We start from the raw sequence: 144,179 nt of genomic DNA, 5'->3' as shown, positions 1-144,179 counted from the left end.
TCGAAATTTGCGATATATATGATTGGTATTTTGTATTTTTTCAACCACTTGTTTCTATGCAAAATTGTTGTTACATTAAAGTATTTTCTTTTCAATTTAATCTACAATATTTTGTACTGTTTGCTATTTGCTGCATTAAAACAAATGTAATTTGTCATTAGCCAGGAAACCATGGTCCAGTTGTCGATTTTTGTGATCAGTATTATTCGTTCAACGTTTTGTCTATAGGTTAGGTCGATTTCAGTCTTTCATGAAGTTTCACTTCATTTATTTTGGGGCGTTTTACAGCTTGCCTTATAGTATGGGTTTTTGCACATCATTGAAGACCGTGTTGTGACCTGTAGAAGTCAAGTCGTTCGTTGCTTGGTTTTTGGTGAATTACTCTCATTGGCAATCATATCTCCTATTTTATAAAGGAAACCCTAACACCACAGAACAGGCTGCAGCTGGCCCCAAATTAACATTATACAACAGGCACTGTGAAATAATTGTCCTCATAGACTCCAGCAACATTAAGTAAACTGAAACAAGAATTAGAGGCCAGAAATTCACCTTTTTTTTATCTGACCACTGTAGAAAAAAAAATACACAAACACCTAAAATCAGTTTAAAATGGTCTTAGTCCCTTGTTAAAACAAAAAGAAACTGATTGTAAGTTACAGAAATGCACAAAGAAGGGACTGCTACCAGTTAACTGTCATGCCAGTTCTAGACCATTTTAAACCTACAAAATGACATATCCTCATCGTATGCAATATCAATCCCAATTCTACCCATGTAGGGTTGAGAACTAAGATTCATCAAAGGTCATAAAATAAGGAAATAACCAATATCATGCCAAAAACTGCACTTAATACAACGAGAATAGGTATGTTGTGTAGATCAACGAGACAACAACCCCACAGGTATGAACACATCAGCCCAAGGCCACCCATTGGTCTTCAATAAACGACAAGGAAATCTTCATACCACAAGGCAGACTACAGCTGGCCCCAACTCATCATTATACACAGGTACTGCAAGGTACTAATCATTAAATCTACTATAGTTCTAAGTCTTCCATTATCAAAAACAAATTTGAATCCCTGAAGTTTGAAAGTTTAAGAAGTCTAGTGAGTATTTCTATTAATCAGCAATGGGATTCACTTTTTATATGGGCCTAAAACTACATTAAAAGTTCAATATATTGTTTTAAATATTTTACTAATTGCATATTAAGTGACATTCCAACAACTGTCATTACAACATATATCAAAATAAAACAATCCTTCACTACCCGTTACGCCTCTCCACTTAACATATATGTATAAGTTTCTTAATATTTAAATTTCCAATAGGATCCGTTACACCTCATTTACTATTCTATTTCCACATAAAGAAATGAAATAAAGAATCATAACAAAAAATCAGTATTTATAAATGTAAATTTTACACCACACTAAGTTCCCTATTACTACATGTATGACTAACAATCAGTCCTGTGAAATGACAGTTTTATATTGTGGAAGTGAAGGGGATTTCAATTAGATCATACCATACATAAGCAATAAGTTTGATTAAATATGCTGATCTGATTCCAGAAAACAGAGTATGCTCTGGTGCAGTAATTAACATATGTTTTGGGTTTTTTTTATTAATACAACATCAAATTATTAAGAAAAAATGGCATAAATGGAATAATAAGTGATACCCGCCACTTAATGGTGAAAAATAAGGGTTGGCAAAATGTTCAAAATAGCAAAAAATTAAAACTACATTTACAATTTTGGTGAATATTGAACTGAGCAGGTATATATTAGTACTTAAGTAGCACTCCAAATAAGAATCATGCAAAATGTGATTCATGGTTCGAAAGCCTTTTAAAATGCCATAGTCAACAGAAAGTAACATGTGGCTTTTCATTTAATCCTTGCTCATTGGAGATAAAAAGTATATAGAATGTACAGTAGAATTCAAAATTAAAGAAGATAACTGTGTAAATGACATTAAAATACAATAGAAACTGTTGGATTTTTAATGTGGATTATCTCCTTAGAGCAGACATATTGGAACGAATAATTATACATGTCATCATATAGACCTATAAAGCAACTAATTAGTAAAAATAAAAATATGTAGCCTTTTTTGGGGTGGATCATATATTACAGAATTTGCATGATTCTTAGCTGGAATACTACTTGAAAACTATGCAAAGTTTCAAAAACATCCATAGATCAATTCTCAAGTGAACATCTGGAAACTGTTAAAGGAGAGACACACACAACTCACATAATACCTCACCACTTCCTGTGGCAGGGTATAAAAATGGCATAAGTGGAAAAGTACTTTTGGGGATTTTAGCGAAAAATTGAACTTAAGGTAGATTATCCCTTATATTACTAGTGGATAAATTTTCATAGGTTTTCTCAAAGATGACCCTGAATGAACATTCTTTTGAATTTTAATGTAAAAAACATAGGTCACTGAACTTCATTTTGAGATTATTGAGCCTTGAAAAGAATATCTTACTACATTTTATATGGATTATACTGGGAATTTTCAATATTTTGCAAAATTCTAAAAATTTGGTTGATAAAATTACTTATTCTTTACATAAACAACATTCTTTCAAATTTCAAAAGGAAAATTAGGGGTCACCTAACTCTTTTTCTTGCAATATTAAAAAAACTAAAATTCCTCATACATTTCAATAGAATATTTTCCCACAAATTATCTCCCTGAAAAAAGTTTCCCACCAATTATCTCCCCTTGAAAGAGACTTTAAAAAATAATGTTTTTAACTTCAACATTTTAATTTTAATGTAAACAAATCATTTTAAATAATGTATATAAATTATTTTTAAATCATTTCAAACACTATTAGTTAATAGAAAATATATATCTGTATGATTTTGCATGACAGAAAAGTATGCTCTGTGTAATAGGTATGATAGATATACCTTAACCACTTTACATAGTACTAAACAACTGACCAAAATTTCAAGACAATTCATTGGTTTTTTCTTAATTAATCATCTGAAAACATATATGGGTAAAAAAGTGAGGAAGGTAAAGAATGAAAAATGGTGTAACTCAAAAAGTAATTTTTCGATAAGGTTGAAAATGTAATTTCAACTGTATTTTATAGTACTTAACAACTACGCAGAGTTTCAAAACAATTGATTCATTCTCAATTCATCATCTGGAAACTGCATGAGAAGGGAGGACAGATGTACTGACACACAACCGTATTTATTTTTCTAAGGGTATAATATAATACCTCGATCTCACCATTTTAGAAATAAAAAATCATCTTATAATAAAAGTAAGTATATGTGTAATGATTCATTTAAAATTATCACTACATTTATAGAAAGGAAAGTAAATGTCTAATTATAATCTAGTTTTTAAGCTTTAGTTAAGTAACTGTTAGGATTTTAGAAAAATGCGAAGCATAAAAAAATGGCAAATAATTACACTACAAGACTTGGACTATTTATTGCACTCCATCCTCCAGTACTTTCAATCAACTGGCAAGAATAAAACTTGTACTGATATTTCCTATACATTTGTTGTAAATCATAATATATATACTGTCAAGTCTAAAAACATTTACTGCAAATTATAATACTTATACTGTAAAGTCTTAAGCATGTACTGTAAATTATAATACACTACCCATAAAGTCTTCTGTAAATTGTAATACAGGTACTGTTAAGTCTTCAAACATTTACTGTAAATTATAATACACTAACCGTAAAGTCTTCTGTAAATTATAATACATGTACTGTTAAGTCTTAAAAAATTTCAAAAATTACTGTAAATTATAACACATGTATTGTTAAGTCTTAACTTAAAACATTCTCTGTACTTTTAACACTTGTATATTTGACATTGAATTTAATAATGCACAAACTGACAATTCTCATACATGTACTGTAAAGAACTATGTACTAACAAGTATTGTCTATGTATTGCAAAAGTATTAGACATGTAGGGTACAAAAGAATCAATCAAAAACACCAAATGAGTTATATTAATGATACCCCCCCAAAGTTATCGGCATGAAATTGAACTATGAACTGAAAAAATCAAAGCAATAAAAAAGTGAATAGCACAAGTTAAAATAAGCATAATTGGAGGATTTAAAACTGAATAGTGCTTAATACCATACTTATCATGTGTTTTAAAGTACTTATGGGTCTGTCTAAAAATCAGACAGGGGTGATTCATCAATATAATCAATGAAACTGTTGAAACACATTTGTTACAGACTTAAAATAACTCTTCTTGTATTCAATTCCCTGGATCTGCTATATATCAAGAAATCATGTTTGACTGGATAAATTGTAAAAATTCTGGCTGAAAAATTTCCAGTACTTTTCTATAGTAGAATATACTTTTAGTGTTAAGTAGTATTCCAGCTAAGAATGGTGCAAAATGTGATTCATGGTTCGAAAGCCTACATATTTTTATTTTTGGTATTTTGTTTAAAACGTTATCCTAAACAGAAATTAATATGTCATTTTTTATATAACTCCTGTCCATAAGAGATAAAAATTATATAGAAAGTACTATAGAATGCAAAATTAAGGGAGACAACTCTGTAAATGACACTTACATACAACAGAAACTGTTGAATTTTTAATGTGGATTATCTCCTAAGAGCAGACACATTGGAATGAATGATTATACATTTCATCATATAGACCTATAAAGCAACTTAATAACTAAAATAAAAATGTGTAGCCTTTTTGGGGGTTAATCACATATTACAGAATTTGCATGATTCTTAGCTGGAGTACTACTTAAAATCTCCTGTTACCAACTTTCATTTGGGCTCTTATTGTTGAATACAGTTTCTATGCTAACTACTAAAGGATTTCCAATCAAAAGATTTTTGGGATTAAATAATGTTTGAATCACTAATCATAAGCTCCTGCCTGGTTTTAAGACAGAGTTATTCTTAAATAAGTAAAAACATTCTGATCTGCTTACATGTTATCATATGAAAGTACACAGAGATAAGGTAACAAATGTCCAAGACAGCATAACTGGAGAACTACAAATAAAGATGGGCTGAAAATTGAACACAATCAGTATTTTGTTTCTCTAAAACAGTTGTGCAAAGGTTATGCAAACTATTCTGGGATGGTGAAACAGACAGATGTACATACACCTGTGACAGTTGTTTTTGTTTTTTTTAACACATTTTCTCTGGTTATTCAAGGAAATTAGCTTAAATTAATGCATCAACATATTTATCACTTCAATAGTAAAGATGAAGCTCAAAGCCATATAAAAAGTTAAATGAGATAATGTCGATGATGACTATCTATAAAAATGAAAAATATCAAAGACTATAAAGAAATATATTTTCTAAAAATGTGTTTGTTTAACAGTGTCACATACATGTATTTAATGACAAATCAGTTGTTATGATAAGTTCATTCCAACAAATTCAAAATGAATATGATAATATCATACCAAAACAGATACAAACAAAAAATAAAGCTTTTAAAATCTGCATCTTCCAAGGCTTCAGTATGGGTTTAAATTCTTTTTTATTCTAGTTTCACATGAAATTTGTAAACTTAGAAAAAGGTTTATTTAGAAAACAGATTTCTGAAGCAACTTCATACATGTACCTTACAAGATAAAGACCCCACAAGATTTTTAGAAACATCCGAATACAAGGTTATAAAAAAAGTTCAAGAATCAATTTCTTACATAGAATTAACACACAATAAAGCTTCAAATTAATGTTATCCTTATATAAGGCATATATGTTTCTCTATTATAATAATTGTGATAATCTTTGTGGAAAATAACAATAATAACTTACATAATAAAAAACAGGACTGGTCTAAAATTCCTCAATTTCAAAATTCTTTTAAATATCAGGATTGCCATGTATTGAAATAAGGTGACTTTCTTGTGATTTTCAGAACTTTGTGATGTCAAAGAAACAGAAATCAGTTAATTTAGTCAATATGTTTGAATGCCATAATATTTTTTTTATTCAATAATTTCTTTTTGCAATAATCAAGTGTTCCTCTGCAATAATGTGACACCATACTTTCTCATATAGGTATGTTAATGACTTTTACCCTCATATTTATACCTGTTTTTTTTTGTTTTTTTTGAAATAGATAATTTTTTTCTTCTAGTATTTTTCAGCAAAAGTTATGAGATTTGAGCAACAGAAATATAATGTGATCATCAAAATGATACAAAAAACTTTGGAATTCTTCAAAGACACAGAGACAGGTATTATGGGAATGCGTAGTCACTGCAACATTTAAAACATCTCACACCACGCAGTCCCTCAAATATACATCCTTACTACTGTAACATTTTGGCACACTTCATAAACAGTTATCTACAAACATTTAACTGTTTCACATGCACATCTTTGATTTGAAAAGAATAGTTACAAAATTCACAGAAATTTCATATGTTTTAAAACATATATACAAATATGGTTAGGACCAATAAAGAAATAATTGGTTTTGTGCAAAGAATAATACATGAAAAGAAATGTTTTCTAAAATTCAACAAAAGCTATGCTCTTTCAATACATGAAAGCCTATTTGATCCATATAAAGGTATATTTTACAGGTTTTTAATAAATTAGTTCATTAGCTCAAAGTATGTTTTGCATGATGCTCCTTAACATACCATAAACATGATCATCATATGTTCAGGACCAAGTTGAAAATTATATGTTTTGAATTAATGAACTAATTCATAAAGTACCAAACATATATCACAATAATTACTATGTAAGTAAAGAGAGTTTTGTGTATTTTCTTCTACTTTAAAAATCTTAAAAAAGTAAGTTAAAATTATCTTATAGACAAATTAAATCCTTGTAAAAAAAAAAATTCAGGATTTTAAAGTTTTCTTTCTTTTTTGTATCATAATCCTATCAAACAACCTAATGTAAGATCATTACAAATTAAAAAGGAAATATAAAATGTTACAAAACATTAAAATAATAAAATCTTATCCTGTTCATCTGTCATTGTCAACAATATTAATAGGATAATTAATTAGAGTAAATAATCTGACTATGATCATGAGTGCCAAAGAACGCCTAGATTTAACAAGTGAGCCGAAGTTGTTCCGTGTACGAGTTAAATCTTCCAGCGTTCTTGTCAAGAGTCATTATATTTTGGTTATTTGTGATAACCAATTGATTATCCTAATCATTATATAGATTTACTTCATGATTTATCAATATTTTCAACATGAATTTCGAATTCTGTCATTAGTAAATTGATTTCAAAGTTGTGATGTTTTGGCAGGAGAAAGTCCGAGATCGAAATTACCAAATTTATTTCACATTGTGAATTATAGAAATTTATTACACTGTGAACATTCAATAAACACTGCTATCTATATAATAAATATATATAAATGGAGGAATGACCATTAGATAACAAATCAACTACCTTCAAGGAATATACTTTCTCCACTTATGTACTTAAAACTAAGTTTTGAGACTTTACAGCAGTTATTCCAAACAGAACTACTTTCAAAAATAGACTGTATTAAAACTTCTTAAGATGACCATTTATGTTAACTGTCTAAAGACAACAATAAATTGAGAAATAAATGATACAACACAATGTGTCAATGGTTGAGATGTCTGGTTCTCTACATGATACATACAGTTTCTGTTAATATCAATGTAGTACAACATCTGAGTAAACAACAAACTATACATACACAGCTTCCTCTGCATCAGGAGGTAGATTCCATACAAAGTCAAACTGAAAGTAGAAAGTAAAGTCAAACTGAAAATAGAAAACAAAAGTGTGAGTAAACAATGAGCCTTTTCATACAAAGCTGTAACAAGAGGCTCAATGGAGCCTGAATCGCTCACCTGGTTGAAGTTGGTATTTCAAGGGCAATAAATTTAACAACGGGTTGTCCAACAGTTTTGACTCACGAAGACTTTGGTAAGACTAGCAAAAGGATCATTTCAGCGACTGAAGTTTCTATCTACTATAGTTTTCAAGATATTGGCTGATAACTGTTAAAAAAACAACAAAAAACGTCATTTTACATCTTTCAAGGGAATAACTCTCACAAGGAGTCCTCTGATAACTTTGATCCCTAAAGACTTTTGAGGGCCTTATAATAAGGATCATTTCAGCAATTGAAATAATATTGCTAAAATTAAATGATATATGCGAAAAACTACTCTCTGACCTCTATGTTCTATTTTAAGTAACGGAGGCCATGTTTTTCGACGTTAAAAAAATCCTCACATCAGTCCTATGCAGGATACCCCAAGAAACATTTATACCAAGTTTGGTTCCAATTGGTTGATAGTGTCAGTGGAGAAGATTTTTGAAAGAAATAACATTAAAAAACAAGAGGCTCCCAGGAGCCTGAATCACTCACCTTCTTGAATTTTGCCTTTCAATGGCATTAAATTAAACAAAAAGTTTCTAAACAAATTTGACTAAAGAAGTCTTTGGTATGACTATCACAAAATCTTTTCAACAACTGAAAGTTTCTTTTGATCTATCATAGTTTTCAATATATTGACTGAAAACTATTTTAAAAAAAAAATCATTTTTCCCCTTTCAAGAGCAATAACTCTTACATGGAGTCTGCAGACTTTTGTAGTCCTAATAATATGGATCATTGCAGCTATTGAAAGAATTTGGATAAACCTAACGGTTTAGGAGATATATGTGAAAAACTACTGTCTGACCCCCTATGTTCTATTTTTAGTAATGGCAGCCATGTTTTTTGACAAATCAAAAATCCCCACATCAGTTCTATGCAGGATACCCCAAGATACATTCATACCAAGTTTGGTTTCAATTGGTCAAGTAGTGTCAGAGGAGAAGATTTTGGAAAGAAATAACATTAAAAATAGCAAAAATCATTTAAAAGGGCAATAACTCCAACATGGCTCAACGGATTACAACAAAAATTTGACCAGAGATAGATCTCATCATGCTGAACACTTTTACCTATGTCAAAATTCAGCTAAACCTAACAGTTAGGAGATATATGCAAAAAAACTACTGTATGACCCCTATGTTCTATTTTTAGTAACTGCGGCCATGTTTTTTGACAAATCAGAAATCCCCATAACAGTTCTACGCAGGATATCCCAAGGAACAATCATACCAAGTTTGGTTTCAATTGGTCAAGTATTGTCAGAGGAGAAGATTTTGGAAAAAGAAATAACATTAAAAATAGCAAGAATCGTTGAAAAAGGGCAATAACTCCAACATGGCTTAACAAATTAAAACCAAAATTTGACCAGAGATAGATCTCATCATGCTACACACTTTTACCCAGTCAAAATTCAGCTAAATCTAACAGTTTAACAGAATGCATTATTAAATATTGTAATTTTCTAGTTATTTCTTGAAAGCTTACCTTCTACCAGCAAAATGATACCAAATTTATCAAAATTGGACAATTCATAACAAGTTTAGAGGCACTCTCATACTAAGCTATCTCCTCTTCATTAGTGGAGAATTTTCCTTATACCTAAGTGTAGATATGAATTTCACTTGTTTTGCTATAATCATCTTTTAAATGAAAATTGCCACTTAAAACATACAAAATCACAACCCATATGTACTTTTAAGCCCTAAATTTGGGGTTTTGTAAGCTTTTAACACAGGTTTTATGCCAAAATAGTGCATTTGAAGCTCATCACATGAAAAATCACAGAAATCTTAATGAACTGAAAACCAAATACTAAAAAGTCCACTCCAGGTCTAAGGTTATTAAACCTTTGCTTATTGTGCACTTAAAAGTTGCCCGGTTAACTGTTTTACATGTAACCTGCGCAGATATTTAGCTTTTAAAAATATATTTCATTCTTTGTGATGGCAAGAGCCATATTCACACATGAATCAGTTCAATGATTGTTTTGTTAACTTTGCAAAAAATCTGCATACTTGGTTGCTAGGGACTTATTAGCTAACAACAACATAGGCCCATACCATAAGTTACATTGTTTTAACCCTTGTATCAAAGCATTGCATAATAACACTAGTTTCTAAGATCTTAAGCAATGTTTTAAATGTGTAGGGGTATAGGCAGCTCCCTTTAAGCCAGCACTCCACAGTATTGTAGAGCTGCCTAATTTTGGTCTTGTAATCTGATGCTTTGTAACATTTATCACTTTAAAAAATTGTCAAGCATCTGTAAATCTATATATCTAGAAATAGCTCAAGCCAAGGCCTTCAGGATGCAGTAAAAATTTTCTGGAAAAAAATTACCCACAGCATATAGGGTTACCATAGAAATCATGCAAAAATATGCGAAAATTTGCAAAAAAGTTCATAAAATCAGGTTTAAAAATATCAAATTTCCCGCAAAATATCTGAAATTTTTATTTCAATCCCTGAAACTGTTCAAACTTTTCCCTTCAAAAACCCCTTCCTCATATGGGCATCGCCCGTTAGATTTTGAGCTATTTCACTTTGTAATCCACTTATTAAATTCAGCATGGTAAAAAATTGACTTACTTTCACTTTCACAATGAAGTCAAATTGTCATTGAAAAAAAGCCCCTTCAACATTGAAAATATATAAAACATTGCAAAATACTTTTAAAAGTCCCCTTTTTTCAGAAAATGTTTTATCAACAATAGATTCTTCATTTTTAATCACTATAGCAACCACCGGTTTCCATTTATGTCATTTTTCATCCCTAGCCAAAAGTGCGAAACTAAACTAAACTGTGGAGTGCTGGCTTAGGAGATATATGCAAAAAACTACTGTCTGACTCCTATGTTCTATTTTTAGTAACTGCGGCCATGTTTTTTGACAAATCAAAAATCCCCACATCAGTTCTATGCAGGATACCCCAAAAAAACATTCATACTAAGTTTGGTTCTAATTGGTCAAGTAGTGTCAGAGGAGAAGAGTTTTGAAAAATCATTAATGATGACGACAGACGACGACTGATGGCAATAACTTACATGGCCTTCGGCCAGGTGAGCTAAAAATCAACCAATATTGTAATATTGCTAGAGTGAAGCTACATAATATTGGTCTACTAATAATATGTTAAAAGTTTTATGATACATAATAAATTTTTAAATAAATGTCTATTTTCCTCTTCACTTCTAGAGAATGTGGAGAAAATTAACCAACTTCCAGTAATAAAGGGCAAGTTGTTACACTTGTCGAAATTAAAAATATGAAACCTTTGTACCTATACATGTTTGCTTATATATGTTGCAGGGAAAATTGGAATTCTACTTTCTCCTTGGACAAATTGGAATTCCAATTTGCCCTGGAATTTAACCAGAGCAAATTAGAATTCTAAATAGTCCTAGGAGAAATTAGAATACTAATTTGTACTATACAATAGGGAATTCTGGATCCTACTGGCTTAAAGTTTGAAAATATCAGAGAAAAAAATAAAAAGGACTGTATGTGCTTAGGACAATTTCCAGGTAAATTTAAATACATTTTTCATTATTTTATTTCCTTTTTCCTGATTTTATAAGTTAGAAAGTCAAATTAAAGTTTTTTGTGTATTTCATTTTTCTCTTACGAGTTTTCTGTGACAGGTGTAATTGGAGAAACCTTTAAGCTTAATCCTTTGAACATAGATCAAAAGTGTTGCTCACGTACTTACCTTAAATCACAACTAAATAAAAATTGACATGTATGAAAAAAAATATGTTCTAAGAAAAATTATTAGGACAAATTAGAATTCCAATTTACACCAGTTAAAATCCAGGGCAAATTGGAATTCCAATTTGTCCTAGGAAAAATTAGAATTCAAATTTGTCCTAGGAGAAATCAGAATTCCAATTTGCCATAAAAGGGTTCCGAATCCTACTGAAGTCCTATTTCCTATGTAACATATATATGCATGTACATGTATACTGTAATATCCCTATGAAAGTTAAGCTACCTTTGCCTGCAGCCTAAGTCAACATTCAATACTGAGGTTGATATAAATATGTACCAAATGCCTTAAAAGGTTAAAATGGTATACTTATTACTTCTTACAAGTGATGACTGGTACTTACTCCAGCAAATGGGTCCTTTCCATTAACATGAGGTACAGAGTTGGGGTCAGTATTTGGGGCATAGCTATAGCTTACACCTGACATAGGAAAGAAGTCTTCATGTACAGCTTTCTTAGGCGTGATCTTAAAATAGAAATATAAGCATTGATTAAATATAGCTCTGTTATACAATGCATAATATACATTCTGCATAAATTTCATTTTAATGAAATCACATTTGGGAAACTGTCAGTGCTCAATCAGATTTTGTGGTTCCTTAGTTATTCATCAATCATGTTACTTATTCAACCTAATTAACCTTGAAACTAATGGATGGACAAAGTGATTGCAATATAGCCACCACTCTAATGAGTGGGGTATAAAAATGATTTAAGGCTTTGCCAATGAAGGTCAGAGCTATTTCAACTCAAATAACAGGAATATATGAGACTTCATATAACACACCCTGTGTGTCTGCCTTAAATCAAACAATCACTTCCTAACTAAATACGTCATTTCGGAAATACATCATCTCCAACAGAATAATTTTGATCAACTCATGTTTCAGAGCATCTACATACAGCACCTAACACTCAATCCCTATGGAACAGAATGCTGGTGATTCATTACCTTTTTTCTCAATGAAGTATCTACATACAATGCCTAACACTTCATCCCTATAGAACGGAATGCTGGTGATTCATTATCATTTTTCTTAATGAAGTACAATGTATCTACATACAATGCCTAACAATCCTTCTCTATGGAACAGAATGCTGGTGATCCATTACCTTTTTTTTTCAATGAAGTATCGACATACAATGCCTAACACTTCATCCCTATAAAACAGAATGCGGGTGATTTATTACCTTTTTTCTCAATGAAGTATCTACATACAATGCCTAGCAATCCATCCCTATAGAACAGAATGCTGGTGATCCATTACCTTTTTCTCAATGAAGTATCTACTACATACAACCCTTAACACTCCATCCCTAAAGAACAGAATGCTGGTGATTCATTACCTTTTTTCTCAATGAAATATCTACATATAATGCCTAACAATCCATCCCTATGGAACAGAATGCTGGTGATCCATTACCTTTTTTGTCAATGAAGTGTCTACATACAATGCCTAACAATCCATCCCTATGAAACAGAATACTGGTGATTACCTTTTTTCTCAATGAAGTATCTACATACAATGCCTAACAATCCATCCTTATGAAACAGAATACTGGTGATTCATTACCTTTTTTCTCAATGAAGTATCTACATACAATGCCTAACAATCCATCCCTATGAAACAGAATGCTGGTGATCCATTACCTTTTTCTCAATGAAGTATCTACATACAATGCCTAACACTCCATCCCTATGGAACAGAATGCTGGTGATCCATTACCTTTTTCTCAATGAAGTATCTACATACAATGCCTAACACTCCATCCCTATGGAACAGAATGCTGGTGATTCAATACCTTTTTCTCAACGAAGTATCTACATACAACACCTAACACTTCATCCCTATGAAACAGAATGCTGGTAATTCATTACCTTTTTTCTCAAGGAAGTATCTACATACAATGCCTAACAATCCATCCCTATGAAACAGAATGCTGGTGATCCATTACCTTTTTTGTCAATGAAGTGTCTACATACAATGCCTAACAATCCATCCCTATGAAACAGAATGCTGGTGATCCATTACCTTTTTCTCAATGAAGTATCTACATACAGCACCTAACACTCAATCCCTATGGAACAGAATGCTGGTAATTCATTACCTTTTTTCTAAATGAAGTATCAACATACAATGCCTAACAATCCATCCCTATGAAACAGAATGCTGGTGATCCATTACCTTTTTTGTCAATGAAGTGTCTACATACAATGCCTAACAATCCATCCCTATGAAACAGAATGCTGGTGATCCATTACCTTTTTTGTCAATGAAGTGTCTACATACAATGCCTAACAATCCATCCCTATGAAACAGAATGCTGGTGATCCATTACCTTTTTTGTCAATGAAGTGTCTACATACAATGCCTAACAATCCATCCCTATGAAACAGAATGCTGGTGATCCATTACCTTTTTTGTCAATGAAGTGTCTACATACAATGCCTAACAATCCATCCCTATGGAACAGAATGCTGGTGATCCATTACCTTTTTCTCAATGAAGTATCTACATACAATGCCTAACAATCCATCCCTATGGAACAGAATGCTGGTGATCCATTACCTTTTTCTCAATGAAGTATCTACATACAATGCCTAACAATCCATCCCTATGAAACAGAATGCTGGTAATCCATTACCTTTTTCTCAATGAAGTATCTACATACAATGCCTAACACTCCATCCCTATGGAACAGAATACTGGTAATTCATTACCTTTTTTCTAAATGAAGTATCAACATACAATGCCTAACAATCCATCCCTATGAAACAGAATGCTGGTGATCCATTACCTTTTTCTCAATGAAGTATCTACATACAATGCCTAACAATCCATCCCTATGAAACAGAATGCTGGTGATCCATTACCTTTTTCTCAATGATTGTTGTGAAGTTAATTCCTTTATAAAAGGAAAGATTCTGTAATGATGCAAGATTGGTGATTCTTTTCTCTGGACTTTTGATGAGTAGCTAAAAATAGTGTTTTCAGATATAATACTATTGACTACTAACAAATATCTTAATATAATATCAAAACTAGAAAAAAAAACTGTGAGCAATGCTCACTAAATTGATAACATGGAGCTTTTGATCTACAAATTGATTTGGACCCAAGAGGGTGCACTTTTTTTTTTAATAAACAGTACATATATAACATGAAATACCCATATATTATCAAACACAAACCATTACTTATATTGTGTTGCTAACATGACATACAATCAGATAAATGTAATTGGATTTTTTTCAATTTCCCTTCAGAAGAGGGAAGTACATCAATATTCTTTTCCATACTATACACATCAAAAACATGTTTTTTTTTCTGCACTGTCTTCGAGTTTAATTTGCTATTGACTAAACACTTATTTATCCAATATTGGCCTATGAAATATTATCATTAAAAGACATGTTATAAGTTTTGCATAGTTTTTTTTAGTGAGATAAACTAACAAAAACCAACAACTAAATTCAAAATAGGACAGCAAATCAAAAAAGTTATTTTTAGGGTGTGATCCCAATTTGGCTCCTACAGACTGAAAATCCTAAATGCTATTTCAAATTGTATAAATATTCTCAAAATACAATTTTATAAGAAGCAAAGGCGAAGGTTCGGTCATGGCCAATTTTGGCCACAAAATTTGATATTGATCAAAATAAAGATTTTTATCGTTTTTTGTAGACATAAGTGTTTACACCAGCTAGTTCAATAAGATTTAGGCCAAAACAGAAAAGCATCTCCGTACTGAAGAACCAGCAAAATTGCCTAAATGATGAAAAATCCATAAAATCTCAATATTTCATCATATATTTGATGGTTTTTGTGAAAAACAAATGTGGCCCATGCATGTTCATCCTTGATCTTATATATATTTGTAGTAATGTGAGATACAACATTTATGTCAATATTTTGGATAAACAGGGATGTGGCCACTTTCGTTTTAGGCAAAAACCATTGACAAATATGTGCAAAAATGCAACAAAATTGAAGATTTTGCTAATATTGTGTTAATTTTTACTGCTATTAGGTCAAAACATTCATGATATCGCCAAAATCAGCTGAGATGTATTTACTACAACCATTATCCTTTCAAAACTAACTAGTATAAACCAAAACAAATCTTTAACGAATGTTGAAAACAGGGCCAAAATAGGGCCTAACCAAATCTACTCCGTAGAAAAAAAAGAACTGTCAAAATTGAAATGGAAATAAATTCTACATCAGTTTTACATTAACACCAATTTTTACTCCTTTGGCCTCTTTTTGCAGAACAGTAGGAGCCAGTGACCCCAATTTTTATAGCAAGCTTTCTCTAAGCACAAGTAACAAAATATAGAAATTTCATGACATTTTGTTTACTACAACTAAAGTTATTGCATGAAACGAAGATGTTAACAAAACTTAACCACAGCATCATAACATAATACGTCATTTTTTGCAGTCATATAAAAAAAATCTGTAAAAGTTTCATTTAATTCTATTTTGGGGTATAGGAGGAGTAAGGATAGGGGTGTGCGCCCCCCACTGCATAAAGGAAGGACAGATGGATGAACACCCAAATCACTATAGGGGGTATAAAAATAATGCAGTTAATTAACTAAAAAGCATAATAAAATGTTTCACAGGGTGCAGCTTGATACAACTGCAGAGGTCAAACCCTGAACAGTTGGGGCAAGTATGGACACACCAATCAAACTTGACACAACTTTTGAAATTTGATTATGAATAGATAATTGAAAAAGGATGAAAATTAGACCAGAAACAAAGCGGTCACTTTTTGGCCATTATTTCTAAATGGTTGAAGTTAAAACCTGCAAAATCAATCCCAAACTTCATGTAGGAATATGGTACCTTGTGGTAAAATTTAAAAGAGATCCTTTCCCTTCACTCAAGTTGTCATCCATATATCAGAAAAAAAATACTTGTTTCTACCTCCTTTTAGACCTCTAATTTCTTACTTGACTCAAGTCACAACCCCAAAAATCAATCCCAGCCTTTCTTTTGTGATATGGCACCTTGTAGAAATAAAAAGATTCCTCAAGCGCAACATGATAAGACTGCAGCTAGTTAAACTCTGTTAACTAGAGGCAATGTGGACACAATATTAGTTTTTGACACATGAAACATAGGGACTTACAGTTCATTAACAACACAACAACTCATTTGGACACAATATTGCACATTTTTTTGAAATTCTGTTCTGCTTCAGGTGCATTCATTAATCACTTTATATCTCATTATCTCAAAAATAGTAAATGACAGGGTTGAATTGGTAAGCATACTTCTTAAAGCTCTTATATTTAGGCTGGAATTTTCATATGGAATCCAATAAAAAAAATTCAAATTCACACCAAAAGTCAAAAACTCCAATTTTTTGGGCATTGTCACCCTTGAACACGAAAACTAAGAAATATCGGAAATCTGATTGCAAATGCAGGCAGGGATTTCCATGAGGAATCTAATTGAAAAAAAACTTGCACTAAAAATAAAAAAGACAATTTTTGGGGGGTGGGCCCCTTTGGCCCTTATGATTTGAAAACTGTAAAAGATTCTGAAATCTGATTGAAAAATGCAGGCAAGGACTTTCATGCAGAATTTAATGAAACAAGTTAAAAATCAGACCAGAAATAAAAAGTTATGGTCAAGAAATCAGAAAAAGTACTTGTTTCTGGCCCCTTTGTGGCCCCTTATTTGTACTTGGCTCAAGTCATAATCCCAAAAATCAATCCCAGTCTTCCTATCAAGTTATTGTCTGAACATCAGGAAAATGCAAGTTTCTGGTTCCCTTTTTGACCCCTTATTTCTAAATAGGAAAATACTTTTTCGAGATACGGAAGTTGTGTTTAAGTAAATGAGTAATCAAGGGAGCCAAGATTCTAGTGGAAATCAAAAGAATGTAATCCAGTGACAAATACCAGACACAGACTGAAAAGTTCAAATCTTTATCACAAAATTCAAACAGTGTGACCATTTTGGTTTAGAATATTGTGGAATCATAGACATTCCTATGCCTTTATTGGTGTTATACAGTAAATTTCATTATATGCTTGTTTTATACCCAATTTTGGCTACTAATTCTAAAACATAAGCCCCAAAATAAAAACAACCTTACTTTTGTGAACTGAAGCCAAGAGGCAATGGACAAAGATGCTAACGATGACAGCACCATACCATTATACAATCACATATTTTTTGCAGTCGTATAATAAAAACAACCAAGACAAGGCAGGATGATACAATTACAGGACGGAAAAAAATTGTTTGTGGTCGTATAAAAAACCTGAATCTTATGAAACCCTGTACTGGGATGAAAGACATTTCAATCTTATATATTCAACATAGCTAACATGTGTACATGTATTTTTAAGGGCAATCCTTTTGAGGAAGTTACTAAAATACATGTAGTTTTCAAATATTGATATATTTAGGTCCAAATTCATTCTAAAATAATAATAATAATAATAGGAGAAACACATACAAAATTGATAATGTCATGCACATACATTTTCTAATTTTGATTAAAACAGTGCCACATTTTCAAGTGTTTGAAAATTTGAGAAACAATGTCTAATGTTTTGACTTGAATATAGGATGCCAAGACACTAATTCAATTTGTTAACCATCATAACCAAAGAAATCTGCCTACCTTACTAACAACTTCCTGAGCTGGATCTCCACAATAATTTGGCAGTAAATAATCACATTCCCAAACTAACTTGGTCATCTCCATGTGGTCAAGAGCACCTTCAGCTGGATACTACAATGGAACAAAAGTGATTATCACCTCCATGTGATCTAGAGCATATTCAATTATACAAATAAAGATATTGATGCAACCACCTTCTGTTTTGTATAAAGTCATGAACTAGTAAGAACTTTTTAGTACATAGATAACATATTACTCCACTTCCCAAATTTGCCAGTAGCTTATTAGTAAATTTATTACCTTTCCAGCCAACATTACAAACATGAGAATACCAAGTGACCACCAATCTGCTGTATGACCATAGGGATGGGAGACTAGAACTTCTGGAGCTGAAAGTAAAAGACAAAGAATTCAAATATATTGTAATTTAAGGTATCCATGCTTTAATTATATTACTTGTGATAAGTAGATTTATCATCCATCTCTTGTAAACAGATAGACCAACATACTACCTTAGATAATGCAATGATCATGTCAATGAAGCTGACACATATTGTTCATTAAAAATGTCAAAATCCTATAAAGAGTAATCAAGGGAACCAAGGTTATAGCAGTAATCAAAAGAATGTAATTCAGGGACAAAGACCAGACATGGAAAACAGACATTAACAACAAAGAACATCAAGTAACTAAAATCATACATACAAAGTAACAAAAGCAAATGAGCAACTCAGACTCCACAAAAAACTGGGAGCATGGACCAGGTGCACCGGTAGGGTAAGCGTCCTCTGCTTTTCTACAAACACATGACTTCAATCTTGTAGCAACATAACCCTGTTCCAGAAGCCTATTTGTTAGAGTTCTAGCGCAATACAAAAAGTCTGTGTAGTTTCGGCAAGCTCTGGCATAACGTACGAGTTGTGATATGAACACTCCATATGCAGGTGCTGAAGGGATGTTGCCACAGATGAAAGGAAAGTTGACAATTCTGAATGAAAAGTCATCACGTTTGTCGTTAAGTTTGGTCAATAGTTTTCCTTTACCATCAATTTCTAAGTGTAGATCAAGATATGAGGTTGACTTCAGTGTCTGTAGTATCCTTTATCTCAAGTTCTGTTGGATAGATGTGATGTATCAATCCCCGAAATTAGGATTATTTAAAGATAATACGTCATCTATATAGCAGAAACTGAGATTGAAGGATCTAGCAATTTATATTAAGTCAATTATTCCAAATAGAAAAAAATATTTATTTCAGCGAAATGTATTATATACTGATATTACAAACAATTGTAACAAACAACTGTGTATAGTTTGAGGCAAATCCAACATGCCATTTCCAAATATGGGATGACATGTAAAATATTGACTCTTTCTTTTTTTTTTCAAATAAAGTCTCATAACTCAATAATAAAGAGCTACACTTTTAGCACATGATACACCCATTGCCCTTTTAACTTGTCCTTTTGCTTTTAATGAATTTAATCAATGATCAACTAAAAATACTGCGAGTTCTTTCAAATACCCTTCCCCCCCAAAAAAGTAAATAAAAAATGCACATAAAATTTGGCACTATCAAGGCTACCTCAAGTTTAACTAAGTTTGTTGTCTTAATTTTCACCCATACATTTCTATCTTGTTCAAAACACGCTTTTCTGACAAGGTTACCAAGTCCCTTTTATATTTATTAATTGATCATAACAAATGGTCTGTTTTTTAACGATTTTTCAAAGAATAAATTTCCTTGAACATTTCTGCCTTTTTTTAAAGAGTGAAACTTCATAACACGGAAACAAAAAATTAAATATTTATAAAAACTGGAAAGGAGCTTACTTCAATAGATATGAATAATTCACCAAAATTTCATTAAAGTTAGTGAAAGTGTTTTTGAGTAATTGTGCGAAAATCCCTCTTTTTTTTAAGTATAAAAATTCATAACATGGCAACGACCTGATATTTAAAAAAATCGAAAGAGAATTTACCTCAATAGATATGAACGATTCACCAGTTTCAAAAAAGTTGGTGAAAGTGTTTTTGAGTTATTGCCCGAAGTGTTGAGTACAGACGGACGGACGGACAATGGTATACTATAATACGTCCTGTCTTAGACGGGCATATAAAAACTAAAAACAGTTCTAAAATTATGGTGACACACGTTCACAGATGAACAAACAGACATCGTGTGCCATAATTCAATGTGCCCTTGATGGTATATAAAATTCTGCTCTTATGATAATAATGAAAACTATTTTAACTGAAATGTAAACACCGAAGTTTGTTATATTCTTTAGATTTCTAGATACCAATATGTAATACTGAATATGACACTACATGTATAATTACAAATGAATTCTTCCATGAGTTACATGGAATAAAAATACATTAAAGTTTGACAAGAAAACAATCCATGTTCAAAGATGACCAACAATCCATCCTCCAGGATGATCAATAGTCCACCCTCCAAGCTGACCAACAAACCATTTTCCAGGCTGATCAACAATCCATCCTTCAAGCTGATCAACAATCCATCCTCCAGGCTGATCAACAATCCATCCTTCAAGTTGATCAACAACCCATCCTCCATGCTGATCAACAATCCATCCTTCAAGCTGACCAACAAACCATCCTCCAGGCTGATCAACAATCCATCCTTCAAGCTGATCAACAATCCATCCTCCAAGCTGACCAACAATCCAACTTCCAGGCTGATCAACAATCCATCCTCCAAGCTGACCAACAATCCATCCTCCAAGCTGACCAACAATCCAACTTCCTGGCTGATCAACAATCAAACTTCTAAGCTAAACAGGTATCCAACCTATCTTGTTGTGAGTTTTTAATGATTTCTTCAAAATTTAAATAAAAGGTATCTTTCTAACTTTTCAACAGATTATACAAATTAACATTGTTTGCAGCAGTTAACACTTATAAACTGTAAAGTTGTTTACAAAAAAATGTAAACTGATCCCAACCAAGATATTTAGTATAACCAATTTAAATAATGAGAAACATTCCTTATAATTTATTTTCTGATGTCCATAACTTTGTTATATTCAGGGCATGTCTTTCATATTATTTATTGGGATGTTTTTGTTTTGTTTTGTTTTGTTTTGCTTTGTTTGTTTTGTTTTGTTTTGTTTTTTGGTTTTTTTTGGGGTTTTTTTTGTGGTGAATGGACAGAGAACATGTTTGATAACAGCTTAAACTTGTGGAACAAAATGACGCAACTTTAACCAGTGGCACTGGATGTCATAAAGGTATTGTAATTAAATACTGCTATTTACACTCAAAACTCTATAAATATGAAAAATCTATCCTGATGACATGGTAAATGAAATTATGACATTTGGTTACAGAGCTTTATTAGTTCAATGCCACTTAAAAAATATGTAAGTTTACTCATGAATTTATATTGATGATAATATTAAAAGAGAATTACATTTTGTAAAAACTGTGATAGGAAGAGGGTTAATCAACTAAACAGATCAAAAAGCTAAATCCAATTATCTAAGGGTGACATAGATTATTTCCTAACCGTTCTAATCACTTCATACATTATCTACAAACATCAGACCTTCTTTATATGTATTACATTGTTTTATTATAGGAGCCACATAGGTTGCATTGCTAGCCCATTACTTAACACCTCAACAGAATACAGCTACTAACACAATCATGGGATTGGACAAAGTTCTGGTCAATGGCAGTGCATATGGCAGTAGTAAAGCAGTTTTTACAGCATCTATTGAGGGCCTCTATTCATTTTCATGGATTATAACCACTAAGAAGGGGAAACATTTTCATACATATCTTGATGTAAATGAGAAATTAATGAGCAGAAATAGTTCCGGTATGGATAATTATGACAATGCTTCTGCAGCCAGTCAATCTGTTGTTATCCACATGAAGAAAGGAGAAGGTGCTGCCATAAAAACAAATTTTGAAGGCCAGTATATGCTTTCTGGGGGATGGTCTACATTTTCAGGGTTTCTTATTGCATAAAGAAACATTTCAAAGTACCTATCCAAATCAGCATTCTAGCTAGGATTTGAAAATGGAGGGGTGCAAGGAAGAGAGCACTTCAACACGTAGCATTTTTTTTTTTGTTTTTTCAACAAAAAAGAGACATTGATTTTGTATGTTTGTGTTAAGTTAGTAATTTGTATTCTTATTGCTTACCAGACAAATTTTGAAAATGAAGGTCGCATCATAATTTGCAAACTGAGTAAATTTGACTGCATGATTAATATATGCATGACACCCTTATTGTATTGAAAGACCTTTCTCAGATGACCAAGTGCTCTTAAAAAAATTAACACATATATATAGAGGTGTTTAAGCTGAAAATGTATTACTATAGCCTACAGATCCCGTATCAAAGAGTCAGGAAATCAGTTTTGAATGGGTCAATTGTGTGAATAAAACTTGTCATAGTTCTTGCAGTGAGGCAGCAAGTCAATTAATGGAGGTGATAAGGGCAAGTGATTCTTTACATTTATGACATACTATGAGGTGACATGTTGCATGAAATGTTACAAATATTCAATATTGCTCCAATTAAATATCAAATATTTGAAATACCGAAGGGTACCACATATAGTTCTATTAATACCCCATACAGTTACCTACCCATATACTGATGAGTACCACATATAGTTCTAGTAATCTCCCCTTCAGATACCTACCCATATACTGAAGAGTACCCCATATAGTTCTAGTTATCTCTCCCACTGTATACTTCTATTCCCCATACTCAGTTAATATCCCGACTTAAAAACATTATACATATACCAAAAAAGATGGTACACGTAGAAACAAATATACAGTTCTTGGTAGAGATTCCTCATACTTTGTAAGAAATAATTCCAAATCATCTTCCAAATATACAGAGGAAGATGTTTACAAAATGCTGGAATTTTTAATCAACATGTTTGTCCAGTGTGGTGGACGTGTTTTTCAACAAACGGTCGGCATTCCAATGGAAACAATTTGTGCTCCTTTACTTGCTGACCTATTCCTTTACTCTTATGAAGCTGACTTTATAGCTTATCTGATCAGAAAGAAAGAATATTGTTTGGCTAGATCCTTCAATCTCAGTTTCCTCTATATAGATGACGTATTATCTTTAAACAATCCTAATTTTGAGGATTGATACATCGCATCTACCAAAAAGAACTTGAGATAAAGGATACTACAGACACTGTGAAGTCAGCCTCATATCTTGACCTACACTTAGAAATCGATGGTAAAGGAAAACTATTGACCAAACTTTAGAACAAACGTGATGACTTTTCATTCAGAATTGTCAACTTTCCTTTCATCTGTGGCAACATCCCTACGGCTCCTGCATATGGAGTGTTCATATCACAACTCATCATTATGCCAGAGCTTGCCAAAACTACGCAGACTTTTTGTATCGCACTAGAACTCTAACAAATAGGCTTCTGGAACAGGGTTATGTTCCTACAAGATTGAAGTCATCACTACGAAAGTTTTATGGTTGTCATCATGAACTTGTGGATCGTTATGGTGTATCCATCAGCACCATGAAAACTGATTTATTCAATGGGTCATAGTTTTCCTTTTCTCATTTGTCTACCCCGCACTTGACTTTTTATGACCAAATCGGCGGGTGTTTCTAGAAAAGCAGAGGACTCTTACCCTACCGGTGCACCTGGTCCATGCTCCCAGTTTTTAGTGGAGTCCAAGTTGCTCATTTACTTTTGTTACTTTGTATGCATGATTTTAGTTACTTTAAGTTCTTTGTTGTGTATGTCTGTTTTCCATGTCTGGTCTTTGTCCCTGGATTACATTCTTTTGATTACCGCTATAACCTTGGTTCAGTTGATTATTTTTTCAGATACCTACCCATATATTGAATGAAGAGTACCACATACAGTTCTAGTTATCTTTCCTTCGGTTACCTACCCATATACTGAAGAGTACCAGTTCTAGTTATGTCCCCTCAAGATACCTACTCATAAACTGAAGAGTACCACATACAGTTCTAGTAATCTCCCCTTCAGATACCTACCCATATACTGAGGTGTACCACATATAGTTCTAGTTATCTCCCCTCAAGATACCTACCCACATACTGGTTTACCACATATAGTTCTAGTTATCTTCCCTTCAGATACCTACCCATATACTGAAGTGTACCACATATAGTTCCACTTATCTCCCCTCAAGATACCTACCCATATACTGAAGTGTACCACATATAGTTCTAGTTATCTCCCCTTCAGATACCTACCCATATACTGAAGTGTACCACATATAGTTCTAGTTTTCTCTCCTTGAGATAACCATTTAGACAATCCAAAGTCAGTCAATTGGATATTACCTATAGCAATATAAAGTTGGTACATGAGATTTAAAAGCCAATTTCAACAACATCTTATTAATTTTCAACAATAAGAAATATCAAAATACAAAAAAGATTTAATTAAACAAGAGGCTCACAGGAGCCTGAATCACCACCTGGTTACATTTTTGCCTTTCTAACTATTATAGTTTTCAAGATATTGGCTGAAAACTGTTAAAAATATCATTTTTAGTCTTTGAAGAGCACAAACCTTATCAAGGAGTTGTCAGACAACTTCGATCCCTGCAGACTTTTGTAGGCCATACAATATGTGTTATTTCAGCAACTGATTCAACTGGTTTGAACACTATATTGCACAAAATTTGAAATTCAAATAAAAATTTTCAAAATCACACGAAAAATAAAAAGTCAATTTTTTGGGGATCTGGTCCACTTGACCCCTTTTAACTTGAAAACCATAAGAAATATCTGAAATCTGATTGAAAAACACATGCAGGGATTTTCCTAAGAAATCCAATAATATTTGTTTTAATTGGACAAAATTTTTAAAAAAGTAAATTTTTTGGTGTGTGGTCCCTTTGACCCCTTATAATTGGAAAAAGATAGGAGATATTTGATATATAAATGCAGGCAAGGATTTCCTTAAGAAATCCAATGATTTTTTTTTTTAATTGGACCAAGAAGTAGCCCCTTTTGACCCCTTATAACTTGGAAACAGTAACAGATATCTAAAATTTGATTGATTAATACAGGCAGGAATTTCCATAAGAGTCCAATGAAAATAAATTTTGAAATCGGACCAAAAATTTTAAAAAATCAATTATTTTGGGGTGTGGCCCCTTTGACCCCTTATCACTCAAAAATGGTCCCAAAGGCATCAAATCTACTTGTTACACTATTTAACAAATAAATAAGGAATAATCAAAATTGAAAGAAAAATAAACATTCTATACGGTTTTTAATATAATACCAAATTTTTACCCTTTGTGGCCCCTAATTCTAAAAAAAGATCACACGAAATCACACCAAAAATCAAGTGTCTATGAACAACATCGACTGCTCCATACCAATATACAACTTTAATTTTTTTTTGGTCGTACAAAAAACATAATGTAAATTCAGAAATTTTCTCAATGACTTTTTTAATACAAAAAACACAATGGTGCTACAATTGCATTCATTAGAATTCATATTTTAAATGAATTCCCGAGTATCCTTAATATAACTCCCTTGACAACAGGTGTTACAAATTGCCTTGGAGCACATGGGAGTGCAGTTTTTACAACATCAAATATCTATTATTGAGGGGATAAATGAAGTCATGTGACAATTTTACGATCAGAATATAGACTGTTTATAGACTGTTACCAAAACACTACTGTCATCCAATTACACGCCCCGTTATTACGTGTGTTTCAATGTGGATTCTGAAAAACTCGAAAGATCTTTTGGAGTCAATCAGTTCAAGACTATTATCAGAATATAAAAGCATTAAAACCTATGATTTTTCAACACTGTATACTTCTATTCCCCATACTCAGTTAAAATCCTGACTTAAAAACATTATACATCGTTGTTTTTCCAAAAAAGATGGTACACCTAGATACAAATATATAGTTCTTGGTAGAGATACCTCATACTTTGTAAGAAATAATTCCAAATCATCTTCCAAATATACAGAAGAAGATGTTTACAAAATGCTGGAATTTTTAATCAACATATTTGTCCTATGTGGTGGACACGTTTTTTCAACAAACAGTTGGCATTCCAATGGGAACAAATTGTGCTCCTCTACTTGTTGAACTTTTCCTTCACTCTTATGAAGCTGACTTTATAGCTTATCTGATCCAAAAGAAAGAATATTGTTTAGCTAGATCCTTCAATCTCAGTTTCCTCTATATAGAAGACCTATTATCTTTAAACAATCCTAATTTTGGGGATTTGATACATCGCATCTACCCAAAAGAACTTGAGATAAAGGATACTACAGACACTGTGAAGTCAGCCTCATATCTTGACCTACACTTAGAAACCGAAAGGAAAGGAAAACTATTGACCAAACTTAACGACAAATGTGATGACTTTTCAATCAGAATTGTCAACTTTCCTTTCATCTGTGGCAACATCCCTTCAGCACCTGCGTATGGAATGTTCATATCACAACTCATACGTTATGCCAGAAATTGCTGAAACTACACAGACTTTTTGTGTCACGCTATAATTCTATCAAATAAGCTTCTGGAACAGGGTTATGTTGCTACAAGATTGAAGTCATCACTACAAAAATTTTATGGTCGTCATCATGAACTCGTGGATCGTTCCAGTGAATCCATCTGCGCTATGAAAACTGATTTGTTCAACGTGTCATAGTTTTCCTTTCCTCTTTCGACTACCCAAGACTTGACTTTTTATGAGCAACTGGGCAGTGTTTCTAGAAAAGCAGAGGATGCTTACCCATCTGATGCACCTGGTCCATGCTCCTAGTTTTTAGTGGAGTCCAAGTTGCTCATTTGCTTTTGTTTGTTCATTTGTATGTATTATTTTAGTTACTTTATGTACTTTGTTGTGAATGTCTGTTTTCCCGGTCTGTACATTGAGCATTTTTATGCCGAATAGAAAAATAACACAAATTTTGTTTGTGATCATTTGCTTTGTGTTTCTTATATTTTTTAGTGATATGATTGATCTTCTGTAGCTCTAATTCCTGATCCATCCCCTCTAAACTATACAACCAATCTAAAACATTCAAGTTTTCCCAAGTTCCCCATCAACCACACTAACTTAAATTACCAGTACATGACTTTTTACCTGTATTAGATCTTTACCAGTACACAACTTTTTACCCGTAATTAGATCTTTGTTGAAATGAAGGTAAAAATTTACTGTAGATTTGTATTGCATCCAAATACTGGTTGATTGACCCAAATTTTTCTAGGTTTCTAAGGAAATATTAACTGCAAGTACAGACATTCCCACTTTTATTTTTTTTTCGACCAAGTGGCAAATTGTGAAAATAAAACCTTGTGTTTTATTTGCAATGACTCAAAGTGTGAAAATAAATGCACACAGAATTTTTGAATTACAGTATCTACGTTTGGAATATTAAAAACTATCAAAAGCTAAATTATTAACAAAAATTTAAATACTTAAATCCACTTGTGGCTGTAAAAATATTACAAAAATAAACAAGAACACAGCACAATGACAGTGCCTATAAAGAAACGGTTTTATGGGGGTCCTTGGCTCTCAAAATACTTGAATGTATCTTTTTGCCACTCAAGAGATTTGCCTGTGCAAGGTTTATGCAAAGCATCATCAACTATAGATAAAAGTGGACAGAAAAAGACAGAAAATCTAACTTTGTTGTTCAGTTTTTAGTAAAACAGGGGGAGAAAAAATAACTTACTCTCTTTCTAAGCAGGTGATTAAAAGATTTCAAGAGAGAAACCAATTCTTCTTCAGCGTAATCTTTATTTAAATTATTTCCACTCTCAATGGTAAAATTAGAATTTTAACATGCTCACCAAAGCTTGCATATTAAAAATCTTAATTTTACCATCATGAGTGGAGAGATAATTCAGGCAGCAACCATTTGATTTTCAGGGAGGAGGGGAATTTTTTTTTTCATAAACCCTTTCCTTGCTTCAATATTATTAATGTATAAGTCTGATCCTTTACAGGAACCTCACATTCTGGCCTTTTCATAATGTTAAATGAAAATTATAAAAGGTTTGAAGTCTCATACTTAATTTTCTTTTAAACTAAACATAGTTAATTAACTTACCTTCTTGGTCAAAAAGAATATTCTCCATCTGATATAAAAAAAAAGAAATATATTATAAATAAAAATAATTGATATACAAATTACTAGATTAAGTTTGTTGACAAACTGGATAGAGCATTGAAATCATGTTTGATATACATTCTAATTGATCACTACCTGAAATACACACTTAGTTATGCTAACATTATATAATTCCAATAAATCATTGTGCTTATTGATTTTTTTTTATAAATGAGAGTGTCTATCAATGAAATAAGTAAATACCTTCAGATCTCTGTATATAACTCCTGAATTATGCAAATAATCTGAAAAAAAATGAAATAACAATAAATTACTGGTACACCATACAATGCACAAATTATTATAAACAGTTGTTTGATAGCTACTGGTACACTGTGTAGACCATTACTGTCAACAGTTATTTGATAGCTACTGGTACACTGTGTATACCATTACTATATAGATCACACTGTTGAATATTATATTTTACCAAGATAATTCTCAAATTAGCTTAAGGCCTAATGTGTTGTGTCTTGAGATAATTAAATGACCCTTATAATTTAAGTACAAAACAATCTAGGCAAAATTGTTTTTTCCAAAGAGACAGCATTGCTCTCAAAATCCCTTTAAATGACAGGCTACATTTTCCTCCCTAACATCTGAACAAACACACCTAAGAGTCATGTCCGAAAGAACTAGAGCTACACTATCCTCTCTAACATCTGATCCAACACCACTAGGAGTCACATCCAAGTGAACTTGAGCTACACTATCCTTCCTACCATCTAATTCCACACCACTTGGAGTCATGTCCGAAAGAACTTGAGCTACACTATCCTCCCTAACATTTGAAGTGACACACTAAGAGTCATGTTCAAGTGAACTTTAGCTATACTATCCTCCCTAACATTTGAAGGGACACCACTGAAAGTCATCTCCAAATGAACTAGAGCTACACTATCCTCCCTAACATCTGAACTGACACCACTGAGAGTCACCTCCAAGTGAACTAGAGCTACCCTATCCTCCCTAACATCTGAACTGACACCACTGAGAGTCACCTCCAAGTGAACTAGAGCTACACTATCCTCCCTAACATCTGAACTGACACCACTGAGTCATGTCCAAGTGAACTTGAGCTATAATTGCAATCGGTCATCCATCACCAATCAGTTTCGGATCAGTCATCAATCTGTCAAACCAACCTGTTAAACTGTTGATCCCATCACATAATCACTGAGCAGTAATTTTATTCTATGGATTCTGTTGTTTCTTTGTCACTTTTTATACATAATTACTTAATGCAAAAGATTTAAACATCAATTAATTACTTTTATTTTACATTTATTTTATTTTTTACAAAATACAATACTGTGAAAATACTTTAATTTGTGGATACCAAGTTTTGAGGATTTGAGAAGATGAAACACAAGTTTGATGATTCTTGAATTTGTCGTTTTGTAGTTTTACATATACACTTCAATGGAAATCTTCTTTTTGTTGGGAACCAAATTTCGTGGTTCGGCCTACCCACGAAAACCACCAAAATAGGTCCCCTATGCACAATAATACTTTCACAGTATGTGGATTTAATGTCTTAAATTTAATGTGGTATTATAATGGACTCATTCCACTGGAAAATTCTCGATTTTACAGGAACTAATCACCTGTCATTTTACATAAAACTGCCATCAGATCAGTCAGTGGTTATTGGTTGTCGATTAATCAGTCAGCAGTCATCCATACATCAAATAGTCACATCAATAAAGCCTATACAAATACAAGGTGTTCAATACACTGTGCTGTAGTTGTGTACATGTATATTTTTCTCTATACTTTTAAGGCCACACCCAAAATAATATAAGATTACTACACAGGAATTTTGAAACATAATTTTTTCATATGTTTCGAAAACTTCAGAAAATATATAAATATCATGTTTTTCATATTTTAGGACCACCAGTTGTTTCTGACAATTAAATTATTCATGAAAACATGTTTCAATTTTTCCTATGAAGCAGGGGTTTCCCATGCATTTGGCATAACAATATGAAATTAATTTGGCACAATAGGTATAAATAGTCAATGGGCTTGGAAGGTCCACCGTGCACCCCCACTCATCATTTTCATGATGATTTTCAGGTACATGTACCTTTATACCTCTTATTACCAAATCAATTTGTTTCCAAAAATATTCGCAGATACTTTTTAGTATAAGCCTATATTTGTACCCCACTGGGTCAAAAAGCCAATATTTTTATGACTCAGTTGTTCGTTATTGTCATTTTTACAGAATACCATATTTTAAACAAGCTTTTATTGTGATACAGTGCATTCATATAGTGTCTTAGCTTTCAAATGAGCCAAAAAAATATTTGAACTTTTCAAAGTCAAGTAAGGCAAAAAATTTCTACCCTACTCATGAAAAAAATGCCTCAACATGAATCAAAATGTTAATTTTTGGCAGATAAACAGTGTACGATAGACATGTTGGGTACTATTGTTTTAAATATCGATGTATTCAACATATATGCTCATTTCTGGTGCATTTTTTTTTTCAATTTCAAAGTGACAATAATGAGTTTTTCATAAAAAAGGGAATTTTCAGAAAAATATTTTCTTCCATTTCACCGGTAATTGGCATTTTGATTCAAACACCGTACTTCAAAGAGGCTTTTGTATATTCAAATACAATTATAAAGCTTAGTAGCTTTCTAATGAGCCTAGATATTTGAACTTTTCCAAGTCTGATTAGGTGAAAAATTGCCATCCCTACCCATGAAAACAATACCTCAATATGAACTCAAATGTTAATTTGTAGCAATAAATCGATGTAAAAAATGAAAAAGACATGTTTTTAATTATCGATGTATTCAACATAGCTGCTCATTTCAGTTTCAAGATGGCAGTAATGAGTTTTACATAAAAAGATTTATGTAGAAAACTGAATTATCTATTGAATGATACCAAATTTGAGAAGTTGAAGAGTCAAATTTATACAGCTTTTTGGGGAGGAATTAAGTCATTTTTAACTGAAGCATAAATACTCTAGGGTTTTAACATTGAAAGACATGTCAATTTAAGTGATTTTTCGGTGGGGTAGGGGTGCATTTTTTTCATTTTACTGCAAAACCTTTAGTTTTATCTTAACTTTCCTGATACCATTGTAAAGCTGAGGCATTAAGCTACCTATATATATGTCAATTTACTTCAATTTTTAGAAAGTAAAAGTTTGAAGAATAAAAAAACCATGAAAAATTTATTTTTGCCTCAAAGAGGTATAAAAAGTAGCCAAAAAATACAAAAATGCTTCAGTTTATTTTTTGACGACAAAATGATTCATAAATGGGAGATATAAAGGTAGCTGAAAGTCATATTTTGGTTGATGAATGGGGGGTGCAAGGCGGGTTATCTCAGCCCATGCACTATAAAGTATAATTAAACAAAGTCTAGTATATCTAAGTAAATTTTATCACCTTTACATTGCAAGATAAAAAAATATTAGGGTATTTTTTTAAAAAAAAAAATAAGTCTGTACATGTACCCAGCACAGAATTTGTCTCCCTGATCAATAACAGTAAATACAAACCTAAAACTAAAGCCAACTGAGCTACATAAAGTTTGACTAAAGGTTCTGGGAAAAATCCATGGAAAGTCCACAATGTAAACATATCTCCATATGGCACATAGTCTAGTACTGGAAAAGAAGTGTAAAACTTATGATCATACAGGTGTAGTGGAAGACTTAAAATATCATATAAAACCTTTTTTTGAAGAACACATACATTGTACATGTGTACAAATATATGGCCTGGATTAACCATGTTTAACTCTTAAATATAGGGCCAGGATAAACCATGTACATTGTACAACTCTCAATTCTATTGACTAGATTGACCATGTATATGGCCTGGATTGACTGTGTATTTGGACTGGATTGACCGTGTATTTGGTCTGGATTCAACATGTATATGGCCTGGATTAATTGTGTATTTGGTCTGGATTCTACATGTATTCAGACTGGATTGACCATGTATATATCCTGGATTGACCATGTATTTGGTCTGGATTGACCATGTATTCAGACTGGATTTACCATGTATTTGGTCGGGATTAAACATGTATATATCCTGGATTTACCATGTATTTGGTCTGGATTGACCATGTATTCAGACTGGATTTACCATGTATTTGGTCTGGATTCAACATGTATATGGCCTGGATTGACCATGTATATGGTCTGGATTGACCATGTATTTGGTCTGGATTGACCATGTATTCAGACTGGATTTACCATGTATTTGGTCTGGATTTACCATGTATTTGGTCTGGATTGACCATGTATTTGGTCTGGATTCACCATGTATTTGGTCTGGATTGACCATGTATTTGGTCTGGATTGACCATGTATTCAGAATGGATTTACCATGTATTTGGTCTGGATTGACCATGTATTCAGAATGGATTTACCATGTATTTGGTCTGGATTCAACATGTATATGGATTTGATTAATTTATCATAGTTTAACATCCTATTCACTTCAGGATGAAAACTGCTTTGTAGACATACAGAGCTGGATTTTTTAATGTGCTATTACACAAAAGCAACAGCCTACAAGAAGGCATGTCACAGGTTGTCTTATTCTCATTCTTAGCCATGGTTCTATATGCAGCATGCTAAGTGGAGAAGCAGTGACTAACAATTTAAAAGTCTTTGGCATTTGAAACCACAGCATCCCACCGTCAACACCAGCATGCTTCCAAGAAAACACTAAGGCCATGTACCTGCGAGCTTTGGGTTACTAATATTCAGAAAATATTACAGTATTCAGAAGCTAACAAGCTTGCAGATGTGGTAAATAAACTGGGTAAAATCTGGATATGAAAAGGCAGGACTCCTCCTTATAAAAAAAACAAACAGGTTACTTGTTGCAACATTGACAACTACATAATAAATATATGTACAATATTAGAACCAACACTTTCATCTATCTTTGGTAATCTGTCATTTTCCAATCAGTTATGCATCAATAGATTTTCAGTTCATGTTTTTTTTTCCAAGTGTCTAATTTACCTTGTAATTTCTGTTTTTACTTCTATCTATATTGAAACCCCTTAATATAGTTCAATATAGTTAAAAATACAATAGATTAATCAATATTTCATTGAACATATACATAATGTATCAAGTCAAGTATACCATTTTGGTTCCAATTTAAACAAATACATGTAGTTTTGTTGATAGGTTCAGAAAATGTAGGTATACTTACACTAAAAGGATAAAAATGCAGTTCCTGAAAAATGAAAAATGATTTCTGGGGTATGTCATGTTTCAACAAAGTTAATATTAGTGATAACTTAGCTGTTTATTAGGGGTTTCTGTCATTATAGTTATAACATTACCAGTAAGTATTACCTATATACAAAAACTTCCGCGACTGCCAATACTCATGCAGCTTTACTATGAATGGATGGTCACCAAGCATTGCCTGAAACAGATGTGGTAAAAACATAGCCATATTTACTGAGAAGTTTTTGATTACTGAATAATTCTAATCATGAGATTCTTCATGCTTATAGCCGTTTTTTATTGGTCAAGAACGTCGTTGCCAGAAAGTTCATACATGCATGAACTTCACTAGATCGTTCATACATAACATGAACTTCGCCATATTGTTCATACATGCATGAATGTCAGTAAACTTGAAACCAATATGGCATCCTTGTAGTTCGAAAGAGTGTGGCAACGAACTGAACGGCATAATATAGCCATAAGAATAGTTTATTACATGCATAATGATTTTACCTGTCAAGTTTGTTTACAGAGAATAATTTTCAGCTTGGGGAAAGAAACTTATAACTGAGTCTGACTGAACCCTTGAAAACACCTTGTTGTAATTTTCCTTCTTCCTTTAATAATTATATTCCTGTTGAATTGTTTACATCTCGTATTTTTCAATGCCAACTATCACTTCATCCATGCCCCCTTCACCATCGTTGTGCAGTCGATTATGTGTAAATATTTGTCCACGCTCCCATATGTGTGCAAAGGAATGTGTGTGTATTGAAGCGTACACATAAACAGTATATCAATATAACCAACAGGGGCTTTCAGAGGGTAACTTTGACTGTTGGATAGAATTATAAGGATTGAACAGCTATTTTCGGTCATTCATGCATGTATGAACAGATCTCTCCACTCCCAAACATTACATGAATGGCCTTTGGCCATTCACTGAGTTTGGTACCTCGTAGATCCGTTCAAATACGCATGAACAACCCAAAATAGCTGTTCAATCCTATAATGAACTATAAACAAAAAAATTATTTCCAACATATACTTATAAAGGGACAAACAAGTGCCCTCATTATTGATATGACATTTTTCATTCTTGATATCAAATTGAATAAATCAATGTTTCCTCAATAGTCTAATACTTGGGTGGCTGTCATATGACCACTTATTTGTCAAAGAATACTTGGGTGGATATCTTGTTCCAACTTATTTGTCTAGGAATACTTGGGTTGCTGTGATGTGACCACTTATTTGTCTAGGAATACTTGGGTGGATGTTATGAGACCACTTATTTGTCTAGGAATACCTGGATGGCTTTCATGTGACTATTTGTCCAGGAATACTTGGGTGGATGTCATGTGACCACTTATTCGTCCAGGAATACTTGGGTGGATATCTTGTTCCAACTTATTTGTCTAGGAATACTTGGGTTGCTGTGATGTAACCACTTATTTGTCTAGGAATACTTGGGTGGATGTTATGTGACCACTTATTAGTCTAGGAATACCTGGATGGCTTTCATGTGACTATTTATTTGTCCAGGAATACTTGGGTGGATGTCATGTGACCACTTATTCGTCCAGGAATACTTGGGTGGATGTCTTGTTCCAACTTATTTGTCCAGGAATACTTGGGTGGCAGTTATGTCACCACTTATTTGTCCAGGAATACCTGGATGGCTTTCATGTGACTATTTATTTTTCCAGGAATACTTGGGTGGATGTCATGTGACCACTTATTCGTCCAGGAATACTTGGGTGGATGTCTTGTTCCAACTTATTTGTCCAGGAATACTTGGGTGGCAGTTATGTCACCACTTATTTGTCCAGGAATACTTGGGTGGATGTCTTGTTCCCACTTATTTGTCTACAAATACTTGGGTGGATGTTATGTGACCACTTATTTGTCCAGGAATACTTGAGTGGATGTCTTGTTCCGACTTATTTGTCCAAGAATACTTGGGTGGATGTCTTGTTCCAACTTATTTGTCCAGGAATACTTGGGTTTCTGTCTTGTGACCACTTATTTGTCTAGGAGTACTTGGGTAGCTGTCTTGTGACCAATTATTTGTCTAGGAAAACTTGGGTAGCTGTCTTGTGACTACTTAATTGTCTAGGAATACTTGGTGGCTGTCTTATTCCCACTTATTTGTTTAGGAATACTTGGGTGGATGTTATGTGACCACTTATTTGTCCAAGAATACTTGGATTGCTGTCTTGTGACCAATTATTTGTCTAGGAAAACTTGGCTAGCTGTCTTGTGACTACTTAATTGTCTAGGAATACTTGGGTAGCTGTCTTGTGACCAATTATTTGTCTAGGAAAACTTGGGTAGCTGTCTTGTGACCACTTATTTGTCTAGGAATACTTGAGTGGCTGTCTTGTGACTGCTTATTTGTCAAGGAATATTTAGGTGGCTGTCTTGTGCCACTGAAGGACATTTTCCACATCCTTACTCCATTACTACTACAGATAAATGGAAAAAAATACAATCAGAATAATATCACAGGGTTTGTCATGAAGTTTGATTAAGAGTTTTTTGGGGTTTTTTGTGCCAGTTGTTCTGATAGTATACAAAGATATGAGTCAGATATATGTATATTTAGCAGAGTTACAATAGAATACCTGTATAGCAGCTTCATCCTTACACTGCTGAATAGCATTCTCTACAATTATCTGGGTTTTACCCAAAACCTATAAATAGAATCATTTATATGACATGTACAATTATGTATATAACATAACTTGAGTCACTCTCTGACTCACTCCCTGGATACTGTTAGATATTATCAGCATATCAGTGTCATAGTATTCTAACTTCTAACTTGTGTGAGACAGATAAAAAAAGTAATAACAGAGTTTGTTACAATGAATGTATAATTAGTTTGTTAAGAAATTAACAGACATCTAAGATATTTAAAAAAAAAGGAAACATTTGAATTACCTTTACTGCATAGTTATGTTTCTCATCTTCTCTTCTGACTAAGTACACGTTACCATAGGCACCTTTAGCTATCACATCCACAATCTTTAATTAGAAAAAGTACACATGACCACACAAACAATATACAATATACAGAAAAGGTAAAGTCTTTGATTATACAACCAAATCATACACTATAATACAGTGATTTCCTCATTTCACTGAAGTTATGATCCTAATCACCTTTGGACCTTAAGTTATGACCCTACTCGCCTTTGGACCTATAATACAGTGATTTCCTCATTTCACTTAAGTTATGATCCTAATCACCTTTGGACCTTAAGTTATGAGCCTAATCACCTTTGGACCTATAATACAGTGGTTTCCTCATTTCACTTAAGTTATGATCCTAATCACCTTTGGACCTTAATTTATGATCCTAATCACCTTTGGACCTTAATTTATGATCCTAATCACCTTTGAACCTTAAGTTATGATCTTAATCACATTTGGACCTTAAGTTATGACCCTAATCACCTTTGGACCTATAATACAGTGGTTTCCTCATTTCACTTAAGTTATGATCCTAATCACCTTTGGACATTAAGTTATGACCCCAATCACCTTTGGACCTATAATACAGTGGTTCCTCATTTCACTTAAGTTATGATCCTAATCACCTTCGGACCTTAATTTATGATCCTAATTACCTTTGAACCTTAAGTTATGATCCAAATCACCTTTGGACCTTAAGTTATGAGCCTAATCACCTTTGGAACTATAATACAGTGGCTTCCTCATTTCACTTAAGTTATGATCCTAATCACCTTTGGACATTAAGTTATGATCCTAATCACCTTTGGACCTTAAGTTATGATCCTAATCGCCTTTGGACCTTAAGTTATGACCCTAATCACCTTTGGACCTATAATACAGTGGTTTCCTCATTTCACTTAAGTTGTGATCCTAATCACCTTTGGTCCCCATGCAGGTCTGGGTGTTAAAAGAATAGGCCTGCAGCAGCGCTAAGCTTGTCGTAAAAGGCGACTAAATAGTGCTCAGAACCCTAGCCGGGGGCTAGGGTGCTCTGCCCACAAAGCAACTGGGATGTGTGCCCCAGGTAGTGGAATGGGGTACCCCTGGCGTGTTACATGCTGGGGTTGTCAGGCTATAATACGGAAAACCTGACCGCAAACCATAGTGGTGCACCGTGTTGGGAAATATGCCACGTTCCTCGCACGTTAAAGAACCCTACTGTGGTATTCTCCCGGAGTAGAAACCATAGGGCTTCGCCACAGTAGGCTAAATTGCCCGACCCTACCCACCTCTCCCTATTTCCAGTGGTAATCAAAATTTGTCGACCCCATTGTCCTTGTGTCCCATCCCTTTTTCATTTCATCATCATTTCATGTTCATTTTATTATCCATTTCATGTTCATCCTCTGAATATAGCTGAAATATTGCTGCTCGGACGTTAAACCCCAACAAACAAAACAAACAAACTAATCACCTATGGACATTAAGTTATGATCCTAATCACCTTTGGACATTAAGTTATGATCCTAATCGCCCTGACCTTAAGTTATGACCCTACTCGCCTTTGGACCTTAAGTTATGACCCTAATCACCTTTGGACCTATAATACAGTGGTTTCCTCATTTCACTTAAGTTGTGATCCTAATCACCTTTGGACATTAAGTTATGATCCTAATCACCTTTGGACCTTAAGTTATGATCCTAATCACCTTTGGACCTTAAGTTATGACCCTAATCACCTTTGGACCTATAATACAGTGGTTTCCTCATTTCACTTAAGTTGTGATCCTAATCACCTTTGGACATTAAGTTATGAGCCTAATCACCTTTGGACATTTAAGTTATGATCCTAATCACCTTTGGACCTTAAGTTATGATCCTAATCACCTTTGGACCTTAAGTTATGACCCTACTCGCCTTTGGACCTATAATACAGTGATTTCCTCATTTCACTTAAGTTATGATCCTAATCACCTTTGGACCTTAAGTTATGATCCTAATCACCTTTGGACTCAACTTTCAATATATTAACAACATCATCCTTCAAACCTTAAGTAATTAACTCTTTGTCTACTCCCACCTTTTCTTCAATCAAAAAAAATAAAAAAAGTTTTTTCTAGAGATGTTGGATATTTTCCAGTCATTTACTCATTAGATATTTATTTCTAACACAGATATTGATACTGATATGTACAACATGTTAATGTTATATATGCCTTACATATATATGTTAATTTCATACTTCATACAAAAATCACAAACTTCTATTGGATAAACATAATGTGTCATTTTGTTCTATTCCTTTTTAACTCAACTCCCTAAAAAATGATAGTGTGATATATCATCTGCAACAGGATATATCTCCCTCTTAACTGGAAATGCCTTTCCTTGTTCGTATGAGCAACTTCTTCAGTTTCATTTAAGATGACTTTAATTAAAAAAATGGATAGTGGAAGTGTTAATTTTTGTTATTTTGCTATTGTTCAATATTTATATAAATGTTAAAATACTTGTAAATTATATTCAATTTAGACATTCACTATATATGAGGTATTGCCACAATTACACTTGAGTTTCCTAAAGATTATGCACATGTGCATAAAAGTGTGAAGTATTAAAAAGGGTATTTGGTATAACATAATATGTACTGCCTGCAGTAGAAGTTGATACACCTAGTAACACACTCAGAAAATATATCACCCTAAAACATGTCTCGTGTGACATATCTACCTTGTGTGTTACTTTGGCGTATCAACCTCTACTGCATGCAACATGTGTATAATGATGTGTATGTATGTATAGCATGTGCTGTTACAATCCTGTATGTTTCAAACCTCAAACTCTTGGTCTTTAAAATCTCCTCTGACAGGAAAATCTGGTAAGAATAAGGCTTCCACTAATGGTACATTATTCCACTTAGGTTTATCTGGTAAAGATGTCTCCAACTGTTCATGAGATTTTCCTCTATTGAGACGAGCAGATGCTCTTGTCTTGCTTCTAACAAAATCAGGGTTTGTTTCATGTAAAAACTGAAAGAAGAGGTAATCTCTACTGAAGATTTTTAATCAATTTTGCTCTTTGTTACTTTTGTTAATAGTTATAAGTCAAATTAAACATAGTACATTCAAAAATTAATGTGATGTTTTTATTGTGAAAACTTTGGCTGACTTGCAAATTTTGAATGGAAATCATTTAAATTTCCATTAATACGAATTTTTTTAATGTAGCAATTGTGGATTTTTCTTAAAATCAGTAAATTAGCAATAACATATATGATTAAAACTACAAAACAAATGTATGCATTAATTAACAGTATGTGTAGGTTAATAGGTCGGACATCACAAAAATTTGTTTACTAACTCATATCAATTACATTTTGAACATGCAAATATAGAATCATTTCAAATTATAGAGAGACTAAACCTAATTTATCAAACTAAAAAATAACTAACAAGTACATTTACAATGTACTATATACCATTTAACATGTAACACTTAAATATAGTTTAAGAATTCATGATGACAACCATAAAACTTTTGTGGTGAGGACTTTAATCTTATAGCAACACCTGTTCAAGAAACCTTATTGTTAGAAGTATGATGGTACAAATAGTCCACGTAGGTTTTTAGCAAGCTCTGACTTAACAGGAGTTGTAATATGAAAACTTCATATGCAGGTACAGATGAAATGAAAGTTGATAATGCAGAATTGAAAGTCATTACATTTTTTATATTGTTTCATCATGAGTTTTCTTTTCTCATAGATCTCTAAGAATAAGTTAAGATATGAGGCTGACTTCATAGTGTCTGTACTGTCCTTTATCTCAATTTTTGGGGGTAGATGTGCTGTATAAAATTCCTGAAAACTAAGATTGTTTAAAGACCATATGTCATCTACAGGTATATAGCAGAAACTGAAACCTAAACAAATGATCTGGTGAAACAATGTTCCTTCTTCTGATCTAATCAGCTATAAAGTCAGTCTCATAAGAGTGAAGAAATAGGTCAATAAGCAGCAAGGCAAAATTTGTTCCCATAGCAATGATTTTAAATTTTATTTCATTTTTACATTTAATGATCAATGAAAACCTGAATTTTAAACTTTTTAAAATTTTACATTTTAGAATTTTTTAAATTTTTCTAATAAAAGAGTTTATTGTATAGTAATAAATATTTTCCTATTCAAATCAATAGAAAACAAAGCATGCAATATATCCCGGTATTTGCACACAAACTTTTATTCATATCTGGAAAAATTCGGAGACGTTCCGAATACGTTTTCAAATTTATTGCACTGTTGTCGTCTGCTAAAAAAACCGCTGAACAGGATATTGACAGGTTGTTATAAAAATGGCAATGACCTCTTTATATGGGTCAACATATTTCTGTGTTTGGTGACAGTTATTGTGATTCCATTTTTCTTTCAAATAATACAAACAAAAAATGCATTCCTTTCAATTTTACTGCAATATATCAAACATTCATAAATTCATATTGCACTAGTTCATATATTTATTATGCATTATATTTGAACTTGTGCAATAAAACACATACAACGTTGTTAAATGCATTATATTCAACAAATTAGTATAATGTTAACTGAAATATTTATTACTATATCAGTGTCCTAGCTAGGGCAAAATGGAGGGGCACCGCGCCCCTCTGTCCCTGATGAGTACCCCTTTAGTGCCCAATTACAGTTATCTGAATGGCACTTTAAGATTTCCACACATGTTAACAAATTACCCCAAGCCAGTTAAGAAGTGTCACCTTCATTAACTACATCCTGTCATAATTAACCCTCAGGTAATTGGATCTATAACAATTTTATGGACAGCCTATCATTGGTTAATAATTAATTTCTACTGCACAACTAATTTTACAAATATTTTTATGTTAACAGGTCTAAATTTTGTATAACTACCGGTGTAAACAATTGCATGTTGCACATGTTTGTTTAGTCAAGATGTCAGTTATCTCCCTTATAATTTCAATATTTTAAAAATTTTCTATATCTTCAACAGTAAAGGACATTTTCCATAAGTTGTAATTGCACTAGTTATAGGAAATAATATTTTTTTACTAACTTAAGATTTTGATATTTAATGGGAGCAATATTGAATATTTGTAACATTTCATGCAACATTTCACCTCATAGTATGTCGTAAATGTAAAGAATCACATGCCCTTATCACCTCGTACTTCATATGTTGCTTCACTGCAAGAATAATGACAAATGTTGTTCACACATCAATTGATCAAATCAAAACTGATTGTGTAATGAATTTTCTAAAAATATGTGTTAAATTTCTAAAACCCGTTGGTCACCTGAGAAAGGTCTTTCAATACAATAAGGGTGTCATGCATAAATTAATCTTGCAGTCAAATTTACTCAGTTTGCAAATTATGATGCGACCTTCATTTTCAAAAATTGGCAGGTAAGCAATAAGAATACAAATTACCGACTGAACACAAACATACAAAATCAATGTCTCTTCTTTGTTGAAAGAAAAAACATACTATGCATTAAAGTGCCCTCTTCCCTGCGCCCCTCTATTTTCAAATGCTAGCTAGAACACTGTATATAATAAAAGGGTTATTGCATGCATACTGGTGAATGTTGTTCCTTGCAAGTGCAATATAATATTCTGCTCGTGATAATATTCACCAGTATTCATACAATAACCCTATAGTATAATAAGTTCAATAGTACATTTTTAGATAGTGAAATATGTTAAAATGAAAATTAGCGTTACACAAACTGTTAAAATAAGTTTCTAGATATTAAAGTATGAAGATATGGTAAGGCCTATAGACTTTCAAATAAGCAACACCATTAAATTTAACCGTTTTTAATAGACCGCCAGAGTGTGTGGCAATTATATATATATATATATATATATTTGTACTTTTTAACCTGATGTGGATTGCACTTCTAAAAAATTCTATACGATGATGAGATTTTAATGTATAAATGTACAAATGTGCAGAGTCAAATCAATGGTGGTGGATGTGAAATAATGTACAGAACACTAGCACCTGCTGAACAGTCGAGTAACTGTGGTTCCTCTTCGAAGGGGGTTTTGATCCTGAGGTCAGGTAAGGTATACTTTGTGCTTTATGTACTGTTGACAGGTATGAAAATCATGATAAGGGTATCCCATTTTGAAATGCAGTTTAAGAGGTTAAAACATAGCTTAGTGCATAAGAAAGTTTATTTTCAGGGCAAACAAAAGAAAAATCGTCTTTGCGCGACCAACTTCGAAATATCACATGAGATCGGGCACCTGTGATTCAGGAACAGATTGTGCTTTTCTCAGAGGATTCTTTTGATTGCTGTTTCCCATTACGTGACAGCATTTTGATCAAACTTTTGTCATGAAGCCAATGTTTCTGTAACCGGTGGATAACATTTTCGTCTTTCATAAACCGGAAGCTGGGTTGTTTTCTGAAATGAAATGAAAATAAATGATAGGAGTGTCTCTGATCATTAAAGTCGACAAAATGGTTAACCGAAATCGAAATGCAATTTATAATAGATTCGGTGTTATAATGTTTTTTCCAGAAATTTTAAATAAATTCATTTCATTTTTTTTTAATTTACTAAGTGATTATCGTTTACTTTCAATAAATTAAAGTTTAAAGTGTTCATTTACAATAAAATAAATATATTTTTGTCCCTTTTAATTTTCGTCCCTTACTGTTGGACGACATGATCTTTCTCTTTCAACCATGCAAGAAGCGTCATTTATCCTGTTCATGAAAGAAGTGTGATTTGTTTTTATTTTTTTTAAAAATCACTGTAAAAATTATTAAACTTGAAACTTAAAATGAATACAAACAACGTAAAGATCTGTGTAATTTTTAGACCTTGTGATCTCAGCTAAAAATAGAACCATTATGTTTTAAAAATCTTATAATGGCAACATTGTCACGTAATATGTGTTTATATATCAGATACCTACAATTATAGGTCTATACATACATATGTATAATTTATATTAACGTATTTCACTCTACACATTGACGTACTCCCAAACGCTCTAGGACCCACGTGGGATCTGAGAGTATGCCTGAGCGTCAACAGCGCAGCCCAGCCGCTAGTAGGACATAATGTGCACTATTAAGGCGCACTGTTTCGCACACCAAGTTACCCCAATCAAATTTAGTAAAACTTAAAATTAAAAGTTGAAATTTGGTGGATGTATTGTTTAAATGTAGTTAAGCATTTAGACATAGACAGATGTAATATATGAAACGGTAAACAGGTGTAATTTAAAGGAAGAATGGTATCCGGAACGTTTCAGTCCCCTGCTGTATTAGGTTCTCTCCTCAGCATCTGATGGCTGATTTTCAAAATACCTTATTTCGCACGAACTTTTGGAACTAAAATTGTGAGAGAATGAATCGAAAAGGGTCTTATTATTTTTATTCTTTTTCCAACTACTCCACGAATGCTTTCATCCTGTGGTAGTGTCTAGGGCCTGATATTTTATAAAACATAGTAATTGGTTGTTAGTTTTGGCAAGGCACCCCTGATTTGTACTAAAACTCAGTAATAGTTTTTTTTCAGTATGTTACCATGGCTATTGGATTTTATAACAATAATCACTGAATTACTTATAAATGACTTGAACCTCCACACACCAAGGATTTCAAAAATATGCACTTTTTATGACAAAACACTAGAAATTTCTGTGCAGACTGCCTCAAAACAGCTTTATTTCAACAAAATGAGACCAAATATTCAGAAATGACCTAACTGTATTGTACTACCATAGCCTGACTGAGTTCTTCGGTCAGGTATCCAAAAGGCTAGGCTCCGCTACCTCCAACTACTAACAGACACATACTAACAGAATCCCCTTAAGGGGCGGTCGTGCGAGATCCGCAAGGATAGGGAAGACCGTAAAAAAACAATCATCATTAACGTATTTCACCTGCATTTCAGATTAGCTTAGATTAAAGCAGGGACTGCATATTAACATAATATAATGAAGACCCTGATTAAAAGTAGAAAATATCTGGTACGCAAAACTAAATTTTAAAGTTACCAATTTATGGTTCAGAATTTCTGTCTACAGTATTATTTATGTAAACCAATACAGGATAGTTATAAGAAAAATATTATCAAGTAGTCATAAGTGGTCGTTTTATGCTATTCCTAGAAACAACAGGCTGTGTGTTTATTGTAGATTAAATGACATGGAAGATGAGATGCATTTGTTTTGAAATGTCCTATGTATCAGAGTTTTAGGTCATCATTACCATCATCATCTTTATCATACTTTAATTCCTCTTTTACAGAGATTGATAAACATCCAAATCGTTTTTATAAGTGAAACATGAATAGCATAAAGAAATAATAAAACATTTTTAAATCATTAGCACGTAAGTTGATGAATTAGTGGAGTCCGAGGCGCTCATTTACTTTTGTTGCTTTGTGTGTATTATTTTATTTATTTTATGTTCTGTGTTGTGTTTGTCCGTTTTCCATGTCTGGTCTTTATCCGTGGATTACATTCTTTTGATTTCCGCTAGAATCTTGTTTCCTTTGATTACTTTTAGGAGAATGAAATTTAATGCTCATAGACTAAGATGATTCCTACATGTTTGGCTGTGGTTAAAAAAGTTTAATAAGTAAATAAATAGATAAATGAACAAATAAATAAAAGTAAGAGTAGAAAAAAATAATCAGATATCAGTAATCAATTGTCAACAATGTCAAAATTATTCAAAAAATAAATCTGAAGTTTTCCTTAAAAGTTGAGTACATAGGTTCGTAAATTGGAACGATGAATGTTCATTGACAACTGTGGTTTCAACGTCCGTGGTATTGCCAACTAATGTACATAGTCAGATTTGGGATCGAGGTACAGAAAAACGGGTATTCCAAAAGAGTTCAAAATGTCAGTCCAAAACACATCGAGGAGAATGGAAGTACTACGACAAAATAAAACAAAGCGTTCAATAGTGTCAGTGTAGCTTGATCCACATTTTATACAGGTTTTAGTGTCAGATTTAGGTACACATGTAACCGTTTTTGCAAGAAAAAATGCATCGTTCATTCCTGATGTGGATTTAGCAGCACGCCAACCAATTAATTGACTATTGTTCACCACTATATTCCTAAAACGTGAAAAGTCACTATCACTGTATTTTGCTTGTTCGCATAAATCATCACATACTGTTTCACTTCTCGTTTCCATGGGCTCTTCGTAGGAGAAGTCTTGTCTCTAATAATTTTCAATGTTGTTCAGGAGATCGTACTTCTGGCAGAGCACAAAGCAGTCAGGAATAAAAACCAAATGAAGCATGTTCTTTACTATTCAGGTAATTATAAAGCCTATACAGGAATATACATTATGTGACGGTCTCCGTTCGAAGGGTTACACACATTTGTAAGTTTTTGGAAGAATTGAAGCTATCTAATGTCGATTTCATACAAAATGTCGTTGTAATCTAACAGGCTTTCTACCATTATTTATCTTGTACAGTTCCGCAGACCCTGGATGCGTTTCAAACAAGTGTGTCAAAATGCTCTTTATGCCTGAATGTCGTTCGTTATGACAAAACACTCCATAGCTCACCTCCATGTAGAACTAATGGAATTACGACGGCTCGATACAGCTTAAAATTTAAAGTAGGGTTCACATCTTTCTGAAAGCTCAATACGCCAAACATCCCGTAGAATTATCGCCGGCCTCTTTCGCGGTAGATGTGACTGCTTCGTTTGATTTCAGCATAGTCGTGAGCACTATACCAAGATGAGTTTTAGTTATTTTAATGTCTATTTCGCTACTGCCAAAGGTCCAACGAAACGGAAATCTCAAGATTTGCTTGTTACGTCTAAATATCATAATATCGTTTTTTTTATGCACTAAATTCAAATTTCCAAGCCTTTGAGTATTTGTAATAAATGTTCAAGAGATCTTGTAAAAAGACCGGACTCCATGATTTTTTTCCATTGAGTCACAATTGTCAGTATCATCACACTTCATAATGGCACAGCGAATCTTGCAGTCTACATTCAGTGGATAACTAACGATATTGTCACAGATAGCTTTCTTCAAAGAAAGTTTTTCGTTGTGAATATGTATGGAAACGGTCAACGGGAATGTTGACTTTGCACAAGTTAGGTAAATATACCAACTCAGCGTCTACATTAATAATTTAGTACAATGCATGTGCTGACACGGTCAATAAACGGTTTAGGAACTAAGATATATAGTCCAGAGGAATGTCTAGGTGTAAAAGTGTAGCTAGATCCTTTGCATTAAAATCTCTTGCAAAAATCACTGTAACCTGATGAGAACAGTACTGATACAAGTCGTTAATTAAGATATTCAACACAGCTACTGTACATATCAAAATAGTTGTCTGACGGAAGAAACACACCAAACACGACTACTGAACCCCTGTTAGTGTTAGTTATAATTTCAAGCCCGTGAACACGTCTACTGAGGTCAGTTTCAATAACATATGTCCCGCTCCACAAGAACAGTACATTTTCCGCTACCAACAAAAAATCTTAACTCGGTCATACACAATTTGTAGTTTGGATGAAGGGATTGAAGAAACGAACAACACCTTTCACTTAGCCTGAGTTCTGACAAGATAACTACATCACACTTAAATTTTTCAAGAAGATTGTTTAAACTATGAGAAGATGAAATTACCCCCATACATTCCAAGTAAGAAAAGTCAGTTCCATTATGGAAATTAGAATAAGTTAAGTTTATATTGTTCTATTCATTATGTGTTCACGCTATCAGCAATTTGTGTCGTTTGAACCTGCTTGATACTGGTCCCGATCATACATCTATTGTACCAGTATACGCAGTAAGCGGACATCAAACGTCTTCAATCGGAACTACTCGGCCATTTCTGTTAAACTTTTGTGTAACGAGAAAGTTTGAGGAGTTCCGATTACCGACGTCTTATTCGGATATTTGGGGGCCAAAAGTCAGCATTTTCAAGCTGTGAGCCTTTATCCGAGTCAATATGACTGAAAGTGTATTGTTCCGACAATTGCACATAGCGATGTGGGATACCTTTACACCTTTATTCTCAATAAAATTCACAATGGCAGCTTTAGTTGATCTGGCATCTATGTTTCCGATATAGAAGCTAAGCGGTCTTTTGCGCTGAACTACTCCAAGGTATAAATCAGAGTTTTACTGCACGGCTACTAGATCAGAGGATGTTCCGTCGATTTTAAATCATTAATTTCAGATGTACATTTCTATAGATACATTGTACGAAATTTTCCTAGAATTAAATGAGAAAGAAAACAGATGAAAATGAAACTATTGATTTTGAAAATTTCGTTAACAACTTACCAAGTGAATTGAACGAATTACTTATTGGTCCAATCACTGAGGACAAAATAGTTATTTAAAAATATTAGAAATCTTAAAAATGGAAAACCCTGTGGAGTTTATGATATTCTTAATGAATATCTTAAAAACACTGTTTTGGAGCTAACGCTAACTTTATTCAGCACTAACCTGATGAGAAAACGTTTATTACAGTCGTGTCTAAACATACAATAGTTTTTTTTTTAATTTAAACATTTATAAAATTATATTTTTTGTGTCACGTTTCCTGTAAAGATTTTTATTATGGTATTCGACACAGGCATTGTACCAGAACTTTGGTCACAAGGAATTATTGTACCTATTTATAAGAACAAAGGTTTGGTATCGGATCCAAATAATTATACATCAATTACACTAAATTAGTAAACTTAATTTTGATGAAAGACATACCTTCTCATTTGAAGACTGAGCTTTTATCTAAATCACAGACTTGATTTCGAAAGGGTTATTCTACATTTTTGTGTTACACTCTCTTTTAGATATATATTTTTCATAAGGTAAAAAAAAAAACTATTTTGCACATTTGTTTACTTGAATAAAAAGGCATTTGACAAAGTTTGCAGAAATAGTCTGTGCTAAAGGCCCAAAAATCAAATATTACGGGGAAAATATTTTCAATTATTTTCAATATGTATCAGAATATTAAGTCTTGTATCAGGTATCAAGGTAAACTGCCTGCATTTTTAACTGCTGAGTTGGTGTAAGACAAGGAGAAAACTTGTCGCCTTTTTGTTCTCAATTTTTTCAATGATCTAGAAATCTTTTTGCAAGACAATGAAGTACAAAATCTGGATTTGATAGAAGGTTCTTGCTCTGAAATGTTTGATGTATATGTAAAAGTGTTTGTGATGCTTTATGCAGATGATACAATTATAATGTCAGAAAAAAAACAGCATTGTATGTGTTTGCTAATTACTGTAACGAATGGAAGTTAATTACAAGTTAATACTGAAAAGACAAAAGTTGTTGTCTTCAGTAACAGAAAGTGTAATCAACATTTTCAATTTCAAATATATAACAAAAATATAGAAATAGTAGAGTCGTATACATATGTAGACACGGTTTTCCATTATAACGGCAGTTTCAATATTGCAAGAAAGCGTCTAATAGATCAAGCCCAAAAAGTTCTTGTAAAGTTTCATCTTTATAGGAAACTAAGAAACATTCCACTGCCAATGAATTTACAATTAAAGTTATTTGATACTTTGATATCACCTATACTGTTATACATTTGTATTTCTATGAGAACTGGGGTTTTGAAAATATGCAAAACATTGAAAAAGTGATTCTTAAATTTTGTAAAAAAAAAAAAAATATTCTGAGAAGCAGCACTCCGAATTTTATGGTATATGGAGAGTTGGTTAGAATTCCACTTTTTGGCAAGAACTATGCAAAAAGAACAAAAACTATCAAATCTAATGCTTCGGCTTATGATTAAATTGCTTGACAATGATGTTTCAGGCAACACCGGAGGTGAATATCTTTCAGATTTTTCACGACTTTGTTTATTTTGACCACTTTTGTAACTTCGAAAAAAAATGAATTGCAATACACAAATAATTTCTATTGTCTGAAACATAAAATCCATTTTGCTTTAATATATCAGCTAACCTTTAAAAGTTTTCAAACTGCACTGGCTACGGTCATATTTTTCAAATCATTTAGATGAATCTTAAAGGTAAGAGATAATTTGACAGAAAATAACTGTGACGGAGCGAACATTAACGTAGTAATCCATAAGGACCCTCTAAAAATAACAATGCTGTATGTTAAACAATAGGTATTAAACGACTCTGTGTGATATAACCCAGGTACGAAACATCCCAGTTTGAAATTTACCTAGGTACGAAACGTCTCAACTGAGGTATGAAACGACCTGGTACAAAACGACTAGGTTACGAAACGTCCTGCACCCAATAATCCAACGGTTATGTAATTAAGATCTCCTTACATCCCAGATTGCTATTCAGATCACCCGAATATGATTATGATATTTGGCGGATTATTGTCTAATCTGTGATGTTCAATTATACAAAAGAGTGTCTGCTCTTTTATGAAAAATTGCTAATATCACATGAAAGTGAATGTGTTAAAATATAAATGTGAATTTTTTGTATTCATATATTTTAGGATATTGACTGTTCTGTATATTTGGCTTACTTATGTACATGTTTGTGTTTGTTTGTTTGTTTGTTTGTTTGTTTGTTTGTTTATTTGTTTGTTTGTTTTTTCCTCTTGTACACCTACTGTTTATGAGGCTATCAATAAAATCTTGTCTTGTCAATGCAGACATGGATCACATAGTTAGCATGTTCATTGTCCACATTAGTTCCGTTGCGGATAAATGAGTGCTCATTATTGTGTTTAATATATTCAATAATGGGTTCATTGATATCTAGATATAAAGAAAATAGCGGCTTTGGTTATTCTATTTTTACAAAACTTTTTGAAACTATGGTGATGTCTGTCGTTGAATACGATGCCTCAATATAGGACTGGAGAGAATTTTCATGTATTACTACAGCTGACAATAGAGCAATGCGTTTCTTTATGGGTGTTGGTAAATATACCCCAAATCGTGCATTATATGGTGATACGAGCTGGAAACCTTGTAGAGTGAAACAGTGGTAATGTATTTTTAGAATTCGGTCGATCACGATTTACAAACAGAATGTGTAATGACAGATTTAATAAAAAATGCTATCTTTAACGATTTGACAACAGCATCATAACTATATTTTTTACGAATAAGCCTATTTAATGGTTTAGTCAACTTAAAAGGTAAGTATTGACCTTTCCTTGCTTTGTGAAGAATATTACCATGAACTTAAAAATGTATCATTTTACTGCTCAATTTTGGACACTGTGATTTAATAAACTATCGTGTATCTTGTTGGAAATCTATAGACAAAATATTAGGTGTAATCTATTTTAAATTTCCGGGCTAAGCGGAGTTATAAAAATACAACCTGGTAGGAACGAATTGAGCCTGGGACGGATGGAATACAATACCACGTTCAGACATCAACACTTGCCTCCAGCCCACCAACGATCATGGCGCTCTCAACCTTCAGCAGAGGTCTCAGCCGGGCAGGAACTTTTTCACGATGTTTACAAAGGAGATGGCAGTCCACAGGCATAGAAGTCAAAAACACTCCAGAATCTTTCGTCAATATGAAGTTTAAGATTGCTCCTAACACTGAACAGGAAATAAGTAATCATTTTAAGCCTTTCTCCTCAAGGTCGAAATTATTTACTTCCAAGTTCCATTAATTTAATCACGTTTTCTATTGATTTTGGTTCGTACTTAATGAAGGTTTGTTCTTTAATGCAGACATTGTAGCATGCTGATCCTACAATGCATACAGCAGCCTGTTGTAATTACGACATAGTCAGATTGGTATTAAAAGGCAATAATTATGACTTAGTGAAGTTAGTCAGATTGGTATTAAAAGTCAAATTATAGAGGTCATTCAATTTGTGAAATCCAAAATTGTTTCCGAATTATACAGGCACTGGTACCAAGTAAACATTCACTTAGCGAAACTTTGTCACTATGAGCAAATAGATGCCCTCATGTACTTTTACGCTTACAGTGTTAGCAACTTAATTTTTTGTCAATATAGACCCTTCATAATTTTATAGAGACTGTACTGTACATTTCAAAGGAAATTGAGCCAATTTCATTATAGACTTGCTCGATATTACACACTCCGTCCGTAAGTCTACTGCTAATTTCATTCACTGCATTTACTCCACAAAAAAGTATACAGAAAGTGATAACGAAACAAGACATACTGAGGCCAGAATGTTTTTTACTTGGGACAGGTGCTGAAAATGTGGCAGGGTTAAAGTACTTAGGCTTGATCACAACCCTCCTCCTTTTTATACAACCATAAAAATTTGTGGTTGTATAATATCATGGCACAGTTGTTATCCATGGACTCTACATTTCCATGCACAGTGTTGGAAAAGATGCCACGTTCCTCGCATGTTAAAGAACCCTGCTGTGGTATTCGATAGGAGTAGGATCCTTTGTGCTCCGACCCTACCCATCCCTTCTTTTTATCTTGTGGCAATCAAATTTGACGACCTTACAATCCTTGTGTCCCATCCCTTTTCTAATTTCATCATCATCATTTCATGTTCATTTTGTCATCCTTTCATGTTCATCACCTGAATTTAGCTGAAATATTGCTGCTCGGGGGTTAGTGTGATAACTAGTTGTAGTTGACAATTATTAAAATTTTGAAATAATTTTACTAACCACTAAAGGAAAGTTACTATTTAATTAGGGATTTGTGGCCCCTACTGTTTTAGAATAAGGGGAAGGGTTTAAAATGTGTAGCTCGTACCCGTAACAACTTTTCCCTGTACCCAAATGATATTTTGGTAAAATATTCATCTTTAATATGGTATGTTAAGAACTGAAAATTGTATGAGATCTGGAAAAGTCTGTTTCAATTCATTTATCATCAAGAAAATGAGGTATATATTTCTGGTATTTCATGATTGATTGGTTTTCTGAAGTCAAAAGTTCTAAAATGTGTAACCGGAAGTTACAGTACCCAACTATTTATTGACTATTTTTCTCTGTCCTGTCCGAAATTTGTTTTTCTAAAATCATTAAGAGGTTAAAACTTTGTATTAAGACTCTGGATAAGGTTTTGAAAGATTTGATATTGTTTTAAAAAAGAAGTGATTGAGATTGAATTCCGCACTGTACCTAGCGTCAATCACCATACCAGCAAAGAATGGATACAGCCTTATCCAGAATGAAAAAAACAGTCTCATAAACAGAGTCTGATGCAATTTTAATTTATCGTCAATGAAAATTTTGATAATATTATGATGTTCTAATGTCAAAATTCAAACCTTTTGAAAACGGAAAATCAAATCAAATCATTTTTTTCAACAAACATTTTAAAAGTCATTAATTCTAGCCTAACCATCATGTCATTTTGTAAATGTGTACCAACTTTCAGCTGGAAACAAGAAGTAATAATGAAGAAATTGGCAAAATACTATTTGGGTACGGGGAAAAGTTTGTATGGGTACAGGTACGTGTTACACATTTTAGACCATACCAGAATTAGGGTTAATAAAACCCAAGTAGAATATTTTTCTTCCTATTTTTATAAGTCTCTTTTTTTTTTATTGTGTTCCTTATTTAATTCTGGTAAACAAATGTATTAAACAGATTTGATGCATTCAAATTATAGGTTTAGGATTTTCAAGTTATAGGAGAGTTCTTTGTGATGTCATCACTTACCTGTGATTTTGTTTTGGTTGGCAAAAAATCTTTGAGTGGCATAGGGCATCAGTTTTATATCATAACTTTTTCATTTTTTAAGATAATTGAAAAATTCTTTTTGTTCCCTACACTGCCAATAAAACTCTTTATCCATGGAATTTTTAAATAAATATTCAGTAATTTGACTATTAAAATGAGCATAAAATTTTTTAAATAATTTTATATGAAAACAGAGGTTTACATGTGAATATCATTAAATATTAATTTTTCAAGTAAAAGAATTATAAATTCCCATACAAAACATATTTTTTATCTAAATGAGACATTTTATAGAACTAAAATTGGATATAAAATAAAGTTATAAAGCTTTGAAAATTGGGATTCTAATCATGAATTCGAAATTGTCAATTGTTTATTTAGTTGTTTATTTGTCAATCAATTTGACACTGAATGATATGCAAATTAGTGAATATGACATCACTAATAAGATTGGCAAACTCTACTATAAGGTGTCAATTGGGCAACACCCAAAAATTCAATTTATTTTTGGTCCAATATCCATATTTTTTTAATTGGATTTCATATGAAAATCCCTGCCTGCCTTATTCAATCAGATTTGGATATCTCTTATATCTCAGGCACCACACCCCAAAAATGAACTTCTTTTTTTGTTTTTTTTTTTTTTGGTCTGATTTTGAAAACTTATGATTGAATTTCAAATTTTGTGCAGTAGTGTCCAAACCATTTTTTGTGTCCATAATGAATTGTAAGTCCCTACGCCTTAGTGTGTCAAAAACTAATATTTTGTCTACACTTGCACCAACTGTTCAGGGACTGGTTCAGTGATATACCGTACCACGATCTACACTTGCACCAACTGTTCAGGGACTGGTTTAATGATATACCATACCATGATATATATCGTGGTATTTTGCCGAATGATACAATACACAATACAGTTGAGGCTGCTTACGTACAATACTGACGATATTGATTTTTTTTAGAATGTACAATAACGTGCTGTATCATTTATTAAAACATTTATCCATGTACATCGTTAGATATTGAATTTGGAAAAAAAATAATGTTTTTTTTACACTATGTGTGAAACTTGTGTTCTGTTTTATTTATTTATTTTTTTCATGTGAGCAGCCTCAATCGATAAATTGGAAACCGGCCATGGAACTGACCACCACCCTCTGATTTCAAATCAGTAATATGGTGACATTTTACTCACAATATGTATCGTGATACATATCGTCATTTGTCCACATAATTGCAATACGTATCTTTCGTGATTCAGGTGTATCATTGCAGCCCTACCTAAAAATAGTTAAAAAAGGACTGAGTCCTTTGTTAAAACAGAAATAAAGAAACTGATTATAAGTTGCACAAATGCACAAACAAAGGACCATTTGACAACAATATCATAACAATATCCCTTATGAATGAATCTATTCAATTGTTTAGTCAACTTATTGGTTGATAAACCATTTAACTGATTTTGATGAAGCTTAATATTAAGTTACATGTATGGCGGCCTTGGCAGGAGGCTTTGAAATGACAGTAGTCTAGCATATTTTATCATACATTTATCGCAAATAAGTTTGTCACTTACTCATTGAGCTCAGAGTTGTGGAAATTCCTTGGACAGATTGGACCGTAGGACAAATAGGGCACTAGGTCTGGTAGAAATTTCCATTTCATGTCAATCCGTCCCCAATCATAATCTTGCATTATGCGTTAGGAATTAATACAATTAAAATATTAAGGATAAATATTGAAAATAAACTATCTTATCCTTTTCTGTATGTCTTTTCTTAAATTTTACAATATAAAAATGAATGCATTATAGCTCATAAAATATAATTAGTAATAGACCTAATTGAGTACAGTTTAGAGTAATATATAATGATTACATTACAAAATGAAAGGTAATTCGTCAATTTAATTTTATTTTTTATCATTAAAGGGTTATTGTTTTCCATTTACTGGTTTTTAATCAAGATTTATGTGAACATATACATATGTAAATGTAACAGACTGCAAACCATGTCTTTTTCTCTGAATAAATATACAAAACCTTATAGTTTCTTCATTTCATAGTTAGGAATTAAGATACCTACCTTGAAAGTGTGATGATAGTAGTCATAAATAAAATTTATTGTAAAGAACAAGTTTCGGTATATGACACTAAATTTTATGCCCAAAAATTTATACAATATAATTATTAGAAGGGACAGAAAAAACCTTGGGACGGAAAAGTATGGGGAGGGATCAACCTGCTACCGAAATTTTTTCCCTGACCAGATGTCTGGTTGTTGTTTTCATAGGAGTTTGGTCCAGTTGGTTACACAGACCGAAGTTACAAACATTTATTTGTTTACTTAGACTGTGATTTTTTACTGTTACCCCTGATTTGAATGTAGAAGGAAAGCCAGAAGTTTGTATTGCAAATGTCAACAATATGCTACTTTATTCCAAAAGCATTTTGTCCCATAAAATTTTGATCGTGAATTTTTTGGATAAAATAATTAATGTTGCAGTCACTGAAAATTGTGAGGGACTAAACTTAATAAAAAATGAAATACATGTAAATGTGTATTTTGAGATAAGTACAATCAACAGAGTAACAATTATCTTATTATGAATCTTGTGTCTTTGGGGCGAAATTTTTCAGAGATTGTTTCAGTCATGATATGAGTAGTATGTTTTATCTCAACACTGAATTTAATTACATGTGTAACTGGAAAAAATGTATTACATTAGTACTAAAACAAAATAAAACTTTTTGAAAACTTACAGCTAGTTGAAATATACCAGTTCCAATTTTAATACAAATCTAGCTAGCTTAGTGAGTGATTTAAATAGCTTAGTAGAAATCTGCTCTACATAATACCAATGTGTCCTACTTTCGAACTACCACAGAACATCTGTGTGATCTTTTGGACACTGTCTTTTAATTTTGAATAGCTGCCTTAACCTTTAAATTTGCCATTCACCTTCATAATTGACAGCTATTCAAACTATAGAAGACAGTGTCCAAAAGAGCACACAGGTGTTCTGTGGTAGTTGAGTAAGAACAGTTGGTATAATGTAGGGCAGATAGATTTCTACCGAAAGAGCAATTTAAATTACTCACTAGCCTACCTAAATTTGTATTGAAATTGGAACTGGTCTATCTAACTAGCTGTAATCAGTGATTAGTATTATTTATAAAGTATAAATCATAGAATAAAGTGGGTCTGGTAAGAATTTGATGAATCCTACCAATTGTCAATGTTGGTAGGACCCATTGTGTGGTCAACATGAAAAAGATTTTGACAACTCTGTGACCTCACAGATACATGTAGGTCAAGTTCTTAAAAAAAATTGAATTTATTGGATTTTTTGTTTTATTTCCTTTTGAGTTTAATGGAAACAAATTAATAGGAATTACATTGAATGGATTTGAATGTATACAATAAAAAATACATGTATGTGCAATATCTGATTTTTACATCATTTTTTTAAAATAAATACATGTACAGGTTTTTTTTCTTAGCTGGAGAGTTACATCAAGTGCTTTTGCATTGCTGTTAATTATATATTGTCTTATTCTCTGTACCATTTGAATTGGTGGTTCATATTTTGTATGAAGATGTTTAAATTTTAATTCTTTATTTCAGATTCAGAAAAATTATGGGCCAGAATCAGCTATTTCGTCTTTTTACCACTCTTTCCTTTGGTTACATTTTACGTCTTCGTAGTTAATCCTGAAGATGAATCTAGACCAGAATTCAAGCCATATGATCATCTTAGAATCAGAAACAAGGTAAAACTTTAAAACAGTATCCGATCATCTTAGAATCAGAAACAGGGTAAAACTTTAAAACAGTATCCGATCATCTTAGAATCAGAAACAAGGTATAACTTTAAAACAGTATGTGATCATCTTGGAATCAGAAACATGAAAAACTTTACATCATCATCTAAGCTCAGTGCACAATGTAGGTAAAGCATGTTACAACAACAACAACAACTTGTGTAGTTCATTGAGTATACTATTGATTAAGGGTAAGGTAACACTAGAGGTCACCTTGGGTAGGGTAACACTAAAGGTCACCTGCGATAGGGTTACTCTAGAGGTCAGCTGGGATAGGGTGACATTTAAGGTTTACCTGGTGTAGGGTCAGACCAAAAATTCACATCATCTGCTTGTGTTCTTCATATCACTGTTCACTTTACATTTCAGGCTTTTCCCTGGAGAGATGGAAACAGGAATTTGTTCTACTGTCCAGAAACCAATGCTTTACCGGATGGTTATGAATTCGAGTCCACTCATGGACATCATTAATGTCATAGGAACTTTCTAGTGTTGATTGACATTTTTTATGTGTTAAGTTAACGAGTCCAAACAATAAAGAAATCTTTCTGATTACAAAGTTTTTGTCATATTTGTTTGTGTATTTTTTATACGACTGCGAAATAATTGTAGTTGTACAATGGTATCATTCTGTTGTCCTTATCAACGTCTTTGTCGTCGTTGTCGTCATTGTCCATAGACACTTCGTGTCCAGACAGTAACTTAAGTAAAAGTGTAAAGCTCTAATGAAATTATACGAAAAGGTAGCCTGTGATTTATTTTGGGGGTTGTGTCTTGAAGCATTAAGGAATAAGGGGCCAGAAACAAATATATTCATGGGACAATAACTTGATTAATTATGAACAAATCTCTTTGAAATTGTGAAAGTAGACCTACTATAGAAAGAAAGCTGAAATTGACTTTTGGGGCTATCAGACTCCAGCTGTGTAGAGTAATCAACTGAACCTAGATTCTAGAGGAAATCAAATGACTGTAATTCAGGGACAAAACCAGACATAGAAATGACTAATTCAGGGACAAAACCAGACATAGAAAACAGACACACACAACAAAGAACATGAAATAACCAAAATAATACATACAAACTAACAAAAATAAATGAGCTACTCAGACTCCACTGAAAACTGTGAGCATGGACCAGGTGCACTGGTAGAGTAAGCGTCCTCTGCTTTTCTAGAAACACCCGCCAAGTTGTTCATAAAAAGTCCATTCCAAGGTAGACGAAAGAGAAAAGTTAAACTATTACACATTGAACAAATCAGTTTTCATGGTGCAGATGGATACACTATAACGATCTATGAGTTCATGATGACTACCATGAAACTTTTGTAGTGATGACTTCAATCTTGTAGCAACATAACCCTGTTCCAGAAGACTAATTGTAAGAAGTCTAACACGATACAAAAAGCCTGTGTAGTTTACGGCAATCTCTGGCATAACGTATGAGTTGAGATAAGAATAAGAGGCTTAAAATAAGCTTTTTCATGGTGTACACTCCAAACTATTGCTTATCTATGAGTGAATGAATCTCGTTGTAATTGTACCATAGGGTGCCACACCTCCAAACGAAGGCTGGGATTGAGGGTTATTACTTGAATTGTTTATTAATTATAGGCCAGAATTAAGCAATTATATGATGAAAGGACAATAACTTGACTATAAATGAGGTGCCTTACTACAAAAGAACCACTTGGACTGACTTTGGGTGTTGTGACTTGAACTGACAAGCAGTGAATGGCCAGAAACAAATATTTTAATAAGGAGAGAAAGTGAATGAATCTCTTTGAAATTGTACCAAATGGGCCACGGCTATTCTTGTCAAATTTTATTCCTGGGTCAAATATTACATCTCAATCATGCCACTAATGAATTTAAGAGTTTTATCAAGCTTACGTGGTGTGTCCATACTCGGCATACATGTAAATGTTTCTTAAGGCATTAAGTTAAAATGGCATGTCCATGGTTTCGATTCTGCAAAAAATGGCTGCTCTTCGTAGCTTTAAAACACAGGGTAATTTTAGTTTTTTGGGGTTAGTCTCTTAGTCTAAGAGATACTTAAATTTAACATAACCTTCTAGCTCAACCAGTTGTTGTCGATTGAAGTTGTATGACTTGTCCTAATTAGAGCAATTAAAAGGGAAAAAAACGACATTCGTTTTACATGTGTCTTGAAAACCATGGTAGATAATGATGTATGATCTATAGAAAAGGCCTACAAGTTTCCACTGGGTCGACGTTGCGTGGAGACGTCTTATGAGATTTCCAAATCAACTTGACTTTGTCTTCGCTGAATACGGAGTTCGTTCACTGAGAATTAACGATGATTATTCAGTAGACTTACCAAACTCGAAAGTTGTTCCTTAGAGACTGGTCCCGATAAAGTAGTAGGTGAGATGTTAAAGATAACAGTATTACTTCTAGACACTTCAACTTTGAATACGCGAATTTAGAATCTGGTCCTGTGTGGGACTTTCGATACTCTAAGAAAAATTTAATGCGCAATTATTGTTTGAGGAAAAGTTGCGGTCGCATAATATCAGGATGACACTTGGTTTTCATGCGATAACTTTAATATCTGTTTTTTAAATTTTATAACAAGGTTTCAAACAAAATCAGAAAGTTTGGTTATAATTTTGGGGGTTATGGCCCAACCGTTTTTTTTTTAAATTAAGACACAAAAAAGGCATTTCAAAGAATTTATCAATAATTTATTATTAGTCTGATCAGAGTCATTTAAATCGCATATATTAATGTTTCTGGTCTGATTAAGAAGTTTTACATGTGACAACAGGACTAGTAGCCGCTCAACTCCGCACGCCTTTCCTGATGCCCGTCACATTAATAAGTCTTCACAGTGTGTAATCTGTAACTCAAAATGTACTTAAGCAATATTATTCAAACTATGCACAGTGATTATATACATGCTGAAGATGTACAATCTTTCTTATGGAGAAATTGGGCTATTGTTTTCCTACATTTTGAGCATGATGAACTTAGCCATTTTGTGTCACTTTTTGTTGTGAACGGTACTTACTTGGTGTAATATGTAACTCAATAAGTATGAAAGCAATATTATTCAAATTTAAAGTATCTATATACAGATTGAAGATGTGCACCTCCGATTAAGGAGGAACTTTATAATTTTTCCATACGTTTTTAGCATGTTGAACTTCTAAAAATATGAGATGTGGTATGATAGCTAATGAGACAGTCATCCACGCAAAAAAAAATAACTTCTACAGGTCACCACGTGGTCTTCACTAGTACTGATGGGCAAGAAATGAAAGTGGAAACGAAATAATATATATAGAGGCCAGAAACAGTTGAAAAAAAATGCGACAGAAACTGTAAGACGCTGTGATAAAATAGATTATCTTCAAATATTGAAGTCAGATGTCCAAAAATATATTACATGTATAAGAACAGACCTAAGAGAATGTTCCATTGTTATTCTCTTTTTTTTTCAAATTAAACCTTAACAATCAGTTTTGCATGTTTGACTTCTCTCATTTAATATTGTATATGAGAAAAAAATAATTGAATTCGATGCATCTGAAAAAAGCTATTTAATATTACATTAACATTAATAATAATAATACATGTATTTTGATCCGACGAAATCTCCCCCCCCCTTTCTTATCAATACCATTAATCTTCCCATTAAGTTCTTATAAGCTTATTTTTCGGTGTTTGAATTATAAATAAAGTATAATAATATATCGGCAAAAATATCGAAGCGTTAATACTGGCACATCAAAATCCAAGTACATGGAGTAAAAGATTGGTCTTTCCCATGTGACATATTAAAGTGTGTACTTACAAGCATTTCTTCTGTATCCTTAAATAAAATAAAATATTTTATCAATAGTAAGTAAATAAAACCACGCAGTATTTCAACATTCAAACTAGTTATCAGTACAATTTTTAGGATATATCTTGTCCAAATTTAATAAATACATTACACTGAGCCTGATGATGTTTCATAAGCGGGTGTTTCTAGAAAAGCAGAGGACGCTTACCCTACCGGTGCACCTGGTCCATGCTCCCAGTTTTTAATGAGTTGCTCATTTACTTTTGTTACTTTGTATGTATGATTTTAGTTACTTTATGTCCTTTGTTGTGTGTCTGTTTTCCATGTCTGGTCTTTGTCCCTGGATTACATTCTTTTGATTACCGCTATAACCTTGGTTCCCTTGATTACTCTTATAAGACCTATTAACAATAATTCATGGTATCAAATGGACCAATCAACTGTTGGCACACCAAATAAACGTTCTAGGAACAAATTAAGAAAATACGTAGTACTTACTTTTACCACCTCCCATTGCTCCACCCATCGCGCCGCCCATTATTCCTCCTCCCATACCTTGAAAATTTCACAGCATTATCATCAAAATGTTTTAAACATAAAATTAAAGCTTTTATACATTTCTATAACAACCTTTCGTTCGCATGCATGATTGAACATTTTGATACTGTAAGTTATACAAATACAAAAAATAAAATAATCATGCATAGATATTGCAAATGTATAAAATGTTGCATAATTTAGTATTTCAAATCAAGTCCCTTTTAGCTGTGTTGTCTGTGGAACATTCGTCGATTAGCATGCGTTTGATGTTCTCCCGGAGGATGAGGTTTGGGCTAGAACGGGGACTTTATATTAAGATTCATTTCCGAATAAATATGTTGTTATAAAAATAATGATTTAATACTGTGTTTGTTGATGCGGTTTTGTTCTATTAATTGTTTTATCAAGTTCTTTTGTACTTCTGTGTAAGTAGTTGACCCCTCTTTCTTCATAGATTACCTCCCATCGGCATTCCACCTCCCATGCTTCTTCCCATCATTGGCATAGGCATTGGCATACCTCTTCCCATCATTTTATCCATGGCTCTTCCCATTCCACCGCCCATCATGCCTCCCATCATAGATTCCATACCACCCATTATTCTTCCCATACCGCCCATAGTACCACCCATCATGCCACCGGCTCCACCCATCATCCCACCGGATCCGCCCACTCCTCCACCCATCATTCTACCCCTCATCATAGATCCCATCATTCCTCCTCTGCCATATCCGGCGCAACTAACAGCTACGATACCGACAATAACAACAACGAATGTTTGAGCAGGATTCATCGTGTATGACTGTAGATAACAAAAACAAACTGCTGCTTAGTATTTCATTTCATAGCAAATATCATGATTTAACGAGAAATATATGTGAGAGGTAGTAGGGGGATTTCAAATAAAAACTATAATTGCTTGATATAATAAGGGAATTATTTTAAACAGTAAATATCGTCCGTACAAAGAATCTTTTTTAGAGAAGACTGATTGACTGATGTATGTATATTGTTATTATTATCTAGAGACAATGCTAACTTTATGGATTATACATTTCTTTCATTGTTATTGATTGTTTTGAGCTTGTGGTTTTCTAAGACAATATATGTTATCAAAATATCAAAATATGTTACATTATAAAGAATATAACGGAGGCCGATAGGGACATACAAGGAAAACAATAATATGTTGTGCGCACAAAATAGATATTAAGCGCTCCAAATAAATATTGTGCGTTCTAGATTATTATTTTGTGTACTCAATATGATACTGTTTTTCTTTTCATGTCTCTATCAGAGCTTCGTATGATAAAATACTGAATATAGAGATATATTTATATTTGAAATCCACGTGACTCCTTAATACTTTTCATATATAGTTTCGAGAAAACATATGACTTTTTCATACGCGTAAATTACTCTTCTGATGTTTTTCGTTATATTTAGTCCCTGGATTACATTCTTTTGATTACCGCTATAACCGTGGTTCCCTTGATTACTCTTTTACATAATTGAAATAATGTAAAGACGATGCTACATGTATACAATAAGTCGATAGAGTACTCAAACAGGGGCGTATCTGCCTATACGCAAATACGCAGTTGCGTACTTTCGGAAAAAGTAACAAAAATAAAAACACACATTTTAAAGATGAAATAAAGGTTATTTATCACATATGCATACCATGAACGTAGTATAGGCTCTGAAAAACTGCTCCAGAATCGTTAAAATTCAGGAGTTTCCCCCAGGGCTTTGCCTTGCCGGACTCACTGGGGGCCTTGAGCGACCCCCCCCCCTCCGACCCCTCGCCGCAATTTTGCGTACAACTAAAACAGGCCTAGCTATGCCCCTGTCAAAGGAATGAAGGTTCCCGTTGGGAACCAAAAGCATAAATTCTAACGATAAAGACTAGACAAGGAAAATAGACACATGAAACAAAGAAAGGAAATTACCAAAATGACGCGTACAAAGGTAAATGACCATCCCGGACTCAGTTAACTTTTAAACTAATTTTATTTTATTTTATTTTATCATTATTATAGCTTATATATTTTAGATGTTATTGATTGTTTGATTTATCTTTTTTTTTTAATCATTCAAAATATTCTTACATATGGAATATATTAAAGGCGGTAATTGTTTTAATAAATTCATCAACAAATACTTTAATTTATTGATGCATTCACTGACCATTTTTTCAAGATGGTCAACAATAGAAGCCTATTTAAAATTGCACTGTAAAATTTACATGATAACGACCATAAACTTTTGTAGTGATGACGTCAATCTTGAAGTAACATTACCTTGTTTCAGAAGCCAAATCGTAAGAGGTCTAGCGAGGTACACAAAGCCTGGGAAGTTATGACAAGCTCTGGCAGAACGTATGAGTTGTGATATAAAAACTCCATACGCTGGAGCTAAGAACAATTACCGATCTGATAAACTCTAAACCAAAGTTAAAAGGAAATTCTGTATAACAAATGACAATGTAAAGGCAAAAAGCGGAAAGTTGGAAACAAGCGCAGTGGTCTAGATTTGGTACAGGAACTCAAAATAAAAATGTCGGACCAGAGGTAAACCAGGTTTTGAAGCGCGCTAGCAATACCGTTAATTGTTTCTGTTGTAACACAATACAAACAGGCAGCATACAAACGCTACCAAGAAAGGTTGACAAAATCAATAGTCAAACAGTAAAGAAGATTTATTAATGAAAATATATTGTTTATTATCTCTTGTCAGATACAGAATAGTTCTCAGTAAAATCTGGATATTGGAAACTTTTTGGGCAGTGTATGAAACATTTTTTATGGCCTGTGTCAAAAAGCCGAAGTCAGAATTGTGACTATTAGCATGAGCAGTGGAATCTGGTCTATTACGGCAAATGAAAGGGAATCATATGATAATAAAATCACATTCAAAATGGAATTTAAAATTTTTGCTTTCCGTAGGTAAAATTCATACTTAATCATGACTGTTATGAAATGAACCACCTTACTTCTTTGTTTACATGGTGAGAGAGTTATCAAGGGAACAACGATTCTAGCGGAAATCAAAAGAAAGTAATCCAGGGACAAAGACCAAACAGACATGCACAACAAAAACGTTAAATAACTAAAATTATACATACAAAGTAACAAAAGCAAATGAGCAAATCGGACTCCACTAAAAACAGGCAGCATGGACCAGGTGCACCGGTAGGATAAGCGTCCTCTGCTTTTCTAGAATCACCCACCGAGTGTTTCAAGTAAAAAGTTAAGTCCGGGGTAGACGAAAGAGGAAAGAAAAACTATGACACGACGGACAAATCAGTTTTCATGGTGCAGAATTAGTTATGATTTTTTTTTATAGATATTCAGAGATTCAAGGAATTCCAAGATTTTTTTTTACCTTTTAACATCTAAATTTAAAAAATGTTGACATAGGTTACATGTATATGGTACTAAGTAAAATAAGAATGGGTACCTTTTAAAAGAATTAAGTTGACAAAATTTAATTAATAAATACTAGTAGTCGTTTCCAAAGTTAGAAATAATATATTTATAATTAGGAATATGATATGAACAAATGTAATCCTTACCAGACGTTTTAGAAGGGCGTTGAGTGGTTTGGTGGTTTATACGACTTCGGACAGACTTTTATAATTGGTGAACCGGAAACCGGCAAATGATCGTTTACTAGATTTGAACTTGAACATGTTAAAACACAGGTCATAACTTTTGAATGGTGATGTTTTGTTTGTATTTTTGAGGTATATCTTGATGTTAAGTATGTCAGACATGTCATTAATGACAGTTAAGGTTTTGATCTCTATTTAATTATTGCACTGCTATGACTTTTCATGTTCTTCCGTATATCTATTTGTTTCCACGTGTTAAAAAAACACGATATAGCGGGAAAATGTTATATATTCTTCATAAAATTCACAAGAAATTATTTAAAACGATAATACAATTTCAATAAAAAGTCAAAGTACTCATGTATTGAATCAATGTATTTCGTTTGAATTTTTACGCCCTTAAATATGTACCAGGATTCATTTTTTAATGATATTATGAAAAGAGGTTTAATGCATGTTCATTTAAAATATTTTCATAAGCAACATAATATTACATGCATTATATGATGTTTTTTTCTACTGGAGCACCTGCATGGCTAATAGTCCCAGATTTAAGTAGAGTTTAGCTGCATATTGCTCATTAATATTAATTCTTCAGGTTCTGTGTGTATTATTTTAGATAATTTGTTTTATTCGCTGTGTTTTACATTTTTTTTTATTTTTTGTTCCCAGTTTATTATAGATAGTATAATTATAAGTATAACGGTATTATAAGAAGGAATACCGTCGCTCGCTTTAAATTGATATTTTAATCTCATAAAAACATCATAAAAAAAGACATTAATATGAAAGAAATTATATAGTTTCCTTTTTAAAGTATATGTATATCTATTGCAAGTGGACAAAAATCAATATTTTGTAATATTAAAAAATAAAGTTTTATAAAGTATCATAACATATTTTTTGATGTTAGAAATATATTTTTTTAATAGTAGAAATTCATTTTGTAATATCATTTTTTAAATAACAAACTCCTGAATCACACATTTTTTAATATAACAAGTTTAATTTGTAATATTAGAAAATGAATTTCTAATAATACAAAATGAATATCTGATATTAAAAAATCACTTCCAATATTATATTGCAAAATCAGTCACATTTTAATAAATTACAAAATGATATTCTAATATATACAAATAGTTTTTAATATCAAAAATCGTTTTTTAATATTAGAAACTCAAGTTTTAATATTAAAAAGGGTTTTGTGATATTGGAAATCAAATTTCTAATATTAAAAAATGAACTCGTAATATTAAAAAGTCTTTAATATAATAAAAACACATATTTTTGTCCACTTTGGCTTGTCATATATATCACTATTTGAACATTTTTTAAAATAAAGTTTTTAACATGTTGTCAGATAAGTTTGTTAATATGAGAACTATCAGCTAGCGTTGCAAGTTACCATTACACAAGACCTGATAAAATACGATTAATGCAGGAAATGTAATCTTATTTTTACCACATCAGCGGTAAGAAGAAACACCCATTTGATTGGTTCTTTTGAATCGTTAACTCTACCAAATGATTGGTTCAAATATACACTATTCTGATATATTAATAATTACCATTGGTATTGAATACATTGTCACCTTTCACCTGTAATAGAGCAGGTTAAAATCGAAGAAATAACTTCAATCTGTCCATGTTTCACCGACTTTGTGAACTTTCAAAACACAAAAAAAGATTGCAGGAAATGACGGCATATCTGTTAAACTATTTAAATGACCATGTCCAGTTATAGCTAATCATATCACAGTTAAATATCAATACATCATCAGAAAATTTCAAACTCAAAAAGGCCAAAATCTTAAAAAGAATCCCACCCCTATAAAAAAAAAGTAATTATAGTCCTATGCAAAGAGGTAAGTTGCATGTGATGCAGTGGCACAACTGCCATTTCATGAATTTATTTAAATTGATTGAAGGAAACCTAAACTCGTTCCATGGCTTAGCAGCATTATACATAAATGATGTTTTTCTATATTTATATGTTCTTACTGATGGAGCTATTGATCTATTTGGGTGTTTTTGATATTTCATACGTCCAGTAAGTATCAATATCTTTTGTATACAATGTTCAACACTTCAATCGTTATAGATCTTATGCGTCTGATTTCTAATATTGGCATTTTAATTGTTCTAGTAGCTGCTCATAACTAATAATGGTCTTAGTGTATAAAGTTATGTATTTAATGTTGCTCACTCTCGGATTCTTTCAATTTTGTTTGTATTGCCTTTGCCGCAGAAGTGCAAAGCTTAATATTTTAGTATCAAAATAAATGTTAAACTTTGTGGGGAAGGCGCATATAACTTCAGGATGAAAATAATATTATACAAGTTAAAATAAAGAAAATAAATTTATTGACGCTATGAAAATCCGCCATTTAAAATCTGTTTATAGAACATAATATATATCTCAATAAGATCGGCGCATCGAAAATAGTTTTTTGGCAGCGTATGAAAGAATAATCAAGGGAACTAAGGTTACAGCGGTAATAAAAAGAATGTAATCCAGGGACAAAGACCAGGCACGGAAAACAGACACACACAACAAAGAATACAAAGTAACTAAAATCATACATACAAACCAACAAAAGCAAACGAGCAACTCGGATTCCACTAAAAACTGGGAGCATGGACCAGGTGCACCGGTAGGATAAGCGTCCTCTGCCTTTCTAGAGACACCCGCCGAGCCGCTCACAAAAAGTCAAGTCCGGGGTAGACAAACGAAACACATTGGCCAAAAATTCTGTCTTTCTATAACTAATGGCACAGTAAAAAATGGCTACTACCTCTGGCAAACCAAAAAAACTGAGAAACACAAACACCATATGCAGGAAAGCTGGTATGCATCACATTTCTACAAAGAACTTGAGATAAGGACATTGCATACACCATGAAGTCACCCCATATCTTGACCTAATCTTGGGAATTCTTGACCAAACTATACGACAAACGCGACTAATTATTATTCCGTTTTGCCAATTTTCCTTTCCTGGGGGAATCATCCTTTCGGTGTATGGAGTTTTCATACCACAACTCATACGGAACAAGGTTATGATCCTACAAGATTGGAGTCATCACTACAAAGGTTTTATGGTCGTCATGGATCGTTATGGTATGTTCATCTGCACCATGAAAACCGATTAGTTCACGGAGTCAGTGTTCTTTTTTCTCTTTCGCCTACCTTGGACATGACATTTTATGAGCAACTCGGCGAGTGTTTCTAGAAAAGTGAACTATAATTTGAACTATTTGGAAAAATTAGTGCTTTATATTAGGTAATATTGCTTATTACTACTTATGTCTCCAGTTTGCTAGCTGCATACTAGCTGTTTTTTTAGTTTTAGTTCATATTATATATAACTCCATATGAGTTTCCATATTTATATATTGAAGGGCAAGCCATAGCGAGCCACATATTTTCTGTCTTTTGACATATTTTCTTTTTTATATATGTATGTTTTGCTGCTTTTATACACCGATTTTAGATAAAGCTTTGAAAGTTTAACTTTAACTTTGAGCTATAACGAACACCTTAAATCATTATTGAGTAATGTCAGCAGTAAATATCAATGTTTTAAAAACAATATCGAATTGACCTCAAAATATGCTTCAAAATATGTGGTCAACATATGGTCTTGTTTACCACGATTTTTGTAAGGGGTATTTTTTCATGATGATAAGATGGTTTAGCAATAGAGAGATCCTAATAGACATTTTATTAAACTGAACAAATTCTCAACTTGCTAACATCATTGAACATATAACATAATTTGTTTAGTTCATACGTAAAGCATCATTTATTTAATTCTTACTAAAGCATCATGTGTACAGGTCATACGTAAAGCGTCATGTGTTTAGTCCATACATAAAGCATCATTTGTTTAGTTCATACGTAAGACATCATGTGTTTAGTTTATACGTAAACCATCATCATGTGTTTAGTTCATCCGTAAAGCATCATTTGCTAAGTTCACATGTTTTAGCTCAAACGTAAAACATCATTGGTTTATTTCATACGTAAAGCATCATTTATATAAATTATAAAGCATCATATGTTTAGTTCATATGAAAGCATCATGTTTGTTTTAGTTTATACGTAAAGCATCATGTGCTTAGTTCATATATTAAGCATAATTTGTTTAGCTCTTATTTACAAATATATTGAATAACGATTAACATCATTTAATAGATTCATACTTTATCAAAATGTGTATAAGAATGCATTATATCATTGGTATAGTTCGTACTTTGGCAAATGTGTTAAAAAAAAACGGTTTACATCATTGGTTTACTAGAAGTTCATATTTTAGCAAATTTGTACACACATTTGTAAAAGAACAATGGTGAGCATCTGTTATGCGTGCAATAAAAATGGTATTTTTATAATAGTAAAAGTCAAAGCTATGAAGGTTATAACAAAAGTTCCGAACTGATACGATCTAGGGAGTAATACGAGAAAGTCTATATAACAAATGGTAATATTAGGGTAAAAACCGTAAATTTGGAACCACTGCAATGGTTCTGACTTGGTACAGGCACTTCCAAATTGAAAGGTGAATTAAACCAGGTTTTATAGCGCGGTAAATGGGCAAAACTTCCCAGTGTAATATTTTGAATTTATTACAATTTGTTGTGGAAAAAGTTTTTAAAAGTAAATTAATGAAAAGTAATTTTTTTGTTGTAGTCCAAGTGATTCATATATTTCGAGTGTATGTATGTTGGGTGTAATTTTAAAATTTTTGGTTGGTCATTATCCCTAGTTTTGGGAATCATGTTTTGCTTCAACCATATTCACTCTCTATTGTTAGTTTTTTGTTGTTAATTTATATATCTAATTCCACGACGTTAGGTTTTCTCTGTATTTAGATGTTCTTCTTTCAATGATATTTTTAAATGTGTCAAGATACAAGACAGATGGAGCGTAAATTTCTTCGCTTAAATAATGTTCTTTTCTCTTGAGATCAGATATGAACAACACAATTTTTTATCATCATTTATTATGATTTTGCGTAATATGACAGATGTATAAGGATAATTGTGCCATCAATAAAAGCAACGTCTTTCAGTAATTTTAATAGTCGTAACCGCTGTAGTCAGAGCTTCTTCTGTATCCTTGTAAAATAATAACACTGAACAATTAGAAGGTTAATGAAATGAGGCTAATAACAATAGCCACACACACACACACAGATATATATATATATATATATATATATATATATATATATATATATGTTGATATTATTTAAATAAAAGTAATCTTATTATCTGAAATGTATTTATCTTTCATTATTGGATAAAAAAAAAGGAATTTAAGTGTTTACAAGACCTACAAATCTTTGGGTATTTCTATAACATATAGACCAACATTTACTAGATGTAATTGTGAGAAATGGCAAACTTTGTAAAGTATAATTATTTACACAAGTCTAGACGTAAGACTCAGTAGTAGAATGTATGTCCTTTGATATTCTATGCAGACCTTATTGTTGGTAGATTTAACCTTCTTTTTCGATACTTTTGGCCTTGTGTACTGTTTTCTATATCAAATGGTGCTGGTGGTTAGTCATCGAAACATGTTCAGCATATCATGATTTTTATGATCTTTGTAGTTATAATACTGAACAGGTAGTTTAAATCAATAGTATATTTTTTTATAAAATAATTATAAAGATGATAACCGTAAAAAGACTATTCAATAAATTATACTTACTTTTACCACCACCCATCCCTCCGCCCATTGCTCCTCCCATTCCTCCGCCCATACCTAATAAGTAGAAAGGACATTAAACACACATGCTTGTTCTACCTGAAATTTACGTTATTATCTTAAATGATAAATTTAAAAAATCAGCCAACTGAATCATTTTGACAGGAGTTTATGATTCATCGCACAAAATCATGCGTTCACTTAACGCGACAGTCAAGCGAGAAATCGATTTCACTTATGATGTAATCCTTTCTTCAAATCCATTAATAGCAAAACTAGTTATGATGTTATGACATTTTAATTTATACACTTCTAAAATATGAAACATTAAAATATAATTGCTTAGGAGCAAATCTTATGTTTCAAATGCGTTAAGTTATTACAGGTCTAAGTGAAATTTTATGTGCAAGGCGTACATAAATAAGTCACAAAATATTCTTTGGACAAAATAACATCAAAAACTTACCTCCCATTGGCATTCCACCTCCCATACCTCCGCCCATCATTGGCATTGGCATGGGCATGGGCATGGGCATTGACATTGGCATTGACATGGGCATTGGCATACCTCCTCCCATTCCACCGCCCATCATACCACCTCCCATTGGCATCATACCGCCCATCATTTTGCCCATACCACCCATACCACCCATCATACCACCTCCCATTCCTCCTCCCATACTACCGCCCATGGCCCCTCCCATTCCACCCATCATGCCTCCTCCCATTCCTCCACCCATCATGCCTCCTCCCATTCCTCCGCCCATCATGCCGCCCCCCATTCCACCGCCTTTGCCGTATCCGGCTCCATTAACTGCTACAAAGCAAGCAAATACTGTGACGACGGTTTGGATTGGGTTCATTTTGGATATCTATAAACAAAATAAAAATAAGCAAAATCTATTTTAGTTTTGTACGACTTTTTAAGAAAGAATCGTTGTACGACCCTGTCCAAATAATACTCATGATATAATCAAATTTGTTTTTTTTTTCATCTGGGCAACCATCCTTCCAATTCAGGGTTTTGAGTCCACCCTCGCCCCCTCAAACCCTTGACATCACTCATTCATATTTAGCGGGTATCATCCAGCGCCATCTAGTTAGTTACCTAAATTTAATCCGGATCCAAAATCCAATCAAATCACTCGTAATAGAAACTCTTCGATAAATCTTACTAAATGGCTACATACACATAACGTCATTTTTTTTTCGCTAAAGACTCTAGACAGAATCTACAATTATCTTTTTTTTTGGTCATTTGTGACATCTTACAACTATCAGTTACTCTTATCATTGTTTACCTTTCCAAGGACATTTTATGTCAAATCAATTTTCATTGGTGCTTCGCACCCGGAGAAGCAACTAATCGGAATTGGCTGGGCGATACCGCTAAATATAAATGAGTGATGTCAGGGGTTTGAGGGAGCGAGGGAGGACTCAAAACCCTGACTTGGGAGGATGCTGGGCAACATTGTTTATTTTTCATTTTTGTTAGTTGTTAGTTTTAGAAAAGCAGAGGACGCTTACCCTACCGGTGCACCTGGTCCATGCTCCCAGTTTTTAGTGGAGTCCGAGTTGCTCATTTACTTTTGTTACTTTGTATGTATGATTTTAGTTACTTTATGTTCTTTGTTGTGTATGTCTGTTTTCCATGTCTGGTCTTTGTCCCTGGATTACGTTGATTTGATTACCGCTATAACCGTGGTTCCCTTGATTACTCTTTGGTACTGTGACGTCATTAAAGTCGGGTCCGCATTCCGCAATTCAAATAATTTCAAACAAATTAAGGCTTTGATGAAGAGAAAATCTTAATGTTGACTTCAATCTATATTAAATTCATAGGGATTGTTTTTACTTTTTGACCAATTTATGCTCGCATAACCTGGTCAAAATTTAAAAACAATCCTTAAATGTCTACAAAGACTAATACTATGCAATATGTATATATTAGTAAATTTTTGAACTATTGTATCTCTATTGTATATGATACTAGTATACAGGTACAGGACGGGAATCTAAATCTGAATTATATGCAGGTGGTCCAAGGTTAAATTAAAAGGTCTTAAACGAATAAAACATCATCAACTACAGTTAACACACAGATGTATTAACACTAATATTTTGTGCTTGAGAAAAACGTACACATTTACAAACCTTGCTATTTTTCATCCTAACATTATCAAACAGAGTTTCATTATTTATTTTAAAGAATGGTGTTTTTTTTAATAATAGCAATAGTAACTGGCGTCTGTATAATAAACAATGTAAGTCGTTGTAGGTGTGTTTCTTTTTTAAAGCATCTTTTTTTTTAGAATTTTTGTGGACATTTTCTACATTATCAACACAGCACTTGACACTGGCATAAAACCTTAAATTACTTTGATATTATTAAAACACATGGTAAGAAATAATAATCTGTATTTTTTTATATCACAAACTATCAGGACATGATTTAAACCACATAAGTTATTTAACATACAAAATATTATATAGAGAGGCTATATAGAATACATGATGTTCAAAATGCACCAACTGTAAATAGCGATGGGCCGGGGAAATATCCGAAACGTAAACTAGTCATTTAAATTATTAAAAGAGTCAAAAAGTTGAACTTCTCAAACATTTTAAAACATCGCAAAGTGCATTAGAGTTTTTTTAACCGATGAATCTAAAATAATAAATTATTTTCAAGCATACCCGGTCATTTCAGACCGAATTGAATAATTTTACATGTTATTTTGTTAAATGATATTAAGTCTTACCTGGCTTGAAGTGCTGGGAGAACAAGGCAGTTGTAGAAATGACAAACAAGTTGTGATTTTTACCGAATCGATTTGCCTTTTATAATAAAAAATAGACCGGAAGTTCTTAAACTCCCAATCAACAAGTACAGTGTTACAAGATGTTAAAACACTACTTCTGATTTTTTAAAGATCATGTTTTGTTTGTATTCGGTTGTTATATCAAATAATTTAACATGTCGAACTTGTCAAATAAATTTGAACATACACAGGGTTAATTCATTGTAAGTCAAAAAGTAAATGAAACTGTTACAAGGACATCACTTGCGTTGTAAGATCGTGTTTCCTGGCACATTAAAATGTTTTAAGGTATAGAGTGGACAATAATTGATTCAAATTATGTTTGATATATTTCTGATGAAGTGACAAATTTATAGTAAATACTTATTAAATGTTTAATGTGCTGATATCAATGTAAATCAATTCAGTTGTAGAAGTAAGTGACACGGACAAAAACATTTCGTACAGGTTACAAAAAAGTCCCTTTTTTTAAGAATAAGCCTATGACGATGACATAAGTATCACGTGTCATCGTTATAGAAATGAAAACTAACACATGTATTTTATAAAGACACAATACGATATGCTTTATCCTAATGTATTTAATTAAAATTTAATACATGAGGGTAGGAAAAACGACATTTATATTAAAAGAAGCTGCCACTTGTATAATTTATCTGAATTTAGACTATGATTACCAGATTTACATGTGTCTATGTTAAAACCTTCTCGTATAATCTATCTGAATTAAGATTTTGATAATCAGATTTATATGTGTCTGTGTTTAAACCTTCTGAAGGTGATGCAATATTTGCGACATCAACTCAAAATGTACAAAATCAAAATAATAACAGTTGAAAAATCAGCAGTACCATCACTACCAAAATCAGCAATCCTATCACTACCCAAAATCAGCGCTCCTTTCATTATCCAAACCTGAAATCAGCCCTCCAAACACTCTCAAAAATCAGCACTCCTAGCACTATCCAAAATCAGCTCTCTTAGCACTACTCAAAATCGAACAGACTTAAAATGAATTAATTTCATTCCTAGGTATTTTTACAAATAAAACATGGGTAGGTTTTGCTTTGCAAATTTTATAAACTTTTCATCAAATTGAAATTTTTGTCGAAAGAATATTAATGGTTATATTGAATTTCTGAAAAGTCTCTATATTTTGTTTGTTTGTTTGTTTTTGTTTATGTCTTTGTACTTTTTGAATGTACTATAAGTAGAAACGTTGCAGTGAATGAATTTCATTGTTTATTTAAAGGTTTTTGCAGTTACATAATGACTGTTCCCCTCGCGAATATTACGCGTCAATAACGAATAAACATGATTTAGCAGGTAAATGTAACAATGTGTGTGAAGTCGTAGAAGTAAAATATTTTCACTCTTTGATATTTTCTAAATAATATTTGTTGTTGTGTATTAATTTTAATTTTGTTTTTGATATTGTTTTGTTTTTGTACCAAACTAACAATTGATAATATTGGTAATTTGAGCCAACTCAGATTGTTCTGCCTCAGCTGGTGATGTTGAAATAGTTTGTAATAGATATATGCAAACTACTGTTGAATTACAAATACTTAATACACAAGAAGTATTGCATACAAATAAGAACAGCGTGAACCAACTGAACTCAATCGTATATACAGTTACAATTGTAGAAACTTAAATATCTGTTAATATTTATAAATTTGCTCAGACTATTCATTATTATTATCACTTGATTCAAAGAGTAATCAAGGGAACCAAGGTTATAGCGGTAATCAAAAGAATATAATCCAGGGACAAAGACCAGACATGGAAAACAGACACATACAACAAAGAACATAAAGTAACTAAAATCATACATACAAAGCAACAAAAGCAAATGAGCAACTCGGACTCCACTAAAAACTGGGAGCATGGACCAGGTGCACCGGTAGGGTAAGCGTCCTCTGCTTTTCTAGAAACACCCGCCGAGTTGCTCATAAAAAGTTAAGTCCGGGGTAGACAAACGAGGAAAGGAAAACTATGACCCGTTGAATACATCAGTTTTCATGGTGCTGATGGATACATCATAACGATCCACGAGTTCATGATGACGACCATAAAACTTCTGTAGTGATGACTTCAATCTTGTAGCAACATAACCCTGTTCCAGAAGCCTATTTGTTAGAGTTCTGGCGCGATACAAAAAAAGTCTGCGTAGTTTCGGCAAGCTCTGGCATAACGTATGAGTTGTGATATGAACACTCCATACGCAGGAGCCGAAGGGATGTTGCCACAGATGAAAGGAAAGTTAACAATTCAGAATGAAAAGTCATCACGTTTGTCGTAAAGTCAATAGAAATATCATGAAAAAAAAACGCAAATGAATTTGCTTAGTCTTAAGTTTTTACCTCTACACAAAATCATCAAATAATCGAATATAAATTAATCAATTTACAAAAATTATTTCCATACAAACACGAGTGAATAATAAGAAGACAGGTATTTTATTTTCTATGACTCTGAAAGTCTAAGGAACTTGGTTTTACAAAATACCGTCAAAAGGAATTATATTTCGAACTAGACCTGGAACTATTCATGGTACATCTAAATACCAAATATCATTTCTCAATATATGAAGGGATGATCATGGTAATTCTGTACACCGAATATCATTTCTGAATATCTCTACCGATGATCATGGTAAATCTATATACAAAATATCATTTCTCAATATCTGAAAGGATGACCATGGTAAATCTATATACCAAATATTATTTCTTAATATCTGAAAAGAATATTTCGAATGATTGTTGTGGTTAATCTATATACAAAATATTGTGTCTCAATATCAAGCAAGATGATCATGGTATACCTATATTCCAAATATCTATGTAATTTCTCAATATCTCTAAGGATGACCACGGTAAACCTATTTACCAAATATCACTTCGTAATTTCTCTAAAGATGATCATGGTAAATCTATATACCAAATCTCAATTATTGATATCTCTCAGGATGATTTTTCTTTGAATTAGCTGAGTCAAAGGATTGTATCTCTGAACCATAAATAATCAAACTTAAACAAAAATCAAACCTCTTCTGTTTTCTCAATATTCGCAACCGTGATTGTAAAGTGCAAACAAAATTATTTTTCCGGACTGACGGACGAAAAGACGGGTGGACGGAGTACAAAACATAATTCTCTCTTTATCGATAGGGATTTGTTAAAGAAAAACTAACATTTATTTACATAAGATGTAAAGACACTTATATGTGATCAAGTATAAACTTTGACACGCATGAAGAAATTATGGAAACATAATAATATTATTAACGGAATCACAGTCTGTGATGTGTATAACTTTATAACGTACATGTATATACCATTTAAGTGACCCTTTTCAATAAGATGTCATGTTTAAGGAAATGTTATTATGTTCAAAATCTATTGAACCTGATAATTTCGTTTCTTACTATCCATGATAACCGTTTTAAAGAAATGTACATAGCCTCAAGCTGTCTTCTGTAAACCATTATATAACTGACTTATAGAATCGTGAAGAACATTCCACTGCTGTTTTATTATTATACAAAGGTTTATACCCCAGCAGAGTATTAGCTTTGTCATATGTCAATGTAAAAGTTGTATTCATAAAAGCAATAGAACCATGAGAAAATTTCACATCAGGTAATTTAATTGGCAGGAATCTCAGGAAGAAAAATAAGCTGAAAAATATAAACATCAGACATTGAACCAACGGGTATGGTATGTACCACATGGACGGTCTGACTTTATATTGGTCTAGGAATGGCTTGAGAATGTCTAACATAGGACCAGTTGGTGTATCATCGGTAGCGAAGAAAAACTGTCCTCCCAAGGAGGGTCTCCTAGGGAGTAGCTCGGCAGCCTGTACAAACATGTGGGCCGTATTTCCCACATAGCTGTATTGTAATGTAGCATCCATTTTCCCGAATCTTGGGAAAATACCTCCCACGAAAGGTTTGATGACGTTAGGAATTGACAGGTAATCAAGTTCTCCGAACATTGGTATAGGTATAATTGTGAGGGTATAGAGTGTTTTACCTGTAAAATGAAAAATATAATAGTAAAAGTAACATCATGCGGTTGATTATTTGTATTGTCTATAGATCTGTACACACTTAACATTTTGTCGGCAACGTTTCCACCATTTTGCCCTTTTTATGCACCATACTTCACACTTTTGATTTCTAAGCAAATAATTATCATGAAATCCGCAAGGTGATAGTTAACATGTTTCTTGCATTTATTTGTGTTAATTTCTTGGTTTACAAAAATATAACGTATGCATACGGGAGAATGTGCATCATCGTGTTTTATTGAATTCCGTAATCTGTACAGAGTTACCTTTTATACTTCATCTAGAACACAAGGCAAATGGTTAATGGGTTAGAAAGGACAGGGTTGCTCATTTATTTTTGTGGGGTTTTTTTGTGCGTTATTTTTTGGGTTCAAATAGTGTGTGTCTATTCTCCCTTTCTAGTCGATATCCTTGAACTGTATTACTTTGATTACGATTTTAATTGTTGTTCCCTTAAATTCCGTTTCTATTCACATACTTATGACTTATTTTAGTAATATCTGATCATTAATGATCTTCCAGTGTCTATAATCTCACCATTTTGTAATTGTGATCCGTTCGCAGACAACACCAAATCTTGAGCACGGGCTTTACTTTTGCCGTATGCTGAATAATACATCTTTCTCGTCCTTTCCACCGTTGTTTCTGTTCCGTTGATAACTTCCTTAGGTCCAAGATATACCGAACTTGAACCACAATATATACAGTACTGAACATTCTCCTGTCGACAAGCCCTCAATATCACCTCTGTTCCTGTTGATTCATTGAAAGAAAAGACAGAGCGTGAATCATTATCATTATACCTATTATTTGTAATTAAAGTATAGGTAAAACAACTATGTTATGTTAATAAGCTAGATTTTTAGATGCGATTTTACACTTTCTAAAGAAGGGATATCATATCGCCCTGTACATATTGATGTAATACTGATAGAAACTGTACATAGTCATGTATTCTCTGAAAATACTGAAAAAGTTTAGGATAATAGTGTATATAACTATTTTTATTGGCATGTCATATTTGCAACTTCTGTGATACTTTTTGTATACTATTTAAGGGTGCATTTGCATTTTATGATTTATTATTCTGAAAGGGAGAGTAATCAAGGGAACCAAGATTCTAACGGAAATCAAAAGAATGTAATCCAGGGACAAAGACCAGACATTCAAAACAGACACACACAAAGAACATGAACTAACCAACACAATACGTACAACGAAACAAAAGCAAAAGAGCAACTCGGACTCCACTAAATACTGGTTACATGGACCATGTGCACCGGTGGGGTAAGCATCCTTTGCTTTTCTAGAAACATCCGACGAGTTTGTGATAAAAAGTCAAGTCCGGGGTAAACAAAAGACGAAAGGAAAACTATGACACGGTTAACAAATCGATTTCGTGGTGCAGTGGATAAACTGTAACGATTCACGAGTCTGCGTAGTTATAGCAAGCTCGTTATGGCATAACGTTTGACCTCCACACGCGGGTGATGAAGGGTTAGGGCTGCTATAGATGAAAGGAGAGTTGACAGTACGGAATGAAAAGTCATCGCGTTGGTCGTATAGTTTGGTCAATAGTTTTCCTTTTCAATCGATTTCCAAGTGCAGGTCAAGATATGAGGCTGACTCCACAGTGTCTGCAATATCCTTTATCTCAAGTTCTTTGGGGAAGATGCGATGAAAAAATCCCCCAAAACTAGGATTGTTTAATGACAATACGTCATCTATATAGCGGAAACTGAGATCAAAGAATTTTGAGGGTTCGCTTCAGCGTCTGCATGAACAAATGTTTCCAAATTCTTAAAAAAAAGGTGTTAATTGAATCAAACCGACGACCCGAAAGCATGTTACCTGAAAACAAACTCTTTACAGCTAGGACACAAATCTGTACCATAATGCATCAAAACATGGTTTTGTAAATACTTATTGTTTTATTTCTTTGTATGTATTATTTTATCTTCTTTGTTCTGGTTGTCTGTTTTCCATGTCTGGTCTTTGTCCCTGGATTACATTAATTCTTTTGATTTCCGCCAGAATATTGGTTCCCTTGATTACTCCTTATCATTTGTTTTGGTTTTATCACATTATCACAGATCAGACATTTGAAATAAATATGATATAAAATGTTTACCTTTGCAGTTGACCTCATGAAGTAGTTTAGTATTTGGGAATTGACTAGGATCTATAATTGATGCTATATGTATAACTATATTAACTCCTCTGAGAGCTTGTAATACTGCCTTGTCATCTGTTATACTACCAGTTAGGACCTTCACTGGTTTCCTCAAATCAAAAACTTAAACAGTAATATTAAATTAATTATATTTGGATTATAAATTCATGATTAAATGACATTGTCAAAAAAAAAAAAACCACCGAATAAAATCGAACATGTTATATGAATATCAGCTTTACAATTCAATGCTCATAAAAATATCTAATATTGTAGAATATTTGTGTATTAAATGATGTACATGCATGAATTTGACTGGTGCAATCTGAACATTCACGACTTAAAGTGGTCATTAATTTATCATCAAGTGGGCGATTTTCAATGTCTGATTTTTTTTCTCAAAAATCTTCAAACTTCTATTCCGATATTCCCGACAAGGTAGTCTTGTAATGTTTCAGTAATGCTGTTGATGTAGTATTTTGTGGAATGGCAATGGTAAAACAAAGAAAAAATGCTTAAGCTAGACAATGCAGCTTAGAGCAAGAATGATATTAACACAGTTCTTATAATGCTTTAGAATTACTTGTATTAATTGTACCTTATATAAAACGTAACTATTATGTACCTAGTTTTTGCTTGTATTCAGCCATATCATATACTCTGATTTCCTTAACATTGTTGCCATAGAGATGTAGATGTTTCACTACATGTTGTCCTAGAAACCCGTTGCCACCAGTAACCAATACCACGTGTGACATTTTAACGTTCACCTGCATTTAATGAAACAGAAATATTTGCTTTAAATAAAAAAAAACATATAACAGGAAAACAATTGATTGAAATTAAAAATATTCTTTTTTTTTTTACTTTCCCTTCATTGTTTAATTCACTTAAACAAACCGCGTACAGGGTTGTAGATTTAAGAAATAAATCACGGAAACCCCATTTTATCATTATTTTAGCACTGCGTTGGCCATGTATGTCGCATTGTTTTACCCTGAGCGATAGCGAAGTTAAATAACGACATAAAAATGATACAATGGAGTTTCCGTGATTTATTTTGATTCTAATAGGACTAGTTTCTTCGTATTTTAATAGACGCAGCCTATATGTTGCACGAAATATTGGTCATGTGTTTATCACTTTTTTAACGTGGCTGTGGTCTAAGTACGTCATATTAGAATTGGTTTATTTCTCTGTAATTTTATGCCAAACGTTATGCGACTCTCACACATTTTAATTAGTATAACAGAAATACGACTTACATACCTTTTATTCAGTTTGGTCCTGCTTCTGTCTGTCATCTACTGTGTAACAGTGCACACAGGCCAAGCTTATAAATATCTGTTATCATTGACAGACGGACAATAAACATTGTTATCGTTTTATATAATATGCATTAGGTCCAAGATAAAATATTGTACATCAGTTATATTTAATGTACTTTTTGTTTTGATCATTGTTTGTGTGTAACAAGGAATGAAAGCTGTTTTACTTATACCTCAATTTCCCATAATTATACCCACGATTGACACCACTTATTAATCTTCAAATACAATGCAGTGTTTCTGTTCTAATGCAACTGTTTAATTATCTATTTCTACGCAAATGACAATAATATTTATCAAGTTAGTATCAGCCTTTCAATCGTATTTTCTACATGAAAGAAGACAATTAAGGTTATCGGACTTCCGCATGTATATTGCAACATCGCCAAACGTTCAGGGGTGACATCGCTTAGAATTTTTCCGGACGTTCACTACATATGACTATCAGAGGGTTACTGTCAGCGGCAACCTTTCAGCAGTTCTTGAGGTAGATTGGTCAAAACAATTACATTTTTGGTGAGGAGTGTTTAATGAATTAAATAAAATATAAACAAAACCTAAAAAAAAGAATATCATACCTTCCCTTTTCCCCTTTAGTGCATAGAAAGTCGTAGTATATTCGAAACAATATTTGCTGAAGCGAAATATGTAAACTTGTTACGCAATTACATATATTTGATAATTATCAGTATTGTACAATTAGATACACTAATTTATGAGAAATGGTTTTGCGTAATTATGAAATTGATTTTAACGTTATTTCTTTAAGTACAATGTTTATGAAACAGCATTGAATCAATGTAATGTAGATTATCTCTTATTTTCCTAAAACAAGGACAGTTATTATCATTAATTTGTTGAAAAACAAAATCCTACCTTAATCGTTAACCAGGATTTACATATTATATCAGTCTCAATTTCTACATTTTAATTCTTTATTTTTTTTATATTTTATTTCAGACATATGTTACATTAACATTTTTTCCACCAGTTGCAAGCAAAGGTTTGAGAATACGTCTACGACAGGGATATTTTGATTTCATCAGTACAAAAGTTTAATGTTCATCATCACCAGTTTTTACCTCACAAACAAAATAAGATAAATCAGATTTCACATTTTGAAAAAAAAATACCTGACCATGTCTAACCCCTAACGCGGGTTTTACTGTTCCAACGCCGGTGTTTGTTAATCTATGGTCATTTCCTGAAGAAATAAGTGTATTGTGATAAAAACAAAACAAAACAAAAAACCCTGAACCCAAGGGCCTGTGGGCAATTCTTGTTAAAACGTTTCTAATTTATTTATTTACCTTGTTTTGTTACAGTTGTAACCGTCTGTGCGAGAATGCAAAAAAACCGTCAAACCCGGCGTCAAAATTCAGTGTTTTTGCGAATATCAGAGCGTTAGAAATACCCTGAATCCAGCATTGGAACCGTAAAACCTGCGTGACAGGCGGAGCAGGATTTGCTGACCCTTCCGGAACAGATGATAATACGGCCGGTTTTTGTGATAGTTATAATAATGTGTTTTATTTTCTTATCTTTAGTTTTTATATGTAATTGATTGTATTTTGTTAGCTACATTGTTTATGTGGATCGTCTCTGTTTCCCGTTTTCACGCTTTTGTCCTGCTTTTGGATTGCGATGTCTCTGTATTGTCCTTTAGTTCTGATGCTTCATGGTTTTTGTCGATAGTATATGCTTATCTAAGAATTGTCTCGACTTTGCTTGTTTATTTTAGATCAATGAACGACTAGTTTCCTTTATCAGAACAAATCAGTTACAAAGAGATAATACATCATTTAAGCTAGTCAAATAATGTCATTTTTGTTTAATCTATGAAATTTAATACCAGTTGACAGCATTAAAATTTATGTATAGTATCACAATAGGTCAGATAATATTAGTGTAAAATTTGTTCGATCGTTCTATGGCCACTTTGTAGCTATACATGGGTTTATATCCAAGTAAAGATGTGGCTTTATCATAAGTTACATAAAATGTCGTATTCAGGAAGGCGATACTTCCAAAGGTAAAATGTAAATTAGGTAAATCAACTCTTTGAAAAATTCTCAACACGAACAGAAAACAGTAGAGCAAATACAATATGAACATAATGAGCCAATATGGGATGTACCACCGTGACGCCTTACTGCCAACTGTAGTCAAGAATGGTTTCATTATATTGGGTAATGTATCTGGTGGACTATCATCTGATGCAAAGAAGAAGTTGCCACCGATGGATGGATTTTTTGGGAATGTATTTGCTGCTCTTGCAAACATCATGGCAGTATTTCCAACATAACTGTACTGCAGAATGGCGTTCATTTTACCAACTAGAGGATATGTTTTACCCTTGAATGGTCGAATAGACAGCGGTACTGCCATGTAGTCTAACTCTCCAAACATTGCCAAAGGAACTATAGAAATAGTTCTAAGTTTCTGTCCTGAAAAAGAATAAATCAAGAATTAAACGAGAGATTTCCTTGGTATAAATAAAACAGGAATGCAAAGGGTGCATTGTACTTGAATATGAAATGAACTAAAAACGTTGTGGTAACACAACTATTAGTAAAATAATTTGTTTGAAAAAAAAAGAAAAGAAGATATTTGAAACAAAACATTTTACTTATCTCGGGTAATATGAAATACTACATATAATTAAGTTTCAACAAACTTTGAGATAAATTGACAGGGTAACAAATTACCATTACTAAGGTCAGTATTATCTGCCGTCAACACCATTTCTTGTGCCGCAGCCTTTGTTGTGGCATACGCCTCGAAGTAATACCTAGACGGCTTCCTGACGGTCGTCTCATTACCTCCGACTACCTCTTCAGGACCATTATATACAGCACTAGAACTACAGTAAATAAGATAAGGAACGTTCTCCTGGCGACATGATTCTATAATAACTTCTGTCCCTAAAATATTAGTAAGACCTGCTAAATCAAATGGTAATCTAATTCGCAAAACATGCAGAATTTAGGGGAAATGATAGTTGTTTACAGATCGGGAATGAAAACTTACGTTAGTTCCTTATAACCAGGACTGACTACTTGCAGTAACTCCTCATAATCAGGACTAACAATTTGCGTTAACTCCTTAAATCAGGACTGACAACTTGCGTTAACTCCTTATAATCAGGACTGACAACTTGCGTTAACTCCTTATAATCAGAACTGACAACTTGCGTTAACTTTTTATAATCAGAACTGACAACTTGCACTAACTCCTTAAAATTATAACTGACAATTTGCGTTAACTCCTTATAATCATAACAGACAACTTGCACTAACTCCTTAAAATCAGGACTGACAACTTGCTGTAACTCCTTAAAATCAGGACTGACAACTTGTATCAACTCCTTATTATTAGAACTGACAACTTGGGTTAACTTTTTATAATCAGGACTAACAACTGTGGTTAACCTCTTTTTATCAGGACTGACAACTTACATTAACACCTTATAATCAGGACTGACAACTTGCTTTAACTCCTTATTATTAAAACTGACAACTTTGGTTAATTATTTATAATCAGGACTGACAACTTTAGTTAACCACTTATCAGGACTGACAACTTGCATTAACTTCTTATAGTCAAGACTGACAACTTGCGTTAACTCCTTATAATCAGGACTGACAACTTGCACTAACTCCTTATCATTAAAACTGATAACTTGGGTTAACTTTTTATAATCAGGACTGACACCTTGGGTTAACCCCTTATTATCAGGACTGACAACTTGCATTAACTCCTTATCATAGTTCGAGAAAAGAGATTAAAAAAGAAAATCGTCAAATAATCAAAATTCTGGTTATTATAGAACCAGAGAGGATTACTTCCACGAGGGGTGTGGCTCTTATTTAACAGAAGGCTCATCTAGTTGGCAAATCATGCTTTTTTATAAACAATCGATGAGTAGCGATGTATATCGGAACATATCAAAGTAATATGAAGCTGGTCTTCAAAAACATAAGAGCAAATGATTGTTCATAAAATGGGGATAATTCAATCGACGCATAGATGTATGATGCTTACAGTGACAGAATAAACATAATAAAGTAGAAGGTAAAACTTTTTGATACTTAACAATGACGTACTATATCGCTAATCTACAGTCAAGCAAGAAAATAATAACCTACCCCTGACATTAACTTCCTGTAATGCTTTCCAGTTTGGGAAGAGAGACCAGTCTATCAGTGAAGCTAGGTGTATGACTATATCTGCCCCATTACATGCTTTTCTCACAGATGTCATATTTGTTATGCTTCCTTGATAAACAACTAACGATTTGCTTCTCTCATACTCTGGAAAGTTGTTAGTGACACATGTACATGTATGTAGTTTTACTTGAGCCGTACAAATAAAACATACGATTTAAAGATTCTCATGAGTTAGCAATTAAATGTAAGAATAATATCTTATGGATGTTTAATCTTTAAAATTGGAACTTATTAATTTGCTATAACAAATTACATAAAATTGTGCAATGTCCCTGAACAGCTTCCGTAAATTGGTTACGTTTATTTATTTTTCGAACGTTGACGAATCTTACCAAACGATGCCATATCTAGAACTCTAATTTCTTATCAAGTTTTTGTTCAAACGATGCCATATCTAGAACTCTAATTTCTTACTAAGGTTTTGTTCAAACGACCCTATATCTTATCCTGTTTATGTTCGAACGATGCCGTATCTTGACCCCGAATTTTTTACCAAAGTTTAGTTGTAATGATGCCCTACCAGGCGTTTGTAAGAATGATGACATATCTTATTAGTTTTTTGTTCGAACGATGCCTTATATAGAATTCTCTTTGTCTATCCATGTTTTTGCTTGAGCGATATTGTTTATTACTAAGTTTTTGTTCAAACGATGCCATATTTTACAAAGATTGTTGGAATGATGACATGTATGCAAGTTATTTGGTTTATGGTCAAACTAAGCCTATTCAAGAACTCTTATATCTAACCATGTTTTTTTTTAACAATGCGGTATCTTACCAAGTTTTTGGACGAACAATGCCGTATCTAGAACTCTGATTTCTTTTATATTTTCAGTGAATAGTTGTAAGTGTTTGATAACATGCTGACCTAAAAACCCATTGGCACCAGTTACCATGACAACATACTTAACCATCATTTAGAAAAGATGAAATGAATCCTGGAATATATCAGAAAAAAGGTTGCAAACAATATTGAAATACAAATTTTACTGGCAAACACAAAACAAACATCTTGTCATGCAATCTTTAGTTCAAACGATGCCGTATCTTACCAAATTTATGCTTTCGTTTGAGAAGATACAGCATCATTTAGGTCAATGGCGGAGAGACCAGAGGTCCCTAGTGTAAGTCAGAAGTGGACTTGAATCAAATCATAGATCTAGATCGTTTATAAAAAAAAAAGCAGTTGTACAAATCAAAACCCATGCAAGGCCGGTACCTCTACATGTAGATTTATCTTGAACTTCTCGTTGCAGGATTTGACACTATATTATATATTGATGTGTTTGAGTATTTTCTTTTAGGTCATAATCGGATCTCGTTTTTTCCAGTCCTTTTGGTTTAATACTGCTAATGAGAATATTCCTTGAAACACTTGAATACTGTATACCAATTTTTACAATACAATTACATAGTTATATCCTTTATAACTTAATTGATTTAGTTATATGGTTTTAATTGTAATTACAAGTTGGAATCATTTTTTTTATTATTTTCTTTCCTTAATTTACTTAATTCGTATTTTTGAAGAGAAAAATATAAAATAAAAAGTTTAATAAAATTACCCTCTAATTTTAGGAAAAATTCTAAGAGCTATATGACTTACCATACAACACCATACAAAAATAGTAAAAATCCCAGTCTATCTGACATGATAACAATATTGACTAGATGTCTGGATCTAATTTTAGGGGCAGATGACCCGTATCTAAAACAGTCATGTTCATTATTTTTTCGGTTTGAGGTCTGAAATTGAAAAAAAAGTTAATATTCGTTTAGATGCATCAGCTACAATTCTAAGAACATAATGACTCTAAACCATTGCAACTGGACCTAAGTGAACCAATATATATTGTCATCTATAAATTTAAATATTTATTGAGTACGAAGTCCTAGCAGTAATTAATATGAATTTAACCTTTAACCTTACAAGCACTGAGAGCACGATTTCAGTCTGACGGAAAGTTAACCCGTCAAATGTTGTGATATATTGTGTCCAAACCAGTTATTGTGTCCATAATGAACTGTGCTTCAGTGTGTCATAAACTAGTATTGTGACCACACTTGCCACAGACATGGCACGAAGCTTTTAATCTAAATCGTAGTCTATCAATGTTATAATTTATCTGTAGTAGTTCTGTTTAATTAACAGGTATATACATGCAAATAGCCGTTCAGATTTATCTTTCTATCTATCACTAATCCCTTGTAAATATGATAGAATATGGAATGAAAATAATCTATTAAATCGCTGAATTTGCATCACTATTTATAGAATGAATTAATTCGGTTGACCTTGTGTGATCTTGTTGAATGGGAGGTAAGAAGTTTTACAGTACTAACGAAAGTCAATGAATGAATGTTTTACATCTGATATACATCGCCTTTTAGACAAAACATTCTTGTACTAAACATGTGTTAAATACCTTTGTTTCTTGATTCGGTATACTTACTCTGTGTTTCTTGATTCGGTATACGTACTCTGTGTTTCTTGATTAGGTATACTTACTCTGTGTTTCTTGATTCGGTATACTTACTCTGTGTTTCTTGATTAGGTATACTTACTCTGTGTTTCTTGATTCGGTATACGTACTCTGTGTTTCTTGATTTGATTCGGTATACTTACTCTGTGTTTCTTGATTCGGTATACTTACTCTGTGTTTCTGATTTGTAGGTTGTCCCTCTACAATCATTGACATGATACTGCCGTGATGGGGAGGAATGTTGTACTGGTAACAGGAGGTAATGGCTGCCTGGGACAACATATTGTCAAACACCTCCACCTACTGGCGACAGACGTCAGGGAAATCCGGATTCTAGATATCATGGAGTTCAAGCAAAAATTAGGTACTCGTAACTCTCTAGATAACAGGTCATTATATGGCTCCGCAGACATAATGGAGCTATCAGGGCATTCAGATAGTAATCAGGTGATTCTCTAGCCCTATTGATTCCAGCGAGTTCAGGCAAAAGTGGCGATACTATGCGACTCTATATGGGCATCCGGGAATTCCCACAGTAAATATAGAACTATGCATTGATCAGTGCGTTCAGCTACCCACATTCTCCATTAAAAACAGGAAATTCTGGCAGAAGACCAGTTATGTAATTCTGTACCAACATGTATATAGGTACCATGGATTTAAGGAAAAATTTGGTTGCTCATCCTCTCTATAAAACACCCACTGAAGGTCAAGCAGATATAGGGACCGGATCTCTTCATTTTGTCGATCTATTATATTCAATGTATTTGGTGATGTTGAAAAACGTAAAGTGTATCGAAATCTACGAATGTTCAACAATATGGCAATGATTATACAAAAGTATCACTTGTGCGAGAATGTGAATCCTTCACATACTAGTAATAAAATCAGTGCAAAAGACATTGCTATTTGTTTTACTACCGCGGTATAGTGCTTCATTTCAGTTACTTCTGATTTCAGATTATGAAGTGACAAAAGACGTGCGATCGTACGTCGGTAGTATCACGGACAGGGAACTAGTAATGCAGGCGTGTGAGGGTGTAGATACGGTTATACATGTCGCCTCACTGATAGACTGGAGACTGTTTCCAGATCAAAACAAGTTACACCATGTCAACGTCAAAGGTATATAGGACATCTGTAAAGGATACCGCCAAGGTATATAGGGCTACTTTAAAGGATACCACCAAGGTATATAGGGCTTCTGTAAAGGATACCACCAAAGTAAATAGGGCTTCTGTAAAGGATACCGCCAAGGTATATAGGGCTTCTTTAAAGGATACCGCCAAGGTATATAGGGCATCTGTAAAGGATATGGCAAGGTATATAGGGCTGCTGTAAAGGATACCGCCAAGGTATATAGGGCTTCTGAAAAGGCTTGAATAGCAAACCGCCAAGAAACTACTGCCTACCCATAGCATGTTTGTAATGTTCTACGTGCCGTTATTTTTCTTTTATGCAACGAGAAAGGCTGAGCAGTTCCAATTGAAAATAGCTCAAACATAAAAAAAGGGGTTCATTGCAAATTTTACTTGGAATGATTTTTTGTTAAAATAGTTGTTTAAACATTGCAAAAAAATGATTCGTCTGTTTGAAATAGGCACATGTACGGCTCTAGTTTTATTTTAATAAGATGGCTTGTTAATTACAAATATCAAGGCGGTTTCATTTCATTCAGACACCGAGACAGCTTCTTTATTTCAGGACTGATAAGGTTTTGTTCGATACAGGAACGGACCAGTCGATTTGTTACAGGAACTAAGATGGTTTCATTAATGCATTGCTATGTTTTTTTTTTCTATTACAGGAACTGAGAAGATTCCGATTAAAACATGAACTGGGATTGTTTTGTTTTATTACAGGAACTGAGACGGTTTTAAATGCTTGTAAGGAACAAAATGTCTCCAATTTGATCTACTGCAGCTCGCTCAGTATATTTTATGGTCCACGAGAAATCTGTTATGGCACAGAAACATCTGTCAAACCACAAAAAAGGCTTTACTTTGGAACATACGCCAAAACAAAGTCTTTGGCACAAAACATGGTCCTGGAATCTAATGGTTACAAACTCGGGAACAGTAAGAATTAATCATAGTATATCTATCCTTATACAAGTTCATCAATTAAATAGCACCGGTTAGGGAAAATTGTTTTCTTCGATTTTATACGGTAGCTAAGCCTTTACAAAAGTCACCAACAAACTAAAAAGGAGAAAATGGTTGTATGTCAAATTTGATATTGTTTGCTTGACAAAAATTTGATATATTAATAGGAACAAGTTCATTTGATCAGATTATTGTTCTCATTATTACTTCCATCTAATTTAGATAAGACCTTATGCACAGTTGCCATCCTCCCATTACCTCTGTATGGTGAACTGGACTACCTCAACGTATATGCCAGCCTCAAACCATTCGTCAACAAGACATACACCCTGATTGGTCCAATGACAGCTCGTGTCCACTACAGCTACGTTGGTAATTGTGCCTATATGTTTATCAAAGTCATGGAAGCCATGAAACAAAACCCAGAAATTGGTGGGGAATATTTCTTTGCAGCAGACGACACTCCACATGACATTTTCCCAGGCACTATCAGACCATTTTTTCAGCAGTTTAACATAAAGACAACAAATTATCATGTACCTCTCTGGCTGATATTGACCTTCATGCTGTTTGTCTACAGTTTCTTGTACATTGTACGTGTATTTAGAACTGTAGATGCAGCCAATCTAGGTTTTACTACTGGAAGTATATCATTTCTTAACACTACATGTCATGTTACTTATGACAAAGCTAAAACATTAATGGGATACAAACCTTTGTATGATTATAACACATCTATAGAAAGGTCACAGAAGTTTTATGCCCAGGCTATGATAGAGAAGTAACTGAGCACAAGATTCTATAAATATTTCCTGGGGATCCTCTCAAATATACTTTAACAGGAGGACGACCAAATAATTTGGGGGGAGAACTGAAAAAAAATCTAAAATGAGTATTTTGACTCAGATCTTTTTGAATTTTTCTTTTTCATCTTGAAGATTGGAGGGAAAAACGTTTGATCCTTTCAAATCACTCTGATCTGAACATTGTATTTTTACATATATGAAAATAAATATTTTGATCAAAAAAAGTTTCTAGTCCACCCTTCAATATCAAATGGTTGTCCCCTAACCAGTTGCTGAAAAGTTGGCTATACATGACATTAACGTTCCTCAGTACTTTTAGACTGTGAACACAGAGAATTGTATTGTAACATAGACAGTAAGTAGTAAATCCAGTCACATTAACAACCAAATCTAGTGTAGTTTTATACCATTTTTTAAATTTTGAAATTGTACTATAAATGTTTATAAAATTCATTTTTTTCATTTATTATTTTGTTCACAGTATCTTTACTGTAAAATCAGAAACTAATGCAAAGTTTGAATGGATTTTCATCAATTTTGCAAAAAAAACAACAACAAAAAACATAAAACACATTTATGATAAGCAATGACAAAATCACTAATTTTGCAATAATATTTGAATTTGAGTGATATTAATTCATACTTGTGAACAATATTTTATTAGGAATTTATTGTAAAATAAACTTAGCAATACACACTGTTAACAAATAGAACAAAATTAGCAATGGTTACAAACCACATACAATGCATGTTATTTAAATTATCAACCTGCAATGATATATCAATAGATCATAGATTTATCTACATGTATCTATAGAACTTTTAAAATATCTATTTTGATACCTTAAAACTTTGAAGATTTACTGATTGTTCTGGTGCAAATATAAAGCGTAGTATGTATTTTGACACCTCAGAAGTAACCAGATTTTCTAATCCATAGATTTGACCTGTTACATTGATACCTCAGAGGTTTCCAGATCCATACATGTTATACTGGGAGGATCAAATCTCCAATTATCAGAGGTTGACCCCTGTCCTACAACTCTAGCAATCAAATCTCTAATTGTCAAAGATTGACCCCTGTCCTACAACTCTGGCGATCAAATCTCCAATTGTCAGAGGTTGACCCCTGTCCTACAACTCTGGCGATCAAATCTCTAATTGTCAGAGGTTGTTATATTAATATATAACAAGAACAAAAACTCTGTTGAAGAGCTGTATCATGGACTGTTTAAAAGTTTAGTAAAAAAGTCACAACAGAAAATTTTATCTAATTCAATCATTGTTTCAGACAGAAAATCTAGAAAGATTCTTCCACCCCCACTAATCCTAAAAAGGTTTTTTTTATGCAATTGATATTGATAGTTTGTGGTTAAATGTCCTATGGCACATATTTCATACATATCAGGGATGTATGACCAATCAAACAGACCTTCTGAGTGTGTAACTGGTATGACCAATCAAACAGACCTTCTGAGTGTGTAACTGAAAATGGCTGAATAATACAGATTGAGTAACTGATTGTTGTGGAATGATTAACAAAAGTAAATGCTGAAATCACTTTACTTAATGCATGATATTGACAGATAACTTTTAAAACAACAAGTTAGCACAATTTAGTAATACTTAAACACACGAAAAAGATAAAAACTATATAAGATTAAAACTATTTACAAGTTAAACTTATAGTCTTAAAGACAGAGGTATAAAAACTTACATTATTAAAAAATCTAAATCTTTGATGGAATGGAATAACACATTATAGGAATGATGCTTTATAAGCTTGATATATAACCTTTATACATCTGTGTACATTCCATATATCTATAGTTCCCTTCACATAAATCAAAATAGCTATCTACAATAGCAACATTAGCCATATCTATAAAATATAATACATTCCCAACAGGATATTGAATCAATGAGGGCTGTTCAATTAAAAGATGTGAGGCACCCAAGGAAGGCATTTTTTCACCAGGGGAGCCACCCATAGAAGTTATATTGATGCTGTTTTTATTAAAATTTATATTTTGTCAGAAGATCTGAACACCTACCCATATACAAAAAAAGGCCTTCCATCCGTCCCTCATATGTTTTACTGGAACCGCCCTGAGTAAGTTGTAAGTACGTTTCCAACCTATTTACACATGCAAATTTTCTTCATGTGAAATTCGAGAGAAGAACTTGAGTTATACATGAGAGCTTGATTTAAGCAAAACTTAAGGGAATATTATCTTATGAATTTCACATGAATTTCATCCAAAGAAAATTGGCCTGTGGATGATGCAAGGATAAAATGATTAATAATACTGGTGAATATAGATAACCTGTTAAATACTTGTCATAAAATTCTTTGAGTTCACTTTTCCCTGTAACATAATATGCTATTCCACTGACATGAATATAATCCATTAACAGAAACAAAGAAGACAACATTAACAAACATTGTTTAAATGGCGTTTTCTTTCCTTTAAAAATATATATGTAGCTGCCTTTTGAAGTATTTGATTTGACTGGATTTACTCCCCTTTGATCATGTGGTATCCAGTCTAATCATTCTCAGTTTAAAATTGTCAGCTAATACACATGCTGCTTCATTAGATCCTCCACAGTATCCAGATGATGAGAAAACAGTCAATAATTTACCCTGTTGTTGTACCTAATGAAAGAATTAAACATCATGGAAACAGAACATTTTTGCTGTCTAGAATTATGAAACAAGGGGCTCCCTGGAGCCTGAATCACTCATCTGGTTGAATTTTGCCTTTCAAGGGCAATAAATAAAACAAAAAAAAAGTTGTCCAACAATTTTGACTCAAGAAAACTTTGATAGGACTTATCATAAGGATCATTTCAGTAAATGAAAGTCTAAATCTATCATAGTTTTCAAGACATTGACTGAAAACTGTGAAAAAAAAACTGTCATTTTCCCCTGTCAAGGGCAATAACTCTTATAAGAAGGCCACTGACAAATTTTATGCCTGAAGACTTTTGTAGTCCGAAAAATAAGGATCATTTCAGCAATTGAAAGAATTTGGCTAAACCTAATGGTTTTGGAGATATATGTGAAAAATATTGTCTGACTCCTATGTTCTATTTTTAGTAACAGTGGCCATGTTTTTTGACGGATCAAAAGCCTCCAATTCAATTATATGCAAGATACTCCAAGGAACACTTATACCAAGTTTTGTTTCAATTGGTAAAATAGTGTCAGAGGAGAAGATTTTTGAAAGAAATAACATTAAAAATAGCAAAAAAATTTGAAAAAGGGCAATAACTCCAACATGGCTTAATAGATTAAAATGAAAATTTGACCGCAGATAGATCTCATCATGCTGAACACTTTAATTTCTTTCAGAATGGGCTTAACCTAACCGTTTTGGAGATACATGCAAAAAACTATTGTCTGACCCCTATGTTCTATTTTTAGTAATGGCAGCCATGCTTTTTGACAGATCAAAAATCCCCACATCAGTTCTATGCATGATACCCCAAGGAACATTCAAAAATTCAAAAACCAATTTGGTTCCAATTGGTCAAGTAGTGTCAGGAGAACATTTTTGAAAGAAATAACATTAAAAATGAGCAAAAAACGTCGAAAAAGGGCAATAACTCCAACGTGGCTGCACACATTAAAATGAAAATTTGACCACAAATAGATCTGATTATGCTGAACACTTTAACCTGGTCAAGATTGGGCTTAACCTAACCGTTTTGGAGATATAAGCAAAAAACTACTGTCTGACCCCTATGTTCTATTGTTAGTAATGGTTTTTTGACGGATCAAAAATCCCCACATCAGTTCTATGCAGGATACCCCAAGGAACATTTTTTGATGGCAATAGCTCACATGCCCTTCAGCCAGGTGAGCTAAAAAGTAGAGATCTTCTCAGATGTCTAATTAAAATAGTGGCTTCAAGAAGGGGCAATCATCTTTACCTATGAAATGGATAATTGAAAGCATTCTAAATTTTACGAACTTAACTGCGTATGTACCAATGATGGGTTAAAATCCATCAAAGGATATGCTTTCTAGTGTTCATAAGGTTGTTATGTATGGAAATACAAATGGATTGTAAGCAAAACTATATCCATTCCCAATTTCATTTCACCCAAGAGCCTTTTTTTAAGGATTCTGACACACTGACACATTAGTCATCAATTTGATTCGTGTCATTGCGAAATATGACAGATATTTGATTGTATACAAGGTTTTTTTGTACTAAAGATGTTTTCTCTGATATCTCGTCTACCACAAAAGTAACTTAACTACTTCAAATTACTGATAACTAATGGGCTTTTCATCTCCAGGGTTTTTCTTTGAAGAAAAACTTGTAACCAGAAAATATTAAAGATGAACTCTGACAAAACATAAAGAGGACGCATATTTTCAAACATCATGTTATTTTTACAAGCTGTAAAATAAAAAAGAAAGCTACACTTCATATGAAACAAACTCCGACTTCTGCCTTTCTATATGATAACACTAAGTACCAGTACCTGGAATCCTGCTTCCTGTACTTCATGAGCCCTGATGACATGTGATAGTCCATTTCTATCTAAAAATGCATTTAATGCCTCTATACTAAAGAAATGTGCAGTTCCTCGCCGAGTATTGAAGATAAACCCTCTGTTCTTGTTCAGGTCTTCCCTGATGTCAGCAGTTGTAGACTCTACACTATAAGTGAACAAAGAATTATATAAAGAGTTGCTTCCCATGAAGGTGATGGGAGTGTATACACCTGAATGAAGGTGATGGGAGTGTATACACCTGAATGAAAGTGATGAGTGTATACACATGAATGAATATTTAGGATGAGTACAAATCAATGTAACACACAAAATAAATCTGTAAGAATAAAATTATGAAGGTGCTCTTTATTACAGAGGGTTAATACACAATAAATGAAAGACAGTTGTAAATTTGATTATACTTACAATAAGGCACTGATTTTCACTTATCGCTTCAGAATAAATAACCCAAGGTAAACTGACGTTTTCCTCCAGATTTTTAAACCTTTAACATTTTCTAAATGGGTTTACACAATTCACAGAAATGTCCATAAGCATCCAAAAACTAAGAGAAACTTTCACCCTTGGATACCTGATTGGATCACTCCACATTATTTCCCAAGCAAGCGGACTTTCTACTTCTGGATCCTTAAGGGGGCACGGAACCTTATTAATGTTTTCTATCAAACCACCTTCCTGTTCAACTCCTGGGATGCCACCATGCACACAAAATATCTGTAAAGAGAAAGAAATATAAGATCATTCATCCTATGATTCATGGAAGAAGGGTATCATTCAAACCAGAGTTGGTGCTATATCTACTCATAGTTCTTCATAAACAGAGAATACTACATTGTATAGTACATGTATTACCAAGTGTGTTTACACTTATTGAAGATGTTGTGATGAACTCTGTAAGTATATACTATATTTATAAATAGTACATTTCTGGTGTTTTACCATATATGTTACTGTTTCTACAGTATTCATGATATGTCCATTTTTCTACAGTATTCATGATATGTTCATTTTTTTACAGCTATGGTATTGCTATCTGTGACAAACAGATTATCATTTTGACCAGATCACTTTTATTGTCTGCATCAGATAACCATTAGGATGGTTTAAGGGTACCTGAAACTGTATTAATTTTTGCAGTGAACAGATACGTGTGAAAAATAGTATCTTCGAAATTAATTTGTTAACACTATGAAACACAAATCACTTTTTAAAATCACACAAATTAATATCTGCAAATATGTTCACTTAAAAGAACCTGCAAATATTAGCAACAGCAAAAATCAATATGTTTAAAGTATATGTATACTCCTAGTCTTTAAAAATAAAGTGGATTCCACTTAATTACATACCTGTTAGTTGTATATTCCTGTTAATTGCACAGAAGCTCAAAGAACAAAAACATTTCCCATCTTATCCAAATACAAATTTCCTCTTATTTGCATAACATAAGACCAAAAATTAGAAAAATTCCTCTTAATAGCATAAATATTTTTCAAAATTTACTCAAAAATGTATTTTAATGGGTTAAACAACAATTCATTGTTAGTGAAATACCGGCATATTGCTTTTCAGAAAATTTAGGAAGAGTCAATTTTTGCATTTTCCCCATTTTTTTTAAATACTTTTCCAAAAATTTGTTTTTTCACTTTTCCAAAATTTATTTTTTCTTATGAAAATTATATGCTGGTGAGATACATGTATTAGCTTTACCAATTTTCTGATTGTAAAAGTTTTATTCTTCCATCGATTTCATGTGACTGGCTTAAGCCACTTCTTTTCAGGTATATCTAACTGCAAAATGTACTCATATAGTAGTGTTCATCTTTTTTATTGGTCACTAGTAGATTTCTTTATGTTAATTTTATTAAAAAGATTAAGATTTTTTGGAACTTAATTTACTTTGCATTTCTAACAAGGAGATAAAACATACAGAAACAAACCGAGATAAAAAGGCTTTAATTGTGGATGTTTGTGTGTAACAAAAGATTAACACGCAATGTTGTGTACATTTTTGTACATCTGCAGTGTCAGTAAAACATGTATGAAATCGGTCACCACTGACCCAGCTGGTATTGCCATTGTAAGGACAAGGAAGGAACATACATGCAACAATGAGCATGTTTAAGAAAGACAGTTTCTTGTACATGTCAGAAAACAATCCAGTGATTTATCAAAGTGCTCGGCTGCCCCAATAAGAGCTGAACTGCAAAGTATTGAAGAAAACAACTTGCAAAACAGAGATATCCGAAACGCTGCACTTTCATTGTATTAAAAAAAAAAGAAAACATTTCCCCGCATTACTGAAAAGCTAAGAGTAAACTCATGCCGCAGTTGGAATTATTGATCTGAATACCAGTAAAAAGGAAAACTCCATAATGGTAAACGATGTTGAATCTGCTATCATTATTTTCTCAACTACCACTAATAAATGTATCTTTGTAATGATATTCAGAAACTATTCCTAAATGGTACTTAAAAAAGCTGTCCAAAATATTTACAACTATATACTATTCATGTTTGCAAAAATGGGAATTACATTCAGTAAGTGTTCCCACGAAGACGAAGCATGCTACAGGAAAGTGTGGTCCTTCATCATTGAGTCTTGTTTAGAGAATGGTCTAGAGTTAAAGCCTCAAGTTATTCACATTGACATTTCCTAATACAATTCAATGGGTTTTAAGTTTTGTGCCAGAACTGACCTGTGAAAGACTCTGCCTTTTAACATTGCTAATGGAACTTCTTACAATATATGAACTGTTTTACCATTTTATAGTGTCGGTTTTATAGTTTTACCTTTTAGTGCTTGTGCATTTTAACATTGCTTATAGAATGATATGAACTGCTGTGGTAGCCCTTGTATATATGTCCATGTATGAGCCACCTGATGAGTACCCTTGGCAAAGATGAAACATGACTGGATTTTTTTTTTTTTGAAAAGCAACAAAAATTTTTTGCAAAAGTTATAAAAAAAAATTTGGAAAAGCAAATCTTCGGTAACACCTCAGTTTTCGAAAGAACTTTGTTTTTACAACAATATTTTCTCTTTTTTTGACTAGACACAATGGAAGGAATCTAGTTAGACATGATAAAAGAATATGTCCCACTTCAACATTAAAAATATTGTGTATTTTCCTTTAAAATGATAATTTCTGTTAACTGCATCCATAAAGATCTTATCCACAATGAACACAACATCTATAAAATTAGTAGTACATGTAACCCCCTTACAACTGCTATATGCTAGCATCAATATAATTAGAAACATTTGTTAACTTCTTACAACATCTTACCCGATCATCTACAGTTGCAGCAATTGGCATAGCATCAAAGCAATCATTAACAGCTTCCCAGATCTGTAGTCCAATATTATCTCCAAACTTATTTATACACTCACTGTATAAAATTTAAAATAGAAGATAGTTTTGATTATCTCCCTTTGGACACAAAAAATAAAAAAAAACAATGCAGTGTATGTAAAGGAACAGAAAGGCCAGGCATGTACAAGTTTCTATATCATTTTAAAGAAAGAATTTGTATATGATTTAAGGCTTTGCCTTTATGGGACAGAGCTATTTGTATTAATGACTTTGAATATAATGCACTACTATACTGGTTAAATTAGTGTTGTACTGACTGGCCGGAAAATTCAAGGCTTAGTCAAACACCAGTTCTGCATAAATGTTTCAGTAAAAAAAATCACTTCTGAATTATGTACTTAATTTCCAACAGTAGAAATTTAGCCATTCATGTTTTAGACCTCTTACATATATAGAACATCACTGACACTACAGGACATCACTGACACTCTATCCCTATAATTTAACACCTCTTAAATATATAGAACATCACTGACACTACAGGACATCACTAACACTCCATCCCTATAATTTAACACCTCTTAAATATATAGGACATCATTGACACTCCATCCCTATAATTTAACAGATTTAAATTCAGTCAAATTTCTACTTGCGTTCTAAAAGAGAACATTTCCTGGACACTTCTAAGTTCATGGTTCCCTCTCAATAAAACAAATTTTTCTGGAGCTAACAGCTTCTCAGCAAATAGATATGATACAACCTACGAGAAAGAAATAATGAAACACATTTTGGTGGCAATAACTTTACAAAGGGGTAATGCATAAACTGAAATATTCTTTTTCAATGTGGATAAATTTATCTTGATTCGCAGAGTTAATGCTGACAGATTAATATTTTGGAAAATGCTTACAAGTAGGATTTCATCCTTAAATTGGTCTACTTTAAATATTACACACAGACTTTCAAATTTTGCTTAGTCTGACAATGAAGCTACATTTATGAATACATGTATGTTGGTTTTGGTTGCATTTAAAGCAAGTTGACCCCAAACTCTGACCTTGTTGAACTGGAAGCACAAGGAAAATAAAAGTATTGTTAAGTGAAACCCTCTATTGAATTAGTAACAAAGGAGTTTAATCTCCATGGTCATTTAAATAGACACTTTAATTCATGCAGTTAGACAGCTGATGGTTGGAGATGTTTATCTGTTAGGACAGTTTCTTTAGGTGACCACTGGCATGTGATAACAAAACAACAAATGTACAGGTGAAATCAGTGTCCAAATAACAAAATGCTGTTATAAGCTCACTGTAAGTTTATGTTACATGTAATCAATTGATAAAAGATATTTGTTCATTCTCAAGCTGCCAGAAAGAAATCAATATCTGATGCTGACTGGTACTTATATTTTTTTTCTACATTTACTTTGAATAAGGTTTGCCACCTCTGGTGGAGATAACAATTTTTTCTTCACTTTATTCATTATCCACCAGTACTAAGTTTATGAAGAGGTTTGGTTTGGTTTTTTCTGTTAAATACAAAATTATAAACATTGAAAGAAAACACAAAAACGCACACTTGGCAAGTTACAAAAAGATTTACATACATCAACTTTTATTCAAACTGACAATAAAAAGTTCAGGTCCAAACTTAATGTATCTTGTTAATACCAAGAAATTGTACACTGTATGCTCAGGTACTGTGTCACATTTGGTTTATTGTAGAAAAATTGTTAGACAAATCAATTGTAACACTCCTACAAAAATTAATCCTGTCAAAATTTCTTTACTTAACCATAATCATTCATCATTAATGAAGTGTTATTCACTTTCATCGCCCAGATTTATGAGGACCTTTTTTCTCTGAAGTTGACAAATGACCACTAAGTTTTTTTCCAGTAGAAAAAAAATTCTTACAGTGTCTCCTACCTTCAGCTGTTTAACTGCATGGATGTAAGTGTCTTTCTAAATGCCACAAAGATTAAACTTCATTGTTATCAATTCAATAGATGAGTTCACTAAGCAAAACTGGTATTTACCTTGAATCACAACTTGGGGTCAACTTGCTTTAATAAAATGTTTGCATTTCAAGTCTGTTAAATGAGATAATATTAACATGGTACTAATGAACTGATATCAATGGAAATTTTGATGACCCCTTGTTAAAAAAAAATCTCTTGAACTACTATGGAAAGCTCCATGACCTAAAATGGCAATTTTGAGGAATATATAATATTAGCTACTTCTCTATATCAATAGATTACCTACCTCAACTCCATACTCCCCTCTATCTATGGATTACCTACCTCAACTCCATACTCCCTATCCATGGATTACCTACCTCAACTCCATACTCCCCTCTATCCAAGGATTACCTACCTCAACTCCATACTCCCCTCTATCTATGGATTACCTACCTCAACTCCATACTCCCCTCTATCTACATAATCACCAAGAAACAAGAAAGAAGCTGGTGTCAACATAGGACCCATTCTCCATAAGGCCTTCTCAAAACACACCAGATCTCTATAGTTACCATGGATATCACCTACAGAAAGAAATATGGTAAATATATCACTATCATAACAAGGATCACAGAACAAATGGCTTCATTCATACCAAAAACTTAAAATGTATCAAATACAAAGACTTATTGCTCAAATAAGAAAGCATTAACATATTAGTCAAAATGAGGTCACAGCAGTGTTAAATAAGTTCTCATGAAACTTGGGAGGTTACCAGGCTTTTTAAGTGGGAAACATCTGCAACATTCTTAAAGAAACTAATGCTGGTATTCTATCACAGGTTATATTGATACAGTTGATCATTGTAAACAACAAGCATAAAGAAAAAAAGTGCATTTTACAATTTCTATCAAATCTCACTGGGGTGAAGCTGATGACCATGACAGTCATCAGCGTTACCTCAAGATGGCAGAGGAAAATTCAGACAAGAATATTTTTCTTTCTTGAAGTTGTTCATTAAAGATACTGAACAAATCAAATATAATAAATAGTTGGTAATACTTCCTAGTCTAGAATTTGTCAAGAACTGGTGTTTACCATGGCGAGAAATGGCAAGAATTAGTGTTTATCATAGTGATAATCTGTGTTTATCATGTTTATCATGGTGAGAATTGGTGTTTATCACAGTGAAAAATGGTGTTTACCTTGATGAAAATTGGTGTTTATCATGATGAGAATTCACTGAAGGAAGTCACTGAAAACTTTTATCTTTCATATATCGGTACTCTTTTATTTGTTCACACTTTTTTAAATTTTTGTTTATATTTGTTTCTGTTTTTTTTTATTTGTTTTTTTTGGTTGTCTTGTATGGAATTAAGGTGGAACCTTATCCTAATCAATGAATTTTAAAATTATAACTATATTGTAACTGAAGACCATGGTAGTGGTTATTTCCCTTAAACATAAATTCTTAAAAAATAAAGAGTCCCTTGCGATAAAATAATTTTGACCCAAAGTGAAGTCTTGTTCTCCCATACACTAGGTGATACATACAATAACATTTAACAAGGAACATGTAAATTTTTTTAAAAGCTCCCACCTTACCAAGAATATTAACTAAAGCTCCCACCTTATCAAGAATATCAACTAAAGTTCCCACCTTACCAAGTATATCAACTAAAGCTTCCATTTTACCAAATATATCAACTAAAGCTCCCATCTTACCAATTATATCAACTAAAGCTCCCATCTTACCAATTATATCAACTAAAGCTCCCACCTTACCTAGTATATAAACTGGGGCAGTAAGTTTGACTAGCCTGGGTTCATCAGAGAGAATTTCCTTGGTTTGTCGACATAAAGTTAATAAACATTTAGCCAGAGCATTCTTCTCCACTTCACCCCAATCAAAAGCAGGCTGTAATAGATTTTAACGAAAGTAAAAAGATGATATAATAACAAAATGCTAAGATTATTATATAATTAAGTCCTAAACAAACCTTCATTTAACTAGTACCACTTGATTCATAGAATATTATACATTGACGTACGTTAACAGTAAGTATAGACAAATCATTTTAATATAATACATGTACTTGACAATCAAATGTAAATGAATACAGTAATGATTTTTAGTATATATCTTATCAAGGCTAACAATTTGAGAAAATTCTAGTCCTACATTTATAAGATTGATAAAAATTTTCCAAAAATGTCCATATTTTAACCATATTAAATTAATGTTTGTATTTAGCCAGCACATGGGAACTTCTATAAATATTCAATAACTTCTCTTATTGTACAAAACAGTCATCACAAAACATGATATAGCTACCTTGGCAGGACTTCCATTGTCACCTTTCAGAGCTCTTTCAAAGTACCTCAAACCAGTTAACATCTCATTAGGATGGGATCTCTGGTAAAGAAAACATATTTTAATAGTCAAAGAGGAATCATAACAATCAACACAATAACATAACAAAATATCGAAAATGGCTTCTTCCCCATGTCACTTGACAGAGACAGAGATTACACACTGTAAAGATTCACCCACAGAAATTATTGTTCATGGAAACCTTTATTTCATGGTTCAACACTATCAAACCACAAAACATGTAAATGATCATGTTTTATATTGATGTGTATAAAGGAAAAAAATATTTAAAAAAAATGTTAAGTTATCTATTCATTATTATATAGATTTGATATTTTCTTATTTATCATCCTCCCATCATTCTTTCCAATTGCAACAATACATGTACATGTATATATTAAAGACTGATAACCACACAAACCAGTGTCCATTTACCTGATTAAATGAGTCAATGGAACCCATCCTCTGGAATCTGTTTATATCTCCCTCTAGATGTGAGAAGGCACTAGTGGTCACTGCATTGGTACCTAAACAAAGTCAATTTAATAACAAATATTGAAAAAACTTCCTTCTTTCTTCTTTTTAAACCCTCTCTCAAGAAATGGGTCATATATTGGAATCATCTTGTATATCCATCAATCATTCGGTGCTTTCAAATTTGGTCATACTTATTTTGACTCAAAATAAATGGATAGATTTCAAATTTTGTGTGTGGCTTTATATAGATGGGACATATTTTGTAAGCAATTTTGGGTGTTCTCCAAAATAAACTTCCTGTTTAGTGGAACTATGTCATTTTCTTATTAAATTGAATGATAGAGAAAACTTTTTTTGTAGGCTATGTTGGGTGCTCCACGATACCAACCTTCAGTACCAGTGGGGGTATACTTCGCAAAACAATGAGTGCAAATTTTATTTTTTCTACATTTAATCAGTTACATTTTTTCTACATTTAATCAGTTACATAAGTATTAAAAACATCTACAATAATAAAGTTTCATCACATACATACATAACAGTTAAGGCTTCCTTGATAAAATCTTAATTTCCTCAGTTTATTAAACAACCCTCAAAACCTTTCTTTTTTTTCACTAAAAAATACTTTTCCTTATTTCTCTCAAAATAAGGTATATTATTTTTTTTTAATAATTCCTCTACCTACTAACAACCAAAGTTGTGGGAAAACAACAATTCAAATTAAAAAAATGACCAAATGATAACATTTATATCAAATCAATTAAAACTGTCTGAACTAAAATTCTTCTAAAACTGTAATGTTTACTGTAATAAAGGTACCAATAGTCCATTACATGACAACAGCAACTAGAACTCACCATGTAAGTCTCATAACTTGACAACAGCGACTAGAACTCACCTTGTAAGTCTCATAACTTGACAACACCTAGAACTCACCTTGTAAGTCTCACAACTTGACAACATCACACAACTTGAGCATACCTTGTTAGTCCCATAACTTGACACCCAGAACTCACTTTGTAACCCCATAACTTGAAAACATCAGTCTAAACTCACCTTGTAAGTCCAATAACTTGACAACACCAGTCAAAACTCACCTTGTAAGACCCACAACTTGACAATATCAGCCGAAACTAACCTTGTAATTCCAACAAGAGGCAGAACTTATCTTGTAAGTCCCATCACTTGACAACAACAATCAGAACTCAAACTCACCTTGTAAGTCCCACAACTTGACAACATCAGCCAGAACTGGAACTCACCTTGTAAGTCCCAAAACATGACAACATCAGCCAAAACTCAACTCACCTTGTAAGTCCCATAACTTGACAATATCAGCTGGAACTCAACTCACCTTGTAAGTCTCATAACTTGACAATATCAGCTGGAACTCACCTTGTAAGTCCCAAGACATGACAACATCAGCCGAAACTCAACTCACCTTGTAAGTCCCATAACTTGACAACATCAGCAAGAACTCCAGTTCTCCTCACTTTAATGGTATGTGTAGCTAACTCATATCTGGGTAACTGGAAATGTTTGGCTGATAAAGCAGGGGTATCAGGAAGCTTAAATAAATCTCCATTTGGATCTTAAATAAATTTAAGTAAACAGAATCACAATACATGCCTTTCCATAAATGATGAAGCTCCTAAATTTTGCTAATTGGAACATTATCACTTTTAACTGACAGACTTTAACTTGTCTGGCTGATGAGTAAAGTTTTTAAAGATTGTATGGCCACACATTGAGCATATAATTGTCTTAATTTTTTTTACAGATGTTGATTGATATGTCAAAGAAAATGCTGTAAATAACATTACTGTAATTATTTTTAACTGAAGATGTCAAGCTGTTGATTTAAAAAAAGTATGGTACATAGTTTAATAATAATACCAAGCTTTGTTGTGTTTACTGTATCTCACACAATACAAAATGTAACACAACCATCCATTCTCAATACAAACACACTAAAACCTTCAAACCTCAACAAAATTCCTCAGTCTAAGAATGTGTCAAGTTAGAAAAGATTAACAGACCTCAGACTGTATTTCTCCCAACAGTGTTGACAGACCTATAGAAATATGCCTACCCATCTGATCAGGAATCTGTCACCTAATTTCTAGCTGGTTTTAAAAGCTATTTTTCTTTGCTGTCTTAAAAAAATATCTACAATTTTTTCTACTTTTTGACTGCTGAATTAATTTCTTAAATGCAAATTTCAATAGGTCTGTGCTGTATAGAACTGTATCATGTTTTGTTGTGCTGGACTCTTGTGAAGAACTATTTAATATCTTACCTCTAAAGTTCACTAAATAAACAATTTTAAGAAATTATCAAATGCATTTTAACCCATATAAAGTAAAACAAAAATGTACATTTTAACCTTACCAAAGTTATAGTTTAATTTCTAGATAACAACTGAAATCCAAAATAACAAGACATTATAAAGCTTAGATCTTCATTGGAAACTTCTAAAGACATGTTACTATAATGAGTGTCTTATTTCAGATAAGACCACAGTGACTTGAAGTTTACCTGTCATATTCAGTTTCCTTGGTGGTGAATTTCTGACTGAATCTAGCAACTTTGGACGACATCTTTTAGAGGGTGGTTCCATTGACTCATCCCTTATTGAAGCTCCAGCATCTACTAGTTTCTCCAACCTGAATATACATATAATAGAAATTATATTACACTGCATTACTTACAAGATTATGTTTCCAAAGTACAAGTTAGTTCAACTGAACTAATGACCATGCACTCTTTCTTTCTTTAAAATTGAAAATTTCAATTAAAAAATGTAAATCCCAATAGAGTAGCTTTTTAACGATGCAGTATTTTTAGGTTTATTTAATTTGATGTGAAATAAGCCCTCTGATTGGTTTGGGCAATATAGGTTGTTTTGTATAAACTAATTTTGTACTGAGATATCATTAGCATAAATTGGTCTGCAGTTTACAATTCAAATTTTAATAATCCTCAACTAAATAATGTTGAGATTTAGGGTCATCACTTACAAATGATATTATCAGGATTGTTTTAAAAGAAAGTTTTTGTAAGAATCAGGCAATATGGGCAAAATCAGAAATATGCATGTCAAAAATCTATGAATCTGACAATATTATTTCACTTAAGGATGCTTTGTCTATTTGAAAAGACCATTATATGATCTCTGCATCACTGGATTTCAGTAGAATGTTTAAAAAAAATGGGGTATTAACAGAGTTATCTGATTTTGAAATGTCCATTTTCAGAGCATTTCAATGAAATCATAACTCAATCTACCAAAATGATATGGAAAATCTCTTTTTTTTCTTGATTCTGATGGTGTAAATAGTCATATTGAACTTTCAAAATGATGTTTTTTTTTCATACCATGTTTCACCCACTGCCTGATTCTTACAGAGACTGACACTTAAGTACTATTTTCTGTAAGAATCAAGCTGTTGGCAAATCATGGTGGAAAAATGAATTTAAAATGTTATCTGAAATACAAAAATGGCATTCATTTAATTTTTGTCAGTTATTCAAGATTTAAATTATATGAAATGCAATGTAGTTATATCGTCAAAGGGAGATAACTCACATTTCCCTATCATTCTTCTGTAACTGAACTTGTTTTTCTGCATCCCCTGGACATAATTCATGATTTTTCAATTTTGCATGATTCTTACAGATTCCATCACCTTATTTTTGACCAATACAATTTTAAGATATTTACATTTATTCATAACCTGCTTTTTGGTTCATAAGGCTTGCTTTCCCTAAGATGGTTATATTCTATAACTTGGTTAAAAACTAAAAATAGTCAATAAAAAGTATGTCTTCCTAAATACAGACTATCTTACGCCTTTAATGAGTTAGTAGCAGAATGCTGGAGTCTGAACAATACAGAGGTGCCTCTAAACTTGAGCTGTCCAACAGCCTGTAAAAACTCTCCTAATGGTAACTTGTTCTTACTCTCTGACCCAAACAACCTGTGAATTCATAACATATTCACTAGTGTTATATCTGGACATATATTGTACACTCAAAAACATAACACATTCACTAGTGTTATATTTGGACATACATTGTACACTCAAAAACATGACACAATCACTAGTGTTATATTTGGACATACATTGCACACTCAAAAACATGACACATTCACTAGTGTTATATTTGGACATACATTGTACACTCAAAAACATGACACATTCACTGGTGTTATATTTGGACATACATTGTACACTAAAAAACATAACACATTCACTAGTGTTATATTTGGACATACATTGTACACTCAAAAACATGACACATTCACTGGTGTTATATTTGGACATACATTGCACACTCAAAAACATAACACATTCACTAGTGTTATATTTGGACATACATTGTACACTCAAAAACATAACACATTCACTAGTGTTATATTTGGACATACATTGTACACTCAAAAACGTTTGCTCAAAATGGAATAGTGTAATGTTGAACATGATCCTTGTCCAGAGTTTATCTACTCTCACTTAAGCTTTCCAAATGTTTTCTTTTTTTATTGATTGACTGAATTTGTAGTTGATTTAAAAAAGTATAACATTATTTATTTATAAGCTACTAGGGTATCGGAACAGTAAATTTTTCTCCAAGTTATTCAACGTCCACAGGCAGATATTAAATTATAATTCCTCAGCTAAATAAAAATTATATGACTTTATACATTTGTATCAGACTAATTTATCACCATGAATCACTTTACACATAACACATACTTAGCACTTTTAACAGCATCCTCATCAATTGACACATCGTCTAATCCAAGGTTCTTAAAACTTCGGATGTCCTTTACCATCAATCTAAAACATAATCACTGACTAAATTAAGTCTGTAAAGTAACCTTACTCATCAGTTTGCACTTTGAACATTCAGCATTACCTGGCATTTTGACATGTAGTCTTAGCAGTTTTTTTGGAAGAGACCCAATTTTTAAAAATGTCAGTACATTTTATATCACTCACTGAATGATATAGACAGTCTAACATGTTAAATTTTGAATTTATTGGTCTAACAAAAATTCACAAGTGTTTTAAAGTTTTTATTAAAAAATATGGAATTTTCAATAATGTAATCAGATAACAACAATAAATTATTGAAGTTATATAAAGATACATGAAACAGATATAAAAGAGTAATCAAGGGAGCCAAGGTTATAGCAGTAATCAAAAGAATGTAATCCAGGGACAAAGACCAGACATGGAAAACAGACATAGACAACAAAGAACAATAAGTAACTAAAATCATACATACAAAGTAATAAAAGCAAATGAGCAACTCAGACTCCACTAAAAACTGGGTATTGTGGAGTAGTGATCCTAACTTGCAACTGCATACCAAATATTATTCATCTAGCACAAGTGGTCCACACTAAATTGACCAAATCAAACCTAAGAAAACTTAACATAAAATCTAACATGGATGCCAAAAAAGTAATACCTTAGTTTAGCTTTCCGTGAATTTTGTTGCAGATCATATAATTTTTATACTGGTATAAAAGCCGAATAACTTTTAATAATAATAATTTTGTTATTACTTGCTACTTTGATTACCTGAACTCTTCAAACTGTAGATTAGCATCAGAATTTTTGTCATAATATCTAAAGATATAACGACATCTCATTTCTGCTGGCATACCACCATGTTGGGTACTGGGTTCCAAGGCAGCAAGACCTAATAACACTTCCTTGAAGGTCAAAAACTTTCTCTTATGAAGGTCAAAAGCCCTATTTATAGATAAAAAACACAACTGTATTTGTCTGTGAAAATTAAATGCTTCACAGGTGCTGTTTGATATTACTACAAATGTTGCATCCTCAAAATTAGGGCAAGTTTCCACAATTTAAGCCATTTTTAAGTTGAGTTATTTCCCTTGGTACCATAATAATCAATTTGCTTCTTTCTTGGTCCCTTCATTTTACATGGTCAAGGCAACACCCTCCTAACTCATTCAGAGCATATCAATTGCTATATCAGGATATTTTTCATATAAATTTCATTCAGTTTCATTCCATGTATCTCAATTATTGTCAAATATCATGTAAAACAGATGTGCTACACAAACCTGAAATAATCTGACATATTTCCATTGGTTTTAAGTCCTTTATAATCCATGTATTTCCCAAAATTTTCATAACTCATATAGTGGCTAGGCAAACAAAAATCCATGAATTCTTTAAAAAACAAAGCTTGTTCTGCAAAAGATAAAGAAAACCTCATTATAACTTCTTAGTGTAGCACATTTTTTTTCAAAATTTGAGTATGCACAGAGCTTTCTTTAGTTTTCAAGGAAAACTAGTCATTTCTGTTTAAAATGCCTAGTTTTAACTAAAAAAAAAAAAACATTTTAAAGATGCATTTCTTCGCTCCTGAGGAGTCACATGACTTTTACGGTAAAAGACTATAAGTCTGATTACGACACTACAAATATGGCAGTAACCTACCATGACCTTTAATGACCATCGTTTATTTGTGCTCTTCTAATACTTTCTATAACAACAAAAATGAATGATTTTTGATAAAATTTTAGTTTCATAGGGTGACGATATGATGATGAAAACAAAAAAAAAGAATCAATCAATGAATTATATATAAATACAAAATTTTATATGATTTAATTCTCTTATGAAAATGAATGTTATTATGTCTCATTATATTTATAACCATGAACTTCTAAATTCAACTAATTGGCGTATTTAAGCAATTTTTGCATACTTCAATTTGTAACACATTGTCTTAGTCTACCTGAACTTTAATTCTTATACATAATCTTAATTAACCTCTAGATTGTTGTCTGAAAACTAGTCATATGACTTTTTTCTAATTTATGCATATAATAAAGGGTTCTTAAACCCTAAGTGTTACACTAAACACATGTATACAGTTATATGATTTACATTACACAGACGTGTCAGCTACTTCCTGTATATTGTCACCATGCTATAACAAAGGTGGACCAGCACGCCAGTCACATCCTGTATATTGTCACCGTGCTATTACACAGGTAGACCAGCACGCCAGTCACATCCTGTATATTGTCACCATGCTATTACGCAGGTGGACCAGCACGCCAGTCACATCCTGTATATTGTCACCGTGCTATTACACAGGTAGACCAGCACGCCAGTCACATCCTGTATATTGTCACGTGCTATTACACAGGTGGACCACCACACCAGTCACATTCTGCATATTGTCACCATGCTATTATGCCGGTAGACCAGCACGCCAGTCACATTCTGTATATTGTTGCTGTGCTGTTACACAGGTGGACCAACACACAAGTCACGTTCTGTATATTTCGATTAACTACCTAACAGGTTGACATGACTTAAGTAATTAAATAATTAAATTGATGACCAAGCTAATGCACAAAAAGTTTGTACAATTTTTTTTAAAGTTTTTGAAATGATACAAATATGAGAACTTATAGTAGGAAACTGGAACTAATAAAACAATGTTTAGTTATATTTAATCCCACTCGGAAATCATGGTTTCTGAAAGACAAAAAAAAAAAAAAACAGATTTTGACATTTTCCTGAATTTTTTTTATATCCTTTAAGTAGTTTTAACATATTCCATATATTCATTGTCATATTGGACTGCATAAAACATGTTTGAAACTCAACATGCACGATAGTTTTTCTATTTGTCTCTCACAATTTGTAATTTAAAATATGTTGAACAAACTACAATATTGATGCTATATTGTAAGATACAATGTACAAGATAACATATACTGTATCTACAAGTTACAAAATAGCGATCTGAAGAAAAACATAATTCAGAGCTAAAATTGATGAAGAAGGTAAATTTCTCCACTATGATTCATTGTAGAGTAACATAAATTTGCACGATTGCTATTGGCATATTAATGAATCGATAGAATCCCACTAGTAAAAATCACAAACTAACATTTTAATATCGGACAATAAACAAATTGGAACTACAATGTATAAATTATGAAAAAAAGGTTACAAAGCAGCAATCAAATGGAATTCAATTTTGATGAATTTAAATGTTCTTGATCTTACACACTGAAAGGCAACCACACAACCATGAGCCAACAAACATTTAGAAGTTGCTGACTTTTCTTGACCTTTCACACTGAGGGGCCAGTACGCCAGAAAGTGACAACCAAGGTTTGCTTACCTTTCTTGATCTTTCACACTGAAGGGCTAGTACACCAGCATGAGACAACCAAGGTTTGCTTACCTTTCTTGACCTTTCACATTGAGGGGCCAGTACACCAGCATGAAAAAACCAAGGTTTGCTTACCTTTCTTGACCTTCCAAACTTATTGGTCAGCACACCAGCATGGGACAACCAAGGTTTGCTTACCTTTCTTGACCTTTCACACTGAGGGGTCAGCACACCAGCATGGGACAACCAAGTTTTGCTTACCTTTCTTGATCTTCCACACTGAGGGGCCAGCACACCAGCATGGGACAACCAAGGTTTGCTTATCTTTCTTGACCTTTCACACTGAGGGGCCAGTACACCAGCATGAGACAACCAAGGTTTGCTTACCTTTCTTGACCTTTCACACTGAGGGGACAGTACACCAGCATCTGACAACCAAGGTTTGCTTACCTTTATTGACCTTTCACACTGAGGGGCTAGTACACCAGCATTAGACAACCAAGGTTTGCTTACCTTTCTTGCCAAACCTTGCTGATTTAATCAAAGATTCAGCAGCAGTTAACTGTGAAGAATCTGACTTGTCTGTCTCTATATATTCTACATTCATTTCCTGTATGGTCGTATTCAAAATTCCTGATAAGAAAATATTTAATTCTCATTAAAGTATTTATATAGCAGTACAGCAACTTACTGATTTAGGAGATGAAACTTCACCTACTTATTCCTTTTGTCTATTACTGTTAGTAAATCCTTGTAGCTACATGTATTGTATCTTAATAGGATTCTGTGTGTTTTTGTTTTGTTTTGTTTACATGTTGATCAATATTTCTGTTTCTTTTTTCAATGTTATGCATGTGACTGCAGAAGTTTTTACTCAAAGCAAAGATCAGAATCATTTAATTATTCAATTACACTGCAGCAATATCTTTAGATTTGAAATTAGTAAAATTTGTGGCAACCACAGGTCAAAAATAACACAATATGAATTCATGTGATCCTAATATGCCAGTATTACAGGCATTTCCTACCGTCTAATAGGTTTTTTAGCAGATGTAATGGCTCCAATCCCATAATTCCTGTGGGTGCCATCTTTATTCGGTCTTCCATTTCTTCAAGTGACAACCAAATGGCTGATACATTGACCTGAAAATATAATTTAATATACCAATCTACGAACTTCATATGATTTTTCACTTCAATCAAGAAAAAAATTGTGAAAAAGTACATGAGAAATTCATATAAATCTCAACTTAACATAATAATCATGCAATGTTAATCAAAATATGAACATTACATTCTACTGCCTACCTCACATTATAAGACACATGTATAATTTAACATTGTTATCATTTATCAAAATTGTTCTTGTGTCTTTAATTACCCCTTTGTTGTCAATCATAAAAAGCAGTTTTTAGATAATTGATTAATAATGACATCTAACTTATCATAAGTGATACAACATGAACTGTAAATACATTCAATAATAATTGAAACAAACAACATTTTCAATTTTTCATTTATAAGGTCATGAACTGTATATCTGTTCACTGTACAGTAGTTACTGAGTATATTCCATTGTATTTGTATATTTCCCTTTCTTGGTTGTATTAGCATGTTTCCTTTTCTTGGTTGTATTTGTGTGTTTTCTTTTCTTGGTTGTATTTGTGGTTTATTTTCATGGTTGTACTTGTATGTTTCCTTTTCTTGGTTGTATTAGCACGTTTCCTTTTCTTGGTTGTATTTGTATGTTTCCTTTTCTTGGTTGTATTTGTGTGTTTTCTTTTCTTGGTTGTATTTTTGTGTGTTTTCTTTTCTTGGTTGTATTTGTGGTTTATTTTCTTGGTTGTATTTGTATGTTTCCTTTTCGTGGTTGTATTAGCATGTTTCCTTTTCTTGGTTGTATTTGTGTGTTTTCTTTTCTTGGTTGTATTTGTGTTTTATTTTCTTGGTTGCATTTGTGCATTTCCTTTTCTTGGTTGTATTAGTGTGTTTTCTTTTCTTTGATGTATTTGTGAGTTTTGTTTTCTTGGTTGTATTTGTGCATTTCCCTTTCTTGGTTGTATTTGTGTGTTTCCTTTTCTTGGTTGTATTTGTATGTTTCCTTTTCTTGGTTGTATTTGTATATTACCTTTTCTTGGTTGTGTTTGTATATTTGCATGTTTCCTTTTTTTTGGGTTATATTTGTATATTTCCTTTTCATGATTGTATTTGTAAGTTTCATTTTTATGGGTTGTATTTGTATGTTTCATTTTTATCGATTGTATTTGTATGTTTCCACTTCTTGATTCTATGTGTGTTTTCTTTCCTTGGTTGTATTTGTATGTTTTCTTTCCTTGGTTGTATTTGTATATTTCCTTTTCTTGGTTGTATTTGTATGTTTTCTTTCCTTGGTTGTATTTATATATTTCCTTTTATTGGTTGTATTTGTATATTTCCCATTTTGGTTGTATTTGTATGTTTCCTTTTCCTGGTTGTATTTGTATATTTCCTTTTCCTGGTTGTATTTGTATATTTCCTTTTCTTGGTTGTATTTGTATGTTTCATTTTTATCGGTTGTATTTGTAAGTTTCCATTTCTTGATTGTATTTGTATGTTTCCTTTTCTTGGTTGTATTTGTATGTTTTCTTTCCTTGGTTGTATTTGTATATTTCCTTTTATCGGTTGTATTTGTATATTTCCATTTCTTGGTTGTATTTGTATGTTTCCTTTTCTTGGTTGTATTTGTATGTTTTCTTTCCTTGGTCATGGTAGTATGCTGTTTTATTTCTTTTTCTTACAAAACATTGTTGTACTTAATTTAGTAATGAGATCTATCTGGTATACATAGTACCTATAATTGTAGATATGTGAACTGTTACTAGTTTTAATCTTTTATTTTTTACTTACTTTAGAAATATCTCTGACTGGCTGTGATATATAAACTAAACTAACAACTGTTGGGGAGTTAACAAAATGGATAAATGTGGTTCTGGCTACTCTATCTATTCCAATGGACTGACCTGTCATCTATAAATATACAGTTCTATTAACTAACCATTATTATATTACATGTACAATTATTGTAATGAATATAAGTATGCCATTATATACAGATGTGTTTTATAATTTGTTGAATTTGAACTAAAATAGCACAAACATGACCAATTTAAAAAATAATGATACAAATTGCATTGTCGACCAATTACTGGTAAGTATCATATTTGCATCAGATCCTAACAAATAGGAATACAATGTAGTTACACCTCTAAAATTCCACATATCTGATGAGATAACCAGACAAACCATCTTACAACATGTACAATATACCAATATGGTATTTTGAAATTTCGAAGTTGTACTACATGTACAAATGTACATGTGTATCTTCAATTTCAGGAATATTTAACTAAAGTCAAACTCTGTAGGCCCAACACATCTCCATAGGTTTATGTAATTTCAAGTTACCGTAGTTACATTTTTAAATTTCTACACCCCTGGCATTTGAGTACATCTCTCTGAAGAAGAGGGGCCTCTGCATGAGATCAACATGCCATCAAGGTCTGGTCAAGAGGTGTTTAATAACATTCCAGCTCAACATTCCATATACACATAAAATATGTATGGTATATTATTTTCTAGATAGCAGTAATTTACAGATTGTTCCCTGTGTAAAAAAAAAATGATATTTTACACTGTTAAATAAATTCTGTAATTTCACTCTTGGACTTTCTCCCGCCAAAACATCAGGACACGAATACCAATACACTGTTCACAAAATAAAAAATTTTTGTAGAAAATTACTACTAATAATGGTGGAAATGTATTCAATGAATAGGATAATCAATTGGTATCAAACTATGATTACTCCTACGAAGAACAAAAAGACTTAAATCGTATGCGAAACAAGTTCAGCACTCTCTTTAAATCTAGGCACTCGTGATCATGTTTTAGTCAATTACTCTTTTCAATTTATTATCCTATTAATATTCTTTTTATAAGTTCACCAATGTGATTTACTCACAGTACTCCCTCAAAATCCTTATATGCATTCAATATTAAATTCATATTTTGATATTGATTTCCAACCTTAATTAAAATAAACAGAACTGATTAATGTTTTGCTAAGTATTTAGTACTGATGGAAACCTGAACAGTTGGGCAAACTTTTATGGACACATTATTTAAACGTGATACCAGGAATGGGTTCAAATACTTTTAAATGTAATTAAATAGTTGAAAAAGGGCAATAACTCCAACACGGCTTAACAGATTAAAATGAAAATTTGACCACAAAAATATCTCATCATGCTGAACACTTTTACCAGTCAAACTTTTAACAACAGAATTAAAGAAACTGAACATAAATCACACAAGTGTTCAAACTAAGGAGTACTAGCAGTTTACTGGCATGCCATCTCCAGACCAGTTTAAACCTACAAAAAGTTATGTCCCCAGTGCTCGACACTAACGGTTGTCCGATTGCCCGGGACAACTGAAAATCCCGTTCGGACAAGTGAAAGTCAATCAGTGCTAGCCCGATCGGGCAAGTAAAAAAAATCCAGGTGTAAGAATTTAAAAAGTTTAAAATAATCATATTTATCTCGAAATATCTTCAGAAAATGTCTTGTTATTCACGATTTATTCGTCGGGATTCTTTGGCAACTTGCACTGCTATTTTCGATCTAATCTGGTTTTCCCCTTTCACAGGTACATGTGTTATATAAAAAACTACCAATTGGAAAGTTCCGCTATAAAAAAACAACCAATCAGATAGCGTTTCCATTTCAATCTCTGTTGAGAGTTTGACTGTGACATTCGAAGTAAATTTTGGCTATAATAAAGCTTAAAAGCGTATTTTTTAAATGAAACACTTAATAATACTAAAAAATATTATTACTTTAAACATAAAACTCCCCCAATTAATATCATAAGATATCAAATAAGTGCCGAAAATGTGAATCGTGTCTTGAAATTTACACCGGAAATCGGCACCAAATTGGCAAAATACACATTTTCAGAGTTTGACATCTTATATTTTGTCAGTTCTAACAAAGTAGTGGTCGAAAATGGCCACACAATTGTCACTAGGAAAGTAACTACATTACTACATGTAAGAAAACATTGACAAATAACATTCTAAATGGCATGGTATTAGGACAAATGCAATTTTCTGTCAGGAAAATGTTGGGCAAGTGGTTTTGGAGTTCGGGCAAGTAAAATCTGTCATGCACTTGAACAAAGGGACAAGTTAGTTAAAATTTTAATGTCAAGCCCTGGTCCCCATGGTATGTAAAATCAATCCAAATTCTTCCCATGCAGGGCTGAAAATCATGGTACATCATAAGTTATACAATACGGACACAACCCATGTCATACCAGAAACTTCTTTTAAATATAGTATTTTAATTACTACATGTATGTAAAGACTCTATAAGCAAATCAATGTTAATACCAAAAAATGCTATCGTTTAACATTTATATTCATCACAATATTTTTTTAAGCTAGTGTAGTTACTGTGTTTGGACTGTAGTCCATTTAATGAAGTTGATAGAAGAAAGTGATCTTTGCTTGCTCTTAAAAGTATAGAAAAATTTATCATATTGACCTCTTAAGAAAATTTTGTCAAAGCAAAATGCCACACCTCTATTCATCGAAGCTTTGAAATATAATTACAACACTTGCTAGACAAAACAATTCAAAGACCCCCATGTTATTTTTTCAGAACTCCTCAGACATGTTAAGAAAAAAACTACTTCTAGTTGTGGTTAAAACAAGGCAATCTTCGCCAATCCAGAAACTGTTTGACTGATAAATTAATTACAAATATTTTGAATATCTTTTACTGGCTCCCACAGATGAAATGATACTAATTCAGCAATAACTGTAAATGACATGAAATCTGTTTTATTTTAAAGGGAACCTTCTAAATGCTTTGCCTGCACTTAAGGCCTTCCTTGTATTATGACATTGTCTGCATATACAATGTACATTTGTAGCAAACATTGAACTGGATGATCATCTACAATTATAGGGTCTGGAGAATTTATTAAGTAATCTAGAAGATCATTAATAAATATTTTGAATAGATTAGGTATTATATTGTCTCCTTGTTAAACACCCACACTACTGGAGAAGAAATTTGTTAATTTTTACACATTAATTACTGTATATTGTAAAAGCACTATTGTTCGTAGGGTACAAATTTACATGGTTTTCATGGGTATGCCAAACCATGAAATTTGGTTCCCAATGAAAAGGAGAATCCCTTTCACATGTATACTGAAAACCTCAAAACCACAAATTCAAGAATCAACAAACTTGTGTTTCTTCCCTAATCCATTAAAAGGGGCTTCCACGAATTAAAGTACTTTCACAGTATGTAAATATAAAATTTATCATTTAAAGTACAAATCAAGGTTTTGTACAATGAATTCTCAATTTTCAAATATGCACATATTTTCCCAATAAAGAGAGGATGACAAAGTTTTATAAAGAGGCCAACAACATCTCTGCAATCTTTCTGTTTCCTTAGGAGTGTTCACATTTAACAAGAGTTCTATCTGGGGTACTGTAAAATTTGGCAGTACATAGTTGAATAAAAAATGTATATCACCCAACACACAGGTACAGTTTACATGTAGTATACAATTCTGTACCCACAATTGTAGTACCCATACGACAACAATCACTTCAACTTTATGAATTGTTTCAGGCCAAAAAAAAAATTCTGTATTTTCAGTATTAAAGGTCTGTAGGTAAGTTTTATGTTTGTTTATTTTTTTTTAAATAAATTTTGAACATCCACATCGGATAATCTGGAAGCCCCGGTAATATTTTTATTCCACAAGTTTCTCTCAAATATAACTCTGGGTCACCAGTGACGTCTCTCTTTTGATTGGCTGAGTGAATTTGACTTACTTTATTTACTTTTATAAATAAAAATATTCAAATTTAAAGAAAAACATGTTTAAAATTTTTTTTTCAAATTACTTATATCATCTATTGATGTAAATTCACAATTATAAAGTTAATTTAGATAATCAAATCTTTGTTTTTATTTTATTTCACAAGCGGCAATTTACTCATATATTGTGCATATCCGTCGCTGGTAACCTGAGTATACATTTATTTTAGCAATCCTAGGGTAGGGACGCTTATGATATTGACCAGGGAACCAGATTACCAAATCAGAAAGCAAAGCCATTCCAGTAAAAAATGACAACAGAATGCCAAAGATCCATGTTTTTTTACAAACCATAAAAAAATAAAGTTTGGTCAGGTTAGCGGAAACACCAGCTCTATAACATAGAACCACACATTTTGTGTTTATCTTCTATGTTTTCATCGGATATTTTCATTTTTTGTTTATAGTCAAAATGCAAGGTTTTATCATTGGACCTAAATTTCAAGGTGTAAAAATCAACTTTAAATTCAGACATTTTAAGAATATTTTTTCAACAAAACTATATCATTACAAGAAAAATAAGTCCCAACAGACCTTGTTTGGAAGATAATATTACCGAATTAAAACACGAAGTGATCTGGCCTAGAAGCTGACATCTTGTTATGTTACAGTTGACTGCATATTTTTATTCCAATGGTGGAAGGAATTTTTATCATTTAAAGGTTTAAAGTTTTTTTTTTCATTCCAAAGGCAATGATCACAAAAAATTATGAAAACCTTCATTTTTTAATTTCATTATACTACTTTCATACTCACCACATGATTTTCAAATAAATTTTATCTTTGACAAAATGATGTGTGAATAAATTTCGTTGCGCCATTAAAAATCCTAAATATTTGCTGATCGCTATTCGGAAATGTGCTTCTCAGGACTTATCGATTCTGGTGTTAATGGAATCTTACATGTGCAGATTTAAAATCAAATTTGGATGTTTTTAATGGAATTTCTGCATCTGGTAAAAAATTTATTTTACAGCCAGGTCTTTCAACTTTGTACTTCAATCATTCTTAAATATTTTTATTTGCTATTACGTTATATCTAGACAAAAACATCCCGCAGGTCAATTCGCCGGAACGTTACTCCCACAAAATGGCGTCCAATGATAAAACCTCGCATTTTGACTATAAACAAAAAATGAAAATATCCGATGAAAACATGAAAGATAAACATAAAATGCATGGTTATATGGAAACACAGTCACGGAATTTTTTTTTAGATGCATTTCTGATATTTTTATTGGTAGGACCCCAACGAAATAAATAACGATTTTGAAATACTTGATGGAACCAGCATGAATAAATAATAACTGGTCGATTTATAGGAAACCTGCCTTTTGAATCAAATTTAGTGCTACTATCTGGAGAGTTTCTTCCTCGTCTCTCTGGCCACTTGGAAACCAGAGTTCTCTATTTTCAAACTGTGTCAGCAAAATTCGCTGGTCTAATGTCCTAGGGATAAGAACACTGACAAATTCAATTTTTCGATCGTCTGCCATTCTGAATCAATACCTAACAATGTTCAATCAACTGATTTTGCATAAAATGCGTTTTTGTTTTGGCATTGCAAACTAACCGGAAATCCCAGAAAATTCCATTACATGATGTTCAAGAGCCATATTTTTTTTCATCAAACAACTGTATATTTTATTATATAATCAATAATCTCTAGTATATAAAATAAGAGAAATGCATACGAAGAATGCGATGTACTTAATTTCAAAGAAAATTGCCAATATTGGCACACACGTACATAATTTGTGTACGTGTGTATCAAGTTGATAAAACTACTTTAAAGTAATAGTTTTATCATGACTGCAAAGCCAATGTTCAGAAGATTATATTTGAAATAATGAGTAAACTATTCAATGCAAAGGATATTTGATACGAAAAAAGTACTAAAAAAAATCATCGTCTTAAAAGCTTATTTTGATCAATAAATCAAAATATCTAAATTTAATAAATAAAATAACACCAACACTTTACTGTAGAAGTAGACCACATGTCCATGTAAACAAACAGTTAAAGCAAAGGCACCTAAAGTTTCCCCCATAAAATAGTATTGATGTGAGAATTTTTTATTTAAACGCTAATATTGCTTGCCTGATGCTTAAAGTTTTCCTTGCCCAAATTAGAGATGCATGTGACTTATCCTGCTGCCCTATGAGGCTATGCATATGACGTTTTACTTGACATCAATCATCATGCACACATAATCAAATAATGGCTGGGAAAATCTTGCAAAAGAACTTAACAACGACAAAAATATTGTACATGTGAATCATTTCCTGTTTCTAAAGGTTGTCTACCATCCTGCTCAGAAGATCAGATATATTTAAAAAAGACCCTTTCTTGTTAACTGGAGGGGTGGTTGATGGGCATACTTTTAGCCAATTTAGGTGTGATTAATTGTGTAGTATTTTTTCCACAGTGGCCAAATTTAAAGTGGGAGGTTTGTGATCATGCCAAAATATTTTAAACCAACCACATTTTTTGGGTCTGTCCCAAGTCACAACTTTCTGGCCTCTGTATGTCTTGATTCATTTTCACCTTTAATATATTTATGTTACTTGAGTATATAGGGACAACTCTTTTGCTGTATCTGTGTACATGTTGTATAATGATATTTTGGGGCAGCTACAGCCTGCCTTGGGGTATCGGGATTTCCTCATTGTTCATCGAAGACCAATGGGTGGCTTTGGGCTGACATTTTCATCCTTGTTGGGTTTTGCCTCTTTGACATATTCACCATACCTATTCTTGTTATATTAATGTATGCTTCCATGGCTTTTTCTACCTCAAGCCCTACCTCAAAGAAGTGCTAATCAACAACCCACAGTTAACCCAAAAGGAGTTAATGTACAGGAAAATAGGTTTTAATATGTGTATCATGTCCCAGTTTTCAGTAGAGTCCAAATTGCTTACAAACTTTTGTTTCATATGTATTATTTTGGTAATTTTATGTGTCTTTTTTCCCTCGTTAGTTTTGTTTTTCTTAGATTATTTCAAATCCTAAATCCCTTAATTTCCCCCTTCCCAGGTAAATTGGATAGGGAATGACCATTAGTTATGATGGTTGGGAGACTTTGAAGTAGTTTATAATAAATAATTTGACTGATCTTTTTGAAAAGAAATATTTTGAACTTAAACATGGTAGATATAATATTTTGTTCCTTTCAAATCACTCTGATCCAAATATTATGCTTTTACATATACATGTATGACAATACATCATTTAAATTGATGTATGGGAAAAATATATATTTTAGCCGATAATGTGATGAAATAAATTACTTTCCAAATCCCCCATCGAATATCAAATGTATGTCTCCTTGCATCCAGACTGTATTGTATTGCAGATTAAGATGACAGTTGGATCATGTGAAGTTTGTTCTAAAAGGAATCACAGATATAAATGTCCACAGTGTTTACTAAAGTAGTAAGTAAAGTAAACAGTTTAAACTGAAGTAGTGAGTAAAGCACACACTGTTTTAACTGAAGTAAAAAGTGAAATTCAGAGTGTTTACTGCAGTAGTAAGTAAAGTACACAGTGTTTACTAAGAGTTGTCAAGGGAACCTAGATTCTAGGTGAAATCAAAGGAATGTTATCCAGGGACAAAGACCAGACATGGAAAACAGACAAACACAACAAAGAACATAAAATAACCAAAATAATACATTCAAAGTAACAAAAGTAAATGAGCAACTCAGACTCTACTAAAAACTGGAAGCATGGACCATGTGCACCAGTACGGTAAGTGTCCTCTGCTTTTTTAGAAACACCCATCAATAAAGTAGTAGTCCTCAGTATTTTGTTAAGTAGTAACTAAAGTACACAGAGTTAACTAGTGATAACTAAATAGTGATTCAAGTCCACCATGTTTACTAAAGAAGTAAGTAAAGTTCACAGCATTTACACAAGTAGTGAGTAAAGCACACACTGTTTTAACTGAAGTAAAAAGTGAAATTCAGAGTGTTTACTGCAGTAGTAAGTAAAGTACACAGTGTTTACTAAGAGTTGTCAAGGGAACCTAGATTCTAGGTGAAATCAAAGGAATGTTATCCAGGGACAAAGACCAGACATGGAAAACAGACAAACACAACAAAGAACATAAAATAACCAAAATAATACATTCAAAGTAACAAAAGTAAATGAGCAACTCAGACTCTACTAAAAACTGGAAGCATGGACCATGTGCACCAGTACGGTAAGTGTCCTCTGCTTTTTTAGAAACACCCATCAATAAAGTAGTAGTCCTCAGTATTTTGTTAAGTAGTAACTAAAGTACACAGAGTTAACTAGTGATAACTAAATAGTGATTCAAGTCCACCATGTTTACTAAAGAAGTAAGTAAAGTTCACAGCATTTACACAAGTAGTGAGTAAAGTACCAGTACATGTACACAGTGTTTACTGAAGTAGTCAGTGAAGTACACAGCATTTACTGAAGAAGTAAAGTACATAGTGTTTACTGAAGTAGTCGGTAAAGTATACAGAGTGTTTACTTAAGTAGTCAGTAAAGTGCACAGCATTTAATTGAAGTAGTCAGTAAAATACACAGCGTTTACTGAAGAAGTCAGTAAAGTACACAGCGTTTACTTGGTAGTAAAGTATACAGCGTACACTGAAATAGTAAGTAAAGTACACAGTGTTTTCTGAAGTAGTCAGTAAAGTGCACAGCATTTAATTGAAGTAGTCAGTAAAGTACACAGCGTTTACTTAGTAGTAAAGTATACAGCGTACACTGAAGTAGTAAGTAAAGTACATAGTGTTTACTGAAGTAGTCAGTAAAGTACACAGCCTTTACTAAAGTATTCAGTAAAGTACACAGTGTTTATTGAAGTATTCAGTAAAGTACACCATGTTTTCTGAAGTAGTCAGTAAAGTATACACAGCATTTACTAAAGTACCAGTACATGTACACAGTGTTTACTGAAGTAGTCAGTAAAGTACACAGCATTTAACTGAAGTAGTAAGTAAAGTACACAGCTTTTAATTGAAGTATTCAGTAAAGTACACAGTGTTTACTGAAGTATTAGGTAAACATGGTAAAGAACACAGCATTTACTATGTAGTAAGTAAAGTTAACACAGGTCTTTTAGTGGTATGTTAATGATGAGTTTACAGTTCCCAGAATTCAACAGTAGAGGGTACTATGCTATACTAATTAAACTTTTATGGCTTTTTTTGTTCTGTCAATTATCAAATTTAAATTGCCAATGAAATGTAAAATTTTCATTCATTTATTGTAATGAAATCCATTAAATTCAAATTTCCATGAATGTCAATGTTTTGCATCTCAAGGATTTGAGTGGTCACATGCAATGATATGACCAGAGTGTTTATTTCAATATTATTGTGTTTTATTTATCAAAGAAGAATGACTGCAGGGAAAAGTAGGCTAGTATTGAAGATTACATGAATTGTACACTTGTATATAAAATTATAACTTGTATGTATATTAAACTTTTCTTTTGATTTTGTTTTCAGCTGCTCATTGCCATGTTATAAAACCCATAAAGGTATGTTATATATGCTAGTATGGGTCGTCGTTACTTTTCAACAGATATAGAACTAATTTGACTATATGAACTTCCCTCTGACAAGAAGCAAACCTGTGAATCTAGAAATTTTTAATGGCATTAGTTATATTAATTTTGTGTAAAATTGAATTTATAACTATCCTAATTTTTGCTGTTCTGTTGATATTGATTCTGCAAAAAATTACAAAATAAAAAAAAAAAAAACAACGAAGATTCACTTTATACCATCCACTAATTTACACAGTTTAAACAACCCATTGTGTATAATTGGATGTTGTCCTTACATTGACTGCCATGTCACCTTTGATATATGAGATAGTAATCAAGGGAACCAAGATTGTAGTGGAAATCAAAAGAATGTAATCAAAGACCAGTCAGGGAAAACTATGACACATTGAACAAATCAGTTCTCATGGTGCAGATTGATACACCATAATAATCCACAAGTTTATGATGCTGACCATGAAACTTCTGTAGGGATGACTTCAATCTTGTATCAACATAACCCTTATCTAGAAGCCTAATTGTAAGAAGTCCAGCCTGGTACAAAAGTTTGTGTAGTTAAGCAAGCTCTGGCATAATGTGTGAGTTTTGATATGAAAACTCCATACGCAGGTGCTGAAGGAATGTTGCCACAGATGAATAGAAAGTTGACAACACGAAATGAAAAATCATCACATTTACATTATAGTTTGGTCAATAGATTTCCTTTTCCATCGATCTCTTAGTGTTGGTCAAGATACGAGGCTGACTTTACAGTGTCTGTAGTATCCTTTATCTCAAGTTTTTTTGGGGTAGATGAGATGTATAAAATCCCAGTAACTAGGATTGTTTGACGATAATACATGATCTATATAGCGGAAACTGAGATCAAAACTGTTGAACATCTCAAAACATTATTTCAACTCAGTTTGCCTCAAATCACATTGTTCTTGTTTAGTATTTGAAATTGAGATTAAATATGTTAGAATTGTAAAATAATAATAGAATAAAAGCTATCAAGTGATTGTGATATAAATTCTGTTTTATTGTGATATTTACACTGATCATATTTGTTTATAGGACAAAGATGTGATAGATTGATCGACACAAGGAAGGATGGTCAAATAGAACCAGTCAATATAATGGCTAATGGTAAGATAGAAGATCAGACAAATACTATATCCTCAGGCATTTGTTTTATTAACTAATATGCACATTTCTTACCTGAAACTAGTGCCTGTGGTAATTCTCTGTGATCTCACATAAACATGGAATATATAATGTGTTGTTAAGTACCAAAACAAAATTAGTGTTACCTCCCATGCAGCATCTCCATATATGTTGCAATAAATTATAAGTTTTCTTTTAGATTTATGGATGATTCTAACTATATTCAGTTTGTTTTATCAGTACATCACAGTTTACTTTCAGTGAATTCAAATTTAATCTTCTGAAAGTGATATTTATCAGAAACTGGGTTTTACCTGTGTTTTAATATTTCCAAAGTATGCTTAGTAAACACTTTGATTACAACACATTGATTAAACCACATTAAAGGGCTATCAATCAATCAATGACTTGATAGAATTTTTGGCTTTGATAAATATATTTAAAAGTGATTTGAGAAACAAGCATTTTTGCTGGTTATTTCTTTTTCAGTAGTTATTCTTATTAAATATTTTCATGTGCAGAAGCCATACACATTTCAACTTATACTGAAATCTATGTCCAAAATTTAATTCAGTGCACATTTATGGAGTGAAGACTACTCAGACTACATGATGAAATAAAAACCAAAATAAAATGAGCAACCAAAACTACACAAAATTACTAGGAGAATGGTTTTGGATTTTTAAATAATGCAGTTAATCTTGATCCCTTCTTTAAACTTGTGTTGTGGTATTATAAGAAATGTATATGTTATTGTTACTGTACAATACAGAATTGAATGCTTGCATTACATATTAGGATTCTGTATTTTTAATAGCAGAAATTGTAATTATTATTTCGTGAAAAATCCTGAATCAGTGACGGTGAAACTCCTGAATCAGTGATGGTGAAACTCCTGAATCAGTGATGGTGAAACTCCTGAATCAGTGATGGTGAAAATCCCGAAAGAAGTGTTTTGATTGTTGTGATTTAAAGTCTGTTGTAAATTGAGCAAAATTTGAAATATTATAATTTCTGAATTAACCGTACCATATAAATAGGTTAAGTACCAGTAGTATTTATTTCAGATGTGTCATTATCAGGAGCACTAACAGAAGATAGTGTACCATTAGAAAGACTCAAAGATTTAGGTAATCTAATCAACTTGTGTGTTTAAAGCAGTATTCCAATTAAAATTAGATCTTGCCCTTGCTCCCCGTTTATTTAGACCTCACATGCAACATATCACTAAACAGAGAGCAGTTGGGAGCAAGGATGTGCTTACTGTTTTATATGCTTTATGTATTGTGTTTGTCTTATATGTATGTGGGATAAAAGCTCTACAGAGCTTATGTTGTATTGTTATATGTAAAACTGACTTTAAATAAATCTTTTATGCTTAATATTATTTATGGATCAGGAAACGTTAAAAAATGCTGGTCATTGACCGACGACCATTTTCCAATATCAGACATAAAAAAAATTGTCAACCTTTATAAACTACATTCATCATGATTTTATTACTGTACAAACATCCTGTCTACCTTTCCCCTAATTGCTTATTGGAAATTATTTGACAGGTGTACGTCAATATGAATTAGCCGCTGTGCAGCCACTTGCGACTGCAATTTTACCTGCAACTGATGAGTTGATTGCATAATTATATTAACGCTACATGTGCAGCACCATTGTGTATACGAATTAATTGGAGTGACTCTGAGAATTTTCATACATTTATTGCTTGATTAAAGTAGAAAAAGACTGACAATTCCACCATTTTCTCCAACAATATTTTTCAGTGGTAAAGAAAGCACATGGTGCGGAAACTATAAATCAGTCGTAGTCTGTAATTATTAATTCATCAATTGAATCTTTCATACAGAATTCAACAACCCATTCAAATCAATATACAAGATGTGTTCATGATTTTATTTTTAAAATAACATTTTTTTCATCACTCAGAAGTTTTTGGCTGTTTGCCAATGTGATGAAAAAGTCTAAGACATGATGTTTTGTTTACACGTCCACGTGTGGTCAAAAGGGGAACTCATTCATTCGTTCAGATATTTTGTAAAAGACAGAGTATGTGATGGAATAACAAAAATTCCAATATTTATCTTTAAATAACTACAATAAAGGGATTTTAAACTTTATTTTCGACCTAGGCAGGTAAAAGACTGACACAAATGTCTGCTGAAATTTGATAAAATGTCCGACAAGGGCTGTCAAAATTTCTGGACCTTGATTGGGAGATCTAATTTTAATTAGATTGCAATATTTGTGACTTAAAACATATATTCTTAGATGATTTCCTACATTGGATGTTTCCCTATTTTCAGTTTTCATTTGGTGTCCTATATTTAATATGTACGTTTTAGTTCATTTATCTGTCCATCTTACTAATAATTGTATTTTATTGTGAACATCTTGATCTGTTTTAGTATCATTTCCCTAACAAATTGATTCTCATCATCAATGTATTCAGTTACTCACATTTTGGTGTTGTAAATATATTTCACATAGAGTAAGACTCATTAAGGGGATTTGTTATTCAGTTAATGCATATTTACCAATGGTAAACCCAAAAATCCATGTCTCTCTATTTACTGTGTTTGCTCATTTTTACAGAGGGCTCCTTGCCACTAAAAGAAATGCTAGAAAATGCACATCTTCGACAGATTCTGAAGGACTTGTCTACTAGTACAAATCCAGCTAAACAGATAGAGAGTATGATGAAGGAACCATTGTTCTTAGAGTTTGTTGAGGAGTGTTTACAAACTGTTGAACCTGTATGTGATTATGATCAATAAAAATATATGTTTATATATGATTTATATAGATAACAAAACAATTTTAATAGATGGATTAAGGACTGGGTTGGGTTTGAAACATCTCGATAATACTTTTTGGTGGGTATGCAGCAGCCACCCTTAAGTTCTCTTCTAGTTATGTGTAGCTTACAGAAGGAAATGTCCAGAAAAGGCATGTTTCTTATTCAGAAGTATTTTTCTGACTTTGAATAATGATATAAGTCCTGTACATGTACTGCTATACCATATAGTGAGCAAGGAAGTTGTAATTACCATACAATTTCATTACTGTACGAAGAAAATTATTATTATTATTATTACAACCTGTTGCTCACACAGTCTTACTGCAAATGAATTGAATCTCTAGCAGGACATAATTTTGTCAAATAATATTTAGTTTGTAGACTGCCATTACCAGTATTTGATTTCTCTATAAATGTGTGAATTTCTGTTTTCTCAAATTTGCTTATTTTCGATGACCTTACAAATAAATTATGAAGGTTTATAATTCATTTAGCTTTCAATCATTTAACCATTATAAAAATACTGCATTTTGCAATTTTTTCCTCATTTTAGTCGAACTTTGACTATTGTCTGAAGAAGGGGGCAGGAAAAGAGAGGAGTGAAACTACAAATAAAAATATTAAAGTCAGTTTAATACAGTGTAGTAAAAAAATAAAGTATTATTTTTATTATGCACATTCAGTAACAACCATTCATAATATTGTACACAAATAAATACATGTACATACAAAATTCTTGCAAAAATGCTGACAATATTACCTTTCATGTCAAAATTTCATTAAGAAAATAAAAAAGCAATCATTTGATTTCAAGTAGGGTAGTAGCTACAATATTGTTGTTATTTGTTGTTTGACATTTTTATATCTTTTGCCTTATGGGAGGAATATAATGATCTTGATGGTTACTGGGGTGGGGAGTATCATTTGGTGCTTTGCACAGTTTAAAAATCAATTGTTCTTGACCACACATAGCAAGTAAGCTTTATAAACAGCTATATATAACAAAAATGATCTAAAGAAGCTAAAAAATAACCTACATGAATTCATTACATACTGAATACAGCTAAACCTTTCAGGTATCACAATTATGAATTTACATTTTTTTTCTTCACTGTGCACAGACACAATACATTACAATCTTAGCAGTACTGTAACTACACTAATTACTTCATTGTATTTATTTTCACAAATAATGATTCTTGAAAATATGTACCTGCAAATATGCAAATTACATCCTATGCACTTGGTACCTTTCAATGTAATACAACTCTAAATAATTGTGGAAATGTTTGAAAAACCCCTCACTGTGAAATTAAGTATAATTTCAGTAATTAACTACACTGAATGTCTTGATTTAACTATACTGCACTATTTCATAGCAATTCGAACTCGTTTCACTTGTTACTAAAGGTCACATAATAATAGATTGACAATTTTTTTCATTAATTTTGTAATGAAGACTTTTTATAATGGAAGACAGAACTCTTACAAGTTATGTAGCTGATGTTAATCTTGTCTTGTAAACTAATTACTATAGAGTACTATTTTAAAATAACATGTCACATGGATAGTAAGCAGATAACATAATGTTTATTGTCCATTGCATGGCAAGCAATTTTTACAGCATACACAAGAGTGACTTTATTTTCAAGAGAACTGGCAAATTCATAACTTACCATTGTAGAATTTATATACATTATCCTTGAAATAATCCTGATAATAATGCACAACAGATGTTAAAAAATTATTTCCCAGTTACATCGCTTCATCAATGGAGACACATGCTAAATTTTGACTGGACCATATCACAAATCATGACGATCAGTGGTCATCTGATAAAATATTCCCCATTTCAGTAATGTTTTTTGGGTTATATCAGATATTTAACATAATTTTCTTTTATAAATAGCAAATTACAGATAAAAGGAATAAAAGATATTTTGTTTTAGATAGTGACTTCATCAAGGTTCAAATCAAGGCTCACCCTAGCGGGCTCACCTGATATGAACCATGATAAAGTCGCTATAAAATACAAAATGCCATTTATAATATAACATTTTATATTATTTTACATTTACAAAAAGAAATACGAGCAAGGAGGACTTTATAGCATGATTTAAAAAGTGAGGTATAGAATCAATCACCACCACAAAATAAATATTAGTAAATGCCATCTTTGGGTGATATTTCAGAGCCTCATTAGAAACCTTGTAATTTCTCTGTCCCTGTACTCTCTGACAATAATAACTTTACAAAAAACTTACAAATATAGAATCTCACGATAAAATAAATATCAAAATAAAATTATACAAAATAAGAATTTACTTTGAAATAAATAATCATGTATTGTGGAGTACCAATTTTTGTGGTTTAAATCAACAACAAATATATATTTATAACGAAACACAATGTTTCAATTGAAACCTTAATGCTAAAAAACATATTATATAACAAACAAACCACTGAAATTTGGGAAAAACCACAGAATTGATTTCCATGAAATAGATCTAAAGTATAATAATTGTAAAGGATAACAAAACGTTCAGATCCTAGGTCATCTCCTAGAGCAAGAGCTTAACAAGTTCCCACTACACTACACAATACCATTATATGGTCATTCTAATTTGAAGGCACAAATGTTAACAAAACAATGCATATCAGCAGAGTAATACCATCTAATTAAAACTAGACCTACTCATTGTTCCATCACTGTATGTATGATCAAACAAAATTGCATTGTACTTTCTGATCAGACAATTAAATTTCAGAACTAATGATTATGAAAGCATTGTTGAAATGGAAAACCCCAATAAGTATGAAAAGGTCATCTGAACAGAAAGTAGAAGGAAATGTTAGTAGGACTAGTCTGAATTAAAACTGTAGATAAATATTGCCAACAGCCCTGTATTAATATGAGTTTGTTCTATGACTGTCCTGTTTTATTTAATAATGACTGGTATCGAGATCTAATCAGATGGGCAGACATCTTTGGTTGTCTTTGTCTTGTAAATAGTCCCTTTCTGTTACCAACAACTCTAATAATCTCTGATAAATAAAAAAGTAAACATGAGTTATAAATGATTTCAGTAATTAACTGGTATAATATTCTGTATTAAAGCCTCCTAGTAGCCTGAATCACACACCTTTGCCTCTTCTACTTAAACTGAACAAATTAAGATAAAAAATTGATTTGTCAAATTAAAATAAAAATGAATTTAACTTATGGTAAATCTTTGCTACTAACTCACACAGCATCCAACGGAGAATTAAATTTATATTTTAGATTTTGAATTTGGTGATGAACACAGTAGGTATACCTAGAGGTATTACATAAACAATGTACACAGCTATAAACAAATCAAAATTCTGATTAACAACACATTGTAAACTTGTACTTATGTAAAGGAAAATCAAAATTTTCATATTTGATTTAACTATGGTTACCAACCATCCTTAACAGCCATGTGATATCTATATTTTACTATAATGTATCGAAAAGTTGGCTTATTTGACACATTGTTAATTACTGATTATGAATTGTTTAAGGGCAGGTAAGAAGTGGTATAATAAATATGAGTTGTATAAATATTTGATGTACAATAAAAACTTTTTAGATAAACCTTGTGCAGTCATAAAGTCTGCAAACACCCAGACCATTTCTCCAACTAGGAACTTGTCTCTGAATTCATCAAAAACTTTATGATATTCCCCAAAAAAATCTACTTGATATTCTTCTGTAAACACAAAGGATGGATCCTACAATAGAATAAATGACATCTTTTATAAGTTAAAAATCTTGATGGACCAAAAGCAGAATAAAAAAGTATGTGATCAAGTTAAACAAGATATTTTTTTTAATCAAAGATAAAGAAAAATATTGAATTATCTCCCTTTGAAAGCATTAGAGAAAAAAATTTGTTTCATGCAATCTTTCATATACTGGTAAATCCTCATTTAATTCACATGCTCTTTTGAATTACTCTGACGTTGTAGCATCTTCCCACAAAAGCATCTGGAAATAAGTATTTCGCCTGATGCACATTCACATTTAATATCAAATATTTATATAAAAAAAGGGGTATATTTGCAGGTGTTTTTTTCCAGACATATGGGCATGATTCAACAGACTAAATATTTTATCAAAGGTTGTCTACATACAATAGGCATTTATAGTTTGAATATCAGGTTGTCAAAGCATGTGGCCAAAATCTCTTGCAAAGAAAGTCCATTATTTTTCCTCACTTAGGAAGAATTTATACATTTTGGTTCAATTTTGCACTAAGGTTTCCATGTTATGCCCCTATGAATCACAGTAAAGGTTTTGTCAACAATATAAGCTCACATCGTGCTAAATATCATTATGCAATACTCATATTGATTTGACTAAGTCTATTTTCAGGACCAAATATGATATATACTGAACATAACCCCTTTGTAGGAGTTTGGTTTACAGGATATGCTGACACACCAACATGGGTTTCAATCTTGTTCTTTTTCTATGGCTGATATAATCCAGCAATTGAATCAGCACCAGATTTAGATCATTTTAAGTTTTTATATTTTTCTGTTTATATACCTGATGTAATCCAGCAATCGTATCAGCACCATATTCAGAGACCATGATAGGTTTGTTAGTTCTCTCTCTCCAGCCAAGAAGATTGTTTTTTACTTGTCTCTGTATCAATTCTGTGTGTCCACAGTCTGAGTACCAGCCATAGTAGATGTTCACGAGAATTAAGTCTACATACTCAGTCTTAATGGAAAAAAACAAAATTGTGTAATAAACGTTACTTAACCTGATTATGAGTGCCCTATAGTCTAACCCTTTACTACATATTTCACTTTTCCTCCTTTGATAACAAACTTTTACCCAAATATAATCAGCCAATATTTAGCATTATATATGAGGCAGAATGTATTTTATTGGCATTCAGATTTGTAACAGTCAAAGAATTTTCTTTACTATAAAATACCACTATGATTTTCTTCTACAACGGCATGAAAATTGTAAATATAGCTATAGAAAGAATGTATTTGACATGTATTTGAAGGATGATACAGTGTATAGCTATCACATTGAGCAGCAAAGTTATTGTGAAAAAGGTTTTGTTCATTTGTATAAAATTTCCAGGTAATTTATCTTCAATATACCTTAAAAGTACAGCTAAACCCTTCAACAGATTTTGAAACATGTGTTGTCAGATGATTGCTAAGGAATTCGAAGATTATCAAACTTAGAAGATTTAAAAAATGCTTTGAGTTCAAATAGCAGCAGGAATATAATTTGTGAGGCTAAATATTGTAGGAATAGGTCTTGTTTAAACTGTAACTATGTGATCATATTGCATCAAGGGAGATAACTAAAAAATTACACAATTAGACAAAACAAATTGAAATTGGACTCAATAAGGAACATATAATTGGTTTACTTCTTTACTGGTTTCGCAATATTTCTCTTTTATACTATAAAATTTTGTGTTGAAATAGAAAATAAAATACTTACAGCATAGTCAGGTACAGGACCATCATTGGTTACCAAGGTAACAGGTCTAGTAAAATCCAGGGACTTTGTATGCTCTATCAAGGTCCTATTAACAGAAAAGGAAACGATTGATATTTTATGGTGTGCAGTATAATAAGGTCTCACTAACCACTTCGAACGTTTCCATTACTTTACATGTTAAAAAAGTAATTTTCAAGGTCTCACTGTGAATTCCCAGGACAAATGACATCTTAAAGTTGCATATTGTTGCAAAGGTTGGAAAATAAGGCTTCCAAAATCATTATGCTAATGGTACGATGATTGTAGAAATTCTTCACAAAATTTACTTGAATAAATAATACTGAAAATCCACATTTTACCTGTTCTGCTAACTGACAGCATGGAGACAAATTACTCACACATGTAAACAATATTCATACACTTTTGTAGTTAATTACATATATGATTTTAAAGTACACATTCTCAGCTTTATTTTGACTACTTTTAATCATAATACACACTAATAATGCACTTACAATGCATATGTCTAAAGTTCAGTATGTTTTAGGTACTACATAGGGGGTGGGGGGTGGCCATTTGACCCGGAAGTGGTTAGTGAGACCTAAGCCATATTTAGCATATACAACTTTGTAAACTAGTAGGAATCTTAAAGCTGGATTCAAGACAAGGTTGGTATTGCATAAAATGCACAAAAATATAACATGAGCAATGGTTATTTTTCTTATGTCTTACTGGTAGTTTTTATAGCCTTATCACTTTTTTCATATTCACTTTTAGGTCATGTATGTATAGGCCAACCTTTTGTTTTATTTTACATGTATGTATTGTCAGTTTATGACAGAACATATGGAAATACTTCCGAAATTCTTATTTTGGTTCATGTGCAAGAAACCACATGACACTTACTTGAAGTATGACTTGACTTTTATTATTCTTATATTTGGTTTTTTAGGGACAGATCAAATGACACTTACTTGAAGTATAACTTGGCCTCTGGTATTCTTATATTTGGTTCATTAGCAACAGACCACATGATCACAGCAGGTCTATTTTTATCTCGTCTGACCATTTCATCCATTACAGACATGTGATGTATTAATGATTCATTCTTGTAATTAGCTGCACTTAAATGTAGAACTAACATGTTCGATAAATTAAACAAATATCATTTTAACACTCTTTTCCAGACAAAAAAAAGTGTGAATCACATACACATTTTTATGGTAAACTATTATTCAAATTAATTATGAGTGGATTTCTTTCCTTGTACATTTTACAGTAATTTACATGTAATGCCTTACAAGTGGAATAAAATTCCTGAATTTTCAATGGTAACTTATGATTGGACTCATCCTTGGTTTTTTACGATAACATACCACTGTATTCCTACCCCAGGATTTTTTACAGTAACTTCCCAGTGGGTTCCTACCTCTGGACTTTTATGGTAAATGAAACTAACTAGTATAAATGATTCCTATCCCTGGACTTTTACAGTAATATACAAAAAGATTCCTATCACTGGATTTTAAACAGTAATTTACACAACGATTCCTATCCAAGGACATTTAACGGTAACTTAAAAGACGATTCCTATCCCAGGACTTTTTATAGTAACTTACAAAAAGATTCCTATCCCTGGACTTTTAACAGTAATTTACAAGATGATTTCTTTTCCAAGGCTTTTAACAGTAATGTATAAGATGATTCCTATTCCAGGACTTTTAATCGTAACTAACGAGATGATTCCAATCCCTGGACTTTTAACAATAATTTACGAGATGATTCTATCCCAGGACTTTTAATGGAATTACGAGATGATTCCTATCCCAGGACTTTTAACAATAACTTACAAGATGATTCAAATCCCAGGACTTTTCACAGTAATTTACAAGATGTTTCCTTTCCCAGAACTTTTAACAGTAACTTACGAGATGATTCCAATCCCTGGACTTTTAGCAGTAATATATAAGATGTTTCCTTTCCCAGAACTTTTAACAGTAACTTACGAGATGATTCTAATCCCAGGACTATTTACAGTAATATATAAGATGATTCCTATCCCAGGACTTTTAATCGTAACTAATAAGATGATTCCAATCCCTGGACTTTTAACAATAATTTACGAGATGATTCTATCCTAGGACTTTTAACGGCATTACGAGATGATTCTATCCCAGGACTTTTAACGGCATTATGAGATGATTCCTATCCCAGGACTTTCAACAATAACTTACGAGATGATTCCAATCCCTGGACTTTTTAAAGTAACTTACAAGATGATTCCTATCCCTGGACTTTTTACAATAAAATACAAGATGATCCTAATCTCTGGACTTTTAACAATAACTTACAAGATGATTCTAATCGCAGGACTTTTAACAGTAACTTACAAGGAAATTTCAATCCCTTGACTTTTTACAGTAACTTACAAGATGATTCCAATCCCAGAAGGTTTAACAGCAACTTATGAGAAGATTCCAATCCCAGGACTTTTAACAGTAACTGACGAGATGATTCAAATCCCTGGACTTTTAACAGTAATTTATAAGAAGATTCCTATACCAGGACTTTTAACTAACAAGATGATTCTAATCGGACTTTTAACAGTAACTTACATGATGATTCCTATCCTAGGACTTTAAACAGTAATTTCCACAAGAAGATTCAAATCCCTGGACTTTTACAGTAACTTACAAGATAATTCCTATCTCAGGACTTTTTGCAGTAACTTACGAGATGATTCTATCCCAGGACTTTTAACAGTAGCTTACAAGATGATACTAATCCCTGGACTTTTAACAGTAACTTACAAGATGATTCTATTCCCAGGACTTCTTAAAGTAGCTTACAAGATAATTCCTATCCCTGAACTTTTTACAGAAACTTACAAGAAGATTCTAATCCCTGGACTTTTACAGTAACTTACAAGATGATTCATATCCCTGTACTTTTTGTCGTAACTTACGAGATGATTCTATCCGAGGACTTTTTATGGTAACCTAGGAGATGATTCAAATCCCTGGACTTTTTGAGGTAACTTACGAGATGATTCCTATCCCAGGACTTTCATTTATTATAGCTATGCCCTGTTGGTCTGCTTGGTCCATTATTTCTTCAGCGTATGGGTAGACTGATGTTCTCATACAGGTGGCCCCTAACCATTTCAGTAGATTGAAGTCCTTAGCTATCATAGGGAAATCTAACCCTTTACCTCTGATCTGGAACAGATAAATGTACATGTATAGATAATGAGACAGGAATAAGTTCCGCACACTTGTTAAATCTAGGCGTGCTTCGGCACTCATGATCATATTTTGGTTATTTGCATTTTTTCAATTAATTACTTTTTTGGTAATTATCTGGAATGTGATTAATGTTTACTATTCTCCTTTTTGGGAATTATTGTAGAACATATTACATATTCTAACTAAAAGCCCTTTGTTCTTCAATTATAAATATAATTTTTCATTGTGGCCCATATTCATTGATAGACCTGATAGTCACCACACTAGTGTTTAGTTATTTATGGTCAGATTTTTGAAGACATAGTATAGGAGAAAATTTAATTATTTAATGCTCAACATAAAAATGATGTGTCTTAAAATGTGATCAAGGAATAGCAGGATGGTTGAAAAATGTTAACAAGCAAAAGCCGGATGGTTGATAGATATCAATAAGGAATAGTAGGATGGTTGATGAATGTCAACAAGAAACAGCAGGGTGGTTGATAAATGTAAACAAGTAATGACATGCTGGTTGATAAATGTCAACAAGAAATAGCAGAATGGTTGATAAAATGTTTCTAAGTAATAGCAGGATGGTTGATAAATGTTAACAAGCAAAAGCAGGATGGTTGATAAATGTTAACAAGCGATAGTAGGATGGTTGATGAAATCAAAAGGTTTATTATATAAAAATACATTGTTTGTCTTTTTGATGTGTTACAGGTAACATCCAAGACCAATAAAAGAAAAACTGTAAGCAAAGCTCACTAAATGACATCCTCAACCCAACCACATTTTAATACCACATAACAGTGGTCAACAGGAAGTTGACCCAAAAATATAGCAACTACCTATATAAATGTCATAATATCAAGTGGCTGTGATACCCAATTTATCTTATCTTCATAATGAGGTTATATTTAAGATAGCAAGAAAGACTGGGGAAAAACAACTTATGGTTTGGTTGTCAACTTACATCAGCATCCTCATGTTTGCCAACACCATGACAGTAAAATGGTCGATCGTTGATCAGGATCTTAGAATCAGTCAACTTGATGTTCCGTATACCAAAGGGTTGTCTATATATATCAGTACCATAATTGGACTTCAATGTCACCTGCAACCAGTAGTAGATACAGATAATTTAACATGATATCAATAACACTGCATTGTTCATGTATTCATATTTTCTGCCACTCAAGCAAGGAAATTCTGCCCGAAGAAATTGTTTATGTCACTCAAGCAAGTGAAATTCTGCTCGAAGAAATTGTTTATGTCATTCAAGCAAGTTAAATTCTGCCCGAAGAATTGTTTATGTCACTCAAGCAAGTGAAATTCTGCCCAAAGAAATTGTTTATGTCACTCAAGCAAATGAAATTCTGCAAATTCTAAAAATCAAGTATTTTGAACCAGATCTATCAGAAGAGGATGAAATCTAAGTAAAAATATATATAGAATTGAGAATTTAGAGTACTTTAAATGTATACATATAGGCTGTACCTTGCCTACTGATACCGTACGGCCACCAAAAGTTAGCATTACCAACAACCATTTTTAGAACTTACAGTACCTTGAATATATACATATAGGCTGTGGCTTGTCTACTGATACCATATGGCCACCAAAAGTTAGCATTACCAACAACCATTCTTCCATCTATTGATTCTGATGATGTCACAGTCTTACCATTCTCGTCCACAATTTCTATAAAAACTGATCGTGCTGAACCTTTTACAGAAACAGTATAGTCTATAAAACCTGAAAAAAGTGTACATGTATTAAATAATGCTGTGTGGCCTTAATAATAAGTTTACAGGCCTGTATGAGTGTTTTATATTCCTCCTCTTTGCTCTTTTGACATTTATGATTCTAGGAATAATTGACACAGTTCCTTTGGACATGGATACAATATCCTGACATTATTTAGAAACACTGAATACAAAGTATATAAATATGAAAATGGTAATTCAAACAAGGACCACTTGAAGTAATGCTATATTAATGATCTGACAGAAACAGAATTGTTGCCAAAGGCTCAAGATTTCTAAGTTCTCAATTATCAATTACAACTGTTTAAACAGAAAGATTCCACAAATATGACATATAATTTTACCATCTACACCCTCAACATATGTAACTATGGTGATATCATCAATATAAACATTAGGTGTTGTGTAAAGTTTGACCGATCGGTGGATCCCAGCATAGTTAAAAAAGTCAAAGTTGATATTCTGTGTAAAATAGCCTGGAGGATATCTAAAATTAATGAAAAAATAATTCAACATCTGAAATAATACTTTTAACTTAATATGTATAATTTTGTTTGTTGCATGCTACACATATACATACTTTTTAAAAGGCAAAGAAGTCACAAGTTACATAAATTTTGTAATGGCAGTTTTCTGGATTGCATTCCCCTCTGTAAAGTAACCCTATTCAAAGCAAGTACATGTACAGAACTTAATAACTGCTGACACCTGTTTTATAACCCCTTCATTTTCTTCTAAGACATCATACTTATACAACCAAAGTAAAGGAAAATATACTCAGTTCATGGATATCTTATAGTGCTAGGTCTTGACAAGCTTTGTGATTGCACTATTTGTTTCTTTTTTCATTTACAGTTACAGATTTACCAGCTCTAATTAAAGACAACTCTTGTGAAAGGAGGGAAACTCTGGAATTGGCATTTATGAAATGCTTTCACATTGAAACTTAATATTTATTTATCAGCCTGTGTCAGTGTACTGGTATTCTTTGTAATATGCAATAACTACATGTATCTTATACATGGTATGTATTTTACTGAATAGTACATGTATGATGTAAAAAAAATTCATGTTAGTTCACAATTTGACTCCTTTTCAGTAATTGAAATCCAAATATCTGTTTAAGTCATGTTTGTAGATTATTTCCCTCGGCGGCAGGGTAAAGGGTGTCACTGTATTGTTTACTACCTGTTTAAGTCATGTTTGTAGATTATTTCCCCCGGCGGCAGGGTAAAGGGTGTCACTGTATTGTTTACTACCTGTTTAAGTCATGTTTGTAGATTACTTCCCCCGGTGGCAGGATAAAGGGTGTCACTGTATTGTTTACTACCTGTTTAAGTCATGTTTGTAGATTATTTCCCCCCGCGGCAGGGTAAAGGGTGTCACTGTATTGTTTACTACCTGTTTAAGTCATGTTTGTAGATTATTTCCCCCCGTGGCAGGGTAAAGGGTGTCACTGTATTGTTTACTACCTGTTTAAGTCATGTTTGTAGATTATTTCCCCCGGTGGCAGGGTAAAGGGTGTCACTGTATTGTTTACTACCTGTTTAAGTCATGTTTGTAGATTATTTCCCCCGGTGGCAGGGTAAAGGGTGTTACTGTATTGTTTACTACCTGTTTAAGTCATGTTTGTAGATTATTTCCCCCCGCGGCAGGGTAAAGGGTGCCACTGTATTGTTTACTACCTGTTTAAGTCATGTTTGTAGATTATTTCCCCCGGCGGCAGGGTAAAGGGTGTCACTGTATTGCTTACTACCTGTTTAAGTCATGTTTGTAGATTATTTCCCCCCGCGGCAGGGTAAAGGGTGTCACTGTATTGTTTACTACCTGTTTAAGTCATGTTTGTAGATTATTTCCCCCGGTGGCAGGGTAAAGGGTGTCACTGTATTGTTTACTACCTGTTTAAGTCATGTTTGTAGATTATTTCCCCCGGCGGCAGGGTAAAGGGTGTCACTGTATTGTTTACTACCTGTTTAAGTCATGTTTGTAGATTATTTCCCCCGGTGGCAGGGTAAAGGGTGTCACTGTATTGTTTACTGCCACTGTTAATCTGTTTGTGCCTGTGTAAACAACCACTGAACTGTTCAACATAGTTTCAAATGGGAGATGTCCTCCTGAATGTGTCATCACTTCATGAGAGTTCACCCACTGAAACAAAAACAGCCTAGATACATGTAAATGTACAAAATTGTAAGCTATGTTATATTGACTTAAATTAGCATTTAAAGATAATACAGTTTTAAAAAAAATGCACTTACATGTACATGTACATTGCAGCTGATTAAATCATTGTGCAAATAAATATTTGATATCATTATTTAGTTTGGTAAAGAACATTAGGTCACATAATTATAACTTACACCACTTGAACAATTAAGTTGAGGGCTTAAAATTGCCAATACTTCAACATCGTTCAAGTGATGCAATGAGATCAAAATTGTTCCAAATTCTGAAAAATCTTTTGTAAATGATGAACATGATAGCACTGATATGGCTGAGAAAAGTCACTGCTACATGTATGTTCAATTGTACATGTATTTCAACAATCATATTAAGGCTACATACATGTTAAACTCATCTACATTATCATTTTGTAGAGGCAAAAAATTCAATCTCATTTTATGTACATGTCATGTATATTTTATGTACCAAATCAAGCCAACAAAGTTTCTACCTACCACAATTGTATTATAATGAGCACTGCCGATTCTCAATATAACTCTTCTATCTTGCCATTCTGTAGGGACAAAGAATTCTGTCTCATACCAAACCCAACCAACAAAATCTCTTAAGGTTTTATTCTGTGTAATGTCATTAAAACTTGCCGGTACAGGCATTGGAATTACATCCCCTGTCTACAAAAGAATAATTAATTTCAAAATGTAGTTTATATTAATGAGGAATTCAAGATTCCTTAGAGTTTGATCATTTTACATTGCAAATATCAAATAAAAATTTACATGTGTATGAAACAGTATAATAAAGAACCAGTTAATAATAACAATGATGATAAATTATTTTCCTTATACCACATGTAATTACATGTCTATGATTATACATACCATACATGTACATGTAAATAGGAATCCAGGTGAAGAAAAAGGTGAACTCATAAGTGTGTATCTGTTACATGTACATGTTTCTATACACTGGTAAAATAAGATCTGTGCATACATCAGGTACTAAGGTTAGTATTGTATAGTCCCTAAATACATGTACATGTATACTTTCAACTACCATATTGAATATTTGTAACAATCATAATGAATACAGACACATACGTACATATACAAAATGTACCATTACAATTTGTCATGATTCTGCAAATAACACCAACAAATGGAGCTTCATGGCATACAGCAACATCAGATACATGTATATACATTTTGTATTATGTTCATTCTTCCTTTAAACATTTGACCTCATGTCCAAATGGTGTATAAGTAAATACAAAAATGTATATTCAACCAATATACATGTAACAATGACCAGAGATCACTAATTCAGAAATTCCAATTCCAGAGATTTCCAGTTTTTACTACATAATCCAATTTTTCGAGTATTTGTGGAATAAGGACCCCAGGGCATTCCTTAAATCTGCCTCAGATGGCTCATGCTAATGAGCAGAAAAAAACAAACAATTATAGTGGTTCCACTTGTTTCTGATACAACCTATTCCAGGTGCAATCACAAATTTGGATTTTTTGTAATAAAGAACAGAGGCCTGTGTGTGTGTGGATCATACCTCATCAAGGTCAGGTCATGGGGTGTTTTCTAACATATTCAAATCAGCTCAACAGTATGGTACAACATTGTGGTTTACTGTACACTGTATAAATCTGTGCATGCATTCAAAATTAGATTCATATTCAATTTAATTTAATACTGATTTTCAACCTACAATAAAATAAACAGAACTGATTAATGGTCTGCAATGTAGGAGACATTCCTCACTACAATCAGATAATCATTAAATGCAAAACCAAGAACTTTGCTTTTGCATCGGAACCAGGTTAAATAAAACCAATAATGGCAGCTGATGACCCTTGCCATTCTGATTCAGAATTATGGCAGTTGATGACCCTTGTCATTCTGATTCAGAATATGAATGATTCATCCATTCCTTAAGTAGGATCAGCATTTACAATCATAACAATCATAATTTTTTTCACATTTATTAGAAAAATGTCCAAGCTACATGTACAGAAACAAAACATGTCCATCAAATGTTGTTTAGAATTTATATCGGAGGTTTAATATTTTGACCATGGGAATCGAGGATATTAAAAACACCTGTCATCAACAGACTGACATTGGCACATTCATACCAAAAAAGTTAATATATATACAGTATACATCATTACATGTGCATTGTATATTCAACAGGAATAATTATAATGTATATATACAGTATACCTGCACTAATGGTTTTGAGTACCACTTTTTAACAAATCCTTCATTCCTGGTTGGAGAAATATCAGCTCTGAACTTCCACATCCCATCTAGGGACATTACCGTCCTGGATTCAGAAGGTCTTGGATAAAGCATCCCTTTCTTTAAAGGATTTCCATTTTCCATTTTCCTTAAATAAAACTTGGAATTGATCTCCATTTCCTCTGTAAAAATATCTCTTAGTTCATCTGAGGCAAATCCAGTAAAATGTGAAAGTAATCCTGTCATACACGAAAGAAGGATACAAGCTATCATTGTCGTTGGATTCTGCTATTTCTAGCGAGCTGCCATTTGTTTGATCATGTGACTTCTTGTTTAATCGTGATCGATCAGCTGACCTCGACTTCTGAATGCCATACGAAATCTCTCTACTGATATACTATTCATGTACAGCTACATGGATCTAACCCCGGTAATCCCTCATCTAACCAAATTGTATAATTAATATCTGATTAAGCTACTTAAGCTTTACTGGGATTAAATACAATGTTTTATTAGTCCCAGAGCTATAGGAGAGTTCTTCGTGATGTCATCACTTACACGTACCTGTGATTAGGATTTGGTTGGCAAAAAAATCATTGAGTGGCATGGGCCATCAACTTTAAATCATCTTAACTTTTTCGTTTTTAAAAAATAATTGAAAAATCTTTTGGTTCACTACATTGCCAATAATACTCTTTTTATCCACGGAATTCTGAAATAAATATTCAGTAATAAGACTATGTGAGGATAAAAATTCCAAAATAATTTTTAATGAAAATATAGGTTTACATATAAATATCATTTCAAATTTATTTTTGAGAGTAAAAAATTCACATAGGAAATATGAATTATTTTATCTAAATGAAACATTTTACAGAACCAAAATTCGATATGAAATTCCATGGAAAAAAGTTTTATTTGCGGTGTAGGGAACCATAAGAATTTTTCACCTATCTTAAAAAGATGCCCCATGCCACTCAATGGATTTTTTGCCAACCGAAACCAAATCACAGGTAAGTGATGACATCACGAACGAAGAACTCTCCTATTG

At 32.6% G+C, this 144,179-nt stretch overlaps 9 protein-coding genes across 13 annotated transcripts; 3 read left to right on the top strand and 6 right to left on the bottom strand.

The window, feature by feature from the left end:
• Positions 1 to 1,184: 1,184 nt before the first annotated feature.
• LOC148608693 (ribosomal protein S6 kinase-related protein-like) lies at positions 1,185 to 43,771 on the bottom strand. Its single transcript, XM_088544466.1, has 15 exons — positions 43,653 to 43,771; positions 42,975 to 43,135; positions 39,522 to 39,716; positions 36,673 to 36,756; positions 36,354 to 36,422; positions 33,850 to 33,922; positions 32,023 to 32,130; positions 28,698 to 28,738; positions 28,434 to 28,461; positions 24,578 to 24,667; positions 18,622 to 18,710; positions 18,322 to 18,432; positions 14,546 to 14,647; positions 12,014 to 12,136; positions 1,185 to 7,757 (listed from the first exon to the last, which is right to left on the bottom strand). Exons 2-15 carry the CDS (start codon positions 43,032 to 43,034, stop codon positions 7,704 to 7,706), a joined length of 1,227 nt encoding a protein of 408 aa, XP_088400592.1. The 5' UTR covers positions 43,035 to 43,135; positions 43,653 to 43,771; the 3' UTR covers positions 1,185 to 7,703.
• Positions 43,772 to 51,086: 7,315 nt separating this feature from the next.
• LOC148608692 (cytochrome c oxidase subunit 6A1, mitochondrial-like) lies at positions 51,087 to 57,746 on the top strand. The gene is made up of 3 exons (XM_088545636.1): positions 51,087 to 51,282; positions 56,991 to 57,136; positions 57,557 to 57,746. Exons 1-3 carry the CDS (start codon positions 51,123 to 51,125, stop codon positions 57,656 to 57,658), a joined length of 408 nt encoding a protein of 135 aa, XP_088401762.1. The 5' UTR covers positions 51,087 to 51,122; the 3' UTR covers positions 57,659 to 57,746.
• Positions 57,747 to 70,156: 12,410 nt separating this feature from the next.
• LOC148608691 (uncharacterized) lies at positions 70,157 to 73,748 on the bottom strand. The gene is made up of 4 exons (XM_088546439.1): positions 73,639 to 73,748; positions 71,343 to 71,748; positions 70,880 to 70,933; positions 70,157 to 70,278 (listed from the first exon to the last, which is right to left on the bottom strand). The coding sequence occupies exons 2-4, from the start codon at positions 71,737 to 71,739 to the stop codon at positions 70,238 to 70,240; spliced, it is 492 nt and encodes a 163-aa protein (XP_088402565.1). The 5' UTR covers positions 71,740 to 71,748; positions 73,639 to 73,748; the 3' UTR covers positions 70,157 to 70,237.
• A 3,138-nt stretch (positions 73,749 to 76,886) lies between these two features.
• On the bottom strand, positions 76,887 to 81,361 carry LOC148608690 (3 beta-hydroxysteroid dehydrogenase/Delta 5-->4-isomerase type 1-like). Its single transcript, XM_088546604.1, has 5 exons — positions 81,221 to 81,361; positions 80,577 to 80,721; positions 79,910 to 80,074; positions 78,316 to 78,531; positions 76,887 to 77,741 (listed from the first exon to the last, which is right to left on the bottom strand). The coding sequence occupies exons 2-5, from the start codon at positions 80,707 to 80,709 to the stop codon at positions 77,191 to 77,193; spliced, it is 1,065 nt and encodes a 354-aa protein (XP_088402730.1). The 5' UTR covers positions 80,710 to 80,721; positions 81,221 to 81,361; the 3' UTR covers positions 76,887 to 77,190.
• A 1,734-nt stretch (positions 81,362 to 83,095) lies between these two features.
• On the bottom strand, positions 83,096 to 88,283 carry LOC148608689 (3 beta-hydroxysteroid dehydrogenase/Delta 5-->4-isomerase type 1-like). 3 transcript variants are annotated; one of them, XM_088546602.1, is made up of 6 exons: positions 88,163 to 88,283; positions 87,115 to 87,254; positions 86,287 to 86,446; positions 85,428 to 85,592; positions 83,988 to 84,203; positions 83,096 to 83,726 (listed from the first exon to the last, which is right to left on the bottom strand). In XM_088546602.1, exons 3-6 carry the CDS (start codon positions 86,423 to 86,425, stop codon positions 83,173 to 83,175), a joined length of 1,074 nt encoding a protein of 357 aa, XP_088402728.1. In that variant the 5' UTR covers positions 86,426 to 86,446; positions 87,115 to 87,254; positions 88,163 to 88,283; the 3' UTR covers positions 83,096 to 83,172. The 3 variants fall into 3 exon arrangements, with proteins under 3 accessions (XP_088402728.1, XP_088402727.1, XP_088402729.1); XM_088546601.1 differs by lacking the exon at positions 88,163 to 88,283 and adding an exon at positions 87,439 to 87,972; XM_088546603.1 differs by lacking the exons at positions 85,428 to 85,592; positions 88,163 to 88,283 and having other exon boundaries at positions 87,115 to 87,392.
• Positions 88,220 to 91,340, top strand: LOC148608688 (3 beta-hydroxysteroid dehydrogenase/Delta 5-->4-isomerase type 1-like). Its single transcript, XM_088546600.1, has 4 exons — positions 88,220 to 88,355; positions 88,952 to 89,116; positions 89,854 to 90,069; positions 90,319 to 91,340. The coding sequence occupies exons 1-4, from the start codon at positions 88,220 to 88,222 to the stop codon at positions 90,879 to 90,881; spliced, it is 1,080 nt and encodes a 359-aa protein (XP_088402726.1). The 3' UTR covers positions 90,882 to 91,340.
• Positions 91,341 to 91,538: 198 nt separating this feature from the next.
• Positions 91,539 to 120,300, bottom strand: LOC148608687 (uncharacterized). The gene is made up of 19 exons (XM_088546605.1): positions 120,026 to 120,300; positions 114,637 to 114,756; positions 112,779 to 112,893; positions 112,264 to 112,383; positions 109,673 to 109,802; positions 109,161 to 109,334; positions 108,327 to 108,410; positions 107,421 to 107,549; positions 106,108 to 106,235; positions 105,011 to 105,160; positions 103,528 to 103,619; positions 103,054 to 103,134; positions 102,504 to 102,636; positions 101,172 to 101,302; positions 99,405 to 99,515; positions 98,726 to 98,824; positions 96,007 to 96,149; positions 95,403 to 95,580; positions 91,539 to 93,561 (listed from the first exon to the last, which is right to left on the bottom strand). Exons 1-19 carry the CDS (start codon positions 120,188 to 120,190, stop codon positions 93,436 to 93,438), a joined length of 2,409 nt encoding a protein of 802 aa, XP_088402731.1. The 5' UTR covers positions 120,191 to 120,300; the 3' UTR covers positions 91,539 to 93,435.
• Positions 120,301 to 120,671: 371 nt separating this feature from the next.
• Positions 120,672 to 128,188, top strand: LOC148608686 (zinc finger HIT domain-containing protein 3-like). Of its 2 annotated transcripts, none has more exons than XM_088544025.1 (6): positions 120,672 to 120,758; positions 122,051 to 122,130; positions 124,182 to 124,213; positions 125,297 to 125,368; positions 126,454 to 126,516; positions 127,994 to 128,188. In XM_088544025.1, the coding sequence occupies exons 2-6, from the start codon at positions 122,057 to 122,059 to the stop codon at positions 128,173 to 128,175; spliced, it is 423 nt and encodes a 140-aa protein (XP_088400151.1). In that variant the 5' UTR covers positions 120,672 to 120,758; positions 122,051 to 122,056; the 3' UTR covers positions 128,176 to 128,188. The 2 variants fall into 2 exon arrangements, with proteins under 2 accessions (XP_088400151.1, XP_088400152.1); XM_088544026.1 differs by lacking the exon at positions 120,672 to 120,758 and adding an exon at positions 120,840 to 120,991.
• Positions 128,189 to 128,810: 622 nt separating this feature from the next.
• Positions 128,811 to 143,560, bottom strand: LOC148608685 (beta-glucuronidase-like). 2 transcript variants are annotated; one of them, XM_088544024.1, is made up of 13 exons: positions 143,111 to 143,248; positions 142,440 to 142,591; positions 141,373 to 141,549; positions 140,664 to 140,842; positions 139,039 to 139,181; positions 138,496 to 138,683; positions 137,902 to 138,042; positions 136,744 to 136,919; positions 134,676 to 134,825; positions 133,702 to 133,786; positions 132,775 to 132,951; positions 131,819 to 131,954; positions 128,811 to 131,243 (listed from the first exon to the last, which is right to left on the bottom strand). In XM_088544024.1, the coding sequence occupies exons 3-13, from the start codon at positions 141,529 to 141,531 to the stop codon at positions 131,122 to 131,124; spliced, it is 1,656 nt and encodes a 551-aa protein (XP_088400150.1). In that variant the 5' UTR covers positions 141,532 to 141,549; positions 142,440 to 142,591; positions 143,111 to 143,248; the 3' UTR covers positions 128,811 to 131,121. The 2 variants fall into 2 exon arrangements, with proteins under 2 accessions (XP_088400150.1, XP_088400149.1); XM_088544023.1 differs by lacking the exon at positions 142,440 to 142,591 and having other exon boundaries at positions 143,111 to 143,560.
• Positions 143,561 to 144,179: the final 619 nt, after the last annotated feature.

This window comes from Perna viridis, chromosome 9 (genome assembly GCF_037379345.1).
Source record: "Perna viridis isolate PV_CMFRI_1.1 ecotype Kerala chromosome 9, ASM3737934v1, whole genome shotgun sequence".
NCBI lineage: Eukaryota > Metazoa > Mollusca > Bivalvia > Mytilida > Mytilidae > Perna > Perna viridis.
The sequence above is the reverse complement of the archived record's forward strand: the minus strand, read 5'-3'. Positions and strand labels throughout refer to the sequence as shown.

What these genes read in the sequence shown, in the direction of transcription:
- LOC148608691 (XM_088546439.1), bottom strand. Translation starts at nt 71,739, where the DNA reads ATGAACCCAATCCAAACCGTCGTCACAGTATTTGCTTGCTTTGTAGCA. An exon ending in AGGTGGAATGCCAATGGGAG is followed by an intron (nt 70,934 to 71,342) that starts GTAAGTTTTTGA and finishes TCTACTTATTAG; the next exon opens with GTATGGGCGGAGGAATGGGA. An exon ending in AGGGATGGGTGGTGGTAAAA is followed by an intron (nt 70,279 to 70,879) that starts GTAAGTATAATT and finishes TTATTTTACAAG; the next exon opens with GATACAGAAGAAGCTCTGAC.
- LOC148608685 (XM_088544023.1), bottom strand. Translation starts at nt 143,401, where the DNA reads ATGATAGCTTGTATCCTTCTTTCGTGTATGACAGGATTACTTTCACAT. An exon ending in ACTCAAAACCATTAGTGCAG is followed by an intron (nt 141,550 to 143,110) that starts GTATACTGTATA and finishes ATTCTTTTGTAG; the next exon opens with ACAGGGGATGTAATTCCAAT. An exon ending in CGATTGCTGGATTACATCAG is followed by an intron (nt 131,955 to 132,774) that starts GTATATAAACAG and finishes ATTCTATTGTAG; the next exon opens with GATCCATCCTTTGTGTTTAC.
- LOC148608693 (XM_088544466.1), bottom strand. Translation starts at nt 43,034, where the DNA reads ATGGGAAACAGCAATCAAAAGAATCCTCTGAGAAAAGCACAATCTGTT. An exon ending in TGGTACACTTCAGTATATGG is followed by an intron (nt 18,711 to 24,577) that starts GTAGGTATCTGA and finishes TTTTACTTTCAG; the next exon opens with CTCCAGAAGTTCTAGTCTCC. An exon ending in TTGTAATGTTGGCTGGAAAG is followed by an intron (nt 18,433 to 18,621) that starts GTAATAAATTTA and finishes GTTCCATTGTAG; the next exon opens with TATCCAGCTGAAGGTGCTCT.
- LOC148608690 (XM_088546604.1), bottom strand. Translation starts at nt 80,709, where the DNA reads ATGTCACACGTGGTATTGGTTACTGGTGGCAACGGGTTTCTAGGACAA. An exon ending in TGAATACAAGCAAAAACTAG is followed by an intron (nt 80,075 to 80,576) that starts GTACATAATAGT and finishes TTACTGTTTAAG; the next exon opens with TTTTTGATTTGAGGAAACCA. An exon ending in CGGATCACAATTACAAAATG is followed by an intron (nt 77,742 to 78,315) that starts GTGAGATTATAG and finishes TTCATTTTACAG; the next exon opens with GTAAAACACTCTATACCCTC.
- LOC148608688 (XM_088546600.1), top strand. Translation starts at nt 88,220, where the DNA reads ATGGGGAGGAATGTTGTACTGGTAACAGGAGGTAATGGCTGCCTGGGA. An exon ending in ACACCATGTCAACGTCAAAG is followed by an intron (nt 89,117 to 89,853) that starts GTATATAGGACA and finishes GTTTTATTACAG; the next exon opens with GAACTGAGACGGTTTTAAAT. An exon ending in TGGTTACAAACTCGGGAACA is followed by an intron (nt 90,070 to 90,318) that starts GTAAGAATTAAT and finishes CATCTAATTTAG; the next exon opens with ATAAGACCTTATGCACAGTT.
- LOC148608692 (XM_088545636.1), top strand. Translation starts at nt 51,123, where the DNA reads ATGGCGCTCTCAACCTTCAGCAGAGGTCTCAGCCGGGCAGGAACTTTT. An exon ending in TAACACTGAACAGGAAATAA is followed by an intron (nt 51,283 to 56,990) that starts GTAATCATTTTA and finishes TCTTTATTTCAG; the next exon opens with ATTCAGAAAAATTATGGGCC. An exon ending in ATCTTAGAATCAGAAACAAG is followed by an intron (nt 57,137 to 57,556) that starts GTAAAACTTTAA and finishes TTTACATTTCAG; the next exon opens with GCTTTTCCCTGGAGAGATGG.
- LOC148608689 (XM_088546602.1), bottom strand. Translation starts at nt 86,425, where the DNA reads ATGATGGTTAAGTATGTTGTCATGGTAACTGGTGCCAATGGGTTTTTA. An exon ending in ATTGTTCGTCCAAAAACTTG is followed by an intron (nt 85,593 to 86,286) that starts GTAAGATACCGC and finishes ACAACTTTCCAG; the next exon opens with AGTATGAGAGAAGCAAATCG. An exon ending in TAATACTGACCTTAGTAATG is followed by an intron (nt 83,727 to 83,987) that starts GTAATTTGTTAC and finishes ATTCTTTTTCAG; the next exon opens with GACAGAAACTTAGAACTATT.
- LOC148608687 (XM_088546605.1), bottom strand. Translation starts at nt 120,190, where the DNA reads ATGGCAGACGATCGAAAAATTGAATTTGTCAGTGTTCTTATCCCTAGG. An exon ending in AAGGAAACTGAATATGACAG is followed by an intron (nt 105,161 to 106,107) that starts GTAAACTTCAAG and finishes AATTTATTTAAG; the next exon opens with ATCCAAATGGAGATTTATTT. An exon ending in CTGCAACTGTAGATGATCGG is followed by an intron (nt 96,150 to 98,725) that starts GTAAGATGTTGT and finishes TTCTCTTTACAG; the next exon opens with ATATTTTGTGTGCATGGTGG.
- LOC148608686 (XM_088544025.1), top strand. Translation starts at nt 122,057, where the DNA reads ATGACAGTTGGATCATGTGAAGTTTGTTCTAAAAGGAATCACAGATAT. An exon ending in CCACAGTGTTTACTAAAGTA is followed by an intron (nt 122,131 to 124,181) that starts GTAAGTAAAGTA and finishes TTTTGTTTTCAG; the next exon opens with CTGCTCATTGCCATGTTATA. An exon ending in AGAAAGACTCAAAGATTTAG is followed by an intron (nt 126,517 to 127,993) that starts GTAATCTAATCA and finishes TCATTTTTACAG; the next exon opens with AGGGCTCCTTGCCACTAAAA.